The following is a 144,179-nucleotide window of genomic DNA, read 5'->3' on the forward strand; positions in this document are numbered from 1 at the left end:
AAGTTTAGAGCAAAATTTGAGACACAACTTTAGCTACACTGAAATTCTGAGCTTATTCCACTCTCTCAGTACTTACCATCACAAGAACTTCACATGAGAGCAGAGCCACTGTCTGTGACTGCAACAGCCACTAGAATCCCTATTTCCATCTATCTGTAGTTTATATATCTGACAACTAATACCATTTTAATTGTCCCTAAACCCAGAAACTGATGTTGCTCTGCTCATAATTACTATGTGTAGTGACACTATGCATTGCTCAAAGACACAACATCAAAATAAAAATTTTGATTTATAGCCACAGTTTATTTAAGCAGATTATAAAGGTGATGTACTCAGAAGGCAAAAATAGCAATGGCAGGAATAACATCAGAAATATACCAGGCACAAAAATTAACCTTTCAGGAGTTTTATGAATGTGTCAAGTCTTCAATATTCACTTATAAGCTCCTTGTAGAATAATTCTGGTGAATTCTAACTTCTTCCTGGAACTCATGCATTATTTCTCCATTTTTCCCAGATGCAAACACTGGTGAGATGACTAATGCAGCTTAGTCTTTAAAATGTAACATGAAAAATCACTGGTGCAACAGTGTAGTATCTCTTTCCCTCTCTGAGTTAATTCTCATTAGCTCCATCGCACACAGGGACAGCTTTTAGTGCAGCTGTTCCTGCCACAGCATATGTCTTATGATAGCTGTCTTCTGCTCCTGTCCTCAGCAGGCACATTTTATGCTTATCCTGTCATCTTTTTGAGGTAGCTCATAACATACTGAGAGGCGATAATCAGAGTTCAAATTCAAGTCAAACCAAGCTCTGAACTACCCAAAGTAGACAAACAATGAAATATGCCACCACTGTCATTCATTTTACCCTGTTCAAGTCTACTTGAACAGTCAGGGAGGGAAAGAGAAATATTGCTTGTCACTGCCTAGCCAGCATGTTCAGCATACACTCTGGAAACAGTGAGAGCATACTGGATAAATGGTTTCCATGCAATTTCTAATCCCAGAGCATACCCTCTGGGGTATCAGGCTACCCCAAAAAGCATGCTGTAGTCTGTGATTTTTGAGGCTCTAGCCATGGCTTGAGATCTGATTTACTTGGCTAGTCTTCTAATTATCTTTAAAGGGAATCCCAAGGAGGAGATGAGTCTTAATGGTGAAATGTAATGCACTTTGTTTCGAACATTGGTGTCACCTACTCCTTTTACTGACTAATTCAGTATTCCTGCATACGCAAGTTAGTGGATTAGTTCAAGGAAGTTTTTCCTAAGACTACATTTTTTCCCTGCAGAAACAGACAGGTCCAAACTTCAACCTTAAGCCCACAACCTGGACTGAAGAAAACCAAAATATCATTTTAGAATTATGCAGTAATTTGGGACAGACAGGATATCCACAGGCCATTAATCCAGTATCTACTCAAAGTAGGGTAAATACCTAAGTCAGATTCAGCTTTGAAAAACTGATTTGGTCAGGATTCTATCCATCTAATAGAAGGTCCAACCAAAAAAGCAGCAACTCCTCACTGAGAAAAGGTCCAACTGCCATCCCTCTGCTTCTGAAACCAGGAAGCAAAAAACTGACCTACGTAGAGGCATTTGCCTGTGCTTCTATACATGCCTAGGTTCTTCCACCAAAAGTACCAAAAGTACTTTGACAATGGAGCTTGATTGCTTCATACTGTTTAATTAAACAATGCAGATGGAGCACTCCAAACAATGAAAAATTGCTATTCTGCATACTCAAGTGAAAAGTACATTATAGTTTTTAATGGGCTTTACTAATGCATGTAGTAAATGTGCCTTTCCTGAGAACCATGCCACATCTTTTGAGTAAATATTAAAGACAGAAGGAAAAAGGAGATGAAGAGTCTTCTGGGATTGTGTGAACTATGCTTTTCTTAATAGCACATGTTGGTCAAGATATCAGATCCAGTGAAGGAAGTTTCAATAAGATTATTAAGTGGCTCTCTTGGTCTGAGTTAGAAGAGAACTAAATTAGTTCAGTGATTTTACTTTTTAGCTCAGTCTCTTCTAAGTAACTGCTCTCTCTGCAATTAACAGCATGTTTCCACAAACAAGGTCTGCTTCTAGCAGAGATAACACTCAATACTTCCTCAATATGTCTAGATAGTACCAAGGACTAGTATGTAGACCAAGGTCACTGCTAAATCTTGTGTTCTGTGGGGGGGGTGCAGAATGAAAGGCCGTATCTGCAAAGATTAGTGGATAGTTCAGGTGGCCCTAAACTGACCAACAAGATATTCCATTTCATGTACATCACATTCATTATAAAGAGAAAGACTTCCTGGATTCCTGTGACTCTAGACTAGGCATTTCCTAAGTCATTGCTTCACACACTTCTCTTTCATAATACTGAAAGCTACCTTTACAGCTGAGATATAGGTGGCGAGGTGTAACATTAATTCTATGAATTACTTCTTCTCATTCTATAATATCAAATGTGAATTTGTTTGATGAGAACAATAGCAAAAATCTGACCCAGCAGAAACTTGCCAGTGATCAGGGAAAATGCTGTTTTTAATGCAGGGGTCACCATAAAACCAGCAATAACTCTGTTTAATATAAGGATTCATGAATCAGAGAGATCATAGACCGAGTTGTTCACTGTTTCATATGCCATTTTTATCTCATTTTGCTCTGCATTAGATACCTTTATCCATTATTTTTAGTTCTTCTTGGCTGAGAAAACTGCTCATTCAAATTTCATATGCTTCCAAAGTCAAATATAGATATGAATTTCTTTGGATTGTAGACATATGTATGGTGCTAAAATTCTCAGTGATTCATGTTAGGGAAAGATCCTGTTCTCATTTCACACTTCTGACAATCTGGAACACCTCTTTCTACTTCAGTGAAGATACAATCATTCAATCATAGTAGAACACAGGTCCTTGACTTCATTGTGGCTTTGTGAACTGTTGAAGCTGTATTTTTCTTCACCCCAAAATTATGCATTCCATGAACAAAAACTTTGCAAACTAATCTACCAAAACAAAAGAACAAAGATTGGGATTATGTGGATGTATAAACCTCAGGGATCAGATTTTATGAAACATTTCAACTCCTAAATGTTCAGAACTGCCTTAGAAAGATAAGGCACCTTTGAAAATTCCAATAGCAATCTATTCACTTTTTGAGGCAACAATATAGCCTTTAAAAACTGTTCCCAAGTAAGTCAGGATGGTGGTCAATAAGCAACTGTGCAATAAAAAGCTACAAATAGCTATACATTCCCTTTATCAAAAGAAAAAAAAAAAAAAAAAAGTAATTCTGGCTTGAACACGCAGATAAATTTGGGTAATGCTGCATGTTTTACACATATATAGGAAATGCTTAGTTGTAAGTGTAATGTTTGAAGAAAATGCCTCATTTACTGATGCAAAAGCTGTTAAGGCTTCTACAAAGCAGAAAATGAATGAATACACTCAAAAATCTTGTTTTTACATCACATAGCATTGGTAACTGCTTATAGGCAGTTATACAGGTTTATACTTCTTCCCATGCCTGATACCAGTGTTGAGGAATTTGGTGAAAAAGATGTTGAAGATGTTTACTAAAAGTGTAGGCAAATGGTTTGTAATTTTGTTTGATGAATTCTGCTATCTGCAAATTTAACTGCCCAAAGCCTGTCATATAGAAATAAAAAAGCCCCAAACCTGTAAAATTTATATATAGTTTCAGTCCACAGTTTCCCAAGAAAATTGATTAAACTCAGCAGGAGAGAAAAAAAAAAGAAAAAAAAAGAAAAAAAAAAAAAGGAAAAAAAAGGAAAAAGAAAAAAGAAGACTGAATCTAGATCATAAATTCTTTATGAAGTACTTTTTGAGCCTTGCCTTACAAGAGTTCACAGTCTGAATCCACTTCCTGAACTCCTGCTTTAGTCTGTGCCAAGGTGGATTTATATCTCCAATGACAGTATTAGAAAAATCCATCATCCTGATTTATATTCTGTCTTCTGCCATCTTAATTGTGAATCTTAGGGGCACAATGTGGTGTCCTCAAGTACCTATAAAAAGCAAAAATGCACAAAGACAAGGGAATATAAAAGCTCCTCCTTGTACACTCAGCAGAATCGTAGCAAGCAAAGAATCTCCTTGGGCCTGTGCCATTATTCTGGCTTTATAGTTGACATCAAAATAGTACAGTAACTGGAGACCCATAAATATCAGAGATAATTATATTCCCTTTAGTTAATTCTAAAACTTCTGTGCATGAGACGACAGCTATAGTCAGACTTTTCAAATGTCAAAGTGGTGTTGGTAAATGAACACTTCCACACATGTGACTGCTATGAGAAGCTCCCAGGTCAGCCAGGGCTACCCTGTGGGTGGTCCCTGTCTCACCCTGTGCTAAGTAGTCCTGCTGATCACAGCTGGTGAAACTGCTCCTGTGGGGACAGTTTACTCCTCTCTCTTCTCTTTTCTGAGAAATGCCTGTTATTCTTTAGATTAATTTTAAACTTGAGTTTTCTGTATGTATAAACATCCATAACCTTAAGGTAAGTATTTTGGTCAATATGTTTTTTTTTTTTTAAATAAAATTCATGCATTATCAGCAGAGTTTTAAAATGTAGTAGAAATGAAAATTAATACATTTATGGTTCTTTATCCTTCAGGAATTACATCTGCACTGGTAATACTTCTATACACATGTTTTAAGCAGTACAATTCAGGGAACTGACAAGGCTTTGCATAACTCACTTGGCAAAAAAGCAACTTACCACAGGGTAAGAGTGTGAAATTACAGCAACATGGTAGCTGCCAGGTACATGTTCTTATCCCATAGAAAACACAAAGGAGCTTACTTCTTACCTGCCAGCTTGTCAAACAAGGCACTAGGGCACAACATGCAGTCTTCACTGGATGTAAAAAATCTTCCCAATAGAAGGCAGAGCAAATATCTTAGATGGGGAAAATACTTGTTCATTACAAGTAACTACAAAACTGCTGGATTTTAAGCACACTACAAAGAGGAAACTGAACCAGAACCTTTACTAACTCATAAACCCCATATTCAGTCCACACAATTTCTATCACATTTCTTACACACCATCAGTGACTTTGGCCCAGAAAGTCTCATTGAATGCACAGGAACTTAAGCAGGTAAATGCAAATGTGTTTACTCAGAAGTACAGAGGTGTAGCAAGAAAACGAGCTGAATACTGTACTCATAAAAAATCCATTTCTTCCCACAAGTAATATAACTCTTCCAGCTCCTCCAGTTGTAAATCATGTCAATTTACACTCCATTTCACTGACTTAGACTCTAGTAAGTGAGTGCAAGTAGGTCTTAAGGTGTCTAACTGAGCATAAAGGGCTCTAAATTGCACACTTTATACATCACATCTGAATTTAGCTTACAGATTTTAAACAAAGGCAGGGTAATAAATCGAGAGTTTGGAGGAGGGAGGACATTAAATATATGTCCATTTTGGTTTTGTAAGGTTATTACTGTATTTCATCAAAACTAATAAAAAGCTCCTGTCTTTTTACTTGAAACATTATTGAACTCAAGTTGAGATATGCACAAAATTCTTCAAGCAATTATTTCAACAGGTAAAAAAAAAAGCGAAAGAAAATCAGGGTTTGGGTTGCTCATCTGTTTTTTGTTTCTTTGTTTTGTTTTGTTTTGTGCTTTTCCTGTCTCAGTTTATGTCTGTTCCTGGGGAAAAAGAAAAAAATAGAAAAAAACAGTTTCAGAGAAATGTATGCTATTTTATGGTTGGGACTACATGCAGAAATCTCTGTTGTTAAACTGAATTCTGATTCGCTGTCAGTTTTACAATGGAATATACATTTAAGTAAATTGTTAATGGAGTTGGTGGCAAAGATACCAGGCTATGAATAGTATCTCAGAGCCAGTAAAACACTATTTAGAAACAGTGGAATCTACTTATTATCAGATGACTTACTTCTGAGGCCAATTATTTCTACAAACATTCAATTAAATGGTGATGTAAATTTGATAAGCCTACTCAGTAAAAATGAGGCCTGTTCTATACTTTGAAAAGTTGAATAACAGAACTGCCCCTCCATCATTCCAGATAAAATGAATTCATCTCTTGAAATTCTATTTATAGAAAATATGCAAATTCCTTGGTGCATCCTTCCTTGAATATTATCTCCATGACATTAAAACATACTGAGACCGTTTTCCAAAGCAGAATAAAAGAACATTGTGATTTACTTTGCCAATTAAAAAACAAATATTAAAAAATTCTGAGTTATATTTTTCCTAAGGAAGGTTTTCTGCGGATTTGTTTGTTTGGAGGTTTTTCTTTTTACTCTGAGCTTGGAGGAGAGCTTCTTTAAGGTATGTCATGGAGCTGGAAGGGAAATAGCATTTAAGCCGACAAACCAGTTATTATTAGTACTCTACCTCCACAGTTTTAAAAACAGACTGGTACTTATGAGAATGGGGAATTCATCCCTCCATGACTTCCTCTCTGATAACAAATTAATTAGATGCCAAGTACTAAATGCTGGATTCAAAGCATTCAAAGGGACACTTATGAAAACAAAAGAATTTGGCATCTGAATAGCCTGTGTTTGCTTCTGGAAATGTATTATTTATTTTAAGGTTCAAAATAATGACAATTTTAGAGCTCCTCTTTCCTCACAAAGATCTTTTATTTCAATTTTAATAGAATTCATTCTTAGAAATGATAATTATACACTAAGCACACCCTGCCAGTATCACACTGTACAGCTATGATAATCAAAAGACTTGCCTTTATGCATTTGCTGAACAGAGATTTTCCTGAAATCCCTTTGTTGCTAGCCTGCCCAATATTATGAACCACACAATCTTTTGGTCTTCATTCAGCCATTTTCAGAGAAATACTGATTTCTTTCTGGTGTTATTTTACAACCCATAAATTTCTTCTTAGTTCAAATCACTTCATCTGGTCAGAGTCAAAAATAGTTATGAGACTTTGTGGTAGTTTTAGGCGATGCCTTTAAAAAATTCACAGATCTTGAACAGAAAGTGGTAGAATGTAAATAAATCACTATTGGGTGTAAAAAGGAAAATAATGATAATTCTCAACAATCCCATTCTCACTTCCTTGGGCTGGGAGATACCAACTGGCTTCTGCTTGACCTTGGCTGCACTGCTTTGTTCTGACTGGTATTAACTTCTCCCTCCTTTCTCTTGTCCCTTTGTGGACAGGGGGTAAGGGAGAGGCAGCGGGGAAAGAAGCTATTGCAGCTCTCCTGGTCCTTGGCCAGGGGGGTTCTTGTGCTGTTTATTAATTGTAAATACCCGTAAATATTGTAAATACTGTATATTTTGTACATATTAATTGCATTTTGTTGGAGATTGTAGTTTTGCTTGTAAACAAGGCTTTCATTTGCTTCCAACTAAGCTGGTCTGGCAAATTTAATGATGGCAGGAGAGGGAATTTTCAACCCACCACAGACTCTGAGTCTCAGAATTGCAAAGACCCAATGAACTACTTGAATTCTTGAAAAACAAATGTTGCATACCTATTCATCCTGTTTAGCAACTCTAACAGTAACCTGAGGGAGGTGATGAAGTGCTCTTTTTTCAAGTTTGCAGGTGATACCAAGAAAGGGGGGAACAATTGATGGCTGATAGTTGATAGTGAAAGGAATGGGGCCAACAGGACCCTTATCAAATGTAGCAAAGACAAATAAAGTCCTGTACACAGAAAGAGCCTTTTGCAGTGTCACAGGCTGAGAATAAACCAGTTGTGGGCAGTTATGCTGAAAAGGTCCTGGGGGTCATAGTAAGCAGCAAGCTGACCATGAGCCAGTAGCACGAAACCATAATAGCAAGGGCAAACTGCATACTGAGCTGTAAGAACAGGAAAAGAGCACATGCAGAAAATCCAGAGAAGACACTAGACCCCTATAAGACTGCTTCGTCCAGTTTTGGCTCACTCAATACAGTAAAAACACTGATAAAGAAGATTTCTGAAGTCGGCACCAATATGGTTAGGGTCTGGATAGGTTAGATAATAATTGCTGAAAATTCCTGTCAAGCAGTGTGAGACTGCCAGCAAACACAGTCAAAAATCCTTAGTAGTAATTAAGCTATTTTCCCCTTAATATGATGAAAATATTGTTAGAATGCTTCGAGAAATAAATTTTATTCACCCAATATCCCAGAAAACTTTCTCCAGAACCACTGTGTTTAGACATACCTAATCAGGTATTGATATTCTTCTCTTTGCCCATATTATATATTTTAAGGGTCTTAAAAATTCTATTCACTCTTCACCTCCACGTCAAGCATACCTATGAAAAACAATCCTAAAACTCAATATTGCTACAAACCTCAAGAAATGTGCACAAACTTCCATTTGGTATACAATTAATCACTGGATCTGCTGAGATCACAGCAGTGACTTATTCATAATTCAATTTTTTGCCTATAAACACCAAAAATATAGGCATGTTGCACTCATCTGCATGTTTTTATGACATCTAAAAAGTAATAGAGTTGATATCAATGTAAACTCATTTCTGAGATGTGGAGGATGCAAATCATCTTCCATTAACTTTGTAAGAGGCATAACTGGAACTGAGAAGTAAATCACTAGGAACAACTTTAGGGAAAACCAGAATGGGAGGTTGAAGGAAATAGCGTAAGTTTGGCCATGCCTGAGAAAGTATAAAACATTTGTAACATCATTTGTAAGACTTTTCAGAGATTATGTTGCTTGTTGTGAAAATAACTACTGCTTTTAAGACAGAAACAAAACAGAGAAGAAAAGCAAGTAATCAGACTGATACAGTTTTTATGATTAGAAATTTCAGAACCTGCAACAAAACTTGGGGTTTTCTTGAAGTTTCAGCACAGCAAGGTATTTACTGCAAGCCATGATGATTTATGACTTTTGTGGGTCTTTTTGAAAGAGTCCATGAGGTTTTACCTTCAGCTAATCATTGTCTTTTGAGAAGACAGGAGAGGGGGATTTTCCATCCTGACAATACCGAGACTCTTTCCCCATTCAGCACTCAGTGATTCACCACAGAGCAATACATCCAGAATAGATGCTCTCTGATTCACACTGTTTCAAAAAGGGCATAGCTCTTTCACCGCTGTCCATCTGGATTTGGAATTGGTAAAAGGCTAATATATAATTCAACAATTTCCACTAACCCAAGCAGCAGACAGTGCTGTGGTGATGAGATCCCCTTGTAGATCACTAACAACAGGTGAGCAATGGAAAAGAGCCTCGTGTGGCATTCAGCTAAAGTAGGACACATGCCAGGAAGTGACCTTTCCTCTTAGCATTTCCAAAATCAGCTCCCAGATGTACTGGCTGTGCAGGGTGGGAAAGGGAGTGTTTCTAGTCTTTTATTAGAAAGCTACATATTTGCTTAATGTAAACACACTAGGATAATACAGAGAGTCAAATTGTATAATTGTTTAATTTGGCTTAAAGATTGGTCCAGTATAGACAGATCCCTAGCTGTATAAATATATTTATTTGTGTATACATGCATGTGAATACACATACACATGTACAGATGAAGATCCAAGAAAGAATTAAAGAAACTTCACAAAATACCTTGTTACAAAAGGTAATGAAGCAAACAACTTTGATTTGATTTGATGCTGAAGTGATTTTTTTCCTGTTGTTTCATGGTTTATCTGAACTTAAAAACAGCACACAAAAAACAAGAAACACACAAAACCCCCCAAAAAGGCAGACTCCTCATGAACAGTACACTGAATCTAAATGAATATGAAATAGCTTTCAGATATGCACGGTTACCAAACTTTCCTCCATCCCCACCTCACACTTAATTTTGTATCTTTAATTTTCCTTTCATCCCTGATCTCAAACTGCCACTGAAGTTTGCACAAATCATGTAAAATATTGATCCCTGCACCTTTTTCTTTAGAGAATTCATTTTATTAATAGCTTTCAAATCAAGTGTGGTGCCACCAGTCATCTTGCCAATCTTTCACCCAGTAGGGAGAAGCTGATGAGGAGAGAGCAGTCATAGATATGAAGAAAATACAATGTAAATGAATGAGGGTGCCTCATTTTAGAGAGTGCACATAATCTTCCTTCAATACATGACCAAAACATGGCCACTGCATTCCAAAAATGTAAAACAGGTCAAATATTTCCTCATTCAAGAATGTTTTGTGCTCTGATGGGTGACCAGAAGTCATTTATTAAGTTTCAGTCACACTGTAGACTTACTGTTAACAGAAGACAGAGAAGGATATGGTATATGTGGCCTAAACCACAGCTGGATACATTCCAGTTAAAAGTTCTCTCTTCCCCCAATTTGGTTCATGAAAAAGACACTTGGTGGCAACTCCACAGAGTAGGAGACCCTCTTCTTGATCAGGAATTGTTCCTGAATATAGTCAGATTCTGCCTCTGGCTTAACATATCTTTTAAGCTTACAGCTGTCTCAGGCTAGTTCCTCTCATAAACTTCCCTGTCAGTAGTGTGGCAGGAGTAGGAGAGTCAAAATGCACTGAATTTGAGCAGCTACTATTAGTTGAAGAGGCTGCAGCAATAACCAGTCAAAGAGATAGTAATAGGCTTGAACAGTTCTTGCTTTCACCTGCCATTACCAAGCAGAACTGAGAATGAAAATTGGGGTGGCCTCTGTGTTGTGCTGTGTTTAGATACAACAAAGCACTGGTAGTAACACAGAAGGGGATAAAAAAAATAAGGGAAGATATGGTTTAGGAAAAATAAAATAAATGTAAAAAGCAAGACTATGTCCTTTCTAGAAGATATGCATGTCTATGAAATGTGGCTACTTGGTCTTCCACTTCATGGTATCTTTGCCTGTTAGCAAGCAGGGACAAGATTCAAAGTTGCTGGCATTTGCTATCTGTCCTACAGGGGTGAAACTGACTGTATAAAATACAAGAGCAGAGATTAACTGGGACATTTTCTCTGATGCTTTTTGATTTTCTTTTGTAAGTTATAACAGCACAGTCACTCATGCTTATTGCATTGCACTTAGTGACTTAGGGCTTGAGATTCTGGGGTAAGATGAGAGGAAGTTCAGAAATGAAAACGTAGAGAAATCAAGGAGGGAAAAGGAGTACAAGAGAAAAGAAAGCATCATTACAAGAGTTATGTCCTTTGAAACAATAGACAAGTCAAAGTTAAGAACTGTTAACAAGAACTAGCTAATCCACAGTGTATGTCAGCACAGATGACTAAAATAACAACCTCAATTAGGTAAGTGACAGCAGTGGAGCAACCAATTTTTTTGGCAGAAAGGAGGTGAAAGCAAGCAAGGGTAATTAAATGACAGCAGAGTCAGATGAAAGGTTTGAATGTGCTATAGCATGTAGCAAGGCAAACTAAATGACGAAAGCAAGCAATATGTGAAATAGTTGGACCAAAGAAACCCAACCAACAAACCAAACACATAAAGATAAAAATAATATTAATAATATAAAATTATAATAATAATTTAAAAAAAAAAAATCAGAATTTGTGACAGAGCATCAGGGAAACAAAGAAGAGATCCTTCTGGCTGCTGCTGTTGAAAATGAATTTTTCACTGGCTCCCCAGGAAATGCCACAAACTCATTCTGTTCCCATTCTGTGACTAGGTGTTTCCAGTGGAAGTTCAGGTATTTCTTCAGAGACATGCTATGCTCTGTGCTGATGAAAATAGACTAGAATTCCTCAGTCTTTCAAGCATTAATAGTGCCAGGAATCTTGGACAAGTATCTATTTCTTGATTGTTTCCTGAGAGTGTGGTGGGTTGAAAATGGCAATACTGATAACATGTGATGCATTCTGCTGTTTTGAATGGAAAACAAGAAAATGGCAGCAGGAATGCATGGGTGGGTGATGCTGTAGTTGATAATGAACTGGTAATCAACAAAAGAATGGAAAAGAGGAAAAAAATACTTCATTACTTAAGAGAGTTAAGGAGCTGAATCCATTTTGCTTCTGAAGAGAAGGCTCATGTCATTTGATCATCATTTATAAGTAGCTACAGGAAGAAAATTATGTAGGGATCAATGGCTGATAATTTAAGACAGACAAACTCAAATATGTGATTAGTATTGAAGATAACCATCATGATGGATTATCAAGAGTTTGGTTATCTTTCTAAGATGCATGTTGTTTCTCAGTTAAAGCTTAATACAAACATTAAATTATGCATACAGTAGCAATGCTTCATAGACCTATTAGATGATTTCATTGCTACTTTAAAATATAACACCTGTTAAAGATCTTTTTGTTTAATTTCATGGTATAGAGCATGTAAAGGATATAAAGCACTCCTGGTAATTACAAAAAAAATTATAGAAATTAAATCAGTTCATGAAAAGTTAAGATTGATGAAGTATGCTTGACTTTTGTGATGGCTCCTGCTCTTTCTAATGCTATTTAACATTTTCCACACACTATCAGAAATGTGTTTTAGTGAAAATAAATAAATTAATAACAGAGCTATGAAAGCATAGTAAGCCTCAGCAGCTTTCTTGTGGCCTGTGACTAAACACTGTACCATGCTTTTTTCACCTGAACTCAAGTAAATAGTTCCTAAGCCCCTGAAACCAACCAGAATGATGTAACAATACCAGACACAGATCTGCCTGAATCTCTGTTAAGTGCAAAACCCAAATAAACTAACTCAGTTATATTTTCTTTTTAGATAAACCACCATAGTTTCATCAACTCCGTTAAAGTTATTCTAATGTGTATCAGTTAAGAATCTGACCCATAAAGTATGTATAATACTCCTACAGGAGCCTTCTGTCTGATAACCTTCACATAGTCATGAGAAGGATTTCCTTGTGAAGGAAATGAAGCTCATTTGTCCCATTTTACGGATAAGAAATACAGTATCTGTACAACCCATAATAAGTATTTTTAACATTTCTTTCTTTACAAGCAAGCCTCTGAGATAGGGGCTCTTCATCTAAGTTGAAAACCACCCGTTGTGACCCAGCTTTGCCAGATATTGCATGTCTTTTCTGATGGCATGCACTCCTTTAAAATAAGATATAAAGAATGATGAAGCAAGTACCTAGGTGGAAAAGGATCTCAAGCACAAACATAATCATTTACATAAAAATAAGAAAACCATGCCAATATTTTAATTAAATAAAAATGAAAATAAAACATGACGTATAATAAAACCAATAAAGAATGAAGAGCATCCTTGCCTCCTTCTAGCCACCAATATGGTCATTATCAGTTGACAATTTTATGTCAAAAAAGAAATTACTCACAACAAGGAATTTGGAGTGCTTTTAAGTTTTAGGCTATGCCAGGGACAGTGTCCAGAGCACAAAAAGGTAGACCAGAAAAAAAATTGTGTAGACAGCTGTGGGATATAACAGAACCTCAGTCCTGAGATTTATCCAGCCTTGCTTTGGCACATTGGTCGTGTAGATAAACATTAGTGTTAAAAATATAAACACTTGTTAAATATGGAAAAAAAAAGCTTTACCAATATTTCTGAGTTGAAATTGATAGAAAGTTACAAACACAGCTGGTAGTTAAAAAATACAAAGAAAAATATAGCAACCAATAATAGATGGTTGAGAAGGAGTAAATGAGAAAGAATGCAGGCAAGTGCAGAAATACCTGTGGACTGTTAACAAATGATCATAGATGTCAATGCAGAGGAATGAAATGTAATTTTGACTCTGATGAGCATTCATGGCATAAGACTACTCTTTGAGGATGAAAACAGATTTAAAATTTGGGACATGAGTAATTAATGACTGATAAGAAAAAAAAAAGAAGAAAGAGAAATCAATGCATTTAGTGAGTCTTAATAGTTCCATTGTGTATATCTGTGGATTAGCATGCACATGCTTCATAAAATATGAGCATTCAGAAAAATAGTGAGAAACAAAAGGAAGCTTCTTCACGTACAAAGTGTCTATCTGTACACTCAGATAGAAAAAGATCATCAGCTTCCCTGACTTCTGCTCCTTCATCCATAACTTTTAAAATCAAGATATCTAAGTTGAGCAATTGGCCAGGTGGTTTATGGATTTTTTGCACATTTCTCTAATGTGTCAAAAAATGGCATAGCTAGAAGTAGCAGGGTGTTGTCATAGCTATACCAATTCTTTGATTCATGGCACCAAAAGTTCTGCAGTCAGCATGATCTGACTTAACTGACTCAATAGTTTTCCTTGCAAAAGTAAGAGACATTTTTTGTCCATCTCTCAGAAGTACAGAACACAAGATCTGTAGTAATAATAATCAAATCCATAGCAAACAGTTGTATGCCTTCTCTTCTAATGCAACTACAGAAGAGACAGTCACAAAGGATCTACTCCCATATCTCCAAAGACAAATTTCCTAGTAGATGATAAATTTCTTAATATTATCCCCTGCCAACCTAGGATAAGCCTAAAGTTAATCAATTCTATGACAGCATACGGTAAGTCACAGCAGACCAGGCCCTGAGAATATGGGTAATGAAGTATGCACAGGTACTATGACATGCACCTTAGCTTAGATATCACATGCCACAAATGTGATTCATCATTTCTGATCACTTTAGAATATGGCAGGGGGGGTTGGGGAGATATAGCAGGAGAAAACAATTAACAGAAAAGCAAAACAGCAGAAAAAAGTACACACAGCCATAGCAGTAACAAGAAGTGAGATAAAACCAGAACTGCTAGCTCAAATCCTTTCTCAGTCACACAACTGAAAATCATGACATTGAAAACCTGCATTTCTAGTGGAAATCATTATGGCAATCTACAACATGTAATGGAAATCTAAACTAATATTGATTAAGAATTTATTTTTTCCAGCAATTATCTTATTTGCTTATTTCATATTAGTTGCTTGATAGATTTACTGGCACTTTAGCCTTTTCTCTTTTTTTTTTTTTTTTTTTTGGTTTGAGGATTTGCATTCTTGAAAGTTAAAGACCTTATTTTTATTTTTTGTTAATTAGACCTGTGATTATTGACTTATTTGCAGTGGGGGATCAAGCAAGGCTGGTTAAAGTTGTTACCTCCCCCAGCTATGCGTTCATTTCCTTCTTCATTTTCCTTCGACAAGATCTTTCTTTGACTGGCAACAACTCCTGAAAGTTATCAATTTGCAAGCTAGCATAAAAAAGGAAACTGAAAATTGACCCTGGTCAGGGCTAGCACAACTTTTGTTAATGTTATAGATTATCCAGTAATGTCATAGATTATCCTGGATGAATTGGTAAAATCATCTATTGTCTAAGAAAAGACCTGGAATATTTTTGTGGGCTAATGAAACAGCCCTTCAGAGACTTGTTATGTACATTTTTACCAAGTCAAGCATGCAGTTATTGGTGGTTAATATCTAAATGCCAAAGTCCTGGGTGTACCTACAGACCCTAACTGGGCCCATTCTCTCCTGAGAGCTCCTACACACTCTTTGCTCCAGAGGAGGGACTCCATGTCAGCTTATGACTGGCACCCAGATCTGGTCTGATTACTGATGGAGGTGTGCAGGAATCCAGTCCTGTCCACTCAATAGACCTTGGGCAGAAGTGACAGCCTTCTTTTCAGTCCTCTCTCCTGTGTGGTTCCTGATCATGACTTTCCACCTTGCTGTGTCTGGAACTGTTAACAGACCCAGCCTCCAGCACCCTATTTTATCCACCCTACCTTCCTGCTACAGGACTTGCTGAGGGCACTTCCTCTGCCTGGGGTCATCCTCAGCTTCCAGCTCATCCTCCTTTGTGATGCAGCCTTGCTTTTGCAGCTCACTGACAATCAGTCCAGCAATAAGCCAATAACTAAGAGAATGCCAAGACTGACCATAATAATGTTCAACAGTCAATGAGTCAGAGACCAGAGAAATCCAAGAACAATGACAACTGAAGCATATAATTAGACTATTTTGTTCAGCAGTGGTTGAAGTAAATTGTGTAGAGCAAATGCATGAAACAAACTCCAAAGATGTTTTTGTAGTGAGAACCCAGCTTGTCTCCAAGCTTGCAGAAATCTCTCTCTCTGCTGAACAAATACTGACAACCATGCATATGCTTCAGAAATAAAATGAATTAGTTAAATCCTGAAAACTCTCCTCTCCTTATCTCATTTTCTTTTAACTCACTGAAAGTCACCAATAAACTGTTACACTCAAGTTGCTTCAGTTTGTTCAGGGAGGATTTCACTGCCTTCCCTAGCCCTACCCAAAGAATAGCTTAACTTCTTAGCATGCTTTTTGCCTGAGGCAGAGAAAGGCAGATCATTTTAAGATGCAAGTAAAAAGTTCCATTTATCCTAGGGGAATATTCCTGACTCTTCTTCATAACTACTGCATCCAGGACATTGCATGTGTGGTGTGCTTAACTAGATAAGTCCATGGGTGATTTCAAGAGAAACTTTTCATAACCAGGTAAGCAGAATTAACTCAAAACTCATCATTAATTAAGGAAGGGTTTGATTTGGAAGAAGAAAACATTAATTACCTAGTTATGCAAGATGATAATAATAACAATAAACAAATCCAGAAAAAAGCTTCCAATGTGCTCTCACCTTTGCATACAGCTGTTCTGTTATACAAAATAGTCAGTAGTCTCTTAGGCTGAATAAATATAGTATATGTAAAGCCAATATAGGTCATTCTCTAGAGATTGTTCAAGGACTCAAGAATTGTGATGACTGCAAAACAGAAAACCAATAGGAGTGGAATTTCCTAACAATGGCACTTAGCTAAACTAGATCACCCTAAACTTGTAATCCTGGTGCAATTCCACAGCTGGGTTTTCTCACCAGAAGGTTCCTTCCGTATCCCATTGTAGAAACAAATGAATAATCTTTACCAGTTCCACTACAGTACAGAAATGAAATTAGGAAAAAAAGTCTACTGGTACTAATGACTAAATATCTGTCATAGCATCAATGTAGTAAGCAGGTTCATACCTTTGAACAGTGAATTTCAGCTTCCACACAGCTTACATTCTTTTTAAAAGCACATGCTTTCCATTTCTCTGCTAGCAGGCTATGGTTACCCAGATGAGTGCTGAACTTTTCACTATTTTAGTAGAACTCATCAGAGATCCTTTTTCCTTCTCTCACCATTTCCCTTAAAAGGTAATACCTTCCTGTTCAGAAAGAGATTATTGAAGTGGCATAAGCTCTCTTTTACTAGATCTCAGGAAAAAAGTTTAGATCTGAACAAAATCAAGCTGGTGTCCCATGTTTTAAAATTGACTAAGAGAAGTTGACTGCTCTGACAATGTCAACTTCCTATCCCACTCAGTCCACAAATCTGTGACGTGGGTGCATTGAATTGCTGAAGACCAAGACAAATGATTTCACAAGATATTTGCACTGCCTCAAAATCCTCCCAAAGACCTTAAAGCTTACTGCCAAATTACCAGGATTCAAAACAGATACTGTCTCCCTAGTTGTTCTGCCTGGGATATTTTGACTTTTTTGTTATTTGGTTGATTTGGTGTTTTGGTTTTTTTTAGGTGACCATTTCCTACCTATGGCAGCAGCATGCAGAGATTATTGCTCATATGAGTTTGGAGGTGTAATTACATAACCTCTAATTCTTGACCTTGATGGCCAGGGTAATGGCTTTATGCCTTCTTCTTCAGGTAACTGAAACCAATTTTCCTTTTCACCTAACCCATTTACAATAATATGCTCTTAATTAAATAAACAGGAAGGATTAGAAAAGACTTGACAAAATGGCATTACCTCTTTATCATAATCAAGGGATTAATCCAGAAAAAGCAAAAATCAATAAATTTCAATAGACATCTACATTCTCCTTTGTATCCTATTACACATAATTAGCTTATACTGGAATTGAAAGGGAATTAACCACAGTTGTAAGACAGAGCTCAAGGTTTTTCAAAACATCATAGAACAAATTTTGCCAATCTTGCATAAAGTGCTGCATGGAAATCAGGCAGCTTGTAAAGCTACAGGAGCCATGCTATGAGCTCTGGGGTTCACACTTTTTTCTTTTTTTTCTCTTTTGTTTTGTTTTGTTTTGCTTTGTTTTGTTTTAATTATCTCTTTAAATAATATTGAGACACTTTGACTGGGCCAATTGCTGTTATAAAATAATTTTATCCTGTCCAAACCCCAAATTCTAAAAATTGTCCATTCATATTTACTGAGCCAAAAGAAAACTGGTTCCTCTTAGACTGTTTAGAGGCACTTTTCCATAATTGTAACCATCTCCTTGAAATACAAGAAGTTACACAAACGGACCTGACAGAGACAAAAATGAAAGAATTATTTCAGCTTGTTGAACCTGTGGATAAAAAAGTACAAATCAATGAAGTTTTAATCAGTAAAAAATTAGAATGGGCAAGCTCTTGATGCCCTTTACAAAATAAGGCAGCTGGCCTTGTGATCGGAAAGTGATGCTACTATAGTAGATTCACAGTCTGTCTTCTACCTTTCTCCACTTAGAATACAAAAGCAATGGATGTATAACGGGCAACTTAATGAACAGGTGTGTGACTTTCACAAGATGATGTTTCAATTCTACAGCTAGAGGCATGTCCACTGTGTGGACATTTTTTTCAGAAATGTAAAGGTTCAGTGATAGAATCAGAGATGGGAAAAAATTGTTTGTTTAAAAAACAACTTACATGGGCCATTTGCATGCCACTCACAAGGTTTTATTTATGCCTTCCATTCCTACCATGATAAGTTGCAGGTTAATTTGAAATTAATTTTTTGTTTGTTTCATGTCAACCAGTTGTCTTTCTCATTATTCTATTTTTCCTTTAAATTTTGCATACAAAAAAACCCAAAGTGCTAATGCATAGCACCTTCATGAATGTCAGATTCTTATGCCCATTATGATTTAGCCATTTAAATCACCTAAACTTTATCAGATGCAATTAATCACTACCTGGACTAATCTGTATTTCTGCAACTGCTTTCAGCATGAAAATTAAGGTGAGCAATCAGCAATTATACACAGAATTTTGCCTTCCCTGTAGACTTTCTGCTTGAAATGAGATGGCATGATATGTAATGCAATTTCTCAAAGTTTACATTGGTCACAAAATGTGGTCAGAAAAATATGCTTTCCATTGTTTCACGTATAATAAAATGTTATAGTCCCATCTTCCTGTCTTACCTATTTATTATCTATTTCCAATGTGTCTATCTGGTGACATCTGGGCAGATCCCTTTATACTGAACAAAATTTGACATAAGCCCCTAAGGTGTTCAGAAGGGAAGGGTCAAAAAAAAAAAATCAAACCAAGCCTTTCATCAGATTTTGATCTGGTTTTATTGGGAATCAAACTGACAAAGAGACTACAACCAGAAAAGCATCCTCTTTAGTCTTAAAGAAAAGAAACAAGATCTGTAAGACACCTAAATCCCTGTGTCTCCTGGGCCAAAGACAACCTACAGAAGCAGTTTACCATGATAATGTCAAAAGCTAAATGTAAAAAACACTTGCAGTAAAGAAGGGAGAACCTCTACTAGATGAAGACTACAAAATGCAGCAATCCAAGGCGTCATACCTATTACAAGGTGATACCTAACAACATACACAATTAAAAAAGAATAGAAGGTAACACTGGTCTGATGGCAAAGGGAAAGGAAAGAAAGCTGATGAGAAGCACAACAAGGATGGTCAGATGGCACACCTAAGTTTTATTATCAAATTTATTTGGAAATAAAATCCAATCACTACCCTCCAAAATGGCAGACATTTACCGTAGGAGTCACATCACAAACTCTGTCAGGAGTCAGTGTGACATTTTCCTTTTAAGTTCACCACAGAAGTGAGAGCTTAGAGAAAATACAAGCTGGGCATGCATTTCCCGATCTAATGTGAAAGTCTCATTTGTTTAATTAAATTGGAGAGAAACACATACATATTTTCATTTGTCTAGAATTCAATACAAGATCTTAATAACTCATTGATCTGCTGTTCTAAAGGTCCCTCACCTTCTTCAAAACATTTGTTAAAGCAGCTGAACCCTGGATAGTGATTTTCCCAAATCTGATGGATTCACTTTGTGGTATTTTTCCTTCTGTCAGTTGCAAGAATTCAAGGCCTAAACCAAAATTTGTCATTATTGACAAAACCAGATTATTCAGCATGTTTTAGACCAGTCTCCCAGTTACAGAACTATTTCCAGCTTTTTTTCCCTCTCTTTCTTGCAAGTGGCAGAAATCATTCTAACAATACAGCTGGGAATAAAAAAAATATATAAAAATATATATATATATATAAAGACACTTTCATTTTTATAGTCTTTCCTAATGTTATCCCATTTCACATTCTCTTTAAAATAAGTGATGTTGTATTATGGATCAGTGGATCATCACTTCAGGCTAGCCATTTTGTATGATCACAGATAATTTAAAGAGAATGCATTTCTATACTCTCAGTTTACTGCCTTTCAACCATGCAAAACAGTTTGCTAATAAATAAATACATGCTTCACACATTTATAGTGTGGTGGAGAACTGTTTAAAGTGCAAGTTATCAGACTATAACCAAGATTAAAAGGAGGGGAGGGAGGCAGCAGTTTAAACAGGGTGCGCTGGAAGAAGAGCGGGTACGCGCCCCGGCTACTGTCAGCATCGCAGCGCTGTGCTCTGCTGCCACCTGGGCCGTGCCACGGGACGTGCAGGCGGCGCCGCGCCGCGGCCGCGGAGCTCCCGTAGCGCACCTGCAGCAGCTGCCTTCTGGCTGGGCAACATCAGCCGGGCAGGTCTTGCCACGCTCTCCACTTACGCCACTCACTGCTATAAATAGGACAAGGATGTATGCAATGGCTTAAAAGGTCTGGGGTTTTTCTTGAGAGAAGCTGGGGGATGTTCTTCAAAAGAGGTTTATTTATCTGCTGCGTTTAAATTAAAAACTTAGAAACGTGGGTGGGAGGAGAATGTTTGCTTGGTTGGGTGGGTTTTTTTCTACCCATTTGCTTAGTGTAGGATTCTTCTCCTTCCTTGTCCAGCCTTATCTTATTCATTTAATGACGAGAGCACTCAGTTACATGCCAACCTGCTTCTGTGTCCTTCCTATGCTGTGACCACTGGGGATCTGGAAGGAGATTGAGAAGGAGCTCCAGCCATTCTATATCCACATCCAGGCTCTCAGTGTCATTCAGCTGTAGTCAGAGGTATCTTCCCCTTCTTTTTCAGACGGGACAAGAGGCAGAGAAGAGTTTAGAGAAATACCGTAATTTAATGAAAATATATAGAAAGGAATATTAGAAAAGCAACGGAGTTTGCTAATTTCCTTGTTTCCCTCTCTACATCTTCATGTTACAGTGCTACAGCATTGTCTTGACATCAGGCTCCGGGCTGGTGGTACTGAATTTGGAAAGCACTTAATTTCATCTTTGAATTTCACATGCTTTTTCTCTCATTTTTTAAGGCTCTTTTCTGCTTCAGAGGAAATATGTTCTGACATGCTGGAGTTTGCTGGTGGTAAATATTTCCTTTCACTACAAAGTGCATGTGTGAAAAAGCCTTTCTTTTTCTTTTTCTTTTTTTTTTTTTTTTTTTCCCATGGAAATATGTTTCATTCTTGCTTGCTCCTTTTTCTGCTGTTATTAATAACCTGTAACTTAACTGAACCTGGAGGGCTGTGTGAAATAACACTTTTGGACCTGTGCTTTCAGCCACACCATACTGAATAAAGTGCAGAAGTTCTGTATATGCCTGTGTGAGAGGGATTCAAACAATGTATATGACAGTCTGCATACCAGACTCGGTGGCAAAGTAGGGATCACAGGTGACTCCTCAGGAGATGTGCATTCCCAAAAGGATTTTTCCAGCTCCTAACCACAGAGGAGGAGTATTCAGCTCTCCAACTGCTCCCCAAATCTGGCGGTTCTGATTTGTTTCCACTGAAAATAACCAAGAATAGAAAATGACACGTAATAAGAAGTCCCCAGCCATGTAACCGTGCACGCTGTGCTTCCTCTCAAGTAAGCAATTCCCCCATGGGCTGAGGTCTCGGTACTCGGGCAAAAGAAAGGGCTGCAAAGGGTTAAGCCGTTGACTTGCCTGCTAGGCAAAGTTTGAGGAAGAGTATGTCTGAGGCTGAGTACGATGCAGCCCCGCGTTTGAAATCTGTCACACTCACTTAGGAGCTCTGCATCGCTGGTTGTCACCGGTGAATAATGATCGCACAGTGATAAGATCGCTCCGCGGCGTTGCGCCGGAGCCGCCGAGGGAAAGAGAAGAAAGGAAATTACAAGGCGTTTAACTGCTTTAGCAGGGTGTTCTTCGGTGTCATCGGTGAGTGTCAGGGTCAAATGACTGGCTGGACAGCAGCTTGGAAAGACAATTTCCTTCCTCCTTTCCTTGAGAGAAACCCTGGGTGATGGTGACCATTGGCAGCTATGGGAAACACAGACATTGGTGGTCATCTTTAAAGTAATACCATGCCGGAGTCCAGCTCTTCTATCACTTTCTCTCCTTTCAACCTGCCGGACCCGGTGGGCTTTGGGTGACCTACCAAGAAGGATCCACCTCTGCAGCAGCAGGTAATGGTTAGTTAAGTCACTTTCTGGATTAAGACGATCTTGATTTGATCAAAGCCTGTCCTGAGTATCTTTCTCTGATTTGAAGTGTGGCGTGCTTGAGGGGCCCAGGGCAGAGAGGGGGAGGGGGGCACGTACAATTCCTCCTAAGCATCCTGAGCCTGGGGGGCAGCGTAGTAGCCTGCAGCCTTGCAGAATTTTTAAGCATTCCAAATTTCTTCCGTGATTGGTGGCACAGGGGGCAGAAACGCCTGTGATCAACAAAGGTCTGCTTTGCCTTATGTCGACAGGTTGCTAGTATTGGGGACATGAAGAAAAGAGATGGGTGGACAAAAGGTGACTTAGAAAGGGTTGGCTTTTGTCACGAGAAAATGCACTAGTTGTCTATCTACTTCAGGAAAGAGATATAAATGATGCTCAAATAACTGCTCTTAAAAGCATGCAGGCCCTGGGGGGGTGGGAATAAAACAAGCAAACATCACCACCACAAAACAAACAAAACCACACCAAAACCAAAACAGACACACACCCCAACAAACAAAAAAACAACCAAACAAAAACACAAAAAAGAGACAGGTCTTAAAAAGTCAAAACCCCAGAACAACCTTTGAAAGAAAGGTTATTCATTTGCCTTTGGACCCTACGGGGCTCCAGATACTTGCATCCCTCGAGACCAGCTGAAAGCTGCAGGCAGACTCGACTTCAGAGCAGCCCAGTCTCCGAACCGGGGATACAGGTTCTCCCTGTGGTCCGACCCATGCCAGACTCGCTCCTTTCCAGCCAACTAAACCCCGCGGAGGGTCTCGGGCTCCTTCCCCTTCACCCCGGGTCCTGGGGCCTAAAGCAGACCCTGGTCTCCGAGGTAGTAGCACCAGGACAGAAGCCGGGTCTCGTCCTCAACTCCTTTTCTCTCGCCAAGTCCCCTGAGAAACGCTAGTTCGACCTGCTCTCCCCTTTCCCTACCCTCCTCCCCTATCGTTACGCTCATCCGCGTAGACTAGGGCACAACCTCCGAGCGTGCAGGCAGCACGTCTCGGGGCTATCATACACGGGGGCTCTCCTAAGCCCCTTTGGAGGGCACGAGGTGGACAGCAGGATGGGTGCGGAGAAGCAGCAGCCGCGCCAAGCACGCTGCTGCTGGGCTAATACCGCACCCCCCGCCTCCTCTTGCGGCTCTGCGATGGGCTTCTCCGTATGGCTTATTAAGCCTTTGAAGTCGTGAATAATTTAGCGTCGTCGTTCCCCCCCCCCCCCCCCCAAGCGAAGGGCGAAGGAGGTGCGGAGACAATGGCGAGTGATTCAGCTTTTGAGGTACGGCTGAACAGAAAATGCAAGTAGTGAGCAGCCAAGGGTGAGGGGGAAGCAAACCCCGAGGCATTTCAGTTGCCTTTTCAGTTTCCTCGACACATGGCATTGATCAGCTCTCCTCTCTTCCATACCTCTGCAGCCCCTCTCTTAAAGTAACTCACAGCCAAAGCTGTATTGTGCATTTTCTTAATGGAGGAGTTTGAGGCAAATTGTCTTCGCAAGATCCACGTCCTACCTTGACGGCTGTATCCTATCGCTCAAGAGCTTTTCGTCATTAAATAGTCTTGTCTTTAAGTGGACTTGTCAGAACAAGGCAATAGTTTGCTAGGGAACTGGGCGGCGGGGGAAGGGTTACCCCGAAACAAGCACAGGCAGCCCAGGATGCACACACACATTTACACACACGAACACGCACTGAAAGTGCACAGGAGACATTGCGGGGGTGGGGAAGGAGGGGGGCGTTGTTAGACCTTCAGGGCAAAAGGCGGTTTCTCCAGTGGTTTTAAAGTCTTTCTGACTGATGATGGAAATCAGATGGAATACTAAAGGAGGTCCGTCTGTTCCCTGAGGGTTGGACTTTCTTTTATTCTATGTTATATTTATTTCGTACTGCTATTGCCTACCTAAAAGTTCGCAGAGAGGGAGGAGAGAAGGGTGTGGGGGAGGCGGGCTTGTCGATGGTTGCACATGAAATATCGCCATGTTGGTGGGAAGCACGACTGAAATTGCTAGAGAGGACATCTCCCTGTTAGGACCGGAGCTTGGGCAGAGCTCACTCTCCAGCTTCCCTTTCGATATACTCCAAACGTCTCTGGAGCAGCGGGGCTGAGTCAGCCCCACCAGTAAAGGCAGCGGCATCCTAACCTTCCTTCCCGCAAGCCCCGGCCCGGCAGGCTCCGCGGTGAGGAGGAGTGGGGTCCGGGGATTGAGTAGCCCAACACTCTCCCGGACAGCGCCGCCCGCTTGGTTCCGTTCCCAGAGAGTAGGGGGGGAGGGCAAGTCCAAAGGGACTGGGCTTGCTAAACTGCCGTCGGCAAGCAATGGGTTAAAAGCGGGCCGGGGGGCGGGGGGGCGGGGGGGGGAGGGGAAAAAAAAAGGGAAAAAAAAAAAAAATAGAAAACCTAGCCTGACTTTGCCTCTTGGAAAGCTTTAGGTTGCTGCCCTGCCTTCCAAGCATTCTTTAAACTAGAAATGTGGGAGGGACTCCAGGAGAGAGAGAGATGGCTATCAACTGAATTCATTACTGTAAACATCTCCCTGGGGTGTCAGGCAGGGAGGAAAAAAAGGCACGACTTACATTAGCAGGGAATAGTCAGATCTGAGGCATCATTACTGCTAAGATCAGCCTGCAGTCGCGGCTGAAGGCAGGCGCAGGACTTGGAGAGAGCTAGCCACACACACTCGCACATATACTCACATGTAACTGTCCGATGCCTTCTCCGACTTCCAAGGGTCCTGGGTTTCCTCCGTGCCTGCTCCTCATGTGATCCTTTCATAATTTCCAGAGGACAGAAAGAAAGAAAGAAATAAACCCCAAGACCAGGCGCACCCGCGGTCCCTTCTCTTTTTTTACCGGAGAAGGAGGAGCGGCGGGGGGAAGAGCGAGCGAATCGAGCAGAGAAAGTGCGTTGGGAATGCCAGAGCTGCGGGCTGCGCGCCGGAGAAGGAGGTGGCGGAGAAGGGGGGAGGACGATGCCGCTGCCTCGTAAGGGCGGAGGAAGGCGCGGGGGTCGCTCCGGAGCAGCGGCGGCCGGCGGGGAGTGGGCCCGCGGGGCCGGCCGGGAGCGGCGCTGGGCGGCAGCGCTGCGCGGCGCGGAGGGCGGAGGCCACACAGAGGAGCGGCGGCGGCGGCAGCGGAAAAGTTTTGGTGTGGGGGACCAGAGGCGCTGAGGGGGATTATGATCGGTGCCGGCGAGGGATTTCCAGACATTGCCAGGTACAGTTGGGATTTAATTTCTTTCTCTTTTCCTCGTAATTCTAGCTCCGGGCGATTTAAAGTAGAGGTACTCTTTGCTTTCTCCGAGAAGGCAAACTTGAGCCGGGATCAGGTTGTGTGCCAGAAATACCGCCTCTGCCTCATTAGAGACCCATATCAGAGAGTGTGCGGCCCCGGGCACACAAACGCACGGCTTTATGAATGGCCGGGGCAAGTATCAGGAGGTTCCCCAGGTTATTTTATGCCAGATTGTTGGTTAGGAGTAGGACCTGGGAGTCGCAGCTGCAGCGGGGTCCCATATCCTCGGTCGCATTTCAGTGCCGAGTGGGCGGGTGCCGAACCTGGCCCTCACCCTGTGGCCCCCCCACGGCGCCGAGCGGGGAAGGGAGAACCTAGAGCTACCCCTGCTGTGGGGCAACCGGCAGAGTTCCTGTCTTAGCACCACCGTTAGTATTATTTGAGACGTGGTTTTGAGAAATGGGACCTTTGAAGGTGAACCTTGCTTGGAAGCGACAGTCGGCTTAGCTCGACGCTGGCGAGGAGCTGCGCCTGGCACCAGGATCCATCAGCTCCAGATCGCATCAGCAGCCTTTGGAGTGGGGGCTGGTGGCGAGAGGGTGGGGGCGAGGTTAAGAGAACTAGACTGGGGAATACAAAGGAACCCCTCATAGACCTGATGAGTTAGACCGTGGTTTCTACGAGAATAGTAAAATACAAGGGGGTGTGTGGCAAAAATAAGAGATTGCAAAAATGAAGTCTAACAGCTGGAAAGACCTCTTCAGAGCATGAGATAAAAAGCCTTAAAAGATGAAGAAATCAGAAGCAAAGTGAGAGCGTAAGACTCTCCACCTTCTTTTAGGAGTGGGAATTGGTTAACAGGAGCTTTTAATTAATTTTAATGGAGGAAATATGTTTTAAGGCTCACAATAAGCTAATAAATCCAAAGCACAAATCCGTGTAAATTCCTGTACTGTTTGTGTGAGATACTGGCTAGATTTCTTCAGATGCTGCTTTTTGCAATACAGAGCTCAGTCAAGAGAGGTTCCTTACATGACGAGCAGGGAAAGACACTAAAGCAAGTCAGATCTTCCTCACACACAGAGATGTCTGTACGCGCACAGAAAAACAGGGTGTGTGTTAAAGAGAGATTTATTTACTGCATCTAACTCTACCGTGCTTGCAGGAATGAAAGCAGTTTAGAAGTTGAGATTGATCATTACTTGGGTTTAAAACACCCAGCAGATCAGACACAAGAAAATAAACCCAGCCAAACAACAAAACAAACCCCGAACCAAAACAACAAAACCCCACAAACTTCCATGGAGTTAATTCCTTGCTTCATTCATTGACATGGACTTTCTGCAAAACCACCTTTACATATTTGTAGTTTAAGAGGAAGTTCATAAATTGGTTTCAGATATATGCATTTTTGGAAGGAGAAAAATCCATGCTGGCAATTTTTCAAAAAACTTTAAAGGTACCTTACCTATACCTCTATCCACGTTTTGTTCCTTTCTTCCTTTAAAGAGTCAATGTACACAATGAGGCACAGTTTTTTCTTAATCAAAACCATACAACAGATATTATTTTAAAGTCATAATTTCTAAATGACAAAAGTGACATTAAAATGTTAGTGCTGATCTTTTTTCTTAAGGTTATGACAGTGGTGAGATTTCAAACATCACTTCTATTTGTTGGAAATTTTCTATTTAAATGGCTGTTCTCTATCCTGATACAGTAGTGAGGCAGTTCAAAGTAAGAGAGTACAGGCCTGGAGTACTACAGGTAAAGTATAAATGTGTCTGGAAAACTACCTGTGACTAGAACAGTCATCAGTGTTTTCCAAAGTCCAAGGCTATAGCAAGAAGTGGTTCTGGAATGCACTCTGTTCTTACAAGAGTCACTCCTCATACACACATACACCCTATATTTTGGATAATGTGATGTTATCTCTGTTTGGCTTTGAGAGTCTGGCTTTAATTTGAGCCACTGTTACAAGTCACATTTGTATCCTGGCCTGCTGGATAGTTTGATTTAGGATGTAGACATACCTCCTTTGCGCAACCCTACACCCTCCCAGTTGGAATCTGCATTACATAGGCTATGGTTTCCTTTGAGAATCAAGAATGTCCTTTCCTTTAACTTCTTAAAATAGCTATATCTAAATTGTAGAACGTTATTAGGGCTGAATTCCCTACCTTTCCTGTAGAAAAGACATAAAGACATAGTTTTGCTAAGTCAAGAAAACAAAAAAGACTTCAAACAAACATCACTGTCAGGCTTTTCCTGTACTGCACTTTCTATTTAAAGGACTAGAAAGAAGGCACAATTACGATAATATTGCTTCCAGGAAAGTGAGAGCTTTATTTCTTAATCATTTATGCTACCTCTTTAATCTCCAAATAAGTTCTCTTTTCACTACATTACTTGCATGCAACTTTCAGGCTTTTACCAGAGGGATTCAAATCCAGTCCATTAGTGACCTCTATCTGCAAGAAGCGTATAGTCAGTAGTGTTTTTCTCCCTTTTTCTTCACCACAGTAGATTGGATACATAGGCTACAAATTGTTTTGGTTTTTTATACCTGCAAATCACTTAGCTTGTCAGGTTATCAATGTCATATCTGTTACAGATAATGTGATTTTCCCCGTGTTTTTAAAAGTAGAAACCAAGAAAATTCATCTCCAGTTCCAAACACAAATCCAGACCTTGAAAAGAGCTCTAAAACTATTCCAGATATTCTAGCAATAATATGATGAACATTTGCAAAAATCGGAAAAATGTAAAAGTATCCTATGGTATTGAACATCAATAATACAGGAATTACATTTGTGTTTGTCTGATGGTTTAGTACTTGCTCTGAAGCAGACTAACTCAATGTGAAACTTTATTGCCCTTGAGTGCTTACATAATAACTGAAACTTGAGACAAACACTCAGACCAGATATACTTTAAGTAGACTTTATAGTAGCAGGGTGTTTAAAAAATGTACAAAAAATAAAAATCCAGCTGTGTCTATATTAGGAATACATGTCAGAGATCAAGGAAAAGGAGGTCTTTATAAACAGATGGTCTCTTTTAGGGGATTATTAAACCCAGCTTCCCAATACTAATTTGTCTCTTGTTTATATCCATCGCTATATTCCATGTTTTAGTTAGTGATTGTAAATGGCAGTTGAGGACTTGATCAGCAATATCTTTGGGTAGGTGAATACCATTGTTTGACATTTCCCAGATTGTAGCTGATTACCTCAGCACTTGGTAATATGATGTTTTAAGGTGTTTCCTTACCTCCCCCTTGGGCAGTCTTTTTAGGAGTCTTTCTGCCAATTCTTTTATTTATTTTCTCAAGAAACCAAAAGAGCTGGAACTTGCCCTGGAGGTATAAAAACTGTTTTTTCTTTTCTTTTGAAAAAAAAAAAAGTCTTTAATAATAAAAAAGAATAATGGCAAAGAAGGCTAGTTTAACATACACCAAAGATAGGAGTTCCTCTACAGCTATATGCAACCCACACCTTTCAAGTAATGGACATCTTTTAAAGAGAAACAGCCATCAAAAAATCATCATGAAGACATGCTTCTTGGCATGCATGTTTTACTCATTTATTTAAAGCAAGCCAAACCTTAAATCATAGGTAATACTCAGGGAAGAAACATTTAAAATAAAAATTATTTTCTGTTTTACAAATTATACTGCAGTCATATCAAACAGTATGTCCCAGGAATAGTGCAGTTTAATCTGATATTTTGAGCCAGTGCTGACAGGTGTTGGCATCTTCTTATACTTTCCTTTATTTTTAACTGATGGTTTACTGAGCTAACAGCTACCCCCTGGCCCTGTTGAATTCCTTCGTCTGACATCACCCTTTGAACTGAATCAAAATTAAATGCTGGCTACAACTTAAATCAAATCCATCAATTTAGCATTCCTGAAAACTTAATGATGCATAAAGAGTTGGGTAAAATGCCCCTTCTAAAAAGAAATTCTTGTTCTAACAGCTTTACCTCAAAAAATCTCCTGTATATTTTAATTCATGCTGTAACTTCTTTATTAATTTGTTGTGAAAGAAACCTTTTTGTAGTCTAGTTTAATGCAAGGATGTATTTATAAAAGCATACCACACAGAGAACTTTGGTCATGTAAAGGTACACTATCATTGAAACTGAACCTTCAGCCCTTTGAAACAAAACTCAGCAGGCTTTTGATGTACAGGATCAGATAATTGCTAGAATTGGTCCTGCAAAGTGACGATTATGATTTGGCCCCAGGTGAGACATAGCTTGCTTTCAGCAGGGCCTGGTCAGTATTTTGTAGGATCTGCACTTTGCAAAGCAGAATATTAAAGGTCACAGATAATATTCTGGCTTGGCCTTCAAGTCAACAGGCCACTTTCATAACACTTAATCACCAGCTACCTATTCACAAGGTAAAACATTGTCATTTTCTGCCACAGCTATGGATTAAAGGCTGCAGTAATGTTTTTTTTTTTTGAAGAAAAGAGTAATTTTGAAAGATAGTTTATACAATAATCTGTAGATGACTGTAATGGCCTACATCATGGTTTTACTGTCCCAGACAGGGACATATCTTGAGCCACAGAATACAGAAGAGGGCATTAGTTCTTTTTATCATCATTTATTTGTGAATATATGACAGTGAAATTTTTTAATGAAAGGGCTGAGGTCCTTTTCTTCAGTCTAAATTCTTTGTTGTGGCCAAGTTGTCAATTTCCTTAAAAATGCAAAATCATACCAACAACAAATTTGTTCCTTCCTGAAAACATGTAAGCCATGACTGGATTTATCCAAAGCTATTCCATAACCTTTATTCAGTCAAAATTGACATTGTTTAATGTCAGGGATCTTGAGGAGGGAGATTTTGGAATTCCATGTCACTGATTCATTAGCTGTCATGTACTTCTGTATCCAGCAAGGTCTGGGCAGGCTGATGCTAGACACTTCTAGTAAATATTGTAAATTATACGGAAGTACTACATGACCTATTAAGAGCAGGAAAGGTCAGAGCTCTGAATGAAAAGCCTCATCAGCACCTTCTGAGAGCTGAAATCAGTGCGTGCCAGTGTCACTCCCAGTTGCTGCTGGCAGATTTTTCATTCCTTTATCAAATCCATAAAGGAAAATTAAATGGAAGAGAAGAGCTCTCTTCATAAGTATATCCACATAGCAGACAAGTAGCTCATACCTCACTGAGCTGTTCCATAAAGTTAGCCAAGAAATATGTGAAAATGAGTTTCCATATGAGGAAAGGGGACAGTGCTTCTGCAGTGTATCTTAGCACTAGTGAGAGCCTTCAGTGATGCTCATACAGTCTTCAGTTGTCACACAGGCTGCAGAGGATCGAACCATGGTCAAACCAAAGATCATCAGCCATAAGGTTGTAGATTCATAGTTACAAATATTTCTTTCTCTTGAGATTTCCTGTGTTTTTGCTACAGAGAAAAATAAATGCAGTATTAGAACTGCTTTAAGATGAGCATGACATTCACAATGTCACTGGAAATTATCACAGCAACAGCAACAAAGTAGTATTTTATATCGACATCTTACAGAACAAGAGATAAATATACAGCTCTGAAGAAGAAATTAGGGTTTTCTTTTATCTATGTATACATATATATAATTTGGGTATGTGTTACATATATAGGGGACTGACTTTGTTTATAATCAGAGAGTTCTCTATCAGACCCTTCAAGACATACACAATTAATTTTCATTCAAAATTAATTTTGTGGGTGAACTGAAATCAAATTCAACAAGGAGAAAACTTGATATTTTTCCTCCAGTGAGTTGGAAGTTTCTGTATTAGGTAAAACACCCAAGGTACTCCCAAGTGGTATTGCTCCCAAGGTCAATGGAAAGAGTCTGCAGTAAACTTACTTTTGCTTATGAAATAGAACTTCACAGTTGAAAAACTGCTTTTTAAATTAATGTATTTGATTCCAGACTCAATCCTTTTCTCTTTCACTAGCAAGTTAATTTCACAGACACTCTTCTCATGATTAGAGATTACTCATGTGAGTAATAATTTGAATACCCCAAAGTGATGTCATTTAGCCATAATTGAAGATGATACAACCCCAACAGTGTGTCTTGGCTTATACTAATGTATATGTGTTTTCATCAGTAGTTTCTTCATGTGTCTGTGGGAAAACAAGCTGTGTAGGTACAAGCTGTTTAGATGACTGGAACTCTCTCTGTATTAGGATTGTTGAAGTGTATATGTAATAGACACAGCCTACATTAGGATGCTTCTCTAAAAACTATCCATAGACTGGGAATTGGGTGTGTATATTATTTAATGAATACACTTTTGGTAAGTGAGATGGTTTTAGTGAGCCTGTTGCACGCCTGAAACACTGAAACCATGTGAAGTGTTTCTAAATGAATATTTGTTAGCAGTACCTTATAATTTAATTTGTGATCTAGAAGGTTTTGCCTAGGTGGTGCTTCTTATGTCATTGAGAGATTTGCATCCAACTAAATGTACTCCATTTAGTAACCTTGTTTGCCTGGTTTCACAGGCCACCTCATTGACTGATCTAGGTTTAACCTTATTCTTATCTTTTAACCACTTAGCTTTGGAGTTAGTTGCAAATGCTCCTAGACTAAGCATTATTTCTTGAGCCATATCAGTTGAAAATTTGTTGCTTATTTCATAGTTTGTTATAATTATGTAAAAAGAAATAAAATCACTTTGATGCCTTAAATGACATGAACTGGAATGGGGTGGTTGGAATACTTCAATTTTATGTTAAAACTCTATGTGCATATTGTGTCATGTTATAATGACCCATTACTGTAAACCCCAAATTATTCACTGAAGAGAGAATCTGGAGGTAGTATAAGACATATAAAGGTTAACCTTTCTAATACACATCACATTTTCATTCTTGTTTTAAATACTTTCAAAGATTTCATCTGAAACATTTTATTCTTTGAACTACTATAAAAAACTAGTTTCCAACACAAAATAATTAAACAAGTAGAAAGTGTTACTATTCACATGATACATTTCTCCTTCTTTAAAACAAATTTACCAGTCTAACAACAAACTTCCTCTTACTGAAGACAAGTATACAGTTAGGGACTGCTAAAATTTAACAGAATATAAACACATACACACAGACACACAGAGTAAATCCCAGCTGTGTTGCTAAGTTCTGTGTATCAAATTGGTATATGCCCAACAGCGGTTTTTGAAATAGCTTGTTCTGGCCCTGTGCCATGCTGCTCAGTGAAGAGGTTCTTCTTGAAGAAGTTCAGTAGTAAATTGTAAAATGTGTTTTGCCAGTAGAAGGGTTTTTTCTTTTTATTTGAGAAATTATTTTCACTGAGTGACAAAATTGGTTTCAGAATCTTATTCTTCAGTAGTTGTGCAATAGAATAACAGTCTTAGAGAGAACATTGTCTGCATGCACACACATGCATGCAGGGACACATACACTGAGGAAAAATAAAATAAAAATCTGAGAGAAGTAAAATGGCAAAAGATCATTTAGCAAAATCTGTTTCCTTCTGGAGCTTAGTTAACATATTTTTCATTATTGCATAACTAGACAGTGGAGCATTCAGTGATACTGTAGCCCTTTGAAATGGAAATTATATATGAGATTTTCTAGTTTGATAGTTTTTTTATGTCCCCTCGTTCTTTCTCCTCACAATTAATAAAGAACTGTTCTCACAAGGAGTACTCTGTTTAATATAGTTTTTAAAAGAATAATGAAATCATATTTCTAAGTTTTGCATTGTTTGGTTTTTTGAGTGTTGGCTACAGGGTACTGAATCCCTCTCTTGATACTACTTTTTAGTAATGTATAATTCCAGTGAAATGCAGTGATTGAAAAACAGATAAAAGTTAAAAACAAAACCCAAACCCAACAACAACAAAAACCCAAACCCAACCCAAGCAACAAAACAAACAAACAAACTAACAAACCCCAAACAACAACAAAACCCCAGAAAAGCCAGCAAGTCCAACCAGAACAAACCCAAAAAGCAAACCCAAAGGACACTCAAACCCATAGCCCAGGAACTATGGAAATCTCATTGCTAGCAAGATGGTTGTTTTCTATCCCACCCTGGATAATGTTATCAGTATCAGTTTAATGTAATATTTACTGCCAAATACAGGTTTCAACTAGCTGGTCTATTGCCACAGAAGTCAAACACTACAATCCTCAGATCAGTACAGTAACTCTTTATAATTATAAAATCTGGAACAAATGAGATGTTAAACTTGCTGCCAGCAGCACTGGCAACAGAACTGTTGATTTGCTCTGATTCTTTTTCCTCCTAAAATTTCTTATCAGCTGTTCCATACATCCTACATGATGTGACTGTGGATTTGCAGATAGAGGGACAGAATGACTGAAAGCGGATGGATGGTATGAGTGTAAATAGGTCATAAGTTACCAACTGTAAGGCTTGAACCTGAGTACCAGGAGAGACGATTATACATTTTAGAATCCCTGTAAGGATAAGGAACTCTCTGGCTAGAAGGGTTTGGCTTTACTTCTTTGCCCTTCACTTGTCCAAAGTGGAAAGTGTGTAAATCAGTCTTTATGGGCAGAAACGACTCTGAAATTCATAACCACTCATCTCTGTGACATTGATGGAAACTCTGTTGGATAAAATGCATAGCTATTCTAATTATGAACCTCTGGTATTCAGAACTTCCCTTAGGCCATCAGTATCTCATACAATCATATTTTACAAGCTGCTGAATGATTGTCTTGTTATACATACGCTGACTGAGAGAAGGTATCCTACATTCTAGCCAACCAGCTGCAGAAAGATAATCCTCTTTAAGCACTAGAAGAATAAACCTTTCAATTTCAGACATCATCAGTATCAATACATGAGCTGTTTAGATCTTGTTAAGAAATATGTGATGATCTTGGGAAGAGGTCTTTAAGTATAGCCTTGTACATTGTTCTGTGTTGAATGATAACCATGTTTGACAGAAAGGTATTCTTTTTAACTCATTCAGTGCTATATTAAAACAGCATCTCCCCTATATTAGCACTCAAAGACTTGTGGCCTGCCTATGAAATTTACACTCTCTTCCACCATCTGGGGTACTTTTATTGACACATATTATCTCCTGTTTCTCTCAGTCTCTTTTTATATTGAAAAATACATACAGCAGCATAGGCTGAACGAGAATTTTTAGTTAGATCTTCAGCTAAGAAGAATCTCTCTTTCAAGCTGGAATTCATTCTGACTGTCAGGTGCATTAAGGATACAAAGTATTCTAAAGATACTATGAAAAATAAGTAGGGAAGATAAAAACCGGAAAGGGAAAGTGACTAGAAAATAACTGGGGGGAAACCAGGATGAAAGTGAGTAATCAAAATTATCCAGAGTGAATGAAGTGCAGAGATTCACTCAACTTTCTGTGCAACAGGAAATCAGAGTTTCCTAATGGTCACAGTTTTAATTACCTAAGCTATTAGTCATCTGCAGGGAAGACTGTGAACTTCTGTGAGAGGCAGAGGTAGGGCAATCCACAGTCTAGGGGGACCTATGGGGCAGAAGAAACTATTTATAGTGAGGTTCCCTCAGTTCTTTTTGTGGTGGGCGTAGCACATGGGAATAATCAGACAGAGTTAATGCTGTCTCTGAATGTGTTAGCTTTAAAACAAAACCCTTACAGGTATGGTGAGTCTGCTTTTGTGAGCTTTGGTGTATTCCTTTTTATTATTGCGACCTTAGAAACTGTGTGTGTTAGCCATTAAAAAAAAAAAAAGGATACAGAAGCAAGATGGGATGGACAAAGCAACTAGTGAGCAACCAGTCTCAGATTTTCTTCTCAGACATGCATGTATACATAGAAAGTCCACTTTATATAGACAAATCAAGAGTGGGCAATTAATAGTGTTTGTTATTGAAAATAAATTATATGGATCATGGCAGCTTTTATGTTGTTTAGCTTTATCTTGTCTTCAGACCTCTCACCTGAAAGCTTAGAGATCCTTTGTGTAAATAAATCCACATCTGAATTAGGGTATCAGTACTAGATTAGCAGTAAGGGCAAATGGCACTGAATTAATTCTTTGTTATTCTTTCATATAAGAAACACACTGAAGGAAAGGGTCATTGTGCACTACAATAGACAGAATTGTGATGTTGCTTCTGCGTCACCAGCATATTCAGGCTGTCCTGTTAATTAAATCACTGTCCTGTTAATTCTCAAAGTCTATGTTATGGTCTGGCCCTGCAGTATATTATTTTCCCTTGCAGCCACAGGCAAGGCAGAATTCAACACTGGAGTCTAAAAACAGTGAGGTGATAAGAAGTGGTGCACCCTGAGAAGTGAAGTGGTACCAGTTGCAGAAACTCCCTGCATGTTTGTACATATGGGAAAGTTGGCATTTCTCTTACCCTAGGCACACCAAATACCCCAATCAGCATCAGCACCAAGCTGGGCACTTAATATGTGGGGAGGAGATAATTTATGGGGAAGATTATACTAGAGATTTATGTCCTTGTTTTGTTTGAGAGGGTTTGCAATTTTTTAATGATTTCATCATTCTCCAAATGTGTTCTGGTAATAATAATTGCCATACTTTATGTCACATGTAGTTCTACTTCTTTGCTTACTTGCAATTTTGCAGAAAGCCTAGTAAAGAGTCTGACTAGAATTCAGTTACCACAGCTGTAAAAGAGAAGAAAAAACTTAGTGGAAAGAGTGGGCTGTTTGAGTTAACGTTAGCCCTTCATTCTTTCCGATCAAGCTTCTTGTGACTAATGAAAAACAATTTGGCTGGTCTCAGTCTGTCCCCTCATGGATTTTTTGCCCACATGGGACTAACTACCACATAGGTTAGCTCTGTGAATAGTTCTAGGACAGGTATGGCACTCAACTGCATTGCTAGAACTGCTTCAGGGAACTTGTGTGTGGTGCTTCACTCAGTGATACTTGTCTTGCCTTTCCATGAGCACTAAAATTCAGCCAAACATGTTTTGCAAGTAATTGTTTTTAGAGAGTTGGAGAAAACTCATATTTTATCAAATTTGCAAATCTTTTATTAGACATTTTGGAAAAAAAAACACATATACAAGTAAAAATTAAAATACTCTGAATTATTTCTTACTAGCCAACATTTAATTCCTGGGAACAGGAACAATGTTATGGCTTCTGACCCAGCTTTCCTAACAGTTTAAAACAAATAACAAGGTATAATATTTTTAAAGATAGAGAAGAAATAGAACAGCACAGTATTTCTCCCACTGAATTTTTTTTTTTCTGTTTCTGTTAGAAATCCAGACATAGTGATGTACATGAAATGAAGGGTGGACTCAGGTAAACCCACCACTATTAACAGAGCCTCATTTTTCCATTCCCTGTCAAAAGTGAAAAGATTTATTAGGTAAGAAGAATGAGCTACTCTTTCACCTCCACATTCTCTTCTTCCTCTGTTCTTACAAAGTAGAATTAAGCCCAAGTCATGCTGTAGAAGTCCTTGTAAAAAGCACATTAAGAGAAACAAACTGTGCTGTTTTTCCTGACATAAAAAGAGACAAGACAAACAAAGAATAGAAGGAAAAGTTAATAACAGCATTTGATCAAAGAAGTCCTGATACACAGGTTGATTCAGAAAGCTGCTTGATACTAGATATGTAGTGCTCATATAAATCAGGGCTGGGCAAGTTCACAGCAGCTGACTATCCACCGTATAGAACAGAAAACTGCTCTGTTGAGTTCCTTGTTAGAGTCATGACTGGAGGCCAGCCTTCCTTCTGTTGCTTTAAGGGGAAAGGATTGTAGTCTGGGAGCTGACACTGCTATTTGTGCCCTAGCTGACTCTGAATCAATGATTTAAGGAAATGCTTGGGCATACGATTGCCGAAGGTCAGGTTTAAAGCGCTGCTCTAGTTACTTGCTGCTCAATTTGGAGTACCAGATTCATATGTGGACATGGTTATGTAATTTATCGAGGCATCTATTTATACTTCAGTTATGTTTCTTATATCTGTCTCATAGCAATTGCTATGCCCCTTGTGACTGATGTATTTTCTATGACACTTTTCACACGTTCCACCCTTGCTATATTTGATGCAGCTTGATTTTTCACATGCATGTGACAATCGTGGGCATGCAGTATGGCTCTAAAAATTTTCCCAGACTAACTTTCATCTTCTGTTTCCATAGGACCACAGACACAGTGGTTTTATCAATACAACTCTGGGCTTTTAGTACTTGCATTAAGTTTCAAACTGAGCAGTCTTAGTGAATTAAATAAATCCCCTTGCTACAGGAACTATCTACTGTAGGAGTAGGGAGAATAATGACAGAAGTCCTCTATCAATTTGCCATTTTAAAAAATTTCAGTTAAGCCTATAGTTGTGCATATTTTGATGAACATATTGTTTAAGGAAGATAAGAGGAGGAGGAAAACAATGTTACTGGAGATAAACTAGTGCTGCTGTTTTGCAGGTGAATATTTATCTCCAGAATCTGCAGAGAGATGTTACACTGCTGTCTCCAATCAGATACAGGCAGCAAAGTCTGTGGAGTTTTGCTAGCTGGTAACTTGTGATATCTTTATATACATCATTTAACAGCCTTTTTCTTGTACAGTTTTTACTAGTACCCCAGAAGCAGTTGATGTCTAAAAATAAATGTATAAATTTTGTGAGTAATTGTTTCCTTTCTAAAAACTAGTGTAGTGTTTTGCAACTAGATATGAAACAATCTGAATAATAATGAGCCATATTCTGTTCTTTTTTATTTGGTCTCATATTTTACTCATCAGTGTAGTAGCCTAACACCGATCCAGTGGTTAGTACTCACAAATATTTATGAGTGCATGGATTGTAGTTACAACTCCACATATGAACAATCTAGATAAGCAATTAGCAGAATGACATAAATTCTGCTGCATATTCCATCTCCAAATAACAGTGTTGCAAAAATTACTTCCAATTAATTGTTCTTTTAGAAATGTAATAAAAATAATCTCTCTCTCACCTTTGCACGCTCTCTCCCTTTCTAGCTACTGTCTTAACCTCCAAAGCTTGAAACCCTAGATACATTAAAAACTAGATCTTGCCACCACAATTAAAGGGTTGTACTTTTATGGTCATATGATTCTATCTATTTTAACATCTCTTATCTGAAAGAGCTACTTTAGGAAGGAGTCTGCGGGTTCACTAATAGGCATAGGTACAAAGCTGTCATTTTAAACTGCGTGGAAATGAGATTAGAGCTGATCTGATGAGGAGCAAATCTCTTCTTTCACTCTAGTTCCTTTCTCCCAGGTAATTATAGAGGTTAAATTTACCAGCTTAGTGTATTGCTTGCTTTTCAAGCAACCTCTAGTATGAAAATTCTTCCTGTCATAAATAAGTACATGTGCTTTATAATTGCTGACAATCATAGGGATCCTTATTTCTTTCCTTTACATGTACTGTAATGCCAACAATAAAACTAAGTATCTCCATATCTCATATGACTGGTCTGAAACAGAGGAGAATCTTTCTAATAAATTTTCATTATTTAAATCTTCTCATGACACACCACTACCAGTAAGAGAAAATTAATTATAAAACCTGACTGGGTACACTTTCACCACAGACATTCTCCAGTATAAATCTAGGTTTAGTCTTCTGAAATCTGGAACTATTTTACATCTATATAACTGACAATGAAGAGATTTACTCGTTGTTTCAAACCTTCATCCACAGGGTAAAAGAAAAAAAAGATGAGCTTTCTTATATCAAACCATTTGCCAGTTTCACTGCAAAATATATTTAGGACTGTAAATAATCAAAAATGCAGTGAATGTTCAGGACTGCGTGAAATGTCAAGTAAAGAAGAGGGTGCTGATGGTTTATGAATCAATGCAAAGACACCAGTGCACTAACAAATTAAATGGGTAACTATAAAGAGCTGCCTATTTGTGCACACCACCCATACCCACAGGGAAATTTAAAAAGCAGATGCAAAACTCTACATCATTTTTTTTAGACCAGAAGCCAAAGTAGAAACTTTATAAAACTCATACCCATCCTTAGTATGTAGTCATTTTGCCACTTCAGTGTGTGGCACTCAGAAGAGTCACAGAAAAACCCCAAAAGTCCAGCAAAACAGTTATCTATTTCCAGACCACATGTTACCATAACCAGAAATTCCTAATAATGCTGCAGCTTCACAATAAATGATTTCTCCATATATAAACTGAGTTTGGAGTAAACAGGGGAAGAACATTGTAAGGCTATCCAGAAAGCACAGCAAAAATCTGACGAATACTGTAAAAAAATGACTATTACTGTTAAAACTCCTGTATATATCACCTTTTGCAGAGAGGTTTAGGCAGGCATGATTGATTTCTAAAGGTTTTGCTCTCCATTATAGCAATATAACTCAGGAGTATTTTCTCATGGGTATTTCAGCACATATAGAGTATTGATCCAGAGGAGAACTATCTCCACATTACTTGAATTTTACAATATCCAAGACTTTTTTTTTCTTGCCAAAGCTTGGAATGATGTAACTGTACTCATTTTGCAGTTACTCCATGCCAAAACAATAGTTTCTTTGATTTCTCCTCTGTCTTCCCCGCTCTCCCCACAAAGTGCCTAAAGTATTATGCCTGTGAGATGCAGGCCTCCATTTTATGTTGTATATGACACTGGCTCCATCTATTTCCATCTTTATAAAAAATAAATTTGGGAAGAGTCCCCTTTCCACAGCTGAGGCCAAGTTATTAAAAATCCTTTATACTTTCAATTCCAATAGAAATCAGTAGGTTTTGCACGGTATAACTATTTTTTTAGGGTCTCTCTATATATTTAAACACACAGAAATGGCTGTCAGCTATCTCCATTTGACGAATCAAGAAGCATCACCTAATATTGTTAGGTTTTTGTGTGACAAAGATTTAATTTCAATGTATACTATGACCTAAAACAGAAATTAGAGACCGTCTGAAATAAAAGCCCTTTCTGAAGATAAAATTTTCTCATGCTGGTGCTTTGGTTTAATTGTAGCAATATTACCTGCATAGTCCACAAAACAATAGCAATAAGTTATAAAAGTCATAAAAAACGGGTAGCAGGTTGGCTGGCATACAATGAGAATTAAAGTAAAGACCAATTTCCCTTGGCAAATGTTGATATGAATTATTAAACAAAACAGTGGCAAAATAGAGTCTGTCAAAAGCAGTTTGCTTCTAGAGATATGTGAGGGATTAAAATTTATTTCAAAGGAAAGCTTTTATGCATGTCTCCAACATCTTCATTTGTTTGAATTGCACAACTTACCTTGGTACTAAAACTTCCCAAACTAATTTCCCAAATGGAGGATGAGTTTTAGGAACCTTTTTTTTTTACCATACCTGAAATTTTCCTTCTTGAGTGTAATATTGTATTGTAATATTGTAGTGAGTGTGGTACCAGTGGACTGAAAGCATGTCATCCAGTTACTGATTTGATATTGAGCATATCTGACTCTCTAATTTGAACATGTAGGTCTGTTCCTCAGCTGGTTTGTAGTGACATAATTTTCTTGACTTTAACCATCTCATCATTAGATGGGTTATGTTAGTGTAGGATTTGAACCAAGCAATGAATGGTCAGCTGGATGTTCTGATCTCTAGACATGCTTTCCAGAGTGGCAAAAAATTAAAGGGCATGTCAGATATTAATGGTTATTTAAATTTAACATCAACTCATTGATTTTCTCCTTGATATTATGTGAACAATTTTAAAATACTTTTTTAAATTCTCAAAACAATTTTATTTCATGAAAGAGGGTATCTAAAGTGATGCAGAATTACTAATTTGGTGTTCTAAATGCTACTTTGATTTGCATAACCCCCCTGAAATTTAACACCAGCTCCTTGTTAGTTTTGATTGATTAATTTAGATATAGTCAATTTTTAGGTACTCACCTTGATAAATAGCATCAAAATATCTGAGAGTCTGTTTAACATAAGGGACTGAAGTTCTTGGGCTCAAAGATGTAAGTGAAATGTTGGCCTTCAACCAAATCAATAGAAATATTTTGCATTGATATCTGCACTGGTATCAAAGGAATGGGGTAAGTTCTTTTGACCACGTGTTCCCTATCCTTTATGCCTAGTTAGTCCTTCAGTCGAGCATTTCATTGAGTAGCTGCTAAAACCCTTTAAATGGTTAAGAGTTCTTTATTCTTTCTTTCTCATACAAAGGAGCATCCATTCAAGAGAAGGCTACATATAAGCACTTAACTTGTGATCAGATTGCTAGTTTTGACCTTAGTGTGAAGTTCTACAAGCCTCCCAGAAGGGATATATTCCTTTCCTTCCTGCTCAGACCACAAACATGAGTACTGAGAGAAGATGGACCCCAACACCAGACAAAAAAAATATTATACAGGAACCTGGAATCTAATCTAATACATGTAGGTACTGTGTATAATTTTGATGTGGTACTGCATGTTATTTTTCAGCAAACTCATATAAAAATAACTTCGAATTTAAACAAGTCTGCTGTAGAAATAGGCTTCAATGCTTGCATGTGTATTTTGCTATGTAGACCTGTAACCTTCAGGCTCAAATTCTTCACAGACATTAAAAAACTGCTTTTCTTAAAAGTGTTTGTCTCCAGATAATCAGATAAAAAACACTGAGGTATGCTAATTATTCTTTGAGAAACTGAAAATCATGATGCTTGTCTCACTGCTGGAATACCATGTTTACTCTTCTAGCATTTGTCTCAAGTAAGCAGAACATCAGGAAATCTCTCTAAAGGCAAAAATTATTACAATCTTGAAGAAATCATGGGAGCTACATTTCTAGGCACAAAAAAATACAGTTTTGACAGAGCACTGGTGTATTAGTGATGGGACTGGTACAGCTGGCATAAAGGAACTTTCTCATCACTTAACTCAGTTAACAAGTTGCGTCATTTCAAATAGCAGAATGGAATGATCAGTGTTGAATGTTGCCATAGGGTTCGTATCTTCTCCTTTGACAAAGAACTGACTGCTGCACTAACTACAACATCATTGACTTCATTAGGAGCTATAGGTGAGTAATTTAGAAGATAATCATAGAATCATTTTGATTGGAAAAGACATTTAAGGTCATTGAGTCCAACCATTATCTAACTCTGCCAAGTCTGGTGCTAAACTATGTCCCCTAGCACCACATGGTGATTCAATGACCTCCGTGGGGAGTCTATTCCAGTGTTTGATAACCCTTTTCATGAGCACATGGGATTAAAATAACAGCAACAGTCTATTGAATACCTGCAGAGTTTAGGCACCTATTCATAAGTTCTTGTATCCATAGGCCAAATTTACCAAACCATTACAAATGTCTTAAGTTTCCATTCACTTCAGAAAACCACTTGCACATGAGTACATATGCCGCATCAACAGTTAAAATCATGGACTCAGAAAGAAAATATAATAATTTATGTTATTGAACTGTGCATGCATCCTTTCTTTTTCTGGTCCTGTCTTGTGCCCATTGTGTACCTCCTCAAGCTCTTTCTCTTACTAAAGGACTTCAGGGCAACAAATAATTTTAAAATAAAGCTCATTGCAACAGAAGTCATGCCTTGCTATGTTGCACACAAGATAGGGAGTTATATTTTATACCTGGATACTTTAGGTGGCATTAATAACATCAATATTTATATTGCCATAAATTTAGCTTGAAGTAGAATGTTGTTTGTATAGTGTTATGTTTCCTGCAAGTATTCTTCTGTCACATTCATTCATTTGTGGATTTTTGAAGGTAAACATAGAGCAGAACAAATCCATGTGTATGGAGTTTCCAGTATTTTTAATATTATAGCCATAAAAGTAATGACCTTTACATAACCATCTGCAGCTTTAGGCAATGCCTTCAAACTCAGAGGTTTCTTGAGATTATTAATAGCAATAGCATTACCGCAGTAATGTGAGAACTGTAGCTGTCTAGATTGAATGTCACCAGTAAAACTGCACTGGAAAAAATGCCTATCTGTATTGGATAAAAAGATAAATGGAAAAAATTTCTTTCATTGCAAAGAATTCTTAAGCATTTTGAGCAAAATTGTGGAAAGTTAATAGAATCATTCAGGTTGGAAAAGACCCCTGGGTTCATCCAGTCCAACCACTGACCCTACTCTACAAAGTCCAGTACTAAACCATGCCTCCAAGCATCACATCTAAACGACCTTTAAACATATCCAGGGATGGTGGTTCAATTGCCTCCATGAGCAGCCTGTTCCAGTGTCTGACCATTCTTTCTATGAAAAAAAAGTTTCCTAATGTCCAGTCTAAACCTACTCTGTTGTAGTTTGAGGCCCATTCTCTCTTGTTCTATCACTAGTACCTGTGAGAAGAGACCAGTGCCAACCTCTCTAAAATGCCCTTTCAGGTAGTTGTAGGGAGTGTCGAGGTCTCTCCTTTGCCTCCCCTCCAAACTAAACAGCCACAGATCCTTCAGTTGCTCTTTGTAAGATTTATTCTCTAGGCCCTTCACCAACTTTGTTGCCCTCCTCTGCACTTGCTTCAGTACTTCACTTTCTCTCTTGTATTGAGGTGCCCAAACCTGGACACAATACTTGAGGTGTGGTGAGAATAGGGTTAACAATCACCTTCCTACTCTTGCTGGACACAGTATTTCTAGTACAAGCCAGGATGCCATTGGCTTTCTTGGCCACCTGAGCACACAGCTAATTCATTTCAGTTGCTTGTCAGAACCCTGCCCTGAGTTCTACTTTCTGCCAGCTTTCCAGCCACACTTCCCCAAGCCTGTAGTGTTGCATGGGGTTGTTGTAACCCAAGTGCAGGACCTGGCACTTGGCCTTGTTGAAGCTCATCCTGTTAATGTTGGCCCAATGATTCAATCTATACAAGTCTCTCTGTAGAGCCTCCCTACCCTTGTGCAGATCAATGTTTAACTTGATACCGTCTGCAAACTTAACCGCAAACTGCAACATCTTTGTTGGTAACATGGACAGTGGCATTGAGTGCACCCTCAGCAAGGTTGATGATGACACCAAGCTGTGTGGTGCAGCTGACACGCTAGAGGAAAGGGATGCCATCCAGAGGGACCTTGACAGGCTGGAGAGGTGGGCACAAGCCAACCTCATAAGGTTCAAGAAGACCAAATGCAAGGTCCTGCATCTGCGTCAGGGCAAGCATCAATATAGGCTGGGCAGCAACTGGCTTGATAGCAGCCCTGAAGTAAGGGACTTGGGGGTGCTGGTGGATGAGAAGCTCAGTGTGAACCACCAGTGTGCACTTGCAGCCCAGAAAGACAATCACATCCTGGGCTGCATCAAGAGAAGCATATCCAGCAGGTCAAGGGAGGTGATTCTCCCCCTCTGCTAAGCTCTGATGAGACCCCACCTGGAGTACTGTGTCCGGTTCTGGAGCCCCTATTACAAGAAAAATATGGACATGCTGGAACGTGTCCAGAGAAGGGCCACAAGGATCATCAGGGGGCTGGAGTACCTCTCTTATGAGAACAGACTGAAAGAATTGGGGCTACTTAGTCTGGAGAAAAGAAGGCTCTGAAGAGACCTTACTGTGGTCTTCCAGTATCTTAAGGGGGCCTACAAGAAAGCTGGGGAGGGACTTTTTAGGGTGTCATGTAAAGATAGGACTAGGGAGAATGGAACAAAAAATAGAAATGGGTAGATTCCAATTGGTTGTTAAGAAAAAGTTCTTCACCATGAAGGTGGTGAGACACTGGAACAGGTTGCCCAGGGAGGTAGTAGAAGCCCCATCCCTGGAGGTTTTTAAGGCCAGGCTCTGAGCAACCTGATCTAGTGTGAGGTGTCCCTGCCCATGGCAGAGGGTTTGAGGTCCCTTCCAACCCTAACAATTCTATGATTGTATGATGATACACTCTATGTCCTTATCAAAATCATCAATTAAGATGTTAAAAAGAGGTGGTCCCAAGACTGAGCCCTGAGGAACACCACTTGTGACTGGCCACCAGCTGGATTTAACTCCACTGATCACCACTCTACAATCAGAAAATTACTAGGATTATTGAGAAAGTGTTGAAGATGTATGAGCTAAACTTCTACTAATTTTTGTGTGTTGGTGTAAAAACACTAAAATTTGTTTGGTGCTTTCAAAGTTTTCTGATAAGCTTATCAAGTATAGCAATAATAAGAATGAATGAAAAACAATTGTTTTAAGCAAATATCTGAACAACTCTTTTACTATCAAATGAAAGAAGATGTAAATCTGCTGGACTATTCAAGTTTCTCCAGAGGAATCAAAAATAAAAGAGTTTTATTTCCTTTCACATTTTCCAAAGATTTAGGACAGAAAATGTTATCACTGATTATTAGTATGAGTCTCATACATACAAATAAAAGTTGTTAAAGGGTTTCTAGATCAAGTATACAAATATTGTACATTATCATCATATTCTTTGCTGCAAATAGCCTGCAACAAGATCTGTCTTGCTTCAAAAAACTTATTTATAGTTTACTGATTTATGTTGATATTATACTGTCATTTTCATTCCCCATAAAAAGTTAATGATATGCTGGAACTATTTAAAGGGATTGTGGTGTCAGTAAAATTTAAGTCATGCTACTTGCCTAAATTTACATTACTGAAATACTGCATGATGAACACTTTTGGGGAATCATATGAAATCAGGCACATAAATGGGCAAAAACTATCACCACGAAAATTGCCTTTATAAGTTTAGCACCAGAAAAGCCACATTGTGCAATTATGCTTTAGTGATTAGAAGGAGAAACATATTACAACAGAAGTGAAATCCCTGATTTACAGAAGATGTTGGGAAATTTGTGTTGGCCTCAAAAAGATGAGATTTCATTCCGGTGTCTTATTCCTTCACTCTGCTGCTGACTCACTGAGCTTACTAGGTCAAGTCATTTGACCTGTGGTCCTATCTGGCTAAAAATTCTGACCTGTCCCAGAAAGTGTATTCATCACTCTTTTGGTGAATCATCTTTTGTCTGCAGAACACCTAAAGATGATGCAATGAAAAATGATCTTTGTATGAAATGTCCCATAAAAATTGAGACACCTCTATTTCTTCAAAACTGAAGTCAATAGCAAAAGAGTGTTTTCTGTGTTTGATTTTTTTTCCTTTCCAAAGAAAACACATTGTCCACAAGAAATTTTATTAGTGTTATGAGGAGACATTACACAAAATTGAAAAATTTAGCTCAGAAGGGAGGTGTCCCAAAGGATTTGATATTATAATACAAAACCTATTAGGTAGATAAGGAGAAAAGTGTCCTTTTCATTATGTCAGATGAAGAGTCTGTATAAGTAATACTGTAAAAACAGACAAATATTTACTGAAGAGATTGTATTCTCTGTAGTTACGAGCTACCCTGCTGCACTCAGTGCCACTGAATATCCATAATGACAAAAAGTTATGATCAGGACAAATACCCTCTATTTATACGGAAAATGGGAAACTTCTAGTTACAAAAGAAAAATATTTTATGTGTATCAGGGTATGTGCTGTGTGACAAAATAGCTTGTTAAGCATTCAGGAGCTTAGAAACTTGTTTGTGAGTATGAGAACAATTAGAGTTTAGGATGTCTTTAGTGTTTTAGTCTTCAAGACTTTTTGACATGTCTAGTGATGACCACTGCTTTTGATTTGTCTGGCTTGCCCTTCTCCTTTCTGTGATGTATAGTGTATAATTTCCACATGAAACAATTATTATTTTTTTTTACTTAACATTGTTTAAAACCTTATACTATCTTTTTCTTCATATATTCTTATCACTAATCATCTCATTCTTCGTAATACCACATATCCTTTTCAGTGTCTTATTTACCAGGTTTAGTACTGTTTTCATCTAAGCCCCTAATTTACATTACTGTGCATATATTTCATGCATGCATATATATGCACCCCTATTTGAATAGTATCTATGCTGCATGTATTTCTTATTAGAATTTTCAACCTGTGTAGCATTTTCTTTCTCATTTAGTAAGATTATTCTGCAACAATGCTAATATTAGAATAACTTATTACCATAGCACTGCAGCAAAAAAAGGTAGACTGTAGTGATTTGATCTAGATGCACTTACAGAAAATATCTGATATGAAAGTTTTTCATCCAACAGAACTTGAAACAAACCCAAGAAGGTTAGCATTCAGACACCAAAGTTATGAGATCATAGTGTCTTTTACTGGGGGTGTGATGATGCATAGAAAGTGCTTTTTATTCGTAAAGCAACACGTAAGCAAATCAGACCTTCTTACCCTGCTTTGAGTGATGTATATTTCGTTATCCCTATTGTAGGGAAACAGATGAAGAGAGAAGTTTTTATAACTTTTTCCAGGTGAGTTATTCTCAGTTAGGATTTGTTACTGACTTTTCAGCAAAGCTGACACTAAAAACCGCAAAATCGGAAAGGCCAATAGACTCATGTGTTAAACACTGATATTCCTTCTTCTGAGAATGCAGCAAGAGTTAAGAGCATATACATTTCACCCTGGGAATATGGATGATTTGAAAGAGTAACTCCTGAAACATCCTCCATAATTGGGAAGCATGTACGAAGGAGAAGAAACAAGTGATCATCTTTGTAATCATGGCTAATGTTTCTTTGTCGTTGTCATAATCAAAATTAATAATAAGAATTGAAAACACATTTTAGAACAAATATTTAAGAACATAGTGATTTTTGTGAAAAAATTGCAATTTGCACTAGGCAGTGATAGAGGCAGACTAGCCTGATAAGTGTATTCAGCAAGATAACAGGTTTTCTAGAAGAAAATTGTACTTCATGTTTTCCAACTAAGACTTCAACAGAGTGTTTGATATGTGAAATTACTTAATCTAAGGAAGAGACTTAGAGACTTATGAGACTTAGAAAAAAATAGTTTTCAAAGTGTAAAACAACTAAAGGGAAGAGAGCTAAAAAAAGGAGTAATTTGAGAGATACCAGAATTCATCTAGCATTATCTTTGAAAGCTGACAATTCTTAGCATTTTCATTTAAGAATTTACTTTATTAGGGAAAAAATTGACCAATGGCACAAGTCTGAGATAAATTCTCATTGAAGTACTGCAATTGTATATTAGAAAAACCCTTTTGCAGTTCTAAGACACAGGAATAACAGATTTATGTCGAAATTCAGCATAACAAACAAAAAAGGTATCAATACATTTATACTGTTAATTAACAAAAAGTTTAGCTTGCAAGCTAGGAAAACAACAGATGGGTAGCGAAATTTGGACCAGAAAACACTTGTGTGACTTGGACATGACAGAGACAGAATGGAAAGAAATGAAAGGAAAAGAAAATGAGAAGAGGAAAATGTCTTACTATGTATGAATTATTTCCAGCAGATAATGAAAACTTGATGGTTAATAGTAGGAGTGGTTAAAACTATTTAGAACATTGTAGAGAGAATTTTTAAAAAGTGCTTGAACTGTAGCAGGTACACAGACCAGCTGCTTTGATAATTAGAGGAATGAAGAAGCTATTTTACATGATGGGACTGAAAGAGCTGGACTTATCCTGGCAAAATAATAGCTGAGAAAAAGTATGATTACTTTCTATAAATAAACATGGTGCAGGAGGAGGATGAGCTATTTTTGCTAAAGGACAAGGTTGCACAAGAACAAATTACTATAAACTAGCTATGAATGCATTTATTCTGCAAATTCATAAAAAGGGTTTTAAGATGGAGCTCAAATGAGATGAATGGGATTATATGACATGATTATTTATGATAGCAGGGAATTGAATTCACTGACCCAGGATGCCTCCTCTAGTTCTATAGCATGTGCTCATACAAATTGCAGTTCTGTGCTCACCTACTTCTGTTGCTATTTGCTTCCTTGCTGAGATCTTGTTCAACACTGTCTAAAGTCTTTTCAGTTTTCATTTCCAGTAGTGATGCAGTCACTGGGAGACATCTTAAAATTTGTTTCTTTACCTTTTCCCTTTGTTTCTCCCTTCTCTTTCTGTCTGGATAAGGGAAATAATTAAATACTTCTGCATTTTCCAGTAAATTTTCAAGTATTATTTCATGTATTTTTGGCAGAAAAGCAGATCAGGATGAGTGATGGCAACAAAGTATATGAAAAGTGTATGGGCCCAAATTATGCATGAGTAAATATGAACAACCAGTTTTACAGCTACTACAGCATTACATCAAATACGAGCAGTAATGTATACATGCATGTTATATTTTAATTTTGTTATAAAAGGTATTAACATTAGATAATTATTTTATTTTCACAGAGATGTATTTCTCTGTAGAGATTTCTTTGTGTAAGTTCCTCTGATTCCACAGAATTTTCTTGCTCTCTCAAGGCACTGAGCTGATTCTGTTAGAGACCTGATGCCTCAATTGCCACACTGGCTCAGGAGACATAATAGTCAGGTGATCAAGGTACCTTTGTTCATCTTGATGACTCGGATATCTTCCTCAGTGAAGAGGGTAGATAGAACTATCTTTTTAAGAAGAGGCATTGTTAATAATTTGGCCTTGAAGCACATGTGTGTAAGCTATCTACAACTATATATAACTGTCCATTGGGCCCTAAAGTATTAGCTTTGTAGTCCTTGGCCATGATGTTGCAAGAACTTGTTAGCCAAAAGAAAACCACGTGCAACTGGTCAAATGTCATATGTGAAAAAAATCTTTTTACTAGACAGAATGTTTCTCTTTTGTTTTCATTTGGTTTTGAAAAGGAGGTAGAGGAATCTTTGGAATACAGGTGAGTGATTTGGGAAACTGGTAGCAGAAAGGAAAGTGAATTGTGAGGGCTATTAGACAAAATGTTCAATCAGTTACAATGGTCAGAATTTAATTTCTGTCTTTTTTCTGCTGATCACGTGCTGGATCTGTCTATGGTGTTGTCAGGCATGCTAGAAAAATATCAAAGGAATATGAGAGCAGTAATGCAGAAACATTCAGACTTGTGTGTTGCATTGTGCCCTGTCAGCTATAGTGAATGTGGCCTGACACAGCAGGGTGTTTGTACCCGGATAGTCTCAAGGGTTTAAAATTCTTAAAAGGAAAGTTTCTCCTGAGCTAAGTTATTAAGAGTTTCATCTGAATAAGGAATGAAGGATGTGGCCCTCTAGAAACAATGGTGTCCCAAGAGATTCTTATGTCTTTGTCAATTTAAAATGATGGCAAGCAGTGGCAGAATATTTATTATGTAGTAGTAGCTATATTAATAGCCAGAACATAACAGCTGAGAAACATTCTTTTTCTATCTGGGCATGTCATTTTAGTACATTAGCAAAGGTTCAAGAGCAGAAGATGACAGGCTTTCATAGAGAATCATGCTGTTAAAATAACATTCTCTCCCGTGCCGTAGCTACTGGCACTGGAACCCACCATCCTGTCATAAATTGCTGACATAAGTGTAGTATAACATTAATACTATGTCTTTAACCCCTTGAATACCATTTCTCTGGCTAAGCCTGTATCAGATTTAGAGGGAAGGGGAAAAACTTCACAGGAAAATATAAACATATGCGTATATGCACTGTATTTCTTGCAGACAGATTTCAGAACATAGATTTCAGATTTTATTTAGAACTCTCACCATTTTTAAATATGATTACCTTAATTATGATAATTCTTCACTTTTCATTTGTAAAGGAAAGAAAAATTGTATCCTATATATTTAAAATGTCAGCCTTCAGAAATTTGTTATAGAGTTCATCTGTGTCAGTGTATTAATTTCAGTAATAGCACAGTTTAATGGAGATGAGGGAGAGGCACTCTTTAAACTGTTGCAGTAGTTTTTTCTTTTATTTTGGTGACTATTTATTTCCCCCTATATCAATCCTAAATCACAGTTCTTCTTTATTTAATTTTATGCAACTTTTGCATTATATCTGTAACTGTGAAATGGTCTATGTATTTTTCTTTTTTTTTTTAGCCATTTTACTCTTCTCATTATTGATTCATAAATACATGTAACTACAAATGCAGACTAAAAGCAAAGAAGAACAGTCTCTTACATGTTAAAACAATACTTTAATTCTTCCTCTTCGAGTCCTTTAGAAGCTGGGTTTGTTTTGTTTGTGGGGTTTGGTTTTGGGGTTTGTTTTTTGGGGTTTTTTTTTGGTTGGTTGGTTGATTAGTTTGGTTTGGTTTTAGAGCGTGTGGTAAATTAAATCATTCATTTCTCTCATCTTTGCCCTGCATGAGTACCCTGCTCTGCAGAACAACTCTTCCAGATCAAAAAAAAATATTTTCTCACATCATATACTGGAGATTCTCAGCCACAATGGGTCATCTTGCTTAAATTCATCTTCTTTTCTCTTTACAATAGCGATTTCATTTAAAATCTCTATGACTCTCAGCATGGAAATGATACATTCTGACATTTGTTTATCTATAGTTAAATTAAAAGGTGATAACATAATAAAAGTTTATTAGATTTTTTACTCTGGTCACCCAATTCACTGTCAGAAACTCTATTACATATAATTTGGCCCAAAACTGTCCTTGGCCTAATTCCATTAAATCTTGCTTTCTGTTTACATAAAATTCTACTTTCATGTAGGGGGTCTGATTCAGTATGGGATTTAACATACAAATTGTAGGATAAAAGAACAGAAGTTGTTGTAAGATGAAATAGCTTGCATTGCCAAGGCTGACATACTCAACCATGAATGTGTCATTTTCTTTCAGTGCACATACAGCGTGAAGAGAGAGCAAAACTGAAATAGTGAACTTTTAACTGCAAAATTGTATTTAATATACAGCCAGCTATAACAAGATCCCATCTGATTAAAAATATTATTTTAACTTAAGTTGCTTGGAACAACACAAAGTTGTTCTTTTTCTGTGTTTCCTTTGCTGAAAAAAAGGACAGATGAATTTATTTTCAATAAGCAAATTATTTACTAACAAAACACAATATATAGACTAGAAATACCACTTTGATTCATCCCCAGAAAGTAATACCATATCTTCCATTCTGCACCACCATGGAGGCATATACCACTATTTCTGGAGGTGATGATAGGCTACAGAGCATCCTAAGCTGCTTGGTTTTCTGTCACACCTTTTCACACACCAGCTCTATTTTTACCTTTTCAGGACCTTACTGGAATCCTACAACCCCATTTCTTTAGAAGCCACAACATTCTGCAGTGGCTTTTTTTGCTGTCCTCTATTGCAATTCCAGTTACTATTTGATTTCTGCTGGGTTTTTTTGTTTGGTTGGTTATTTTTTAATGTTTGTTAAGTGTTACTCACCATTTTTTTCAGTTCTTCCCCAATTCATAAAGGGTAGATATCTGCTGCAGTGCTTGGGTACTTAGCTGAAGGCTCCCATTAGTGTTAATGGAGATTGTACATAAATCTGTGTGCAGATTTCCCTTCAGTTCTTTTGGTGAAGGATGATATGTGTGATTAATTTTTCTTAGATACTTTATTAAGAAGGATAAGAATAGAGGCATTTAAATGGCTTCTTATTTTCATACAGACTATACTAAGATTCCCATGCATTGTTCTGTATTTACCCATCATGTAATTTTAGGGAGTAGAAAAGATGTATTTTCACCATTCTTGGTGATTAATTATTGTAGTGATGGTTTATCAGACTGAAAGTTTTGACCAAATACGTCACAAGCACTATGAAAGCATGAGGCATGTTTTTATCCTTCTTTCACATATACACATTGTCTCACTCTATCCCTCTGCTTAGCCCAGAGGGACCTTTCAGTGAATAAGTGAATATTTTCATCTCCATCCTTATTTTCTTTTTTGGCTTCGCAAGGAGACAGTTACTGCAAATAGGGGCTGTTACTTTTGCTGTGCACATTTTCACAGTGATAAGTGTGCTGGCTTCTGCATGTTTCATAGAGAACTGCCATCAACTGGCAATGACTCTTGAGTCTAGCTGAGACTGATTTGAAATTATAAGCTAAAGTTTGAGTGGTTTTCTACTCTATTTTCAAGTTTTTCAACAAAATAATTCCTTACATTAATCTAATACCATGTCTACAATCTTTTCATGACGGTATTTCTAGTTTAAACTTCTATAGGCTGAAACTGGGAGCAGGCCATGCAGAAACTCTTACAGATCTGTCTGACTGATGTAGAATCTAGGGCTAATTACATTTGACTCCTACAGCTTTGGGGCAAATCTGTGCTGTCCTAGTACTAAATCCTGGTTATGTTATCCTTTAAAAGAAGAATCTCTGAAAATTAGAAGTACATAGAATTTTATAATTTGGAGATGTTTTCTCCTTTAATAGTAAAGATAAATAGAACTCTTGAGATTTTCCAAGGCATCTCACTTCAGCCATAATAAAATACTTTATTTTTCAGACTTACTAGTTAGTTAAAGCTAACTTGTCTGTCATTGGTAACTGCAAAGCATGGGCTTGGCTATGTGAACATGGCTATGACATCCCATTGTCAGAATGCATGCCTGGAAGGAAGACTGAATCAACACCTACGTACATCAAAGTCCACCTTTTCTCCATTCGTGGCTCTAGAAAGCCTGGGTAGGCAGTGGGAACCTGGCCAAGAGGAGAAGCAGTAGGTGATTTTCTGTTCCCTGCTCCAAAAAAAATAAAAATAAAATTGAGACTGGTTGGAATCAATGCTCAGTCTTGTGGCCCCTGATCAGCAGTAGGAATATGCTGTCTTGTATGAACAATGATAATATCACTGATGTCCGAATATTTTTAAAATGAAATTTTAATTAAAAGTTGAATCCTAGCAATCCAGGCATTGATTCAGGATTTTCTACCAGAAAATATGCACTGATGAAAAATAAATATAAGTTTAGTACTAAGCATTTACAATCCTAATAGAAATCAAGCTATCTGTGATTACTCAGAATTTCCAAAGTGCAGTTTTTCAGTTTTCTGCTTCAGCTAGTTTATCTATAGTATTTATCTCTTCTACAGAAATTTTTTGTGACTTGTTCATATTTATGGCATGCTTTTGAATACAAAAAGGCATGTAAATCAAATGTCACTGTGATGAATGCACTGCAAACAATGCTTAGTCTGAAAAACTTCCTGATCTCCCTCATGGCTTAATTGCCATACCTCTAAAATTCATTAGTTTTTGACAGTCTTTCCTGAGGTTGCTTTGTTGGTGTTTGTTTGGGGTTTTTTTGTTTTGTTTTTTTGTTTTTTTTTTAATAGCCTCTAAATGGTTAATGGTAAGAATAGCAACCGGCATTTAGAAAACACTCAGATCTTAACATTTTTATGATTGAAAATGGAGTACTTAATTAAAATAGTCAAACACTTGATTTTGGATCATGCTTCTAATATTAACTGCCTCACATTTTTTGTTAAATAGAATTAGAGCTAAATTTTTTTTGACTCAGTTCTTATAGTGGGAGCTAATTGCAAATATTATATTTAGGTTGTCTAGCAGTTCCTTTAACAAGGTTTTATGTGAGCTCTATTTTCAGAAACTTTAATAGCTGTCTTACCTACAACAGGCATTTGATGCTAGACAAGAGATAGCCCCATAGCTTTGTTCCAAACAATTTAATTTCTGATTTGCTCATAATGCATAGTGTTAAACATTTTCATTTTAGTTCTCTTGCTTGCAAGTCTATAATCAGTATTCTCAAAGTACAGACTGAACTTTTTCCAATCTGTCAAAAGCTGCTGACAGTGTTCTGAGGACATCCTTTATTTTGACAGTGACCAAAATAGTTGGGGTGGGGATGAAGGCAGAGACTTCACATGTATATATTCTTTCCTCTCCATTAGTCCAAGAGGAGGCAAGTATGCTGAAGACCCCATCACCAAGACTGGGACATACTTGAGCCCTTCCCATAAATCCCCATCATCTGTTGCATGGCCTTGTTCTACTCTGCTGAAGACAGTGATACGTACAGCTCTAACAACAGAACAGCTGAAGTCTCAGTCACCAGGAGGTGAGAGTAAATCTCACTCAGCAAGACACATGGGCTAGGAAGATGTCAGTAGTGCATCATCCCTCCTAAGGGACTCATGACCCAGAGCCCCAGTACTCTCAGCACTATTCCCAATACCTGTTCTTATGGGGAACATAAAAAGTGTAAATGTGGGGAAAAAGAAAGCTCTCTCTGCGTTGTCTGTGGAGAAGGTTTTCACGGTCACAAAGATTAATTTCTAGACAGCTAGGTAGTATTTCTTGAGCAGTTCTTAATACTCAAAACAATAAATACTTGAAAAATTTTGGATACATATATTGTTTGCCCTAGAGAGGAATGTTCAGAATTTGTCTTGCAGTACAGCTTTGCTCTGGCAGAACAAAGTAGAAGAATAAGTAGTATAGCTTTATCCCCAGCTGAATTCCATCACTAGCCTGGCCACAAAAAATCGGTTACTTAGTGGGTCAAATGGGCCAGAGCCAACCCTTTACCAGAGGCAACCACTTGGCATCTGCTTGCAATTGCTCTCAGATGGCAAATGGCTGTGCAGAGGCTGCTACCAGCCAGAGGGGTTTAAAGCAATCTGAAGTGCCTCTAACTTTTACAAGTACCAGAGCTACCTTAAAGCAGCAGAGCAGGCATTATCATAAAGGAGAGATCGTCAGAGCATAGATCATCTGAGAACCTGGGATTTGCAAACCCCTTGTGGCAGCACTGCATATCTGGTACGTTCAGAAGGGATGTGAGAAGAATACTGATTCTGCACCAGTATCCTTAGTAATGTTAGAAAAATATTGGAGGGAGCCTTGCAATCATTCACATAATTTGCTTTGTCTACGATCATATGTTACAGGGCAGAAAATATGTTTAAAAGCCTAGTTTCAGATTAAAAGTCAAAACAATCCTAGCAGTAGCAATAACATACAATTCACAAGTAAGAGCAACCTCTTACTTGTGAATTTATTGAAGGAAACTCCTCATGTGAATGTAGAAAGTGGAATACTACTTGCACTAGGTAGGACAACAAATAACTGTCTCTTTCCAAAAACATTTGGCAGTGAGAAAAGACTTTTAAACCCAAACCTGCCAACCAATTTAACTGAAAGCATGTGTCTTTCAGTTATATCAGATGTGCTGCTGCTAGGAACAGAGGAAAATAGTGCCAGGGAAAACAAGTATTGTCCAACAGGCAAGAGAGGAAAATGGCCCCGACCGTGAATTATTCATCAAAGCAGGGCAAGAGATATTTTCCATAGGAGACCATCAAAGCCCTGAAAGAAATACAAAAGAATCAAGAAATTTATTTAATCTATTTGAACCCCTGGAATTAGTAACATATTAGGTAAATCAGGATTCTTATCACAAATTTATGTTTTTTATATCTAGAATTTGTTTATTGTGGTTTGCAGTCTTTTCCCCATAAATCATCACTTACCAGTGTTTAATAGAAACTTTAATAATTTCTTTATTCATCTTACTATAAACAAATTACACAGTTATGTAGTGTCTAGTTCCTGGGTATCCAGTATTCTTTCTTTGGTACTTGGCATCATAAACCTAGACATTTAATTAAAAAGAAACATTTCAAACAAGTGTTTTATTAATGGTAGGTCAAGAGATTCTTTGCATATTTGGTTCTCAGTAGAGGGATGTCTGATGGATATTGTTACAGTTACAGCTGAAATTAAACTAGACTGAACTTAATGAACTGGCCTAGCTGCCTGTTTGAGGTCTTATAGGTATTCTAATGTCAGATTTTTTCTTAATTATCCATTTGTTTTTCTATTGGACCAAGGCTTGATTGCTTAACGTTTCTACTGTACTCGAGAGATGAAAAGTCATTTAACAGAAAAGTATATTTACTGTAAGTATTAAACATTGTTATTATCTCTGGTGGGCAGAACCTTGACATCCTTAATTTTTTTTATTTAGCACAGAAGACCTTTTGCAAGAAAAGTTGATTTATTTTCTATGTTCTTTTCATTAATGTTCTTTTGGAAAAAAATCATAGATTCATAGAATGGTTAGGGTTGGAAGGAACCTTAAAGATCATCTAGTTCCAACCCCCCTGGCATTGGCAGGGACACCTTTCATTAAACCAGGTCGCTAAAGGCCTCATCCAACCTAGCCTTGAATACCTTCAGGAAGTGGGGGGCACCCATGACCTATTTCACTGTCTCACCACCCTACTGTAAAGATTTTCTTCCTAAGAGTTAGTCTAAATCTGTCATCCGCAAGCTTCCCATCTTATCACTACTGGAAGACTGCTATAAGGTCTCCCCAGCCCTTCCTTTCTCCAGGCTGAACAGCCCTGACTCTCACAGCCTGTCCCTGTGGGGAAGGTGCTCCAGCCCTCTCACCATCTTCTGTATCCCTCCTCTGAATCTGCTCTCGCAATTTTATGTCCGTCTTACACTGGGGACACCAGACTAAAGGAAACAAAAAGTTCAGTTCACAAATCTAAGAGAAACTTGGTTGGGGCTACTGAAAACTCAATTATTTTGTTATTTAAGAGGGAAAGGAAAAAAAGATACACCTTAGAAATTACAATTGAACAATTAAGAATCAAAAAAGTAATCATTTTCTAACCAAATATAGTCCTTTCAGAAGTCTAGATATGTAATTTATGTATGTCAAGAGAGGGGAAGAGTATCAGTCAGAAGTCAGTCTACCCTTGCTGAAGTCCACAGAAACCTCCTGGAGTAGATTGTGCCTCATCCTAGGAAGTGGGGAGGATAAGAGAGAAAGAATGTAGAACAAACACCCAGAAGAGAGAAGGAAATGGTGGAAATACAGATGTGTATTTGTGTGAACTTAGTTTGTTTTTACAGAACAGAGAAAAGAATATTCAGTTTTTCCTCAGCATTGTACCAGTACCAGTATCTTCATTGAGACTAGGGTGTGGGGGGAGAAGAAAAAGCACTTTAGCGAATTTAACTGATAGCAAGTAAAATTGCATTGATTTTCTAGAAGGATATGAGGATAAAAGTGAAAAAGAATGCCTGGAATAAATTAGAGTTTTGGCTGACAATCATTAGCAAAGCTACTGTGACACGCAGTGATGTTTTTATCTTCACTTTAAACTAAATCAAACCACGGCTGTTAGATTTTACACAGTACATGATGGTGCATTGCAGTGCCAGATGAAATTTTGGGGAAAATTTTCATTTTGTCAAGTGAATTAGACACTTAAATACTCTAAAACTGATGAAGCCCATTATCTTGTTTGTTACTCAAGTCTTTTAAAAAATCCCTTGATGCATCAATAATTGCATGTCCGAATCAACTGACTTTATGTAAAACAAAGTTTCAGATACTTTCTTCAAAATGCTGGTCTCAAGCCTTTTACACTTAATGTCATTCAGAACAGTCCCAACAAACTTGGATAAAATTCTTTTTGTTTGCCATTTTTAAAATGTACTGAGAGTATTCTTTTGCCATTTTATGTCCTTGTCATTCCACAAAGTGCTAACTGGGTTTTTTCTAGTAAGATGCCGTTTTTAGTGATACAACTATCGCATAAGCTGCAGAGCTCTGAATCTTGAATGATAAAGTGGGATGGAGAAATCAAAGTGATGTGACCGGCATTCTGTGCAGTTAAGAGAATATAGTCCTGTAAGCGGTGATGTTTGGCTCAGCCCTCCAGGCTTATTGACTTCTGTAACTGTCTATTCATGTGCATAAAAACTCTTTAAAGATCACACTCAAGGTTAAATCATGGGAACTTGAAAATGGAAAACTTAAAAAAATAACTCATAAAATAAAACAAAGGGACAGCTGAAACTAATAGGAAATTTTCCATTGACTTCAAAGACAGTAGAATAGAATCAGAGCCAGGAAATACATAAGAAAGTAATCCATGACTATGATTTTGTACTGGTTTCTCAAAATTGTACTTCTATTGTAGCCCACCTTCTTTTGCCAGTTTTAATAGCTTCTGTTTAAATAAAGCACATAGTCTTTCAGGCTAGTGCAAATAAACCTATCAATCTAGCACTCAAAACTATAAAATAAATATGAGAAGTAAAGTATTATGGAGCTTGAATGCTTAAAAATAAGCAATAAAATAGCAGTCACTCACAGTAATGTCTGTTTTATAGTCTACTAACAGTGCCAGTATTAATTTTGTTGAGAAAGCATATAGGTGTTATTCTAACATTAGCATGCAATGTTGGAATGAAGGTCAAAATAATGGGGTTTTCTCTGTTTGTTTTTTAAGAGAGAAAAGAACATTACCATTCTTAAATTTCATTACTAAATTGTAGCATCGGTTTTAAAAAATTAAACATTTTTCTACAAATATATGTTTAGGACCATACATGGAAAAAAACTTTTGTATGGTGCTAAGAATGATACAGCTCTTTATCACGCACTTCTCAAAATGTCCATGTAATCTCTTAGTCAGACTTCAGTTTGAAATGTTCAAATATTGCAGAGTGTGCTCTCTGCCAGACAGGCACAATAAAATGGCTTCTTCATCAGTGAAGAGTTTGACCCTAGAAGCAGAAATTCCTGAAAACGGGAGAGATGCATTTCAATTCCCTTTTTCTTGGTGTTTGAGCAACTTGTGTGAAGGCTCTGAAAAGTGGATTGTAAGCTATTGTGTTGAGTGTGTTATTTATCTTTCTATGAACATTTCTAATAGCAAAATAATCATACGAATTAGGAGCATTGAACATGAAACCAGAAACTCTTCATATGACTGATGTCACCAACTGCAAATAATAAGGACACTTTCAATAATAACCCATCTCATTGCTGTAATTTGCAGAATACTTCATTGTGTAGTTCCAAATGATTAACATACTTTATAAAATCGTAATATTTGAGTCAGAATAAGAGTTGATATTTTCAGTTATCTATTGCAAATTGTTTTGTCTCAGTTTAAAGACTGATATGGCTCGTTAAATCCTACGTCAATAGAAGTTCAAGAAGTGGCGAAAGACACAAAGATTATTTAATTCTGGCATAAAGTTGTTCACATGATATTGTTGGACCAAGAGATTGAAGTATGTGGAATATCATGGAATTACAAACGTGAGGTATATTTTTTGCTCATGAAATAAAATAACTATCATGACTTCCACCATATCTTGTTCAGGCTATATTAAAACCTGAATGCTATGAAATCTCAGGAATGTAATTCAGCTGGGTCTCCACATTCCAGGTTTATATTTGATTTCTACTATGTATAGTTGACACAGTATGTACAACTATTCTTTTCAGCTTTGGCTCCTTATTGCCATTCAGAAACCACAAAGACAAATTCTTTGCAATTCCAAAAAGGCAGATTTGCAACTTTTCAGTATTTCAAAGGACTTTTGTCACACATTGTCAGAGAGAACAAGGTAGAACCAGAATAGTCACTGTAATAGTTGGTGCTTAAAACAAGGATGGATTTGAATAGTTGCTCTGTCATTCAGCAGCATGTGTTTGTGCTGTTCTGTCACACAGCACAATAGTTTCCAAGCTGTCTTAACCACAGCATCAGGGGAAGCTGTGTACTTGTTTCCTTGTAAATCATACTGTCCATTTACATGCTTTCAATAAACAAAAGAATTTCTGCAAGTGCTTTCATTAAATTGAATTCCCCACTGTGACACCAGTCTTTTTCCTTATACTTGCATTGAATGAGTGTCTGTGGTTGGTAGTAAAGGCTGAAGGGGAAAAAAACCAAACCAAAATAACAAAGCTGGAACAGTTAAGCCTCAGGCCATTAAGGGCCACATCTTCAAAGCTGGATGTTTAAGCGGAGAGAACATGTGGTTTCATTGATTGAATGCAGACGAGGAGATAGGAGCTTGTAACTTAATTTTACTTCTCATCTCACTTTGCAACCCTTAAGCAACTTTTTTCTTTAACTCTGGCAAAGATCTAGCATTGCATTTTTTATCATTGCAACACCGATCCCAAAGACCAAGTGCAATGTGAGACATGCTTTGAGTTGTCCTTATTCTGGATTGCTTCAAGGGTTCAAGAGTGCCTCCTGAAGAGAGCTCAGAGGAACCTCCCAGTGTAGTATGCTTATGCTTATAGTCCTCAGCCTTACTCCCTTATATCTCATATATTGGGTCATATCCTGGATTTCTTGAGAAAGTCGGAGCTGATTTTGATATTGGCTGTGTCAGAGCAGTTTCTTCTGAGGAGGCTAAAGGTGTAATTCTAGTTCCTATATTCTACCATAACATTGCATGCAGTCCATGCACAGAGCCATTATGCCTGAATTTCTCCATCTAAACCAAAAAATAAAAATGCTTTATGAATTCCAGGAGGAGGGTAATAATGCTTGTCATGCCATGATTTTGGAAGGGATCATTAGCTATCCCTTGGAATGAAAGCAGCTGAAGCACAAGGCTTTATCTCCCAGGAGAAAATGGGAAGGGCACCAAAAGGAGGCAAGAGGAATAAACCACATGCCAGCTCCCAGTTAACATATTACTTTTCATTGACATGGCTGTTTGTGATAGCAGAGGTCCAGACTTCATGAGGCAGGAGGTCAATCCCAGGCCCAAGTTCCCATATCATACAGACAACCCAGGGAATTAGCCAGTCTCCTGCTGGCAGCCATCTGGTCAGAAATACAGTCAGTATTGCCCTTCCAGGGCAGAGCTCTCAAACCCTAAACTGACACATGTAAATGAGCACTGGGGGGAATATAATTAACTGTAACTTGTATTAACAAAAAATACCTTCATAAAGCCAGTGCCCACACATATGAGGCCTGGCCTTTAGTCTCGTTATTTTGAGGATAGCAATCCAAAACCTGAGAAGCTATTTTTTAAAGTATCAGAAAAGGAGAATTTCCTTTATTTCTGCCATGACTCTGGCTCAGTGAAGCCTGTGGGACTGCTACAAATAATTTCTTTTCCTTTTGAACACAATCCAGCAGAGGACAGTTTATCTCATTTTCATCACTCTGGTAGTAAGATATCTGGGACATCCTGCCCATACAGCTTGATGGAGGCCACCACAGCATTTCTTAGAAATATTAATTACTTCAGTGTTTCGGCAGTTAATACTATTTGGAGCTTGTCTGAATGCAGGGGTATTCTACTGTTTTCTGCATTAGGTGGATGATTTTATTTTCAATCCTGTCTTCATCTGCTGTAAGGCAATTTTCATCCAGAGTTTTTCAGAGAAGAAACAGTATCTACAAAAAAAAGCCTGGGGACTAAATTTTGTTTCTATCAGTGAAGTGATGGTACCCTCTCCAAGCACCTCTTCTAGAGGTATGCTTGACTGCTCCCGGGTCAGTACTTAATCAAAGGTTTGGTTCTGGAGTCAGGAAGGAGAAATACAACTATCATACATGCAACTGCCTCATCTTCACACCATTTCAGACTACTTCTCCTGAGGAATAGCTGTAAGTTGCCACCTGATTTTTCACCAGTCACCACCCATTCTAATGACTGATGGCTGGACACTACTGACTTTGTCTGGATTAGAAAGGATGATCAGAAGGTGAATTATGATGTGTACAATGACAAGCATGACTGTGCCCAACAGATTACAGTACACAATTATCCATTAGCAGTAAAGCCATGTTGGAAATTTTATGGCCTTGGTAATGCTGTAAGATCATGTTCACAGTGTTCTGAAGTAGCTGATGCGAAAGGTGAGGATCCTCTCAGAAACTGCAAAGACAGCAAAGAAAAGAAATTATCATTTTTTATAGTAAGTTTATAACTGTAATTTTTAGAGAAGGAGAAAATAAACAACCTTGATTGCTCTTATTAAGCATTTACTGACTTTATGGACCATAGCTGTGAAGAGGCCATCTTGGGAATTTGTTTTCCACACTCAAAACAGCAGAAAAATAGTGATTCCTTTAAAAATTGTGACTGTTGCTACTTAGATTAACAATACCAGTGAGGAATGGAAGCTTGTGGAGTGTTCATCCACCAAAAGTGGAGTGGAATTAATCAGGATGGATGCTGAGGTATTGCTGATGATGATGGGATGAAATTGAGTGCATGATCAGGAGCAAAAGTGTGTGTGGATACTCTCTGCTTTGTTTCTTTTTTATCACTATATTTATTCTATATTTTATTTTTAGTTGTGATAAGTATGAAATTTACATTATGTTGTAGGTAAGACTTAATAGAAGATCTAAGTAAACTTTTGGAGGGGGGATGAGAGTTAATGCTTGCAATATTTGCAGTCAATGTGTATACAGATTTATTTTATTTTATTTTTATTTTGAATACAAGATGCTTTTCTGCTTCACTGGAACAGAGGAAGGCAATATTCCCCAAGAAGCTGAAAAGCCTTGAAGATAATTGCTGCAAGGATGGGTTAGTTTAAGCCTATGTTTGGATAGAGCATGTGGCAATGTCTCAGGATGTATGGTATTAGGAAATACCATTCCTTTTGATTGAAATAGAAAGGAAAGGATTTCTAAAATAATACTGTACTATAAACAAACTCCACTGCTGCAGGCTGAGCTCATTCTAGATGTTAGAAGTCAGTAAGTCTGTTATACTCTGGAATAACTGTTTCATTTTTTGTTCTTTATTATTTCACACCACTTTTTGGATTAAGGTCAGCTATCTAGTGTAATGGGTCAGAGATGTCTAGCTAGATCTGGAGTGAAATGCCTGATAAATTCCTGCCAAGTCAAATTGCGGTGGGGTATGTGTGAAGGCTCAGGTAACTTCCTCACTTCATATTTATTCTAATAATTGACATCACTTCTGTCTTCTAGGCTATATGCCCTGAATAGCATATGCAGTAGCCCAAAGACAGAGGTGGAGTAAAGAGGGCTTTGCACAATAAGAAAATGTCCTTTGTGTAATCAAAGCAACATCTGCAGCTACTCAAATTCTCAGAATCCTTTTCCCAGGCTGCTTATGAATGGCTGCTGCCATTCGTCTATTCATAAAGCAGAAGATTTTTTTCCTCATCTACTCTATAGGTATCCTTCCACATCTGCATATATGTATCCAATATGAAATAAAACGGGAAAGTGCAAGCCTATACCTGCTGTTATTTGTGTATGCAATAGGAATATTTCCCTGGCCATCAAAGCTGATATACTTCTTATTTCCCTCATTTTGTATCCCCCTATACAAAAGGACTGTGTAGATGTAAGAACAGACAAGCAAAGGTAACATTTCTGAAAATACCATGGATTGAATGTAAAGTGGACACTGGCTTCAGTGTTAACATAGTGGATTACAACACATATATGCCTTACTAGAAAAAGTGTATAAGTAAAGAACCTGTGGCTCTAGTATCTATAATGGTGGTGTAGACATAGGTTAAGATCCAAGATGTCCCATGCTTACAAAAATACTTACATTAGGGACCTACCTCAGTTTTCAGTCCAAGCAAAAAAAACATCAGCAAACCTCCAAATCCCAGAGCAGATATTCATGAAGTCCATTTAAAGTACCCAGAGGTCTAAACAAAAAGAATAAAAGAGGGTCTTCTTATTTGATTAATGCAGTGACCTGAATAGATAGAGTGCTCTGCAAAGAGAAGAAAACAATAATTGCATTTTTTACCAGGCATATTTTGCTGCTTCAAACTCTATCTCACTTTTTAAAAAAAATTTATTTCTCCCTCTGGCCTTCTCTCCTGTTTTATTGTTCACTGCCTCTCAGCCTTCCTGAACTCATTTGAGATGTCTGGGATTGTACAAGCGCAAAATGCTTGTAAGAATAATGTTTTGATTCCTTGCAATAATGACTGTGCTCAAAAGGATACATGTTGATAAGGAGTTCATTGCCTGAAATACTTTGCCACGTGGTATTTGCTTTGAGGCCGAAGGCCAACTCAAGGCTTTTGCACCTTTTAGAACCCACTTAAAAAGTATTAGAAGAGTTTAAGTGCTTTGTGAGTCTTGTTGGCTGTTTGCACAGGGCTAGCGATCACCCACTGTGAAGAACTAATACTAGAGGACTGTTTTTCACTTTGCTGCTGGTAGGTGTCATTCATGCGCCTGCTGGCAATTTTGATCTGACTGATGCAACCACGCACAGACCTCAAAGGCATAGAGAAGTGAGAAAAAGAAAGCTGAGCTGCTTTCTGTGCTCTTCTGTCTTTGTCAGGATTCACTCAACATGAAGCCTTTGAACTTCCTAAGTGAAACAAGCTTAGAAGAACTCTTAAATAAAAAGGGTTTATAGCATTTATTGAGAAAATATAAGGACAGAAACTTTAGGAAAGAATATCAAAGGTTTATTCTGCTATGAGCTTCTTCATAAACACGTGTATGTCAGGCTCTTTCCTGTCACTCTGTGCACTGTGGAGAAAATTAGACGTTGCCATTACTGTGTCCTCTTTCCTCTGTTCATGGACAGAAGACTTGTGATGTTATATTGCATGTGAAACTGTTCACATACAATATTCTGTCCTGCAGCCATCAACATGGTGCAGAATTTTGGCTGGAGCAGCACATTTCCAGCTTCTGGAAATACGATGTCCATTTGGCTCTGCTTTGTCTTTATGCACCCTCTGTGTTGGCAGCATCTCTGGTCCTTCAAGGAAAGAGTACAGCAGGAGGAAGACTGAGAAGTGACTTTAATCATAGCTGCAGATGTAAACATCATTTTTTCTTCTGTTCTGTCTTTTCTTCCCCAGGGAACTGAGCTGCTGCCAGAAATTAAAGGCAGCTAGTAAGTAGTTCCCTGCTTGATGTAAACTGCTACAGCCAGTGTTTAAACATGTAATCTGTTCTCCTTCATCTTTCAAGAGCAGTGCTCTTGCTGGCTGACACTGCCTTTATTTATTACTTTGTGATCCTTTAAGACCTCTCATGATCCTCTTGTGGTTTTAATTCATGGCTGAGAATAATTAGGTTAGAAATGTCTATTTACTGTTTCTGGCATGTTCTTATTTCTACCTGTACCTGAAAATGAAGCTGCTCTGTGTTAAGTTCTGTGCAGTCCCATGCACAGTCTCATTCTCAAAGAACTTTGAAGTTAAATGGGGAATCTGACTTGACTGCTGGGAAAAGGTAGTATTGTACCCTTTCACCAAAGTAGAACCAAACTGGAGCAAAGTGTCAAACGAATTCTTTAATCCCACCACCTGTCATATTTTCCTCAATCCTTTTATTCCTCAGATGCATACATTCTTAGGATATGTGTTTGGCCATCAATACTGAAAAGAGACAAGAGCCACTTGAATTATAGTTACAGCACCTGGGAAGATACCGAACAAAGGAACAAGTCATGAGTACCCAGATAATTTGCTCCAGAATCCCCCCTGTGGGAAACTGCAGATTGCAGCACCTTTATTCCCAGTTTAAATCACTGTATTGGAAATTCTCAGATTTGTGCTTAAATCGTTTAACTGTCTTCAGTTAATATGTTGCCCACAACCGAGAAACAGAACCTGTAAATATACTTTGTAAATAAGTTATGGTGGTGTCTGAAGATACCACTGCCCAAAATATTAAATATAAAATATATAAATGCATATTTTATTACCATGCAGGATGTTTTTGTAGTGCTATAAAATAGTTACTACTATGTCTTTAGGTTTTTGTAATACTGAAAAATTAAGTTTCTTATTTTGATTGTATGTGGGAGCACGAAGTGTTTCCTATTTGAATTGCTCTACTGTCATTTCTGGAGTAGTGAGAACACTGTGTTTTCTCCACCTGTGCATACAGAAAAGTGTAATTAGATCACTGGGAATGATAACAAATCCAGATCCCCAGACACTTGTCAGGCACTACTGATGCTGAGATATTGTGCAGTTGATAAATAATTCAGCTATTATGTTGCATAGGGATTCAGAGGATTAGTTGGACACTCTTCATCCATCATCATAATCTTTCCCCTTTTGTCTTAACTGGCCATCTGATGACAATGATTTAAAAATTTTTTTCGATAGCCTTCTATTTGCCTGTTACAGGGGTTATGTCATAAAAGCAAGATTTGTTCTCTAGCTGGGGAACGTCTTCTGTTCAGTGGCCTCGTAAGTGACTACACTACATATGACAAGTTCTCTGAAGCAGTTGAGGTGCAAACAACTTTATTAATCTTTCTTGATAGCTCCTTAGCAGTGTTTATGGAGTAGCTCTTATTACTGTGAGGGAGCAGCATGCTAAGTAATACTAAAAGAGGAAGAAAGGTTTTCCATCTGTCTGCGCTGGAAAGATGAACACATGGTGACACTTACAGCAAAATTTTTATCAAGGTGCCTAAGGTGTTGAGGGGCAGCTAGGGATATATTTTCTTCCTGGTCCATATGCTACAAATAAGGAAGATAAGAGCATGTCAGTCCATACTCATTTGCCTAAGACTCTAGATGAATGAAGCTCCACAAAGTAATGTGACGCCATACAGAATCACAGCAATGATGTCGCCCCATGAAACACATTTAAAATGTGTCAAGATGTTGTCTCCATAGAAGCAATGTTTAGTCACTTAGGTCACTAAAAACAGCTTTTTCAAATTATCCACAGACATTTTGCCAGGCTGCCCACGTATCTCTAGATAAAAGCAAACTGTTTGCTTCACAGTGTAGAATAATTTATAGGTAGGGACCAATTTGCTTGCAAAGAAACAGCAGGTTGCCTTCATTTTTTCTTACTATAAAATGCATTATGCTAAACACAGTACAGAACATTTGTGTTCCAAAGGCAAAATTATTTTAATTTAGTTTAGTAGTATTATTAGTTTTTCTCAAACAGACATGTTCAGCTTTTGTCACAGTAAGCTGCAAGTCCTCTGCAAAGGGGTCAAGAAGGAAACAAAACAAAATAGAGTATCTTTCTTTTTCTTTTATCATGTTAAGTGCAGCTGTCCAGAGGCACAGAATTTGGCAATGACTCATTATTTCAAAATGTGGAATGTAAACACTATTTTATGAAGGCTCGTGAAATGAAATTGTGTCAAAACTTACCATTTGGGTTAAAAAGGTCAATTTTTTACTCTGTCTCTATAGCTTTTTTTTCCTCTCTGCCTCTGGTCATAAATGATCAGAAATCATTTGACCTCCGGCACATTTCCTATTGAAAACATAATCAAAACCAACCAATCTCCATGAAAGGTTTTGACTGCAGTGAAATCACATATTTTGATGAAAATATATTTTGTTGAAATTGTAGATAGCTCCTCTTTTAATCTACCGTTTCCAACACTCTCAATCCAGCTTTACACCATCACATACTACACTGCTGAGTTTTTTGAGTCCTGGATGAGATCCATCAAAACTAATGCAACAAAGAAATCAGATCAGTTGTTTGAGGATGAAAGACTTGGTAATTAGTTCCATACAAAACAGATCGTCATCTTTTGAGCAGTGTAGCATCAGACTGGTGAAAAATTAGACTAGGCTTGGGGCAAGGTTAATAAAGACACCAATAGCCCTTTGCTGGTTGGTGCAATACTCCATTTAATATAAGTCCTGGAGGTGATCATCTGTTCCTTCTTGACCACTAGAATGAAAATATCATGATGGTCACCATCAGGAGTAAAGTTTCAACAATTAGCAGTTTTATAATGAAATCGGCAATATTTCCTTATAAACAGATGCTTGAGCTATCGATGACTTGGGGCTGCCTTGAAGTCCTACATAACTCAGAAACTCATGTAAGTTAAAAAGCTGGAGTTCTGTACATTTCTTTCTTCCTTGTGTTCTGTGTGGAAGTCCTACCTGTTTGTGCACAAGTAATTAAAGATTTTGCTTTTTAATTTGCCATGTGTGTCCTCATTCCTATTTACACTGACAGCTGCAATTACCTTGAAATAGTTTTCAGTGAGCCCTACTTTACAATTAAAGACTCCACAGGTAGGAATTGTTAGTGGTAGTTTTCCACTTCTAGAACTTTCCTTCTGATTTCTTCCTGAAGATAAAATGGTCAGTAGCGGAGGTCTATTCAAGATCAGTCTGTATAGACAGACATTCAAATGGAACTGGGTGGTATGACAAACCAAAAGACAATTTGGATAGGTAGCACAACAATGTTAACTAATTCAGCCTGCAGTAGAATATGTGCCATTTCTTTGACATTTTCCACTGGATGTTCTGTAGTGTTTCATTTCTTGTTTTGCTTAATAAAAATAGTCATATTCCTTAACATACATTGTCTATGGTAAAAATTATATTGACCTATAGAGGATCTGTGTGCACTCATGGAGTTGCTTTTTTGTGTGGAAACATAGATGTTCTTGAACTCAAGAATACATTAGTTATCACAGGTGATATATTCACAAAGAATAGAATAGAATAGAATAGAATAGAATAGAATAGAATAGAATAGAATAGAATAGAATAGAATAGAATAGAATAGAATAGAATAGACCAGGTTGGAAAATACTTTTGAAGTTATGCAACGTCAAGTCTTGAGAATAACTTCCTCTTGTCATTAAAAAAAATGCTGAAATCAACATAAGCTTGAAGATATGTTAGTCTGTATTCTGCACATCTGAACTTTGGCACTTTAGTGTCCACTTACAGACAAGTCTGAGAAGGATGTGTGGCAAAGCACGCTTCCCAGCAGGATGCATGGAGCCTCATGACTCCTGAGGCATTAATGCCATTGTTCTTGTGACTATGTCAGCCCTGATTCATGAACTACCTTGGTCACTCTAGTGATTATGTCTTGTAGTTTGCTCTCCCTTTTGACCTGTCACTATTCCTACTAAGCTGTAAAATGAGGGAGAAAAAAATGTTGTATTTGAGCTGTATCCTTCACAAACGTCTCTGTTTTTTTTCCATTGCTAGTTCTCTTTTCCACTCTCCCTCTTGCATGCCTCCTTCATACCTATACAATAAGTGCACTCTGTAGTAACCCATAAGTTAAAAACAGTCTTGAACGATAAACCACATACAATTCAAATTGTGAATTATCAGGATATAGAAATATTAATTTTCTCAAAGTGCTGTACTACTCAGAGTTTGTCAGATGTGTAACAGAGACACTGTCAAACAAACCAGCCATCACTGGCAATCCCAGAATTCTATGAGGAAGGTGACGTGTGTGCATGTGTGTGTGTGCACACCAAGTGGTAAGAAAACTACTCACAGATTTATTCATGTATTTGTTTATTCAAGGGAGAGAAAGTTTCCTGCTCTCTTACCTCTCCCTCCTGGTGCACAGGAACTGGAATCTGTCATATTCCTGTTGATTGACAGGAACCCATAGACAACCCAAATTTCCGAAGACAATGCTTTTGTTGATTACATCATTCCTTTTATAAAGGGATTTCCTGAAACCTGCATCCTTCTGGGAAGTGTGTCTGCTTAATAATTTGAAAGAAAGTAGCTGGAAAGAGATAAAAGGCTTGTAGGAGCAGAGGTTAGAGACAACAATGGAGATGATGGCAAATGATGTCTTTACACCCATTGCTGCAAGATGCACAACTCAGTAAACTGTCTCCTGCCTCCACCAAGGCAGATCCAAATCCATTTCACTTGCCTCCACCAGGCTGCCTGATCTAAGCTTTTGAGAATAAGTGTAAATGGAGAGACAAAACCAGAAATGTCCTGATCAGAGCAGAAAAGATGAGTGAAGAGCTCATTTGTGTACATGTGCTGAATCATTTTGCTAACAGTAGTGCAAAGACAATAATGTCTTTCTCTACTAAAATCTGTCCATACAGACTTCATACTGTCTGTAACAGTGTACAGAGACACTTTAATGTTTCCTTCCAGCACTAGCTACTGATCTTTATCCTGACATTAGTATTCCTTTCAGAAGAGGACATCAAGGATGGTCTCTTCTGAAACTTTTCACCTCTTTTTCTTCCTCCTTACTTCTTCTTACATAAAAATGCATGCTCATAACTATAAAGCAGCCAGAGCAGCAGGCACACAAAGGGGTATTTTAGTTGCTTGGTCATTTTCTCTGCACCTTTGATGCAGAGATTATAGCCTCAGATTTTGAACACAAAGTTCAAACCCAAATAACTCATAAAGAAAAATACTCTTCATCTGAGGCTTCTAATCAGCTAAAAAAAAAAGAGCAGAGTATCCACTAATGTGGATGTACATGTGAACAATACTTATGAGGAGGAAACAAATGGGATTTGTAATGTACTATTCCATAACTATTCTTTGTTATCAGGTGATAGAAATACATGGGCATTTTTTGTTAAGCACTAGGAGCACTGTACTAGGCTTCAGAGGAGTGGAGTTGGATTTGTTTTTTTGCTTCTCATTCAATTCCAGACATAACAACTTTATACTTACTGTATATTATAATTATGAAGGGGAAGTTTATGACTGCAATAAAGCCAAGAAAATTTATACTAAATATTTTTGTGTTAAATTAGAGTCACTGGCTGGTAGTAGGGAAAACAGTAGATATGAGCATTTGACTTTGGTTTTATGTGCCTTTCAGTTTATGTTGGATTGCACTTAGGTTCCAATGAATGAACTGCTTGGAAAAGTGGTGCTGAGTTGTTAGAAATTCAGAGAAAAACATAATAAATTCCAAGGACACACTATTTGTTGTTTTCAGGATTCCTTGAAGGAAAAAAAGATAGACAAATGTCATTAGTTTCCCCTAAAAAAAAATAGTACCCTTAATATAAAACATCAGAAGACTAATGAAAACGGACAATGGGCTTCAGGAGCTCAACAAAACTCCTGTTCCTGTAACATCAGGCTGTAAGTGTTCATATGCAGGCTGTGTTCCATATGTTATCTTGGCCCTTTATTCTCTGTTACCTCCCTTGAACATAAATAGGTTCTCAGGCAGCCACAGGGACCTTGTCTGTTATGCATGGGACTGCATGTTTGGAAGAAAGCAGAATGAAAAGTGGGGAGGATGGCTCTGAGGGCAGCTTTGGAGCCTCTATAGACACCATAGACACCACCACTGAGGAAATATTGGTCAGTGAGGCAGGAAGGAGTTCCATAAACAGGCTGCTAGTGGTTTGTTGTTGTTTTTTTTTTTGGTTGGTTTGCTTGTTTGTTCTGTTCTTGGTGAGGGTTGTTTTTTGGATTTTTGTTTGGATTGGTTTGTTCTGTTTTCCTGTCGTTTTGTTTTGTTGTTTTTTCTTTCTTTCCTAGATACCACAAAATTGAGTAGCATTTTCAGTAATATATTAGTTATTTAAACATGTTTGCTTATGAAATTAAATTATTTCATAGCTATACACAGTAGGGTAATTAAAGCTTAAATTTGTGTTGGTAATTCTGACCAGTGAAGGGGAGACTAATGACACCCTCACCTTTCCAACTTGCAACCTGATGTTTCAGCCTTTGAAAAAAAATAAGCAAAATATCTTAAAGAACTGTTCAGTTCCAGTGTTGAACAAAAGCAAATTTGAATTTTTTATCCAGTGCACAAAGACAGAATTGTTCTTCTCCAGATAGTGGTAGTCATGACAAAAGGTAATTTAAATAAAGCAGGTTTTTAAAAGACAGTGAGCTAAAAATGTTAATCACAAACTCCTCTTAGGATATGAAAGGAAACATTAATGTCAGCAACTCAGGCCACCAAGCCAGATTTTCAGACATGGCTACCTAAAACGTGTGCATATGTTCTCATCTCTTCCAATGTTCTTTTCTCAACTTTATTATAACATTCCTTAAATCCTAATGGGATTTAAGATCCTGGCTGCAGCAAGACAGGAAATGTCCTAGACACTGGGAAGATGTGGCTTGTGCTCCTAAGGGGGATATAGTGAGAAATATAGAAATGAAGTGTACATGGTAAAGAAATAGAAACAAAAATGACCAAGGTGATGATGGGTAGAGGTGTTACTATTGAGGTATTTGCTTATTGTTGCAAATGATCAGTTCATTCACAGAGAGGCTCAGTTAAGTTCATGTAAGAGTATTGAAAACACAGAGTTTGCTTTAGGTGGCCAGCCTGGCAGGGATGCAGAGAAAGTTCAATTACTCTACCTGCCTTCAGTTTTGGCAGTTGCTAAAGAACAAACTGTTTCAGCTTTTCCAGCCTTCTGGAATTTGTAGAGAATGTTTTTCTTTAACAAAGTTACATTTTTTTTTTTTTTTTAAATTGAGTAAATTGTTCACCTCTTAATTTTTTTTAATGTCATTGGGGTAGAGCTTTCTAACACAGGGGCAAAACTCACTTTTGAATAGAACAGAATTAACCAGATTGGAAGACACCTTTGATATCATCGAGTCCAGAGTGAATTGTGTTAGTGTCTCTGAGATTTGCTAAAAAATCCTGTAACTATGACCACTACTATGAGTTTTTATTAAACAGTTCTACAAGACTAATGAGGTAAAGCTTTTCCCTAAATATTTATCTAAACAGATTCAGTTGTATCCTTGCGTCCTCATTCCTTCTGTCACACCGCAATAAATCCTAAAGTCATAGATATCTAGATCTGTCCTTGTGCTCTTGCTTATTACAATCAACAGTAGCTACCAATACATGGCTTTTGTACTGACTTTTATAGTATTGGTTTATTAAGGATTGATAGCTGGAGATTAGGATAATGGCATTAATAAAAGGACTCTCTTTCTCACCATTGTAAGGAATGAATACAGTCGAAAAGTTTTAACAGATTTTTAAGGGCAAATTCATGTGACAGTAAAAAGGTGCCAGCTTCCAAAGGGGCTGATATGCTTAAGTGGCTGTCCAGTTGAAGCTCTCTTACTTATAATGAGAAGTGCTCTGTGTTTGACCCAATTTGCTAGAATAATTATTGAAATCTTTTATTCAGTGCCACATTTACCTAGGAGAGAGCTGCTCTGAGCAGAGTCCTAGAAAAAGGTGAATGCATAAATTAGTTTTAATATGACATTCCCTCCTAGGAAATTCCCAGGAGCTGCAGTTGCCTGTGGCTGCAAGTCCTCAGCTGGGCTTTCTATCATACCTGGGAGTCTGTAGTGGTTTGAGCCTTAACTGAGAGTTAAAAAGCTCAAATGGGGAAAAGGCTGAGAATCTCTTCCCCACTTCCCCCCCACCTCCTCCCTCCAAACAGGGAGAGGAGGGAAAAAAGGTAAGGAGCAAATCCACTAATCAACAATCTGGAGTCAGCTTGGAAGTAGAGAGGCAAATAATTTTTTTTTTTCCTTCAAATATATATATATATAGCAATAACAGGGAATAAGGTTCACAAGGGCAAGGAACAAGAATGGATGGGAGGGGAATAGAAAAAAAAAAAAAAATAATACAAAACCAGTCTGTCTCTGAAGAGGCGCAGAGGCAGCAGGGAGAAGGATCAGGTCCAGCCACGTGGTTGAGGATCAGGAGAGCAGCTGCAGTAGCTCTCATCCAGCAGAGGCAGGAGCCAAAAAGGAGCTCCAACAGCTATGAGGTCCTGCTTTTTATACGCTTGCTGGGCAAGGAGGGGGGAGTGGAACAGACTCAGCTTTCCCAGGGGGGAGACGCCCTTCAGGGAGTGTAAAGTACCCGCAAGCCCTCCACCCTGCTTTCTTCTTTTGTTTTCAGAAAAAGGTGTTAACCCACCACAATCCACCCCTCTGTTCCACTTCCTCTCTCCTGCCACAGCCCCTTCATGTGATTTTGACACATGGTATTTGAATCCTTGGTGCAAGTCTCTTGCTATCCCGGCTTGCTCTCTCCCAGGGCAGTCTCTCTCTCTGCTGATGGTCACTGTAGGTGGTGCTTGAACTGGGCAGGCATGTGGAGAAGAATCAGGAATCAGTCTGTCTTTGAAAGGGAAAGGAAAAGGTCAGGAACAGTCTGTTGCTGTATGGACATAGGGAACAGTCCGTTGCTGTAGGGACATCAGGAACGGGTACAGGTGAGATGATGCTCTTTGGGTTGGTGTGCAGTGGGTATGTTGGGTCCTGGATGCTGGGCTGGTGTTAAACTAGGATGGAGAAACTTAGAACAACTTATAACTATTCACATAATTACATTGATGAGGGTTGCCTCCTCTGAGTTCATCCTCTCTCAGCCAGAGTCACGTTCTGCTGTGGGATACACTGAATGTCCCCAGTTTCTAACATAACCCAGTACGTGTGACCAGGACCCTCAGCCGAGACCACCCCTCGGGTTGGTTTGCCCCCACCAGCAGCAGGAAAAACCCACACTGACTTCCCCAGCAGGTTCTTCTCAGCAATCGCAGGAACTCCATCTCCATCCACTGTTTGCAGCAGGTCGGACTGGGCAGGACCAGCTCGGTTCACAGATCCTCTGCTGTTCACTAACCAAGTGGCTTGAGCTAGGTGCTTTTCCCAGTTCCTGAAGGTTCCACCCCCCATGGCTTTTAGGGTGGTCTTTAGCAAGCCATTGTAGCGCTCGACCTTCCCTGCAGCTGGTGCATGGTATGGGATGTGGTAAATCCACTCAATCCCATGTTCCTTTGCCCAGTCCCTTATGAGATGGTTCCTGAAGTGGGTTCCATTGTCTGATTCAATCCTCCCGGGGGTGCCGTGTCTCCACAGGATATGTCTCTCTAGGCCCAGGATGGTGTTGCGAGCAGTGGCATGAGGAACTGGATAGGTCTCCAGCCACCCTGTACTTGCCTCCACCATGGTCAGTACGTACTGCTTGCCACTGTGAGACCGAGGAAGGGTGATGTAGTCGATCTGCCAGGCCTCTCCATATTTATATTTCGACCATCTCCCCCCATACCACAGAGGCTTCATGCGCTTGGCCTGCTTGATGGCAGCACAGATGTCACACTCATGGATGACCTGTGAGATGGCCTCCATAGAGATGTCCACAGCTCTGTCCCGAGCCCACCGGTATGTGGCATCTCTCCCTTGGTGGCCAGAAGTGTCATGGGCCCAGCGAGCTAAGAACAGCTCACCCTTGTGTTCCCAGTCCAAGTCTATTTGGGAGATCTTAGCAGCCAGGTCTGCTTGGTGGTTGTGCTTGTGCTCCTCTGTGGCTCTGCTCTTGGGGATGTGTGCATCGATGTGCCGTACTTTGGTTGGCAGCCTGTCCAGGCGGGTGGCGATGTCTTGCCACAGGTCAGCGGCCCAAACAGGCTTCCCTTTTCTCTGCCACCCGTTCCTCCTCCATTCCTTCAGCCACCCCCACAAGGCGTTGGCTACCATCCAGGAGTCAGTGTAGAGGTACAGCACTGGCCAGTTCTCTCGTTCCGCTATATCCAGGGCCAGCTGGACAGCTTTTACCTCTGCGTACTGACTGGATTCACCTTCTCCATCCCTTGCTTCTGCCACTTGCCTTGTTGGGCTCCAGACAGCTGCCTTCCATCTCCGCTTGCTTCCTACAAGCCGGCAGGACCCATCTGTAAATAAAGCATAGCCCTTCTCATTGTCAGGGAGATCGTTATATGGGGGAGCTTCCTCAGCACGGGTCACTGTCTGCTCTGCTGGCATTCCAAAGTCAGCACCCTCTGGCCAGTTGGTGATCACTTCCACTATGCCAGGGTGTTCGAAGTTCCCCATCCGAGCTCGCTGAGTTATCAGGGCCATCCACTTACTCCAGGTAGCATCTGTGGCATGATGTGGGGTTGAGCCTCTCCCTTTGAACATCCAGGTCAGGACTGGAAGTCTTGGAGCTAGAAATAGAGGTGACTCAGTCCCAATTACCTCAGAGGCAGCCCTGACGCCCTCATAGGCAGCTAGGATTTCCTTCTCTGTCGCGGTGTAGTTGGCCTCAGAGCCTTTGTACCCCTTACTCCAGAAACCTAGGGGCCTGCCCCTGGTTTCACCAGGAGCCTTCTGCCACAAGCTCCATGTAGGACCATTCTCACCAGCCGCAGTGTACAGCACATTCTTGATCTCTGGCCCAGTTCGAACAGGTCCCAGAGCCATAGCATGGACCACCTCTCGTTTGATCTGGTCAAACGCCACCTGCTGCTCAGGTCCCCACACAAAATCATTTTTCTTCCTTGTTACATGGAAGAGAGGCTTCACAATTTGACTGTACCCGGGAATGTGCATTTTCCAGAAGCCCACAAGCCCCAAAAACGACTGTGTCTCTTTCTTGTTCGTGGGCTGCACCATAGTGGCTACCCTGTTCACCACCTCCTGAGGGATGTGGCGACGGCCATCCTGCCATTGAACACCCAGGAACTGGATCTCCCTGGCAGGCCCTTTCACCTTGCTTCTCTTGATGGCAAAGCCAGCCCCCAGCAGGATGTCAATTATCCTCTTACCCTTCTGGTAAACTTCCTCTGCTGTCTCACCCCATACAATGATGTCATCAATGAACTGCAGATGCTCAGGAGCTCCACCTTTCTCCAAGGCAGTCTGGATCACCTCATGGCAGATGGTTGAGCTATGGACCCAGCCCTGAGGTAACCGATTCCATTGATACTGTACTCCCCTCCAGGTGAAAGCAAACTGTGGCCGGCATTCTTCTGCAATGGGAATGGAGAAAAAGGCATTAGCAATGTCAATTGTGGCATACCACTTGGCCGCCTTCGATTCCAGCTCGTACTGGAGCTCCAGCATGTCCGGCACGGCAGCGCTGATCGGAGGAGTCACTTCATTCAGGCCACGGTAGTCCACAGTCAGTCTCCATTCCCCATTTGCCTTCCGCACTGGCCATATCGGGCTGTTGAAGGGGGAGTGAGCCTTGCTGATCACGCTCTGGCTCTCCAGTCGTCGAATCAGTTGGTGTATGGGGTGCAGAGAGTCTCTGTTGGTCCTGTATTGCCTGCGATGTACTATGCGAGAGGCAATAGGTAACTTCAAATCCTGCACCTTATGGCTGCCCACTACGGAGGGGTCATCTGAAAGCTCGGGCATGGTGGACAGCTGTTCTTTGCCTGCAGTCTCCACAGCTGCCACCCCAAACGCCCACTTGTGCCCCCTAGGGTCCTTGAAGCATCCCTCCCGCAGAAAGTCAATGCCAAGAATGCAAGGTGCATCTGGACCAGTCACTATGTCGTGCTTTCCCCATTCATTCCCGGTCAGGCTTATCTCAGCTTGCAGTACAGTCAAGTCTTGTGAGCCTCCTGTGACTCCTTGAATGCTTATGGACTCAGCTCCTTTGTACCTCGATGGTATCAGGGTGCATTGGGCCCCTGTGTCCACCAGAGCTCGGTACTTCAGGGCTTCTGAAGTGCCAGGCCATTTCACGTACACATCCCAGTATACTCTGTTATCCCTGGCCTCCACCTGGCTGGAGGTAGGGCACCTCTAATGCTGGCGGCAATGTCCACACTTGTCACATGGTCCTGTGTTACTAGGGGAAGGGTCTCTTGAGCGAGAGGGACCACTCCAGGAAACTGGGGCAGCTCTTCTCCTAGATGAGTTATCCCCGTGGTGCCCACCTTGCAGTTCCCGCACCCTGTTCCAGAGGGCAGAGGTGGGTTGGCCATGCCAGGTGTCCATGTCCTCTCCATGGTCACAGAGGAACCTCCACAGAGACCCCCTTGACATTCCCCGATTGGCTTGGGGTGATCTCCTAGGGGAAGGTCGCCTGTTCCTGATTGCTGAAACCTGGACCCATTCTGAAGGAGAAGGGGAAAAGGAGGCATCGCTCCCCTTTTTCAGTTCAGACATGGAGGTCTTGATCTCTTTGACAATGTCTTTAGCCATAGTTTCTATGGCTGAGATCAGGGGTTTCTGATTTACGCTGTCCTCATATTCCCTTAAATCATTGGCAAACTCACAGACTGTTTTAGGACTTCCATCCTGTCCAGTCAAGAGTATCCCTCCTAATGTGTGAGCATATTTCTGAGGAGCACCCTGGGTGAGTTTCTTTACGAAGGGCCGTCTCATGGGCACCTCATCTGGGTCCGAAGGGAGCTGGCCATCCCCATAAATTATTTCCATCACGGCCATCTGCCTCAGATACCGAATGCCCTGTTCCATAGTTGTCCATCTAACTGGGGCCCAGGGCAGGTCATCTCTTGAGCGGTACCGGCTCTTGATGGCATTCAGAATCCGGGCCCAGAGAGTGTGTATTCCATCAAGTTTGGCTAACTCCTTGTCCAGACCTGCATCACGAGTCAGGGAGCCTAAAAGCTTTGCCTCCCTCTTATCCAGGTCCACTGTGTCCACCCCCTCGTCCCAGCATCTCAGGGCCCAGCTTAGTATTGGCTCACCCTCTTTCCTGGCGTAGTCCAGACGAGTTTGCCTTAGTTCCTTTCTGGGCAGCGATGTAACAGTTATTTCCTGGTCTGAATCATCTTCATCCACCGCTGGGTTCTGTGAGCTGCTGGGGCCTGCTGAGGTTCCTTCCTCACCATCCGTGCTTGGCGATGATTTTTGATTTCTTTTCCTGCGTGTGGTGACCGGTGCTAGAGAGACTGCATTGGCAGGAGCATCAGGGGTCAATTGTGGGACTGCTGGTGGTGGGGCAAACCCTTGTGCCTGGGGCGCAGGCTGAGAGCTGGCACAGTCATTACAACCCGACCCCTCCCTCTTTGTGTCTACAGAGTGCTTACAATGCCCACAGCAGACACGCCCCCAGTCATTAAAGAGCACAAAGGAGTGTGTTATCACCCTCCAAACAGCTCTTAATGGGTTAGCTAGTCCTCCACCCAACACGGTCCCAGCAAATGCCACTATAAGGATTACATTTAGGCATATGGAGCATATTGCGACATAGAGCAATTTTCCATCACAGGAACTTTTATCTACACCATTGGTTTCATAACTTGCTTCAGGAAAGTTTCCTATGTTAGAAAAGTTACCACCGACAGTGAAATTCAATGAATTCAGGAGATACATGCCTAACTTAATTGGTAAAGCTTTTATGTACTTGATCAGCATCTCTATCATTAACCACACCACGTGGTAAGTTATTAATTTGTAGATGTGAGTCCAAAAGATCCAGCCAAAAGCCCATGAAAAGGCTTGGACCATCAGGTTCTTTAAAATTGCCATTTCTACTTCAAGCTCCTTTTTCAGAAAAAAAGTATTGCTTTCCCAATACAAGATCAATTTCCAAGCCCCACGTTGGAGGCGCCAAAAATTGTAGTGGTTTGAGCCTTAACTGAGAGTTAAAAAGCTCAAATGGGGAAAAGGCTGAGAATCTCTTCCCCACTTCCCCCCCACCTCCTCCCTCCAAACAGGGAGAGGAGGGAAAAAAGGTAAGGAGCAAATCCACTAATCAACAATCTGGAGTCAGCTTGGAAGTAGAGAGGCAAATAATTTTTTTTTTTCCTTCAAATATATATATATATAGCAATAACAGGGAATAAGGTTCACAAGGGCAAGGAACAAGAATGGATGGGAGGGGAATAGAAAAAAAAAAAAAAATAATACAAAACCAGTCTGTCTCTGAAGAGGCGCAGAGGCAGCAGGGAGAAGGATCAGGTCCAGCCACGTGGTTGAGGATCAGGAGAGCAGCTGCAGTAGCTCTCATCCAGCAGAGGCAGGAGCCAAAAAGGAGCTCCAACAGCTATGAGGTCCTGCTTTTTATACGCTTGCTGGGCAAGGAGGGGGGAGTGGAACAGACTCAGCTTTCCCAGGGGGGAGACGCCCTTCAGGGAGTGTAAAGTACCCGCAAGCCCTCCACCCTGCTTTCTTCTTTTGTTTTCAGAAAAAGGTGTTAACCCACCACAGAGTCAAATAAAACTTAATCAATAATTGAACTTACAATTGAAAGAGAACTCAGTGCAGGGTATTGGCCCTGCTACTCTCCTCTCTGATGAAGTAAAGGGAGAGAGAAATCCACTATTACTATTCCATGTGGTCCCAAGCATCTCAGAAGAGGTTCTGCATGTCCTTTCTTATTTTAAAAAGACAGTGTCTTGATGGATCAGGGCAGTATCATCTAGATGGGAGCCAGGCCATATTAAAGACAGATAAACTGCCGTATTTCGGCTCATGTTAGAACGTAATCATGTTAGGGTTTCTCTACAATATCACGTCATCTTACATAATTGAAAAGAAACCACTCCTGACTGAATTATGCCTGTGAGAGAGAAAACCTTGAATAGCGGGGTAGCCATCTTACTGTTACACAATATAGCTGGTATTACAATATATATACATTTGTCACTTGAATCCATAATGCTAAGAAACAGGACTTTTCAGGATCTCTTTTTTTTCCCAACTGTTCTAGCCTTGAGCTTGATACCTGATCCTGCTCCATATAAATATGATGATCTACAAGTGCAAGGCTGTAGAGTTTGACTCCTAAAGAAACTTTCTACACTCAGTCCGTGGGGTTCGCAAAGGCAGCATGTGGGGCATATAATAAACTGCACAGCTGTAGTAAAACAATATGTATTCCTGAATTACACTTCTTAGTAAATTATCTGTTTGGTGCTTAAACTGCTTAAATAAGGGAATAAAATTTTTTAAACATGATTTCTCTGCACTGAAATTCTGTTTTCCTGAAATCCCAGCCATGAGTTTCGATCTGAGTAAACAAAATCTGGGAAAATACTGTGCTTCTGTAACTGTAGTTCAAGGCCCTGACATCTATGTGTTTGGTACCTTTCAAGGTTTATATGCTTCATTAGGTTCAAGTATGCAAAATACGCCTTTTTTTTTTTTTTCCAGCTATTGTAAACAACATATAACAAGACAAGATAATATCATACGATGCAGTATCTTTAATTGAATGCTTTAAAGACATTCTTTTTTTTTATAGATCTGAATATTAAATAGTAGCTGGTAAAATGAAAGTTAAAAATACACTTAAAAGCTGAAAATACACATTAAAAAACTAATTTGTGCTAAAGCTAGCGCATTTGTTTATGTGGCCATTCATAGACAACTGTTGCAGAATTAAGAGAAGAGAATAGGGGAGATCTTACAATAGGGGAGTCTACAACTACCTGAAGGGAGGTTATAGCCAGGTGGGGGTTGGTCTCTTCTCCCAGGCAGCCACCAACAGAACACGAGGACACAGACTCAAGCTGCGCCAGAGGAGGTTTGGGCTGAATGTTAGGAAGAAATTCTTCATAGAGAGAGTGCTTGGTCACTGGAATGGGCTGCCCAGTGAGTGGTGGAATCACTGTCGCTGGAGGTGTTTAAAAAGAGAATGATGAGGCACTTAGTGCCATAGTTTAGTTGATTAGATGGTATTGGGTGATAGGTTGGATTTGATGATCTCAAAGGTCTTTTCCAACCTGGTTAATTCTATACTCTGTATTCTGTGTCTAACTTTTATGGTCTTGAAGAAACTGCTCTGAGCTGATACCCTAAAACAACGGCTTAGCAGATGTGAGCTAGTTTCATTTAGTGGCAGGCTAGTTCTGAAGTTGACAGCACAGTTCACCTAAGAAACTATATCAAGGTAATAGTTCTAACAAATATGTACCTTACAGCAGGATATCTTATATTTGTGAATTACTGTACTTTTTTAAAAAGACCTTCTTCATAAGTACCTATAATCTGGCTATGTGCATTAAGTTGGAGAATATATATAATGGCATTACAAAACTAGAAGCAGAACATTCCAGAGTCTAGTAGGAAATGAAAAAAAGTGCACAGAGTGTGATTAAATAATATGGCCCAGAGTCTACTCAGTCAAGCATCAGTGGATAACATTCATTTTAGTCAGTAGTTCTGCAAAAGAAAATAATACCTGAGCAAAAATTTCCAGTTAAATGGTTTATTTTTAGGTTTATAAAATGTTTTAGGTTTAGGATTAGAAACAAAGAGTGGTCAAAGACTGGAGGTACAATAAGCAAATGCAAGTGATAGATCTAGCCTTCACCAAAGTCACTGAAAGTTCTTCAATCATTTCAATGACTTCATCAAATCTATTTCAAGGGTATTTAGCAGTACTATTAAGGTAATGTTTAATATTAATGCCTTTTTTTTTCTGAAAGTGTCAAAAAGTACAGCCTTAGAATAGTCTTCCAATGGGCTTCATCTTCCCTATTAAACATTTCATGCTATTCAGCTTTTTCGTTTCTCTTGCCTCTTACAGGAAGGCCGGATCTGACAGATAGATGATATGAGGACTTCGTGGACATCTGAAAGCTGAGTGTAACACCAACAGACTTCAGGGAAAGGAAATATTATCCCTCCAAGCAACTCATACAGACGACTTTCAGTAGCTTTAAATTAACCTGTTGCTTACCTGCAAAGACACAGCTATTATTTTGTTCAGCACACATGGAGGAAGGCAACAAACTTTGCAACCCTGGCTAATAAGACTGTGTCTTTCTTTTCAAAAGTAGGAGGTAGGCCAATTATAAGCGGATTATTTCATACTTACTCTCCAGGACTTCAACTCTGGCCTGAACACTGGGCATAAATAGAAGGCAGTTTTAATGACCTGAGATTTTGCTACCTGTGCTTTATTATTGTTATCAGTTCTTTAACACTTTGGTACTTTATTTCTTTAAATTAGAAATGGGTTCATGGACTAGAACGTGTCCCACAGATTGGACTGTTCTCATGAAATCATGGCTTATCTTTTCCCTGGGGCTTTACATGCAGGTCTGCAAAACTTTGGCCTGCCCAAAAGTGTGCCGCTGTGATCGAAACTTTGTCTATTGTAATGAGCGAAGTTTGACCTCAGTGCCTCTTGGGATACCAGAGGGTGTAACTGTCCTCTACCTCCACAATAACCAAATTAATAATGCTGGATTTCCTGCAGAGTTGCACAATGTTCAGTCTGTGCACACAGTCTACCTGTATGGCAACCAATTAGATGAATTCCCCATGAACCTGCCCAAGAATGTCAGGGTTCTCCACCTGCAGGAAAACAACATTCAGACCATTTCTCGGGCAGCCCTTGCTCAGCTTTTGAAGCTGGAAGAGCTGCACCTGGATGACAACTCCATCTCCACTGTTGGTGTTGAGGATGGAGCATTCCGGGAAGCCATCAGCCTCAAGCTTCTGTTCTTGTCCAAGAATCATTTAAGCAGTGTCCCAGTAGGCCTTCCAGTGGACTTACAAGAACTCCGAGTAGATGAAAACAGAATTGCTGTCATTTCAGACCTGGCCTTCCAGAATCTTACAAGTCTGGAGCGTCTGATTGTGGATGGCAATCTCCTTACAAATAAAGGCATAGCTGAAGGCACCTTCAGCCACCTCTCCAAGCTCAAGGAATTCTCAATAGTGCGGAATTCACTGACCTACCCTCCTCCTGATCTTCCAGGTACACATCTGCTAAGGCTCTACTTGCAGGACAACCAGATAACTCATATACCACTTACAACCTTTTCTAACCTCCACAAACTGGAACGCCTCGATATTTCCAACAACCAGCTTCGGATGTTGGTAAAGGGAGTATTTGATAATCTTCACAACCTGAGGCAACTCACTGTAAGGAATAATCCCTGGTTGTGTGACTGCAGTATTAAGTGGGTCACTGAATGGCTCAAATTTATTCCTTCTTCCATCAACGTACGGGGTTTTATGTGCCAGGGACCGGAGCAGGTCCGAGGTATGGCAGTCAGGGAGCTCAATATGAATATGTTGTCATGCCCCACCACTACCCCTGGTCTGCCACTTATCGTCACCCCAGTCCCAGCTACAACCATGCCAACTACATTAGTTCCCACCTCATCAGTTTCTCCACCAAGTAGCAAATACCATCCTCTCATTCCTACCTTAGCCACACTCCCCACTGTTCCTGACAGGGAAGACAGAGAAAGGGTGACACCTCCAATATCTGATCGGATCCAACTCTCCATCCATTTTGTGAATGACACTTGCATCCAAGTTAATTGGATGTCTCTTTTTACCGTGATGGCATATAAACTCACATGGGTTAAGATGGGCCATAGCCTGGTAGGAGGAATTGTTCAGGAACAAATAGTTAGCGGAGATAAGCAACACTTAAGCTTGGTAAATCTGGAGCCCAGATCCACCTACCGGATTTGCTTAATTCCACTGGATACTTACAACAATTACCGAACTGCAGAAGACACTGTCTGTTCGGAAGCCACAACCAAGGCTTCGTTTTTGAGCAATGGCAGCAACATCCCCTCCAGCCATGAGCAGACAACTTCTCAGAACCTGGGCTCCCCATTTCTGCTGGCAGGGTTGATTGGGGGTGCAGTGATTTTTGTCCTTGTGGTCCTGCTCAGCATTTTTTGCTGGCACATGCACAAAAAAGGGCGTTACACCTCCCAGAAGTGGAAATATAACCGGGGCCGTCGGAAAGATGACTACTGCGAGGCAGGGACCAAGAAGGACAACTCCATCCTGGAGATGACGGAAACCAGCTTCCAGATTGTCTCCTTAAATAATGATCAGCTCCTTAAAGGAGATTTCAGACTGCAGCCCATTTATACCCCAAATGGGGGCATTAACTACACAGACTGCCACATCCCCAACAACATGCGATACTGCAACAGCAATGTCTCAGACCTGGAGCACTGTCATACGTGATAGTGTGGGCAGATGGGGGTGTCTAGGACAAAGAAAAAGAACTCTCAGAAAAGATAACCCCTGAAAAACAATGAAAAGAAATTACATTTGATAAATGTTACACAGATGCATTTATGCATTTGAATACTCTGTAATTTATACGGTGTACTATATAATGGGATTTAAAAAAAGTGCTATCTTTTCTATTTCAAGTTAATTGCAAATGGTTTTGTAACTCTTTGCTTTTTAAAATCTTTAAAAAATATTGCTAAGTACTGTACAGGGTTGTACAATAAGAACCCAATGTCATGGCAAAGGAAAGAATGACTCATTCTTCAAACATTAACCACTTTGCTGTCGAAGCTGTCTGAGGGATGTTAAGTTTCTCAGTGTCCTGCAGTACAGGAAAATAAGTGCATATTAAAACAGGGTCACTAGGAATGGACAAAAGTGATTCATCTAAAATGGGTATGTCCCTTCTGACTTAAACACGGCAGTTGCTGTTGTGCTTCAAACAACTGGAAACGCTTCCCTTCCCCTTTGTCACTTCTGCATTTCCTACCTCCAACTGAAAGCTAGAGTTCTGAGTGCTACCAAAAGGCTGCTTTCTTCTTTAATTAGTTTCCTGTCAATATATGTGGAATAGGAAAGGTAGACAGAGCTCAGTGTCAAACTTAAAGTGACCTTGATTCCTATTTTCAAAAGCTACTCTGAAAATGTCCCCTAACACTATATACTTTTATGACAGAAACTGTTCCTGTTTTTCATTATGATTAAGAAGCTTTAGGCATTCTTTGACCCATTTCACTGGGAGATGAAGGTTATCACTATGTAACAGATAGCTGTCATTAAGTTGCACCTCCCTTTAATGGAGCAGCATTTGTTGACACAGCGTGTTCAGGTAAAGCTTGAATGAGGGGAATTCTGAGTGCTCCCAGCTCTGTAGTATCCATGTAGAATTTGGAATATAAAAGTGTCAGTTGCTGAAAATACGATGCAAAGTATGATGCAAATGAAAGGGTTACTATTGACTTTCATAGTTCAAGACCTGTTTAATCTAGGGTTCTGAGTTATGTTCTGTATGGAGAAGCAGGGGGGAAAAAAGACAGACAAACAGAAAAAACAAATACAATTTTTCAAAAAGTTATTTATTATTGGAAAGGCCTTAAGTTCTATTAGGAGCTGAAATATATTCATCAGAGGAAATCATGTATAAATCCTGGTTATGTTTTGATAGTATACACCATAGTACAGTGTTCAGAGATGGGTGTAAACTAAGTATCCAATTAATTGAGAAATTTTGGGAGTACAAGTCCGCACTGTTCCTCTGATACCCTTTGTCTTGAGCTTTTGAAAGTTTTCCACAATGATCTGTGCTTTATAAGCAGTAGGTGGGGTTAGAATTTGCTTTTTTATTCTCTCAAATTCTTTAACTGGAATACCTTTTGATTCCTTGAGCTTTACATGCATTACGTGAATCATCATGCTTCTATTATGACCATGATGATGCTTTCAAAATTATATAATATTCCAGCCAGCCCATTGACTCTGTGACTGCCAAGAACTCTGGATTTTCTGTCAGCTCAGTGGTGCAATCTAAATCTTTCTTTCTTTAAGTTTGTTTGGTTTTTAATGCAACTCAGTTTCTCCTGAGCTTGGGGAAAAGCACAAGTTCATGATAAAGAGTTAAAAAAAATTAAAAGGGTTGGAGGGAGACAAAATTTTTCTGAGGGAGTAGGAATCCAAAAAGAAAGCCTTTTTCAGTGACCAACTAGGGACAAGAAGTTATTGTTGGAAGTAGATTGGAAGCAAAGGCTGAAACACTTTCACTGTGGAATGCTTAGACTTTATGTTGGGAGAGAGGGTTTTAATCCTTTCCTTTGCCCATTTCACTCAACCCATTCTTGAAATACAGCAGTCTATGAGTGTGCAGTTTCTGACATTCAAATCACATAACACTCATTTTCTGCTATGGCGAAATGAATCCAGTTATGATTGTTGGCAAAGTACAATCATCGTATAAGGAACCACATCCTTCTTCCAACACCTTTTATAATCACATTTTGAAATTCCATTCTATGTTCTGTATATTTGCTATTTTCTCTGGCTATAATAGGTATTTTAATCAGCCTGTGTGGCTACTGTAATGGTAAAGTCACTGAAATTTTGCTGAATAAAGTTCTGCCATATGATTTCAAATGGTGTAATTCTAGGTAGAAACGTCTATGCAAAGTGGGGGGGTGTGTGTTTGGTTTTTTGGTTTTGTTTCTGTGATCTATTTACTAAAGATTATGATTGGAAGGTTGATACTTTTGTTTTCTTCATGTAATGTTTTAGATGTCAAAGTCCACAAGACAAGCAGCAGCTAGTAGTGCTTCTGCATGCTTCCATTGCATGCTGGAGTTTGAAATTAAGTTGAGTCAGAGATTCTCATTGGCTGTGGATATAGTATTTGATTTTGCTGAGATAACGAGTTGTAAGTTCATTTCAAAAGGCATCCTTTGAAAGTATGTTCTTACTACAATTTCATACTTCAGTGTCTGATACTGGAGGAATCTTTATCCTCCTTGATGAACATCATCTGTTCTATGCCTCAGGATACCATAGTTTATTGATGAGCTAGGCACCTTATTTATAGCAAATTACTTATTCAGGAAGTTTGTACTACAGGTGAATGATCCACAAGCCCAAAAGGATGACAACAAATGTGGTTACTGTCCTAATAGGGTGAAACCAGAAGGCATTCTTAAACTCTTGTTTTTGATCTCAGGTGATAAAACATAGATATACATATATATGTGTGTATATGTACACATATACATATACATACATACACACACACACATATATATGCACACACATATACGTATGTATATGTATGTACTGTTACTCACATAGATCAAAAATCAAAATGATATTTCAAATAGCATAGTTTATGCTTCCTAAAGGCTATAGAGCAGAAGTCCCAAATGTGTGCATAGGCAAGTCATCCAAAATGTTCTCTTCCAGGTCCTGTTTTGAAAAGGTTCATTAGAATGAGTGGTTTACAGAGAAAATCTCACCCATCTTACATTTTGTACTTCTAATAACTGACAAAAATGTACAGAAAAAATAGGTGAATGGAATAAAATAAAAGTTTAAGTGAAATTATGTTGAAGCAGTATCACAGCACTGCTATGCCCAGTGACTGGGCTCTTTTTGAAGACATATTTATTTCTAAACATGTCCTCATTTCCACAGAGGAAATGTGTCACTATAATGTGTTCTTTGCATGTAGCTTGCTGGCAGAAACAAAACACCTGATCAGTGCATGGATTTTGTATTTACAGGTTCTTATTGGAGACACTGTTATTGAATTCCTTCATAAGGATATTGAGAGATTGAGTTACATTGGACTAAAAAGATATTAGCAGTTCTCCCTGTAAGCCCGTAAAGGACTACCCTGAATGTCATGTAAACCAGAAAAACGAAGTAACATATGCTATTTGCTACTAGAGTAGTTCAACTCAGTTTTTCCCTCACTTTCTCATGAGAGTAAATTTCTCCTGAGCAACATGTAAATTTTAATTTTGCAAGCAACAGAACTTTATGAATATTGTATTGTTCTCGTGGTTTTAAGGCACTTTATTAATGGCATTGAAGTAAAAGTTCAGTCTCAGCTTTTGACAGTGAAGTGGTTAATTCCCATTAAATTCTCTATTTATAGTACTTCTACACCTTAAATTTAACATGGAGATATTAAAGGTTTTTTCTTTAGACCATGAGAATAATGGTTTTGCTTATGACATATTTCCAGCTTAGTGGAAAAACAAAACAGAAATGAGTGTCAAACCCAAAGTTTAACCCCAAGTTACTGGCTCTAAGCCTCATCAAATTCTTCCTCATGCTCTCTTCTAAACACAGAGATAATCCTAGGAAGCTGATGATCACTCCTTCCCCGAGCTCTGCTGAACCTCTGTTCAGATGATACTACGGGCAGTATTGAAGCATTTGGCATTAAACTTTTTTTTTGCAGCAGAGAATGTCTTGCTTTTTAAAGGACTCTGGCTAGTAGTCCATTTGGAAAAGTAGTGTAAAAGAACTTTTGCAGGCTTTTATTATACTGGGGCTCTGTGGAAATGTGCCTCACAGAGAGCTGAGTTCTGATCTCTCTAACAGATAAACTACTAAACAAATTGTTAATCATCCCTTGGTCCCAAATATCTGAAGGTGATCTTTCATAAAGTTGATTTTAACTGAGACATGCACACTTGATTCTGTTCTGTTTGGTATACTTTCTATCTTTAACATGGAAAAAGTTTGAAGTCTGCATCATCTGTTTTCTGCAATCTGCCATGTTGCACGCATTGTTAACTTCAAAACCTCACTATACACTATATATTATCTTCTTGACATATTCAGTAAAGAGTTATTCAAAAAATGCAACAATCCTGCTGTATTTATATGAGTAAGTTAATTAAAATAAGGATGTGAATATCTGAAAGGGAAAACAGAAAAACAAAAGATCAATCTTTTGTATTTTCATTTCTGGATACATTTTCATATGTTCTACTGTATGTCCACCCTCTCTCTCTTCACATTCTGAAAGACAAATATTTTTGTCTTCTATCTCTGAAAGAGTTAAACAAATGTTACTTCAATGTCTCAGATTTAATCTTATCTTTAAGATTATCTCATTCTGATATGCATATAGGAAAGCAGTGTAACCAAGAACAGGTTGTATTTCAGTGTTTGCAGTTTGTAAGTACACTCAAGCAGCTACAATCTATAAAAAAATACATATATATATGTGGAAGCTGTGACCCCATTATATTCATAGTCATTTGAGAAATGCATTTGAAATTAATCACTGACAATCCTAAAACTGCCTTTTAATTATTATTATCTATTTAATCTTTTACCTTGAAACAAAGTGTGTTTTTATTTCCAATTCTCCATTTTAAATTGTTCTTGAATTTTCAGAGTGCACAACATTCAATCATAGGCCTTAATAAAATTTTGTATATCTTATACCTAGCATATATTGTAATATATACAGTACATAAAAAGAGATGCTTCAGCTACTTAGAAATTAAAATTACCCCTCTTCTATTTTCATATATAAGAACTATGTTTTGGCTTTGCCAGAACCTGAAATATTGAATGTCACAAGCTGTGCCACTTCCACGCTTAGAAATGTAATATTGCTGAGTGTCACAGTTCCTCTATAATTTATCTTACTATGTCTTAACCCCGAATATCAAGTAAAACTATCAAGAGCTACTGTGCAATATATCCACATCTAGTTCCCTCCCTTTGTATCCTTCCCTGAACTTGATATTTTTTCTAAGCCAGATTAGACCCTGGTAATTAAACCATCTTGCCTGACCACACTTGCAATCATTTATGTGTTTCTGGGAAAAGTAATGGAATAGTTTTCAGTTGATGGTTTTGTTTTCTCAACAAACAAACAAACAATTTGACAAACACTGACTATTTAATCAGATAATTTTTAGTAACCAAAAATTACTTCTCTTAGTAGAGATCAATCTTTATATTTACTTTCTGTAGTTCTAAGATCAGTTACCTGGAGATGTTCGCATATATGTGCATATGTGTATAAATTCCAGGGTTGTGTATAGAGGGTTTAACCACACAGAAACTCCCGAAGCAAGCACATGAAAGAGTGTTTTTCATTGTTGTTCAGTCTATATTTTTCCAGTCATTCCCTTTCAAAAGAGTTCTGAGTTAAAATGCCACATGGAGAAACTATATTCCATTGTTAATGTATGAAACAAAAGCTTTAATTTTACTTCAAGTGCCAGTAGTCAGTGAAGGCTCAAACTAAAAATCACTAAAATACTTTTATTACACAAATAGAGATTTGGTGATATTTCTTACAATTCTTTGCATATCTAAAATGAATCAGTACAGTCTTCTGGTGAAATCCTGACCTCTGTTTTCACTATAAATCTGAATATTTATAGGAATGATATGTATGTTGGAAGGATTATTAAAAACATTCATCATGACACGTGTATAATGGCACACTCTGTATCCCCAAGTAAAACACATAAACTGAGTAAGGCAGTAGGCCTAGGCCTATGTTTCTCTTTCGAAAAGCTAGGTAAGCAATGAAACACTTGACAGAAAAGGAGGGGAGGAAAGAAACACCTACTAAGCAACACTGTCTGAAGTAAAGCCATGCAAGATGTGGACATTTAAAGCCACAAACAGACTGCTGAGCATAGCAAAAACATTTCTTTTTTAACAAATAAACATTCACATTATCTGCTTACCACTCCATATCATGGTTGACATATGTGATAGTACAACTGCATGCATTTATATTAAGAGCTTATAATACAATAACGCTTTGTTGGGTCATCTTATAGAGAGAAAGAATCTTGACACTGGGTCTGTTATTTGTCTTCCTCTGCATAGAAAGCTTTCATGTACAGAGGAAGGAACAAAGGAGCAATGAAAGTCATGCTGATTGCATTATCCTGTTTTTCTAAGTGTAGAATGCCTTGAAGAATGGAGAGAGTATATAAACTATTATGGAAAATCCCACTTGAATGCACACATGTGTTTGCAACTTTAACATGCTCTATGGAAAAGTGAGAGGTTTCCCTGATGTCTGATAGTTGAGAGTGCTAAGATGAATATGAACATTCTTTAAAAGTGCAATTGCCAAAAGGTTCCATTAAAATAGTGTATTTTTTGAGTGAAAGCAGTATTTCTGCTCCTATAGACTTTGAGCTGATGACCACATATATAAATAAAATTCTTTATAATGAGGATTGGAACAACGTGTCTACAAATGGAATGCTGTTGTTTTCACATTTTGAAACTGCCTATATATGATGAAGAAAAGGCAGATTTTATTCAGTCGAGATGAAATATGCTAATAGATACTCCTCTTTAAAGACATGTTATGAATGTGAAGAAGGACACATACATACCCTTTATACATATATATCTGTGACATAAGTTTCCTTTGCAATTTTCACTCTTCAAATGAAATCCGCTTCTAAAGCATGTGGTGAAATGAGTAATTACAGAAAGTGTTCAGTAGTTTCTCAAAGCTTTAGCTGAGAAGAAGGAAGGAAGGAAGGAAGGAAGGAAGGAAGGAAGGAAGGAAGGAAGGAAGGAAGGAAGGAAGGAAGGAAGGAAGGAAGGAAGGGAGGGAGGGAGGGAGGGAGGGAGGGAGGGAAGGAAGGGAAGGAAGGAAGGAAGGAAAGGAAGGAAGGAAGGGAGGGAGGGAAAGAGGGAAAGAAAGAAAAAACCCTGTTGAACTAGAAAGCTCTGTATTTCTACTTAGATAAGTCCTTACTGAAACACACTCATTTGATAGTCAAAGTTTGTTTTGACTTGAAAGTCAAATGATTTAAATGACAGTGACAGAGAAAGGGCTATTGCAAATTGTTGTGGTTAATCTATTGGGTTTGGTTTGGTTTGGTTTGGTTTTTCCCTGATTAAAGAGACTAGCATCAGGTTGATGATATTTTCAGATCTAATTGTTCACGATGTTCAATTTGTAAGTCTGTTCATGCACTGATTTACTTTATCATACATGAAGGATTTGAGGGTTAGGCTATTTGATGTGTGATACTTGCCTTCATAACAAATTCATTGTTAACTACACTTCTATACATTTCCTCTTTGTTTTTGTGTTTCCTTTTTACAATTTCACATTATGAACAAGTGGAAAATTAAATAAATTAAAAGTAGATCAAATTTAATTTATTTTCTGCTACAATTACAACAATGGTAAGACAGTCTTCTTAGCAGAAGAAAAAACAATTAAGAATACTGAGTTAGGAAAGAAATTATCTTAGAGAATTTGCTATAAACTTTAATTCATTGTTTTTCAACTTTTACTTACAGTATCCATGCTAGGAAGTTGAGCTGGGGAGACCGAATATACTCAGGTTTATAGTTATGGGAAGTTCAGTTTTATAGAGTTTACAGATTATTATTAGCAGCTGCAGAAAGAGAAGGGGACAAATGCTTCTTACTGCTTGCTCAGGTATATCAGATTCCCTTCTGTAATGATCAAGGAGGAAGACAATACAGATATCTCACTCAAAACCGAAAGTATCTAGAACAGAGGGAAAGTAGCTGGAGTCATGGCATTTCTGTTTGCTGACTACAGAAGCTGAAGGGTGCAGAGCTGGGTCATTTTAGGATGATGACCTTGCTAATGTACCTTTTCTGAGCTGCATCCTCTTAGAGGTCTGCCTATAAAAGTGAGGAAGCATCTGAGATTCATTTTGTTTTGCAGGCCTTTAATTACCATTTCCTGTAATTTCCAGGTTCATCACTATGAGTTCCAGGTGCATCACTGTGTTAAAGGAGGAGTGCATAACAAGGCAAATTTGGAAGATCATGTTTTTGATGACTCATATTTTATCAGTGCAATATTAATGAGCTGCTTGCAGGTGAAATTCCAAAATACAGCAGATGTGATCATTGTGTTAGTGGTCAGACTGGATACTCCTACTTTATCTTACTTGTGTATTTCTTTTCTTCGTTATTCCTTGCCCAATTAATTGTTAAACTAAGTAGCTACTTATTATTTGTCACAAGGAAAACGTTTCTACAAAACCATTATACTTGCAAACTGTGATGAAGATTGCCATAACATCAATTCACTTTATAACCAGACTATGGAAAATCCAGAGGCACCAACCTCACAACTTCTTTTGCATTTGCGTCAGTTTTTCTATGCCACATCAACCTTCTGTAGTGTGATTGGCTTAGAGTACAGATTGTTGGTTCCTTCCTCACATAATGATGTCACTTAAAAGTCTTTACACGTAAGATGAAAACAAGAAAAACAAAGTTATTTTCTGATTGCCTGCATTTTTGAGTTACCATAGTAGCACCTGTCTACTGCACTGTTTCTCACCATTTTTACACATGCATAAGACATATACATACAAACATACACACAAACACACTATCCTTACACATTTTATATATGTATATAAAGAGAGATACTCAAACATACACATAAACATATATATAGACATACACTATATATGTATGTATAAATCTGGATTTGTCTGGACTGAGTACCATACTTTTCTTTTGCTCTGATTTGTGCATCATTTCCGTTCCACTGAAGCTTGTGAAAGATAGAAATGATGTAGAATAGCATGACTTATTTTTTAAAGAACTCTATTGTCATTACTGGTGAGAACATCTTTTCAATAATGTATGTTCTTTGGAAGCCTATACACTAAAACTTGAATAATATAGAGATTAACTATGCACCTGCTGAAAGACACTTTCCAATGCACAAAGTGCACCTGAGGAGTCAATGTATAGCAGGACTGTTCTGTGTGGTTGTGAATAAACTGTAAACAGAGGAGAATGTGTGAAAACACAGTAAGTAACTAAACCCAATATGAATAAGGAGGGAAAGAATCAAATCTTTGTACATCATTAACATTACAGTTGATTTTTTTTTTCATTTTAAAGATTTTCTACTTGTAGCTAACATGCAAGGAAATTTGTATGCATCATGTCTTCTCCGCCACACCAACTGCTGCAGGAGCATCTTTTCCTTTGTTCCCTGCCATTCCACTTGCCTCTGGCTGCTGACTTGAAATATGAAAAGCTTAGACTTGGCTTCTGTTGCTGATATGTGGTTTAGGTATTCTGACTTCATATTTAAAAGACATAGATAATCATACATAAAATTAAAGGACCAAGAGAAGGAACTGCAAGACTCTTGACCATAGATGTGTTCCTGGACATGTGGTAGCCTGCAAGCCAAGTCCTCAACACTGCATATATGGTTTCAATGACCTCTACTGTCCCTTTCTGGTGTAAAAAGATTATTTGCTTTCGGATCTATAAACCTATCCATGCCTTCCTCCGGTTGTAAATAGTAATAGTATTATTTCTCCCAAAGTGAGTAAGAAAGGAATAGAAACATTTCTCAATCTGTTTATCAAGAAAAGGGCAAGTCATCTCTAGAATGATGTAAGAACAGGCTCTCACTGAGTATATGCTCTTTCCTTGTGCTAACCAGGCTTTATGCCTTGTAGTACCTTCAGTACCTCCTATTACCTCCAGCTACTCTGCTGTGAAATGTGCCAACTCTGTAGTTCTAAATTGTTCTCCATGCTTGTGATGCAGTTGTGGTGCAGTTTTGAAGATTCAGTACCTCTCTTTTACTGTAATTTTTAGTTTTTAGTTTACATAATCTGTTTTTTGGTAGGACTCCTGCCTTACTCATTGCTGAGGATGGAAGCAAAACAGGGCAGGGTTTTTCATGAACCTAATGCTGGCCTCTTCTAAATACATTCCTTTGCAATTTAAAGCTTACTCTATTATGAGTTGCCAGGGTTTGCTTTTAAACTATAATATTATGCATATATTGCTGAATATCATATTCAGAAATACAAAGGCATAAAGAGTGCATATTGTACTAGAATCTTTCAGTAAACTATTATTTTACAGCTGGAGATCATCTCTGTTAGAAAATTAAATAGTGCAGGTAATGAAGTTCCTTTGGGCTTCTGAAGTTTCTGTAACAGACTATGCTGAACTTCAAAGTTAATGAATTATATGGGGCAGGGATGGAGGAAAAAAAAAAAAAGAGGACTTAAAGATAGATATTGTAGCATTATAAAATGTATTTGAATAAATACAAATCAAAACATAAAAAGTCTGTTCAGACCTGGCTTATATATATATAATTGTCGTAAATATAAAGATACAAAAGTTTATCTGAACAAAGTTCTCTATTTGTGGGATTTAATTAGAGTTACTGCTTATTTTAAGTGCCTGAATTAATAGTATCACTGATACTTTTTTTTACCTAGGTTGAGAAAAAATACCTGTTACATACATTTGCTAAATTCTTTTCTTCTTTTATTTATTTATTTTTACATTTGGATGCAACCATTCCCCCCCCCCCCCACACACACACTTTTTTTCCCAGCGATACCAATGTCTGGTAAGCTGCAATGAATTAAAAAAATGCATGCTTGTCAGTTGAAGAAAACAAAAGAAAACAAAGCTTCACAGCAAACATTCCTTTACCTTGTTATAGAATATAAATTGTTTAGAGATAAATTTCTGCAAGCCCCAATAATCCAGCAAACAGAGTTTGATCAGGAGACAAGATTTATGTGTGTTTCAAAAGCTGATCTTAATTTGAAATTGTAGAAAAATGCACTGTCAGATGAATGCCTTCTCTCCATTGATTCTGAAAGTTGACATGTACTCATTTGGATTTAGCTTTTGACAGATGATGAAGAATGGAAGTGAAATAACCATAGCAAATAGAAAAGTTACGAATAAAACAGTAACAAGATTACTCTGTTGAGCACGGAGTACTATATGCCTGAAATGACATGAATTTCCTTATGTTAGAATGTACTTCTAGCTGTGAAATACAGCCATATTTCTAATGAATATTACAGCCTTCAAAATTCTATTCATAGGATATTTCTCACAATCATTTAAAAATTGTTTTCCAGAACCATCCATTTCATAAAGTTCTATTAGCCATGCTAAATACCAGTCCTCTGCTGCATTAACTGCTTCTAGCCCTGACAGGTCTTTCATAATGGTCTCTTGGATTTCCTCACAGTTTTTTTTCCTTTGTTTTTTTCCTGCTTCACTACCCTGGCTATAGTTAGGCATGTTGAGTGTACGCCATATTTTAGCATGTGCAAGTTTTTCTAAGACCAGCCAGGCAAGAAGCAAAATAGGACAAATCCTTTCAGACCTCTGATGGTGAATGAAGAGCAGTTTGCCAGACAGCTCCACATACACAGCTAACACAAAGCCCTCAGCAGGTGTTATGAAGTGGAAGGACTTCAATAACGTTATGGAATATCCCTGTCAGTCACCTCTTCTCTGTGTCAGACTACCCGCCACATGTATCTCCAACATTCAATCTAATGCACATATATCATCAGCAAGCGGATCCTTGCTGAATTACCTGTAGTGTGTAGGCTGAGGGAGCTGGGATTGTTTAGCCTGGAGAAGAGGAGGCTCAGGGGTGACCTCATTGCCCTCTACAACTACCTGAATTGTGGTTATAGCCAGGTGGGGGTTGGTCTCTTCTCCCAGGCAACCAGCACCAGAACAAGGGGACACAGTCTCAGGCTGCACCAGGGGCAGTTTAGGCTCGAGGTGAGGAGAAAGTTCTTCACCGAGAGAGTCATTAGTCATTGGAATGGGCTGCCTGGAGAGGTGGTGGAGTCACCATCCCTCAAGGTGTTCAAGAGGAGGTTGGACATGGCACTTGGTGACATGATCTAGTCATGGGGTCTGTGGTTACAGGTTGGACTCAATGATTGTTGAGGTCTCTTCCAACCTTGGCAATACTGTGATACGAGTCCTTTGGGCAACATGAGTGGTATAGAGGGAACTTAAGCCTGGTTTGTGAGTTTAGCACACTCCAGTTTCTATTCACTAACCACACACAATACATTTCTGAAAAGCTGTTAGGACGATAAATTAAGCTGACAAAAGCCAAAAATTTTAGAACTTTTGGGGAATTCACAGCTAACATTAAAAGCTCCAGGTTTGCATGTTATAGAATAATGTACATTCATCTTTTTAATTGTAGATCTACACTGTTTATGAGTATTTGAACGTGCCTCTTTGTTTAGAATAATTTTCGTTGGAGTTGATCCTTGATGTCGTCAACTGTGAACTGAACACCACCATGGCCATTAAACCATGTCCCAAGTGCCATGTCAAAGATACTAGTAAAACATGGATTTCATGGAAGTTTAAAATGGCTGGAATGGTCTCTGGATGTCACTACAGACTTCTTCACAGGTAATTGTTCTAACAGCTTTGAGGAGTTCTGGACTGAATCTTGAATCCTTAAGAATATATTTAGACAAATAATGCTAAATCACTGTCAGATTATAATATCTGTAGAAGCTTAGGTCAGTTATGGCTTCTTATGTAGATTTATAAATAAATGTCTAATATTCAGTGTCATCTAATGCATAGAAAATGGAAATTCTGAGATCAAAATGCTAACGATCCAGAATTTGAATGCCTGCTGATTTTTGCTTATAATGGGACAAATTATAAATCCTTTACTGACCTACTTCAGATAAGCACTGTGTAAAAGCTAGGCAATTTTTTATTATCTGTGACCTCTACTGAAAACAGTAGATTAACCTACAGGCATCTTAGTAGGAGAGCATACTATACTTCAGCATCCTAACAAGGAGTTTTCTTTAATATATGGACATCACAAGATATTCAATACAGATATACAAACAACTATGGAATTATATCATGATATCCACACTTCTCTTAAAAACCTTAGCAGTTGAAAAGGAAGCAATGGTTATAGGCAAAGCTGGAGGTTCATTATTAGTATAATCAAAGACTTAACACTGTAATTAGAGACTTAGCCACCATCTAAATGTAACAGGGAAAAAAAAAAAAAAAAAAAAAAAGGATAAAAAAATAAGGAACTTAAAGAATAGGATAACACCGTACCAAAAAAAGCTGTCCAAACCAGAGCCAGAAAACCTCCCTTAGCATTGTAGCACGTTTCCTAGCTGCTAACCCTTTGTCTGGTATTGTGCTTGCCATACCATTCTCCCTGGGGATCCTTCCATCTGTTATGGTAAATCATTAACATCTCAGCTCCTTCAATAGAAAGACTATGATGTTGACTGTGTTGGTTTCTTCTTCACTTTAGGATCGGCTGGGGTGATCTTTATTTGTTAGCTAATGGTCTTTTACATGTTGCTTTTTCTTCACTGGTCTGGAAGTCCACATTAGATCCAAATTTACTGCATATGGTGCACTTGTGATACCCCTCAAACCAATTTTGTCCGGTGTGGTGGGTTGAAATTACACACACACACACAGGTAATTTGGAGCATCACCCCCAAAATGAAATTGCTAGACGAGCTCAGTTTGGAATGGAAGCAAATGAATCTATATTTAAAGCAAACTTCAATCTAGAAATATGAAATGCAATGAATATGTACAAAATATACAGTATATGCACTATATATATATTTTTTTAATTTTATTTTTTTTACAACTTACAAACAACACAGAAACTCCTCAGATCCCCCTGGATGGATCCAGGGGACCCATTCACCTCTTCCCCCATTCCCTTCCTCCTTCCCGTTACACCGTAATCAAAACAGCAAAGCTGTGGAAGAGAGAGAGAGAGAAAAAAGTTGCAAGAAGCAGCAGCAGAAGAAGGAAAGAGAGCAAGAATTGCGTATACCTCTGCTCTATATTCCCATTAACAATCCAGTGAATTATGCAGACTTAGTAATTGTTATCCTTTTACATCCAATGGTAATTTATTTTCAGTCTTTGCAGTCAGGGACTAGGCTAAAGTTTCCACTTCAAATTTAACATCCAAGTCTGTATTTCTTTGACTAACCACAGGTGAGTTGTTCATAGTCATGGGCTTTCCAGTGCAGCCTGTAACCCATCTCTTATGCCTGCATTTCTCTGTACTGTGTCTCTTGTCTGAGAGCCTCCACCAACATACTAGAGTACATTTTCTTTGTTACATTAGAGTCACATTCTACACAGAACAACTTACTACAACTACATATATAATACCAGAAGAAGATGTATTAAACCCCATTGGTCATCTGGTTATGAGAGAAAAATAACTGTTACAGCTAAACCAGGTCAAAGCAAAGTTCCAGGCAGACTGGGACCACATCAGACAAAGTATGTTTGAAAAGTTGTGGTTCTGAGGCCTCATACTCAGTACAAATATATTGTATTATTGACCTACACAGTAGGATAGATAGCACATATGTTAAAAGTGTTGTCTAACCTAATTTAGAGACTAGTATCTGGAGTTTTGTAGGACAGAATCTATTTAAGAGTAAAGAGCATTCTCTTAAATGTAGGAGTAACTATAAACTGGACTAAAACAGGGGTTAAAAGAAGTGGGTTTTAATTTTTCTGCTTGTAGATCTCTACAATTTAAGGTTAATGATGTAGTCTAAATAAAACCTTCTGGAAGAGAATGTACTGTGGAAACCTGTGCCAAAGTAGGCAATAGTTTCTGCAGTGATTCAGCAACCTTAACTTAGATGGGGAAAATCTGTTCCTGAGAAATCTTTATAAGCTGTCAATTCCAGTTTAGAAGACACTATCCTTCTCAGTATAATGATCAGGTTCTCTAATAAGATTGCATTTCTTTTAAGACTTTCCTAAGGTCTTATTCTCATGCTCTGGCTCTTTGTCTTCCCACCCGAATGGATTCTGAGTCTTTACATTTACCAACAGCTAAAGTAATTGATTACTTAGGGTTCGTATTGAGATAGTGACCTGAAAACAAAAAATGTAGTGAATCATTGCTTATTCTTAAGAGGTTAGATATTCCAAATCACTCAATACTTCTCTGAGAAGTATGCTTTTCTGTGGTTGCATTCTATATGCCAATTCTTCACTCATATAAATGCACAGCGATCTGAAATCCAGCTGAAAGTCAAATGCAATTCTAAACATATTAAAGGAAGTTATATCATATTTAAATGAGATGCTTTAGTAAATTTCTGTTGTATAGGGCACCTTCCATATTTTTGTTACTTAAATACACCTAGTAGGTTTACTAGAATGACACAAGCAATCTTTCCCTTATCTCTTTCTTGTTTAGTGGACATTTAATTATATCTTGTCCCTCTTATAGAGGCAAGTGTGCCTCTTTGATGTATTTGTAAATGTATAGTGGGATAATAGGCCTTGTTTTAATCTAATTAAAGGTTGTCAGGTGGTTAAAAGCAACTAATCTTTACAAGGAAATATTTCCTTTCTTAAAGGAGGAGAACCTGTTGTCTCAAAAGAAAGCATTTTCTATATTATTATTACATTATTGCTACTTATTTACAGACTTTCTGCTGTTGAATAAAACATCACTGAATAGACAGTGCTGAAATGAACAAGCCTTCAGAGGATCTATTTTCTGTTGAATTTTCAAACAGCTAACATATCTGAAGGTATATTTGTACTTCAGCTCTAAAATTCTGTCTGTTGAATATTTTTTTCTTTCAAAAAGTTAAAGGGAAAAAAAAAAGCCAATATAATGTGATAGAAAAGCCTACCAGTGTTGCTTTCCTTCCTCAAATGATCAAATAAAACAACTCAAAGTTGTTTTCAAAACACGCTTTTAATATAGCAAAAGCAATCTCCTGAGTATGTTGGTTTCCCTCTGATCATTGCTCATCTGGATGTCCTCCATCAGCCTTTACTTTGTTATTCTTGAATGTGACTTGTTTTTCCAGCCCAGATATGATACAAAAATAGGATTTTTATAAGCTGGGAGAATTCTGGTTTTAACTAGTGAAAGAGTCACACCTCTGCTCTTCCCATCTATCCAGATACGATTTTCCACACCATTAGATAATATTATCAGTTTTTCTGAGAAGTATTTTTCACAGTTTATTTCCTAAAGCTTTTCATAGTCTTCAGCTATGCTACTGCACAGTATACCAAAGAAAAACTCTTAGGTTTTCCTGAGAACATGAATTTACAGACTCTTTGCAATCTATCCAGTCAGAAATTTTCAGACATTTCAGCTCATCTATCTGTCTCTCAGAAGTGTTATTTTCTTTCTTGCTCTTAACAAGCTACAAAGTAAACAAAACAAAACAAAAAAAAAGACACAACATAAACCAACTACACAAATAACAACAACAAAAAACCCCACCAAAACAACCAAGACAGATGTGATTGACAATCTGACAAGGAGGAAAAGCATGCAGGCTGTATGTTTCACAAATAAAGCAATAAAAAAATTGGTGATGTGATGCCACAAGAAAAACATTTAAGAAATTACACTAGACCAGCGGAATAGGGAACAAGAGCATATTGCTATGATAAAAGGGTAACAAAATCAAACACATTTCAGAGTTGTGTTGTAGAAAAAATCAGGGTGGTTACATAAGCTTCAGCTAGGGATGAAATCCTGCAATTATAAAGTCAGAATAAAAGGAGGAAATGGTATCAGAGGGTGTAATTCTCTCAGTGCATCAACTTGTTCTCGTGTTCAAACACTTAAGACATAGTATTTATGAAAGCCTTTTGCATTTAAAATGGTGTCTTTGCAAAGAAACATTATAGCCCATGCTTTGGCATAAGTTAAGCAAAATAGATATGCTCAAAACAGTAAGATATAAAAGTAGGTTTTAATTAACTCGTGCTTTAAGGTACCTTTCAACAGAAGGCTTGATTGGAGGCTTTGCTGGAGGCCTCTTAATTTTGTTATATTGTGTCATACTGCATTAAATATAAGGCCATTTTCCCTGCTTCAAAATATGTTTGCATGTCTTATTATCTTTTTAATTTTTTAAAAACTTCAAACTAATAACAGCACAAGACCATTTTCAAGATGTGCACCTTTAAATGAGTAGCAAGTCCTTATGAGTAGCAGGTCCTTATCTCACTCAAGGACCTTTCCACTCAAGTATAACTTCCTGCTCTTCTGCTGATTTTTCCAAGTGTATTGTTGTAGTAACACTCCTTCTTCATTATGTATCCCAGGACTATAAACACTTCTGTGTATTCTGTCATCCCCCCCCCTGTTTTCTCAATAGACACATTACGTCTTGCTTGCCTTCATTCAAAAGTAACCATTTGTTTCTCTGTGTGCAGTTACAGCTCTATGATCATTCTCTTGGATAAAGCCAGCCTTAATCAGGGAAAGGATTTTTCTTCTGAAAATTCCCTGTTCTATCATCTTTTAAACAGCAGCAGAAATGTATTGGTTGAGCCTTATTGGTTTTCGTGTACTTCTTCAGTAAAGTGAGTCTGTCTCCTTGTTATTACTTTCAAAACAGTTCTTCTTGCTTGTTTAATAGACTGAAATTCAAGTGGCTGGGCAATAGGAACACAACTACCTTGGCTACAGCACTGAAGAATTCCTTTGAGATCTTCAGGCTTCAGTTGTCAGGCTTACTACCGTACCACAGAGTTACTACTGAAAAATATTTCTTTCTCTCTTAATCTCATGATATATCTCTTGTTCAGGCATATTAGATGGAAGAATAGAAATGTTTACTTTTAAAATTTCTTGCATAAATATTTAGGAAAATTGTGAACGTGTAAGAATCCAATTTTAAGGATCACCGAATCTGCTGATTTTAAATAGCTTTATTGGTCACAATCTGAATTATGGTAAAGTGTCAATAAAAACTATTTAAATATACAGGAACGTTACAGATGCTTATAAAGGACTGGAAACAAAAGGACACCACTTGTTGTGTTTATTGCCAGTATTCAGATGGGCTATCTGTCATTCAAGATAGGTCTCCATTTTACTGCATTGCTACTTTCTGAGGGCTTCCTCCTGGACAATCGGATATTCTCTGTAAGCCACACTGTGCTTGTTTGCATTCATTTTGTTAACATAAATCTTTCCTTAGGAAGTGTTCAACTCTGTAATTCCTTGCAATCCTCCAGAGCTTTTTCCTCAAGTAATTTTCTCTTCACAAACCTTGTTCATCTGTAACGATCTATAAATAGTTTTTACATCCTTCTATTAAATTATGGGTCAGGGGTTTATTTTTAATTATTTGGAAATGCAAAGTCACCTGTTCTAGAATTGCAGTTAACATCCTTGGACTAAGAGCGCTCTCTTCCCCATTTGATTACTAAATGTGTGCATTCCAATGTAAAATGTCTTCACATACAAAACCTGAAATTTGATACCAACCTGCAAACTGAAAAAAACATATTTAATTGAAGGCTACAGGTGGAAAAAATGCCTACCATTAATTTCCAACTCTTAAATGAGAAGAAGTATGACATTAACCAGAACTTTGGAATGATAATGGCCTGGGATAAATGTTGCCCAGCCTAGCCTTTGAAGAATAAAATACTGTAGCAATTCCTAACAAGCTATGGATCAGTGCTTTCCTATGATGAAATAAACATTTTGTAGGAATGATTATAATTAAAGTAATAATTGAACTACTGTACAATTATTGAGATTAGGTTCTTAGATTAAAATTCTTGAAACAGAATGTGGAACATGTGGATATAATTATTGACTAATAGAAAATTGATTTGGGAAAGGTTTTCTAAGCCCTGTAATCCTTTGCACTCCTCCACTTCATGACATTCCTGATAGATGTCCATTCGCCTCTTTCTACTTAGTGATAAATGCTACATCCAGGGAACAGCATCTGGAGTTTAGTTATAGCTTCACAATACCTTCTCTCTGCTTTTCCAGACGTTTAAATCCATTTATTAAAGATTCTACTGGCTCTGGACATAGAAAATGAAATAACTTTTATCACTTACTTCTGCATGGCCTTTGTGATTTTAAGTAATGCCAGTTTTTCTAACCTCTGCCATTTCTTTCTTGACTAAACAAGGTTGAATCTTTCAGTCATTTCTTGTCATTCATGCTTCAAAGATCTTTTCTTTCTCTCCTTTTCCTTCCTAAAGAATCCATCCAAACAATTTGGTTGGTGGTTTTTTTTTTTTTCTTTTTGTTTTGCCACATACATCACAACAAAATCACATCTAATATTAAGATGCTACAAGTGCTAAAGGAAATCAGAATTATATCACTCTTACAGCTGTTGCTCCAGTTTGGCATTTTGTTTTTCACAACACAGCACGACGTTTTTGATTCCTTTTCAGCTTATGATAACATCCTCTCCTTATGCTTTATGCACATGTTAAGCAGCCCTTAAAAGATCTCTGACAGCTCTGTGAGACCTAAAATTTCATTTTCAGATGTTATACTGACCTTCTCATGTATAATGCATTCACTATTAGTTATTTTATTTTCATGCTTTGTCTTCCAGCATGGAAGTCAGATGTGTTGGCCCTTTGCTGTGTCAGTACCTAACAATACCTTTTAAAACTACTTGTATTCATTTCTGTGAAGCAATTTTCAAAATTATTAGACTTCTTACTACATTTCAGAAATTTCATTTCTGAGCCCCTGTAGAACACACAAGTTAATATTACCCAAATAGGTTATTTATTAATATTAAATTTATCTTTTAATTCTAAAACTCCAATTTAATGCTCAGTTCAAGAAAGTTCTAAATTTTGTATGAAGTTTCTGAGCTCACATGTCCTGAGCCTTCTTATCTTTATGTCATAAATTTGAATAAGAAAATGATATGTCATTGCATGCATGAAAATTCCCATTCTGCCACTTCATAATGTTTTGTTCCCTGTGAGTTGGTAACTATGAGTGTGGAGCCAGTTTTGAATTTCCTGTACAGAGACAGATGCAAAATTTCCCTACTTTGTTAATGAAAATGCCATGTGAGACAATAGCTCCACAGAAACCACACTGCACAACTTCTGCTGCTTCCTCATCTATATTGACTGCTACAATATCATAGACAGAAATTAGATTGTCTTGTTACTGTTTCTGTTTGATGGTCAAAGTTGGCCAATATTCATCATCATGTTTTCCCCGAGTGTTTACAAATCTGATTTGTTTGATACACTACTCAATGTAATTGAAATTAAACTGATTGCTCTGCTGTCCTCAAATTATCCTTTTCCACTTTGTAGTTTGAAGATATGTGAAATTGAATCAGTTTTATAAGAAGTACAATTGCTGCAGTATACATCTAACGAGGAATTGTCTGGGTTGTTTTGTGTTTTTTTTATCATTTCACAGATACTTGAGTGCCATGACATTTTAAATGATTTAAAGTACCCCAGACTTTAGTTTTAAGTCTCATTTGAACATTGAGTACTCAACTAGAACATGGCTTCTTAACATCCATGGGAAGTTGAAGGTCATAGAATCAGATAGTATTGCCAACTACACATGTAGCAAAGCCTCATTGCCCTCTTCTGTGAGCTACCTGTAGGAAATGTATATTGCAGTGGCAACATTGTGACAACAGGGACCAGATGAGATGTGGGCACCCTGTGTGCCTTCAGCTGTTTCTTTTTAAGACTTCTAGTGAGTTAATGGAAAATGGCTTCTTCATAATGTTTATTAACAATGGAGATGTGAGATGGTACCCTCTTGTGCAGTCACTGCTTTCTGGAAGTAGGATTTCTGAAAATTTACAAGATTCTGAGTAAATATTTTTCATTCAGAACCCAAAACTGAATGTAAATTTCTTATAGTTACCTGGCAACTAATAATAGAAGGGCAAAATGTGCCTTAGGCAAAATGCCAAAACAGAACCTCTCTATATAACAGGTAAGACTCTCTGATTTTTCACAGGCCTGGTAGCCAAGGTTGTTATTTGATCTTTACTGATCTGAAGGGGTAAAAAAAAAAATATTATAGTTTTAGGAATCTATTGTCTTATTTTTGGCAAGAAACATAAATCACAGTTTGCATTCAGGCTTCAGTTTCTGGAGAAGCTCCAAATGGGAAGTGTGAAAGCAGGTGGTTGTCTCATTTTGCAGTGAAGAAAGGGGAAGATAATGTAAGTTTTATTTGTCTGGCAAATTCTGACACTGTAAAAAGTTGAGATTAAATACTCATCACTTAGCAAACAACAAGAATTTCACACAAATAAATTTTGTATTAAGTGCTAATGAACATCAATGAAACTAGGATTTCATAAAGAAAGCAAAAAAATATTTATTTTTATTGGATCTGCTTTTCTCTATTGTATGAATTTATTCTGTCCATTTCAAAGGCACGGATATTTTAATCAGAATAATCTTGAAAATAGTTTAAGCTTACTCATTGTCTTTTAGTCTGAGGTAGGATACAGGTGAATCTATCACCTGTTACTACACTCATTTTTAATTTCCATTAGAGATATAATATCAGATGACCTTATGGACCATGACTACAGCATTGAAAAGAGTAGTGGTTGTCATGGATGCTGTAGCATGTAAGAGTTTCTGCTGAGTTTTTGCTGGTTGTTAGGACTAAAACTTAAATCTGACACAGAATTGAATTAAATTGGAAATACTGATCCATAGGCCAAAGTTCTTTGATACAGTTCTGTGCCTGGGGAGGTGGTGGAGTCACCATCATTGGAGGTGTTCAGGAGGAGACTTGATGGGGTGCTTGGTGCCATGGGTTAGTTGTTTAGGTGGGTTGGATTGGTTGATGGGTTGGACACGATGGTCTTGAAGGTCTCTTCCAACCTGGTTTATTCTATGTAATTCTATGTAATATTAGGGAAGGGCTAATTCTCTTTTTAGAATTACATTCATCTCCCAAAAGACTGTGTGTTCTTAGAAAACCACAGTGCTCAGAGTCCTTCCTGAGAGAGATTCGTGGTTCTCCCAGGGCTAGAAACATCTTGGAGAAGGTTTTGGAATCATAGTTTGGATGTTGGCAAGACTCACAGCCATTGGGCAAGCAGTAGACCCATTAAGTTATTTTGTAGCTTTTTTTTTTTAAACTATGGTAATTTAACTTTATTCATTTTAAAAAATATCATTAAAAGAAAACAAAACAAAACCCAAAAAATCACAGAATCACTGAATCACCAAGGTTGGAAGAGACCTCAAAGATCATCAAGTCCAACCTGTCACCACAGACCTCATGAATAAACCCTGGCACCAAGTGCCACGTCCAATCCCCTCTTGAACACCTCCAGGGATGGTGACTCCACACCTCCATGGGCAGCACATTCCAATGCCTAACAACTCTCTCAGTGAAGAACTTTCTCCTCACCTCGAGTCTAAACCTCCCCTGGCACAGCTTGAGACTGTGTCCTCTTGTTCTGGTGCTGGTTGCCTGGGAGAAGAGACCAATCCCCTTCTGGCTACAATCACCTTTCAGGTAGTTGTAGGCAGCAATAAGGTCTCCCCTGAGCCTCCTCTTCTCCAGGCTAAACAATGCCAGCTCACTCAGCCTCTCCTCATAGGGCTTGTGCTTGAGGCCTCTCACCAGCCTTGTTGCCCTTCTCTGGACACGTTTAAGAGTCTCAATGTCCTTCTTAAACTGAGGGGCCCAGAACTGGACACAGTACTCAAGGAGTGGCCTAACCAACAACAAAACTAACAACCCAGCATGATCCAAAATGCATACTTACTGCTTATGTAACAGCAAAAAAAATATTCCTACTCTAGATAAGTGATTAAATTGTAGAAACTCCTTTTAAACTTGTCATTAATTTTAAAATTGTCGTTAATAACTCACTTCCATTAAACTAAAGTTCTGCAGTGTACCATTAACACAATAACTAGCTAGAGCTGTGCTAGTGTTCTCTCTCTTAAAATTATACTGGGGAACAGTTTAACAGATGTCTGGATTATACTTTGTTAATAACCAGGGGACTGCACAATTCGAAAGAGATGTCTTTAAAATTCATTTTTCAATTAAACTCTAAACAAACAGAACCCAGGCCTTAGGCAAATCCCAGAAATAAAAAAGGAAATAAATTGGATATAAGGGCCCATATGCTGTGTACAAATCAGGTCTATTATCTTTGTTTACCTTATGGCAAAGATATAATTTATAAACCATCTTTATTGCTGAGCAGTGATAAAACCTGTATCTTCACAGCATGTTATAGCTTATCTCCCACAAACATGATGAATCAGCTCTTTCTTTAGGAAAAAAACAAACCAGAGAAAATAAAAGAACCCTAGGTATATATGCTTACTGTGTTTATTTAATTGCAACATAGCGCAAACATAACTAGCAAGAAATATCAGGTTATTCCCAGACAAAATATATCCCACCCACTCAGCCTGAGTAATGCCAGCTCAGCAGTAGCTATCTCTTCCCAGATACTGGAATATTATTAAATTAAAAGGCCAAAAGGGTCAAATCTAACATCCCTTGAGGTTGAAAAATGTCCAGGCTGTCTCAATGGCTAGTGGTTTGAAATATATTTTGATGATTAGGATGAATGTTGGGTTGTTTTTTCATAGTTTCATAGTTCATTCAGGGTTGGAAGGGACCACAAGGATCATCTAGTTCCAACCCCCCTGCCATGGGCAGGGACACCCCACACTAGATCAGCCTGGCCAGAGCCTCATCCAGCCTGCTCTTAAACACTCCCAGGGACGGGGCCTCGACCACCTCCCTGGACAACCCATTCCAGGGTTTCACCACTCTCATGGTGAAGAACCTCCTCCTCACATCCAGCCTGAATCTCCCCACCTCCAGCTTCATTCCATTCCCCCTAGTCCTATCACTACCTGAGATCCTGGGAAGTCCTTCCCCAGCCTTCCTGTAGGCCCCCTTCAGATACTGGAAGGCCACAATTAGGTCACCTCGGAGCCTTCTCATCTGCAGACTGAACAGCCCCAACTCCTTCAGTCTGTCCTCATAGGAGAGGTGCTCCAGCCCTCTGATCATCCTTGTGGCCCTTCTCTGGACACGTTCCAGCACCTCCACATCCCTCTTGTAATAGGGGCTCCAGAACTGGACACAGTACTCCAGGTGGGGTCTCACCAGGGCTGAGTAGAGGGGGAGGATCACCTCCCTCGACCTGCTAGCCATTTCTTTGGTTGCTTTAGTATAACTTTTCTGTAATTGCAAAAGACTTTCTACTTTCAGGTACACTGCTGCATACAGGAAATTTCCTGTGCTCATGCATATGGGAAAACTAAATTCATCTAAGTTTTTTTGATGGCATTTTAAAGTGATCCTTGTCTCACTTTCATCATCATTATTTAAAATCAATAGAGGTTGATGATACAGTAATACACATTAAGGGATTAATTTTTTCGATTTTTCATTAACAGATGCAGACCTTGTGTTTAAAAAAAACAACAACATAAAAAGTGAAAGGGTAAAAAAAATGCTTGATTATCATCCTGTTACTCTTTCGTATTTCCTGTGTTGATTTATCTGAGTGACTCAAGTCCTAGTATATTTTAGTATAAAATCTAGGATCTGTGTATAATACAATGTATTCATGTAATAATGTTTAGTGATCTGGATACTTTGTCTACAAAAGAGGGACAAAACAGTGACTTGCAGTGAAAAAGACCTACAAAGCTAAATCTATTCACATCTAAATTATAACATAAATTATTTTGGGACAAGCAATGAAGGATACACCTTCATTACATCATTTGTCTGTGTATACCTTCCACCATCTGCTGCTCACAGCATAACAGAATACTAACCCTGTAAAAGAAACTGTTCTGATTGGGATTAATGCATCTTTTTCACTAGGAGTTTTGGAAAAAATCCCAGTTTGATCTAAGCACACCAACATGCTGGAAAGCTAGCAGTAATGTTTACCAAGTATACCTAACAGTCAGCAAACACAGCAGTGATGGACAGTATCTGGTTTATTTGCTTTCCTGCAATATGTTACTCAGTTCCATTAAGAAATGTGACAGAAAACAAGGAAGATCACCTGTTTGACTTCTTTTTGATGCCAAATTCTGTGTTCCTTTTGGAGATGAGGGTGAGCTTATGCCTTCACCTGAGGAAGTGAGTGATGCTACAGTGTGAGATACCAGCAGGAATGGAGAAAAACGGCAAGCTGGGAACATCCAGCAGGAGCAGACAGGAGGAGACTCCTGTGAGTGGTCAAAGAAACACAGAGCTAGGGTTGTGTGGAGCATGTTACAGTCAGAGAAAGAAAGGATGAAAACCCCACGTTGCAAAAAATATTTGTGTGTGTATAGCTTTGAAATCTAATAGGTCTCTACTGTCCATTATGATATGCTCTTCACATTCTTAGGGGAAAAAAAAAGGCAGTGAGATTAAAAGAAGCAAATGCTATAAACAGAAAAAAAAATCATTTAATATTAAAAATTAGAGGGTTTATTGTTTTGTTTTGTTTTTCCAATGATAGTGACTGAACAGTAGAACAGGTTGCTCAAAGAGGCCATGATTTCTCCGTGCTTTAAGATATTCAAAGTCCATCTGGACACAGATGTGAGCTACCTGCCCTAGGTGGCAGTGCTTTGAGCAGGGGGTTGGATTAGGCCAACCTCAACCATTCTTCTGTTATTCTGTCATGGGAGACATTGTTTGGGCAGAAGAGAAAGTTGTTATGTTTATTTCAATTTCTGCCCCCCCACCCCCCAGTGTTAATCTAAGCAAAAACATCTGCATATATCTGTCTCTAACCCCTGGCTGACTTCTTCCACAACAGAAATCCAGCAGTAGCTAAGATCCATATGCTGCTGCATCAGTATATCTAGGTGACTTCCTATCGTAGGTTAAAATTTCCCCCCCAACATTAACTTTGCTCTATTTCTGCTCAAAATCTGTAACTAACTTTTAAAGGCATAGCCTAAAACTACCACACTTCCACAAAGTGAAAGCACGGGGACACAAGTTAGCAAAAGCCACTAGAGTTCACACAGATTATTTAAAAGTTCATGAACAAAGTAATTTATACTGCAGTTGGGAGTCTTTTCCTTGGAGACCTGATCCTCTTGTTTGGCAGTCCAAAGTCACCTCCCTTCCTGATACAAGCCTACAGTCAGGTATGTTTAGGTTGTTTCCTCCCTGAGCCTGATTTTCAGCTCTGGTTTAGTTATGTGGAGATGGTATCACTTTAAGAAGAAGACTCTGCTGTGATCATAGGCCATGAAAAAGTCCAATGTTAGTAAAAAATATAATCTACTTCTGGCTCAGAAGTGTTTTTCTTACACTGCAAATATGGACTCATTGAGTGAGCAAGATGGGAGAGTTAGTGAGCAGCAGTAACAACAGTATTCATCTTTCCTAAACCAATTCAGCACTAGGCTTTACAATTTCCAAGATCCATTTCACTGGGTTTTATAACAAGAATGGAGATGAAAGAGAAACAAGAATATGTAATGATGAGACTGCCACACCCAAAGCTTTATCATTGCTTTCACTCTATTCTAATATCCAGTCTCCTGCTTAAAATTTGCAGTGTTTTTAATCACTGTTTTCCCTTCTTTACATGTTTTTTGTTGTTTGTCACGTGTACATGCAGACAGATAAATAAGGTTTCAAATGCAAATACTCTTAGATTTATGTTGCTTTTCTGTTTATTATTGTCTCCCTTCCTCTCTATCTCTGTTTACCTATTTTGCCTGCAATGGCTACATACTGGTTTTCATTTAGTTCAGTATATCAAACTACTTCCTTCAAACAAGGCAAAGGAATGTATGTGAAAGAAAGCAGGGTTCTACAGGCTTGTCAAGAGCTGCAGTGTTCAATTCCTGCATTCAGAGTAAAAAAATACCTAAAAATTCTGTTGGGAAACAACTGAACAAACAAACAGAATTATTTTTATCATCTTCTTTATTTTAGCTGGAGTTATCATTTGTCAAGAGCATTCCTGATACTTAGTTCTCCAGAAATTGATTCAAAGTGCTTTTGATTCCTATTTCTTCCTAAGCACTTTTCATCAAGTTACATCAGCTAGCTCTATGTTTGGATGCTAAATATGGGTATTTCCCAACCTATGTTCAGTTGTGACAATGACTCGGTGTTATGGTGCTGATGATGAGAATCAGATAGCTACTGGTGAATGAGATATGGCTTTACTGTTGTATGAATATAACTTTTTGGAATATTCCAAGTTATACATTAGGACAAGTCAATTTAATTGTTCTGTTTTCAAAGAATGGGGAGAAAGCACCCACCAAAACTAAAGAAACTGGTTAATGTAGTAACCTAAGTCACATTTATGATCTGAATCAAGCCTGGAACCTGAGCTCCAGGCTGTCCTTAACCAAGGCATAAGCTCTCAATACCATGCCCCTTAAATTACTCCCTTTCTAGCTTCTCAGTTTAAGCTTCTCTGTATTAGATTTTGTAGAGCCACAAAATAGCTTGGATATAAAAACATCTGTGTCATATCCTTTAATATATTTTGTGCTCACCAGTGACCACAGCAAAATATTTCCTTTGCTGAAGCCTCCAGTAAGAAACCTAATGATCCATTAAAACATCTCTGCTTTAATGCATGCTTTGTCTTGCTCCACAGAAATTCCCTGAGAAGGGAGGAAGAAGCACAGGATTTAGTTTTATGCAGCAAGGAACAATGGGACATGGATTAATTTCCTTTTCTCCTATAACAATAATATTTTGGAAATCATAATGACAAGGAATTTGTAGTGAAAATCTGAAAAATGAGCTGATTGCATATGGCAGTTTACCAGATGGTTTTTAGTTAAATAGTTAATTAAGGAAAAAGGAGCTATAAGAGTTATGAGTTGCAGATTTGTAGTTTCCTTCATAACCAAAATAAACAGTCAATGAGAATATATAGCTGAATGAAACTTCTTCTTAAATATAAATCACTTAATACATGAGTTCACTTGGTACGTCAGACCCAGTTGCCTGTACTTTACAGAATGTCCTTTGTGTGCAGATGCAAGTTAAGTAATTCCTGTTCCCTTTCTTTCTTTTTCTTTCTCTCTTTTTTTCCTCTGCCTACTATTTTCCCTCCCATTTTTAACTTCCTTTAATACTTTCCTTCTTTTTTCTTTCCTTCCTTCTTAGAATCAGAATGGTTTGGGTTGGAAGGGACCTTAAAGATCACCTAGCTCCAAAACCCCTGCCATGGGCAGGGACACCTTCCACTAGACCAGGCTGCTGTCTGACCTAGCCTTGAGCACTTTCAGAGAGGGAGAGTCCACAACTTCCCTGGGCAGCCAGTGTCTCACCACCCTCACTGTGAATAATTTCTTCTCAATATCTGGTTTAAATCTACCAACTTCTGCCTTAAAGCCATTCTCCCTTGTCCTATCACCGCAAGCCCTTGCAAAAAATTCTTCCCCAGCTTTCTTTTAGGCCCCTTTCATGTCCTGGAAGGCCAATATAAGGTATTCCTGGAGCCTTCTCCTCTCAGTGATGAATAGTCCCAATTCTCCAGCCTGGCCCCATAAGGCAGGTGCTCCAGTCCTCTGATCATTGCAGTCCTCCTCTGAGCCCACTCCAACAGTTCTTGTGCTAGGGGACTCTAGAACTGGTTGCAGTACTCCAGGCAGGTCTCACCAGTGCAGAGTAGAGGGGGAGAATCACCTCACTTGTCCTGCTGGTCACACTTCTTTTGATGTACTTCAGGACACAGTTGGCCTTCTGGGCTGCAAGGGCACATTGATGACTCATGTTGAGTGTTTCATCAACCCTCAAGTCCTTCTCCTCAAGACTGCTGTTGAGCCATTCTTTGCCCAGCCTATATTTGTTCTTGGGATTATTCCTACCCAGGTGCAGGACCTTGATCTTGGTCTTATTGAACTTCAGGAAGCTGGCATGGGTCTACCTCTCAAGACTGTCCAAGTCTCTCTGGATGGCATCCCTTCCCTCCAGTGTGTCAACCTCAAACTTGTTGAGGGTGAGGTAAATTCCATTGTCCATATTGCAACTCTCAACATTCCCTTCTGTCTCCCCGGCTTTTATCTCTATCTCATCTTCTGCAAAACCTCCTTTTGTGTCCAACATAGAAATTATATTCTGTGTCATTTTGCAGGAGGAGGGAAAAAAAAAAAAAAAAAGGAAAAAAGTAGTTTAAAAGTCAGGAAATAATTTTGGAAACTTAAACTACTGAGAGTAATTATTTTGCTAATCTGTTGTAGCTTGTTAAAGACTGCTTTACTATGTTACCAGGAAAGCTCAGTTTTATGCAGGCACATGAGTTTTAGTAAAAGGAGGCTGGGGGAAGTGACCCTGCTGGTTTGTAATATCAGACAGCATTGTGTGAAGCAGGCTAAATGTCAGAGTGAATAAGGGATGAATTCTATTTGTGTGAGGGATGGCTGCAAATGATCTCATTAATCTTTCATTTTATGGACACTGGTTTCAAAGGCAGACAAAAGTGACTCAGAATGTACAAATGTCATAAAGGCTAGTCTGTGGCCACTCAGGGTACAAGCAAGCATGATACAGAGTTTGCTTAAATGTCACATTGAGTGGTTATCCCTGGCTCTAAAGAGCTTTGCAAGCATACTGGAGCCTGGAAATAAGGTTCACATAAGTACAAAGCATGATTCTCACTTTTAAGATCATAGGAGAATTACTGTTAGGATGTTCCATAAGGTTATATTGCTAGGTTTCCTACATTACAGCAGAATGTGCACAGATGCATTGCCACCTGAGTCACTCTGCAGCCAGCAGTCCAGGAACAGCATGAGGTGGACCTTAACACATTAGTGGCAGCATTCTGTTACTGTTGTTCAATTATTTCAGTATATTGCATGCAGAAGAACTCCGTGAATTGTCATGTATGCTACTGCTCTTGTGGTGCTAATGATGGTTTTAATTTTACTATTATTTAGACCCTTTACTTTGTTAAACCTGAAAATAAGCTTGTTCTTAAACCTGTTAGCTTCCTTTCTACCCTCTCCATCATTTCCCACCATTAAGGAGTTACTGGTTGAAGGCAGCTCTGCTTTGCTGCAGATGAACGTTCACTTCACTGAAAGCCTGATTGTTATGAAAAACAGTGAAAGTTTCACAAAGGATCTCATGTCCAGTAAACAGCTCTCTCACATAAGAAACCACTTTAAAGGGTCCTCAAGATTTTGAGTAGAATTTTAGGTGACCTTTAACTACACAACATATCTGCAAAACAGTACATCTCTTGGTTCTTGAGAGTAGGACTTAAATTGCATCACTACATACACAGATCATGGTGGATGATGTAAATCCACTGGGAGTTCAGAACTGAAGGGAAAAGAAAAAGACAAAAAAAATTAGCTGTGGATGAAACAGAGACTTTAGGGGGACAATGTTTTTGTCACAGCACATCAGGGCAGAGTGCTGTCTGGTTCTGGACACCCTGGAAAGCCCCTCTGAGTGCTTGTCATGACACAGTCATTCTGTCCATATGTCCAGAAAGAAAAATAAATTTGTATGTTCTGCTAGAAATCAGACAGAAATATCTGATTTTTCCTGAAAACAGACCCACAGAACATTCTAGGAACTTTTAAAGCCCTTTTAAATGTCTGTAGAGCCATTTGTAGTTCATATTTTAGTAATTGGTTAGGTATCACATTGACCATGTCCCTTCACTTCTATTCAGTATCACCACATTCCACGTAATTTTAAGGACCTGCATAATTCCTACAGCATGATAAGAGATTGGAGATAAGCAATGGAGATTGGTGTAAGCCAACACAATAGCTCTTCAGAGCCATCTTGTCATGCCTTATTTACAGTGGGGTTTGAGAGACCAGACTGCACTCTTCTCTAAAATAAAATTTTGTTCAGTTGTATGACAGGTAGGTAGTACTTTATTATAAGCCAAGGGAGACTGTGAGCTTTAATCATAATTTGCCTAATATTCAGAAAGTATCTGCTTAAAGGAAGTGTGTAAAGTGACACTTACTGCTGTTGTGAGTTGTATCTCCCTGCTGAAGCATAAACCAAATCCTGCTAAGATAAAATCTTGCACACAGTGAAGCAAGGACGGCTCTCTTTGAATCATTGCTTGCTTTGTGATTTACTCAAGCAAAAAATACATGCAGCATAGCAGTGGATACCATTCTGTGTCCAGCATTTTTTGTTTCAAAATATTTTAAATTATTTTATGAAAAATTCATCAAATTCTATTACCTTGGGTGGAACCAAATGTCCTAAGCTGCTAAGGCTTTGTATATGGTAAGGAAATTTTCATCCAGAAAACTTGGTCAGAGTGAATGTTCTTGTTTAAATCCTTTCTGTTATTTTTTTTTTTATCACAACAGAGATGGGCAATTTTATGAGAAAACATGGCTGAAAATGTGATAAAACCAGGATCATCAACTTGGTTTGTCTCTCTGAAGTGCATCAAACAGTAGCAATTTGTAAAGTATATTTAAGTTACAGAATTCATTAGGAAAGACAGAGCTTTTCTTAACTGTATTACAAACCTTTTAAACATACATAAAGGGTGCACTCCTGTCCTCTGTGTACATCCATTGGCTTGAATTCCCTTGCATATGTATGATATTGGGGATATTATCTGTATCTTTTTCATCTGGTTGGCTGCTGGTGGAAAAATGATGTATGAGTAAACAAACAGGGCTCAGCTTCTTACCCATATTCATACAGAAATCAATCCCATCCCTCCTTTCCCAAAGAACCATATGTTCCATTATTTATAAATTTAATCGAATAGCCATACTTCTTATACAACTAAAAAAGTGGAAATATTATTAGCCCTTAAAGTCACTCCAACCCTTAGGGATCATTAGATAATATATCTTTCTTTTTTTTTCTTCTTTTGTTTTTCCTTCTTCTTTCTCCTAAAGACATAGAATTGTAATGTAGTATATAACATCAATCAGAATTAGTCTTTTGCTCTCGCTCCAGAGTAGTTTATTCACAGGGGTGCCACAGAAGGTCCATTAATGCCAGCTGTTTTTGCAGTGCAAAGCTTTTTGCACTGGGAAGAAGGTTGTTGGCATCTGCTTCTTTGTCATCAGTCACGGTATTTGGGTGTTTTCAAGACATGGATGCTTTATAGGCTGAATGCCTGTGCACTTTTTTTCAGGTAGCAACAGATACAGACTTCTATAAACATACATAGGATTGTGTCCAGTGCTTGTTCAGTGCTTTATGATTTTCAGACACTGACCACTGTTTTCCTATGAAGCTATAAAGTGAAAATGAGGAAAGAATTTACATATAATCAAACAATGTATGGAAACTATCTCTCCTTCCCTTATCTTTCTGCTTCATGCACACAGACACATATACAGTCTTCTTTTGGGTTGTATCCACTGAATTATATAATATATGCCATAAGCTCCAAAAGCTTTTATTTTTTTTGTTGTTTTTAAATGCCTGTCTTTCACTGTAGTAAAAACCATTAACAAAATGAGTTAAGAACTTTGTAGATATTTGTAAACAAATTCTACATGGCAATAATAACGGCTTACTTAGCACAATACTCTGTCAAAATTATGTCAGTGTGCTTTCTATGTTTTAAAGAGATGTATCTTACTGCAAAAGATGCTTTTTTGCACTGTCACTGAATTTTATAGCCAAGAAGACAGCCTGCAGAGAAGCTTGTGTGCCCTGTTAACCCCTTTTAACTCTATGCAATTACTCTTCATATCCATTACACTTTTGATGAAGAACAAGCATTAGCAGTCACACCAAGAGCCAGTGCAAAATTAAAGCATGAGCAGCAGTGGTGCGACAGCTGCCAGGATATAAGAAAATAGTAAGAATAAGATATTGAGTCATCATATCATTCAGCAAAGAATTTTTACAGAATGAAATAAATTATGCATAATTGGGCTGGTTGTTTGGGCAAGTGAGGAGGGGATAGAGGGAAACTGAGTTTCAACAGGCAGCTCAGTTGCAAGCTAGATTGATTGCTGTTGTAAATTCTTTTATTTTAAATGTGGTTGCTTTCTTATATTCGTGAACAACTAGGTAAGTCATTCATTGTCCCTATCAGAATCCAGAACAGAAAATTTCCCTAGAACATGGGTTCTTGGTCACTTTCTCTGCATTATGAGTTGAGCTGCTGAGAATACAGTATATTAGACAAGCATCTTACCAAATCTATGCTTTGTTTATGCTTTCCAGCACAGTTCCTAGTTTCTGAATCTAACCAAAATCCATTGTCTATGCAAAAGCAAGATGAATTTACTAAATATCTCATGTAACACAATCTTAGAAATATGTTGCTTACTTTGAAACTGAAGTGCAGCAAAATAATAGCAGTAAAGCAGAAGTTTAACTGTTGTTTGCTGATTTCCACCATATGAAAAAAAAAAGAAGATATGTGATCTGAGAATGGAAGTCAAAAAGCTTTCTCTCTGGATTATCCAGACTGGCAGTTTGAAGGCCTTGAACTAAAATTGTGGGTGCTGCACACATGCATATTAAAGAAGACAGAGATTGTGGCCAACTGACTTACAGGAACCAAAGCCACTGAAATTGTATTGCTCCACAGAAGTACCAGACCAATTTTGTCTTTCTGTGAAATCTGCTCACTTAACCAAATTTCATGATCATTAGACCTGACATAAAGGTAAACTGCAGTAGTATATGCTTAGAAGAATGGCAGGGGACATTTTTCCTGCAAGTCCTCATGAGATATTGTAGCAAAATGAGAAAAAACATCTTAGAGACAAACAAACAAAAACCCCACCTCAAACAACCAGCTAACGAGAAGCCCTAGCATAGCAGCCTGTAAATAATACTACAAAGCAGAAAGCATTCAGCCATTTTACAACAAATAAAATGAGCAAGTAAACAGTATAGCTCCACTTGAATGCAGAAAATTGGTACCAGCTAAGCAGAATTATGCATAAGATAAAATTTAAAAGAATTTATTTGCATACCATGTTTGGGCTATCAGAAAAAGAACTGGTAGGTATATGGAAACTGCAGCGTTACAACTGAGTGAACATTCCACAGTATTCTTGATAAAACACATCTTCTGCTCAGCTAGAGAAATATCATAGAGCCAGAAAAGCATTAAGAAAGCCATTCATGGAAGCGCAATATGAACCTGGAAAATAAAAGGCGTACTTAAATTATCTCATATAAATCTACAGAAAATAACAGCAACAGAGAAAAAAATTAAAGAAATGGAAGCTTGGAGGCAAAGCTCATAAAAATAAAAAATATAAGGTTTTAGTTTTTAGAAAGGAAGAATAGGTGACTTACTGGTTTGTTCAAACCCAGTTTCTCTTGACTTTGGAAGGCAGATTGCAAATCACCAAGTGAGAAATGTTTACACTCGAAAATAAAAATTGAATTTCTCAATGAGGGTGAATGTAGAGAATCAGCAGAAGTTTAATCAGAAATAGCTTATTTCACACATTATTGAAGATGGAAAATGCTGAAGTTGAAGTAAAGGTTACACTTCTAGATTTCATGTATTAAGTTTTTAATGTAGATTCAGAGCTTGACATTAATTATATTATATTTGCAATTATTGTAGGATGGGCACACCCTCTGTGTGTGAACTTTCGTGTTTGAGAGCAGTGTATGTCTGAAATTTGTTGTTCACAAAAGCTAGTTGGTTCATTTTATCTCAAATACCCTGCTCTACTGTGATTAATCAAACAAAATAAACAGTTAAAATGAGATTTTTTTACCAAGAAAAAGGAAACCAAAACAGCACAGATAACTAGCAGAAAATAAATTATTGTCAATTATAATATTGCTTTAAAAAAAATTATTTGCTATGCTTATTTTTGTTGTTTTGGTTTGGTTTTTTGAATGTGCTGATGGTGCTGTCATTCAGGTAAAATAAATTTCATGCCACAGTATAAAAATAAGTAAATTGGATAAAGGCTTACAAGCCAATACATATAAGTAACCAATTAGTATAGAACCAGAATAAAATTTTAAAACCTCCATATGCATTGTCAAGTTTTACTTGATCATCTCTTTCATAACTATGTCTTAATTACATTGTATGAGCCTCAGGGATCAAGTTAATTTTTTAATAATGTTATAGTACCTGGCCCACATACTAAATAGACCTTTAGCACAGTACTGTAATAAGGGTATTAGCAAGCAACATTAGTATTAACTATCATAATAAATGGAAACTTTCCTCCAAATATATTTTTGACCTGCACAACACTGAAGGAAATTAGGATCAATTTGGAATGAATGACACAGGAATTTGGACGTTTTTTTGACTCTCAGTAAAATACACTCTCACTGAAATAAATCTACATCTGCAGGCAGGAGTCTGTGTTGCTTAGAATTTACCAGGGTGTAACCATAGCTTAACAACACTCCCCTGTTTTTTAGACATCCTGTCTGTTTGAATGCTGTCGTTTGACCAAAAAGGTTATTCTGACATATCAGTATCATTGGAGCATTTTCAGCTCTCAACTAACTTGTTATTCAGGGAATTTGTGATTCACAGCACAAAGTTACCTTGACAGCTGCAGGAGTGAGACTTACCCAAGTATAAGAGAGATCACAGTAAAATGAAGAGCCTCTCTCTCTTGGACAACAAGTAGGTTGTGCAGAGTAAATGCAAATCATCTGACAGCTTCATCATCTTGCAACTGCCCCACAAACTACAGGGAAGACATGTGCTACGTGTTACAGTTTTGCCTTCTCTGCAGCTGTGGTTCCATTTCTTTACATGATTTGTACTTTGGCACTAGAAAAAGATTATAATAAATGAAGTGCTGCTTTCACAGTTTCAGACACCGTGATCTTTCTTTCTTTCTTCCTTTCTTTCTTTTTCTTCTTTATTTTTTATTTTTTCAAAAACTTGTTTGGCAAAGGTGGCTTTAATTTGATTTTCACAAGTGCAAAAACCTGTCCCCTTAGAAGTTGGTCAAACTATTAATTTTATAGCAAGGACAACACAGTACAGTAAAAAAGCTTTCCACAAAGCCAAAAAGCTTAACCTAATTAAATGGCTGTTTTGACAGGTGGTTTAAAGTGGAATGAAAACTATTGAGAATGACTCTACAGTCATAAATGATGAGTGTCTGTGTGCTTATGTGTGCAGGTGAAAATGTGACTGTGCAGGGGGTGACAATAGATCTGTGTCCATCAAGTCTGGTGGTGGTTTTTTTTATATTTGTTGTTTTGTTCATTTTTTTTCAAAAGCTGAGGCTGTTTAAGACTTACAGATTTATTTCATTATGTTCATTATTATATAATTATGTTAGATATATTGACTCAGGTGAATGGCTACACCTGGACTATAGTTAATGTGATGTCATTTATCAAAGAAATGAGATGTGCATTTTACAAGAGGAAACAAGCCTTGCAGGAAATATGTAAACATTATCATAAAGGATCTGATTTCGGGTTCTGCTCAATATCACAAAATGTTCTTTGCCGCAGTAAAATGCTGTGTTTGTAGTAGGAGGTAATGAACACTGAGGTCTTCAAATGCTGAAAGATCTTCTTTCAGCAGTTTTGTACTGTGAGCCACATGTTGATACTGCACATAGGAGTTTCCTGTCCTCCACCTCCCCTCTATATGAATTCCCAGGACTTCTGCAACTGATACCTCTGTAGCAACCCTGGCTTGCAGAGAGACAGCCAGCTGTAGCTGCTAAAACAGTAAGGGACTTGCTGTAGTAGTGTCTCTCCATATATTTCTGTTTAGTTTTAATAAGATCCTTATTATTTTATCTTAAGTAGTAGAGCTTTGTGTTCTCAAGTGTTTTGATACTGTTGTCCTCCAAGGCAAGGAAGAAATTTTGCTCTACTGTTAACAAATGTATACTTTCAAGGAATATTAACTATTGCCATAAAGTGATAAAAATTCTGTTTTAGTATTAGAACAAATGTATTGTAAACAAGGTAATCTGCCAGAACTGTGGAATGATTTTGGCTGAATTTGGAGAACTACAATCACAGATATGGCTTGTGAACGTTTAGCTGACATCTGAGACCCATTCACTCATGTGAAACAACTGTATCACATGTTACATGTCTTGTAATGTATTGTGGGTTTGAATCCAGTTGGTGATTACAATGGAATAAAGGTCAAGCAAACTAAAGAAATATTTAGAGGTCAAGTAGAATGAAGAAATATTTTGTACAAATGATCAAAAGGAGACAGATAAAAAAGATGCATATAAAGCAAAGCCTAGTAAAATCTCATATGATAGCGGAAGAGGGTTTTAGATATTTCTGATTTTCATATACACATAAAGCTACCTTTTTTTTTTATATATATATAACTTTGTATGAATATTTTTCTCTTGGTTTAACTATTAATCATTTTCTTCCAGCTCACACTGTCATTTGGCTTTCCTCCAAGATATTTAAGCAAATTTTTTTTTCTCTGTGAATCTGTGCCTGTGAAGATAAAAATCATCTGTATTAAGAGGAAAAGTTTCCACATTATTTTCATGATAAAAAGTGGCAGTTATTTTTCACTCGGTGCTGTGAGATATCTAATAAGAGGCCAGAAGAAAATTCATGTGGGATTATAAGATTAAGAGTCTTTTTTACTACATTCTTGAATGGACAAATAGATGAACACAAGTTACCAACAGTTTAAAAAGCACATGTATTCACTTTCATTATACCTGTGTCCAGGAAACTATGTTGTCTATTTCAATGGCTGGGAGAAAACTTGCTTTTTTGGTCCAAAATTGGCTGATGTTCATAGGCATCTAGTTGTCCCAAAAGAGTCCTTGCCAGAACAGACAGTCTGTTAGGTATGTAGCACATCCACAGGGTTTTAGAACTAATGAGCGATCAGGGTAAAGCAAATGTTATAACAGGAAGAGTGGATAAAAAAGGAGAGAGGGCAAAGTCAGGATTTTGAGCTCTTTCCAACAGAGTTACAAATGAAAGTTACCAACAGGACCCACTACTTTACTGCCAATGCTTAGCTGACAAAGTAATCCCAAAGTATGAGCATGATGCCAAGGAGCATTGAAGATTCGCCATTGCTGTACCTATCAAACAGGGAAATTTCAGGACAGAACGGACTTCCTACTGCAGTTGGAAAGAAATTAATGGAATGTTGGCATAAAAGTAATGAAAAAAAATAAATTTTAAAATGGTCCAAAACCAGGGCCAGAACTGCAGGTAAGAGATCTAGAGAAAGGACTCTCAGGGAGACAATACAAATCCTTGAACATGGGACATCTGCAACTTACCCAGGAACTGGATTGTAATCAAACAGAAATGTTATGACTTGTTCAGAATTAACTCTAAAGGCCAGAGGTACTACAGTTCAAAAGCAATTTAATGGATGTCTTCCTTTGAAATCGTTTCAAGCATACTTTATCAGAGCAAACCTAAGAGTCCTTCAAAATTTGCCTCCAAAACACATTTTCTTCAAGAGAAATGAACATCCATCCTACACATGATACCTAACATGACTCATTCTGTGATTCATTTTTCATTGTGAAACAGCTATAACTGCTGTACAGTTGAGATTGGTCACAGGTTTGGTATTCTGCCAGCTGTCTTTTGGTTGATCCTTTCTACAACCTGCTCCAAAACTAATCTTTCTGATATTTAACATGCTCCATCACAGTTTGTCAGAATACTAAAAGAAAAGGCAAGCAAGGCATTTTTGATTGTTTGCATTTAATAAAATGCACCCATCTTTTATTATATTTAAGTCATAATAATCCTAACTTTTCTTACCTAGTCTAACTCCAAAAAAATATTTTGCTTTTAAACTCTATATTTCAGTGTTGCCATTGATTAATACCTTTGGACTTGATAGTGTAAGACTTAAAAGATACAAAGACATGCTTTTTTGTTTATACAGTGCAATTGCTGAAAGAAAGCAAAACAAACCAAACCAATCAAATGACCACACAAACAAATAAAAAAAATACAACCAGCAACCATCACCAGTGTAGTGAGCCTGATTTTCATTTACATAGTTCTGGCAGCGTAAAAAAATGTTCCACTGGGCATAAATTTTATTTAAATACACTTTAGGGTTCCTTTCTGCTGCCATGATGTGTAAAGGAGTCTTTGTGTAAATAAGAATCAGGGCCAAACTATTTCAGGATTATGGTTTTTTGGAATTCTTTGCTATACCTAAAGTCATATTTTGACTTCTGGGACTACTCACAAATTACTCTGAATCAACAATACATGAAATCAACCATTTACACCCACCAGCTTATTTCCATTACAGAGTAAAAGAAACAGAGAAAGATTGGATGAGCAGACCTGAAATTTTCAAACAGTAAGAAATAGAGGAGACTGATTTTAACAAAGATTCTGATTGCAAATAATTAGCAATTCTGAGTCTCTTCCAAATAAATGTATACTAATGATGTTCCTGCCATTTCCCATACTATTACTGTATTAATGTCTTCTAGTGGCACATTCATAATAACCCTGGAAAAATGGATTAGTTTGGTGAAACACTGAAGAATACCTGGCAATCAACTAAAATGACTAAAATTTATGAAGTAACTTTTCTCTTTCACATTATAATTGGAGTCATGAAGTAGCCACATTAAGGTCTGAAGATCTTTCCTCTTTCACAAGGGATGAGGAATCTGCTATATCTTTCAGATAAAAGGCATTATTCTTATATTTTAGTATAATTGATTTTAACAACAGTTTAAAGTATCACTAATTATTTTCTCTATGGTCTTTAATAATCAACGTGTTGATTTTTATCAATGCTGACCTTTGAAGCCTGCAATTAATTGCATTTTTATAAAGTGCTTTTTCCCCAGGCATGTCTCAGTAATAAAATGAGTGAGCATATTTCCCACACAACAGCAACAGTAAACTAGGCAGTCAGAAATTTAATATCACAATTGTTAAATGAATCATATTTGAAAGGCTGATATAAGAAGGTATTGACTCTCTGGAAGGAATAATTTTGGCAGAAATTTGGAATAATTACGATTAAAAAGAAATGTGCTCTTATACTAAAAAATAAGAAAGAGGAAAGAGAAGGAAAAAAGGTAACTCACAATAATACCTGGCAGAGTGAAGGTCTTAATATATTAAAGGGCTTGTTAGTAACTTAGTACATGAGAGTGTAATAGTGAAACTGGGATATTTGATCTCTAAAAAACACACTTTTGAATCATGACCATGAGTTTCAGTGTGAGGAGTGGCAACAGTAGATACAAGAGGGTAATTCAGGTGGTCTCTCTGAATTGAAACATATTATCTCATTGGGGTTCCACATATTTGTGTTCCTATAACAGACAACCTGAAACTACTCAATCAAGCATCCAAGTGTTAAGTGTATGCAGCATGACCCCAAATGCTGGATGACAGACCTTGTCTTCTCTGGTAGGGCAGGGGGAGAGACATCTATCATCAAGTCAGAGTGAGACCTGTTCTTCACATTCACCCTTTCACAGAATCATAGAACATTAGAGGTTGGAAGGGACCTTCAGAAATCATCCAGTCCAACTCCCCTGCCAAAGCAGGACCACCTAGGGTAGTCCACACAGCAATGCATCCTGGCAGGTTTTGAATGTCTTCAGAGAAGGAGACTCCACAACCACTCTGGGCAGTCTGTTCCAGGGCTCTGTCACCCTCACTATAATGAAGTTTCTCCTCATGCTGAGGTGAAACCTTCTACGTTCAAGTTTGTATCTGTTCGTCCTTGTCTTATTACTGTGCTCCACCAAAAAAGAGCTTGGTCCCCTTCACTTGATACCCAACCCTCTCAGTCTTCTCAAGACTAAATATCCCCAGGTCTCTCAGTCCCTCTGCATAGGGGAGATGCTCAAGTGTCCTAATAATCCTCATGGCTCTCCATTGGACTCCCTCCAGCAGATCTCTGTCTCTCTTGAGCTGGAGAGCCCAAAATTTGACACAGTATTCCAGATGTAGTCTCACTAGAGCAGAGTAGAAGGGGAGAAGAACCTCCCTAGACCTGCTGGACACACTTTTCTTGATGCACCCCAGGATACCACTGGTCCTCTTGGTCACAAGGGCACATTGCTGTCCCATGGAGAACTTCTTGTCCACCAGGACTCCAAGGTCTTTCTCCATGGAGCTGCTCTCCGGTAGGGCTGCCCCTAACCTGTACTGGTGCCTGTTGTTATACCTCCCCAGACAGAGGACCCTGTTCTTGTCCTCATTGAATTTCATGAGGTTTGCTTTCACCCTCACAGAAAGTACAAAGTGGGGAAAGCCTGAGGTAGCCAATAAAAATTCATAGACCTTTAGCTCTAGGGTTAGAGCTTGGGTTCAGAATCATTGGAAGCCTAGAGCTCCATCTGGACCAGAGCTGGAAAGTGAATACCAAAGGAATGGGTTGGCTGCAAAGTAAAATGTCCTTTGGAAGCCCCTTTCATGCTCCACACTCCAGTTACAGCTTTTGGATTTCTGTCTCTCAAGCCAAGCCCTAATTCTAAATCTAAATGAAGACTGAGCCAACATTATCCCAGACAAAAAAGTTATGGTTGAATTAGCAGGAAAGATCTGAGACCCATAGATATAAGAAGACTGAGTTTGGCAAAGCAAAGTGAGGGCTTCTATGGGAACTGTCCCTAAACCAGTCTTTGCAGCAGGAGCTACAGTCTGTTTTTCCTGTGCCAGAACCTCTGCCTGGAGCCTCAAATCTATATTTTCCTGTTATAAAGTATTTCAATGGTTAGGCTTCTCTATTATCCATTGCAGAAAAAGCTTGATGCATGTGTTGAAAGAATATAAACTGCCTGCCAACTGTGTAGCTTTTTAGTAGGCCTTATAAATTTAGGCTTAGCAACATTCTCACAGGGCTTATGAACTGATGCTAGCATATGCCAGTTGGCTTACTGCTCATGGAGTTGACCTGTGAGTATTTATCCTTTTCTATCTGCCTTCCACGTTGCCTCATAAAGTTGAGGTCAGCTCCAACATTTCATAAAAATATGAATAACAATCTTATTTTATTGCACAATTAAAGCAAAGTAGCTTTTGTAAAGGAGTATTTTACCTCGGGCAGGTCTGCTGTAATGGAAGTAGATGTCATCCTGATTGATGGTATTGAGGAACCTGATGGACATGAAGAATGAAATGGAAGACTGTAAAAGGATGAAGATGTAGAGAACACAGAAATTTGCAGAATACCCTTCAGACAATTGTAAAACATTGAAGCGCACTTTTGTACCATCCAGGGCAATATAATTACTGATATCAAACAAATTTATTTGTGGTGGGTAAAACCTTTTACTACACTGAGATCACTCATGGAGGTTACCAGCTTCTTGACTTAAAATTGTATGTCTGTTTTTGCAGCTCCTACAGTTTTGTGCCTCCTAAGGTTGAAGAAAATACCCATACACTTTACCCTAATGGGTCAGTCTTAAACTTTGGCCACGTGCTCATTTGTACATGTTAAGACAGTATAAACATCAGATACAAATACAAAGAAGATAATTTTGTAAAATTCAGATGCAAAACTCAGTATGTCATCTCATACTTAGTCTCTCCTGTCTGGTAGCACAAACTTATCTGTTCTAATACATTTTCTATATACTTTATACAAGTAGATGTACAAAAAATAAAAAAAGGTATATGAGCTAAAGAGGCACAGGGCTTCACCATGGTTAACCACATACTTTTTTTCTGACATCCTATGTCTGTGAAGTATTCTTGTGCAGCACAGTAGAAGAGATTTCAAGGTAGAATGGAGCTTCTATTTTTTAAAGATTAGTTTTTTTCTCCTAATAGCACATATTGAAGAATCAGTGAACATGTTATTAATATGAATGAATTTTTGATTCTTCAGGTCTCCTTTTGGTAGGTAACTGTACTCATTTGACAATGAACAGGCACATACAATATTTGCAGAATGCATGAAGTTACAGGTAGTATAAATGTATCAGTAGGATGGCCAAGCTTGACATTCAGAAACAATAACTAAAATTAATTATTGCACTTTTAAAATAAGCATAGTTTCATGTGGGGTTTTTTGTTTGATTTCTTTTTTCTGTTGGTTTGGTTTGGTTTAGTTTGGTTTTGTAATTACTTAGTCTATATCTAAACTCTAACCTGCTCTATGTTACTTTTCCAGGCAAGAGGTTGAGTCATCACATTTTTGTTATTGTTTGTACTGTATGAACAGGCCTGGATGATATTTTTGGTTCCATTCCAAGCACAAAAATTCCCTCCTTCCAGTCCCCCATATTTTTATTTCTTATTCTCAAACTTTATGAATAGACAAATAACTGATCTCTGCCTGTTGATATCTCTCTCGGAATCATCCAGAATTGTTAATTATGAGTTTCCACATTATTTTCAGAGGCAAGATACCAAAGATAGTCAAATGTTAAAGGCTTCTTTAAGTGAATATCTGTATGGTACTTGTAGTACGCTGAAGTGTGCTGAGTGCTGGGTTACACTGGCCAATCCAATGACCTGCATATATTTGGTTTTATGTGACTTTTTTTTTAACATGTGAGTTGAATATAGAAGATTTCTATTAGTTTTGGGTTTTTTTCTCTGTTAGGCATTGTTGAATGACGAAATAATTTCTGTCATCCAGAGTAAGAAATGACCAAGTTGCCCATTCATGTTGCAGAGACAGATCCTTTGACAGTTTCAGGAATATGCATAATATGTGTAAGGTCCCTGACTACAGTTCTTCGTAAAGTCTCATTTCTGAACAGACAGTGTAGTCAATGGTATGGATCTGTACTTGGTTCTGCTCAGTCTTAACACATCTGAAAAATGCACAACTGATGCTTGACAAAATGCTGTCAGTGAAGAAACCATTCATTTCAAACTGAAGCATGCAATGTCTAAAAATTTAGTCAAAAGTGGAATTCAGTGACAGACCTGGGAGCAAAATCCAGTGCCCTTGATGTAAGCTTTTTGCTCCAAATGTAGAAAACATTTCTGCAAGAATTTATATCCAATCCACTCTGTATTGGCATTGAAGGAATTGATGACAAAAATATTTTCACACAAAATAGGCCAGAATGTGACTCTACATCTATTTCAGATGACTAAATTTTGTCATATTTGTCCAGCAGAGGACCTAGAAACTATGAAGTCTCCCAGTGTTATATGTGAAGTGATAAAAGAAAGGATACAATTAACTTGTCAGAAATCAGAGAAACCCAAGGTTATTTCCCTTCGCTGATACAGAGCAAAAGGAAGAGAAAATTCTCTTTCAATCTCTTTAGCTCTTAAGTAAATACTCCATTCCGAGTAGCAAATTATATCCATTTTGAATTGAAAACGTAACCACTAGAGGGTATCTCTGTTCAAAGTCACTGCACAGATTTTCCAGTTCTTTGAGCAAGGCTAAATGATACAGACAAATCTTGCATTCAAACACGCTAGATTAGAGTAAGAAGGAAAACCATGAAGTTTTGTTGCCTCAGCTGGCTGTCCTCTGCATATGTTCTTCTGCAGAATCATGACTGTCAAGCCCAAATGGAATTGTCCCTGTTAGAAGTAAAATAAATTATTTTACTACAAAAATGCATTACAATGCATTGATATGTATTGATCTTGTCTGCTGCATTATTTAACATCACACCAAAGGAGTGATACAATTTACTGCATTTCTAAGTTAACTCTTTATATATCCCTAGCTATAACCAGCCAAGGCATATTACTATTTCCTTGAGGTTTAAGCCTCTTAAATCATAACCAACAATGCATACTTTGGAAATTCATTTGTATTTAGAAAGCTATACAGCATCCTAGATTTTCTTACCCAAAGTACCCAAGTGAATGATGTGGCTTTCTTAATTTTCTCACTGTCTTTAGCTTCCCAGTTCAAATAACACAAAATCTGTTTGTAGAAGAGCAAACTAGATGCAGTATATAATATGAGTATAGAGCAAGAAAACCAAAGAAGGATTCTTGGATGAGCACATTGTACAATGGAAACATGAAATCACCTGAACATGATAAATACTGTGCCACAACATTATACATCATGCTAGGATAACTATTTTATAATTCTGAAGGTGAAAAGACTTTGAATGAAGCAGGTGAACCATGCTAAATTGCACTGAAGTTCTCCCTCAGCTATAGTGACTTGTAAAGTCAGTCCTAGACAAACACAGTTCTGAAAAATCTGGATCTGTAGCACAAGTTTCTTCCCAGCATGTTCCATAGCACAATTATGACTCTGTGTTCCAGAGATTTGTCAGAACACAAATCCCAAATTCTTTCTCTGTGGGACCACTGAGCATTTTGATGTCAGCTTGAGGAAACTGACTGACATTCTATTAGTGGCGACAACTATTTAGTGGCGTTTGAGTCACAGAGTTGCTGTGCTTTGTTTCACTGTAACATCATAGCAAATTCACCGAAGCTGAACTATCTATACGCAAGCTATTTCACTGACCAAACTTGACCAGGGTTGTTTAGATCTTTGTAACACAAAATCCCTTTACTATGGCTTAAGGAACAGCCGGTGGAATGATATTTTGACAGATCAATTCAATGCCACTGAAATTTAACAGCAAAGTGCTTTATTTTTTTTAAGCACAAAGGCAACTGCCCCAGCTTCCTAAATTATAATTATCCATAATTTTTTTTTATTTTTTTTTTTAAGAAACATTGTGCAAATAATCATATGAATCAAATTAAATATGCCAGGATCTGGATCCAGTCTTATCAAATTCCTTTATTTGATATAAAATAATGTCATTAGGAGCAGGTGCATCCTGAGATGGATTTTGTCTCTGTCAGCTCTCAATGCTTCCTTTTGGGTGACTGGTATAAATACTAATTTAGGACATGCTGAGCATTAAGGAAAGGATATTTAGAAAACTGTAGTAGCCACTGCCATTAGGTGGAGTAAAGTTATAAAGGACTTACATCCAACTGGATAGAACACATCATAACCAAAAGTAGAAAGTATGCAAAAGTTAAGAAGAAAGGCTGTTTCTTCTTAAGTTTGAAGACAGTTTTATTTAGTACACTAATTTCATGTTTGAAAAAAACACATGGTTTGAGACTACTTTGTGGTGTTGCACATACACATCAAGTAAAAACTTATGAGACAGATGAGTTCTAGGTTATAGGGATAGAATCTAATGCTTGCAATGCTGTGTAGGGGCTGAAAAAGACAGGAAAAGCTAAGATTATTTACAGGAAAACAGTATGTTGTAGCATTTCCAAAAATAATAACTGAAGTCTACTTATAAACTATCTCACCTGTAAAAGTACTTAGGGCTCTAAATAGCAGTCATAATGCCATTCCTTACTGAAAAAGCCATGAAGCCCTGACGTACACCTCCATCTCTTTGATGAAACCAGAGTTAGACCATTATCGTAGCAGAAAGAATACAGTTTTAAAACAGTAAACAATGAGGGCCATGACCTAGGCAGATAAGAGAAATAAATACAAACTATCAGAAAATGCATGGAATATTACTTTAGATGCAATTAGCCTTATTAAGAATTTAATGGATAATATAATAATTTGGCATAGCTTCTTGTTTCTGACTTCTTCATAACTGGCTTCTAGAAGCAAAAACCAAGGCCTAATAATCAGTGACATGCAGATGACAGACAATTAGGTCATTGATTCAGTGAAGCTCACCTGTAATCCCTCACTTCTAATGTAGCCTACTTGCACTGCTTGCTTAGTGTTTCATGGCTCTTTATTGTCTTTTTCAAAACAGTTTCTGAGGTCTTTGGTGCATTGTTTATCTCCCCTTCTGTATTATTTTTTCATCCTTACTAGGATTTTCTCAGCAATGGTTTTAAATTGGAGAAGAGTAGATTTAGACTGGCTATTAGGAACAATTTTTTTACCATGAGGGTGGTGGAACAATGGAACAGGTTGCCCAGGGAGGCAGTTGAGGCCTCATACTTGGAAACATTCAAGATCAGGCTTGACAGGACTCTGGGCAACCTGATCTAGTGGAGGATGTCCCTGATCGCTGCAGGGGGCTTGGAATAGGTGAACTTTGGAGGTCCCTTCCAACTCAAACCATTCTATGACTGTATGATTGTATGATTCTATAATTAAGGGTTTATTTTTTTACAAAAGGACATTAAGTACTTTGGTTACACCCAAGAGCATAAGAAAGGAGAGGAAGATGAAATTGAAGTGAAGGAAAATTTGGTCTGACAATCAGGATACAACTTCTATAACTGAAATTTATATCTGCATAAAAATTTCCCAAGGGACCTTATATAAATGGATAAAACTCATTTGAGTTATTTGCGGCTGAATGAAGCCAGATCACCTAATAGCTATTCACTTCAAATTTATTTGATTTTATGAAGTTGTATTACATTGCTGTTCGAAATTAGTATATCAATAGCATTTTTATTCAACACCTTTTTTCTCAAAATGCCTACCAAACTGATAAACAGGAACTACCTCATCTATAAATTTAGTCTCTGCAGACCAAAATTATATCCAAACAAATAAGGATTACTCTATACATTCTTTAGGGTCAGGATACTAGTATATGTGCCATATCAGATTAATACAATGGAATAATCTTCTTCTACTTTGATTTCTGTTGTACTTTCATTCTTTTTATTAAATTTCTCCTTGTTTGCTTTCTAACTTTCCAATCAGCAAAAAGTTTCAGAAGACATAGTTGATACTTTCTGTCTAATATTTGTTACACTGTAGTTAATCAGATTCATATTCCCATTAAAACTGTATAATTAGATCCTGTCTAATTCTATCTGCAGTTTTCTGTTTAAATTTCACTCTGTTTTTGTTCAAACTCAATTAGTTTATTGACATTCTCTGACACTGTCATATTTCCTCCACGAGGGGCATTGAATGGATTATTATTTATGATAGTAATTTTCTCTGCCCAGGATGTGATTGTTTTTTTTTTGACCCATATTCCACAGACATAATCCAGCAGTACAAAAGTTTGTCCTCTTGATAATTCATCTCTGCCTCTCATTTGATAATTTATTATCACATCATGTTAATTAACTTGATATATTGTAAGTTGATTAGACAGGCACCTTGGACAGAACGTGCAATACATTTTTACATCAGCTCTGCTGTCATGAAGGCAGAGGACATCATTTGCATCACTTCCTTTCCTTCCTGAAAAGTACCCTAATTCTTTCGGTGACTTCCCTGTCACGTCACATCATATTCAAGCTATATCTTTCTGATTTTTTCTCTGTTAGAACTCAGAATGCACTTCAGGATAATGACTGATAAAATCTCAGGGACTGTATCTGCTTTCCTGTCCATGCCATGTAATTAACACATTTTGAACAATAATATGGTAGAGAGTATTATTATTATTAAGGCTGGCCTGCCATCTATGCCAATAAGCATCTTTTAGACACTTACTGACTGCAGGCAATGCAGCTGAAAATATGCAGATCTACACAGCCCCTTCTGTAATGCTTGATTATTTCTCTTGCAGCTCCCTTATAATTATTGCTTTGAATGTTTTTTTGCAGTTGCAGTTTTGTCAGGGAGGGGTTGTAAGCACATCTCTCTGTCACAGACAATCATTGTATAATTCAGTGATATTTACTCCTAGGGGATTTTAAAGCAAGTTAAAACCAGAAATATTTTATTAAAAATCTATTTTTTTCAAGTAGAAAGGAAATTTATTAAAAAGCATCTTGGCTATTTGAAAGGGTTTAATTATCTATTTGGCTGCTGTTTCAATTAAACTGCTATCAAGCATCAGGCAAATAGATTGGATGCAGCAAACGTTTTGCAACCTCATGTACTCATACACTTTATAACGGAAAGCTAAGATAAACCTGGAGTATTTGAATATTCATTAGCATGTTATGTTTCTTTATTCTCAGATATATAAATATTCCTTATGAGTGAGAATTACAAATATAAAAAGCACTGTACGTCATCTTCCTTTGTAGAAGCTATTGAATGATTTAATATTGATTTCAGGGCAATTGGAGACATACACTATGTGGTTTTGAAAAACACATCTTATATGTGATTCTTTTTCTCTACTTTTGAGTAACTGTTGTTTTGGGTTTTTTTAATGGAACACTGTTTCAACGAGAATTATTAATATATATTTACACATGCTCAAATTACCTCCTCTGATATTAGGTGCAGATTTTAGCCATCCTACTGCAATCCACTGTCTGGTAGTTCTTATTACTGACCACAAGCAGGGCAGCTCTCATTTAGAAGCAATACAGTTATATTCATCTGGCATTACACTAATGACAACTTGTGCAAATTAGTTTTCACACCTGTTTGATACCACTACCTTTGATCATGTGTGGTCATTAATTTCAGGTGTACACAAACTCAAAATTATAAATTCGCCTAAATCAAATCCATATATGCAAAGATTCCTAATTTTGGAAATATTCAGAACTGGGAATTAGAAGTTTGTTAAGTATCCTTCCTTTTAGAAGAAACTGAGACAGACCAAAAATCTAGACTCAAAAGTTTATTACTGATTTGAACTTAGTAAGTGAAACCCATGTTTAGAACAATCTCAGTTTCTAGTACATATTAGTAGAGGAACAAGTAGAGCAAAGTGTCCAAAAATCACGTTTTAAATAGATGATAAACAAAATGTTAAAAAACCACATAAAAGTTCCTCTGTTCTAATAATGAGACAGGAGAGTGCTGTCTCCATATAGCAATTATTATCATTATAATGCTGAAGGAGCTGAAGATTTTCTCCTCTGATTTTTTTTTTATAATTCTTGCCACACATTTAATACTTGATACCGAAACATTAGCATAATTAGTCTGAATAACACAATTCATTTACACATGGCCTGGAGGTTTACAAGTGGCTGGGGAAGTCTAATGGGTAACACATCACACAGCTTGTTGGAAGTCCATAAAGCAGTGAAAAGATGAACACCTCACAGGGAACAATTCCACCCAGCTTTTTGTTCAAATGCAGCCACATCATGGAGTAGCTAAAACAAGTTTCATTGTCAGAATAGTGCAAAGGGATACAGAAATTAAAGAAATGCAATGAGAGTATTCTTGGAGTATATTTTTCACCGTGACAACAATGTAGGATCAGGAAAAAGTTAAATTTATTGCTGGAAATATAAATCCTTAAACTCCACTGGCAGTAACAGTGAATGAAGAAGGAACCACAGGTTTTTTTCAACTCCTTCTACAGAGTATCAAAAGTGACATCATGTATGAGGGAGGACAGGTAGCTGGAAGAATACCAGAGAGTCTTGATGTGGAAGAGTCAGGGAAGCTAAATCCCTTCCTGTGCTGCTCTGCTGAACATGTGGAGCCCACATTTTTACAAAATGTTCTGTACTGCAAATTCCTGCAAGTCAATCTTGGCAGACAGGAGATACGGAATAGAAAATAACCATATGACAACAGAAAAGATAAACTTTCTTTTCTTTAACACTTTAAGGGAAAATTTAAGGAAAGAACATTAGTGGATTCTTCAGAAGGGTTCATAGATATTTCTTCTTTTCTTATGAAAGTTCTTTGTGTTTCCCTCTGCATTTCAAATAAGGTAATGTCTCATATAGCTTCCTATTCTCTACATTAGAATGCCAGTAAAAAAACATATTACTCTTTATTCATTAATTCTGTGATTTCTTTCCTTCTTCCTGAAATGGAAATAAGTAAATAAAATTTCTTCCTGTATACATTTGTTTGCCAAGAACATTATTCAAAATTCTTTGCTTGATAAAATCATAAAGCTCCATTCCAGTGCTCGAGATTAGATGTAATGTAGTAATAATACTCTATTTTATCTTCAGCATCATGGAAATATTAGAATGAAAGAATTCTATGATGTCGGATATACTGTTCTTTTTATCTGAGGTAAAATAAATTATTTCTGCATTATTTTGGGCCACATTTTATTTTAGAGATCAGAGTATCAAGAATAGTCAGTCCTCCATTAGTCCAGCACTATGGTGAGACTGAAAAGTCTGCCTTTCTTTATACGTTGCATAAAACTTTCTGCCTGGAAATCATGTTAATATTTTTGTCCTTCATGTGATAGACATGAAGAAAAACAGTAGTATTTTTTGTATAATAATATGCTGGATTCAAGCATTGTCATACCTCAATATAAGCATTTCCTTGTGAACTAAGCAAAAACACATCTGTCAACATTTATATTTTTTTTTCATAAGAGATTATATTTTCTAAATTCTTAAATTGCTTAAAAAAGAAATATCTGTAGTTTTGCTTCAGATGAAAAGCTCAGTGCTGGAAATAATATCATAACTGAGGCCTCACTTCGCCTAAGCAGAGAAAGCAAATTATACATGGTAGGCCACTAACTTACTACATATTCACTCCTCTATTACAAAATAATGTTTGTGGTTTATTTATTTAATTTTACCAAAGTGCTGTTTCATTGACACATTTGTCTCAAGCTTCCTTTTTTTTTTTTTGCTAATGCATAATTCCCCTTTAGTGTATTCCATTCTTCAGGGGTTTTACTTGTTTGTTTTGTTTGGTTGGGTTTTTTGTTTTGTTTTGTTTTGTTTTGTTTTTATACAGGTGTATGACTCTTTCTTCCTCAGTTTAGACCCTTTGTAGTCATCTCCACTGAATTGACTTTTCTGTGCTTTTGACTTGTTCAATCTATGAATCTTGCAGTGCAAATTTTAGTTGCAATTTTCTCTACTAATAAAGACATGGAATAACATTAGAGTCAGGAAAGGCCTCTATGGAATTCATTTATGACAGTAACTTTTTTTTTTTTTTGGCTCCCATAAGACTTCAAGAATAACTCTTAATTGTAAACATTGCTTAATGTATCTAACTTGTTCATGCTTTATTTACTCAACTAATTTCCTACTGTGTGTTGTATTACTATCACGTTGGTGACAGCTTGTGTCAAGCATCCGATCACAACGATTTTTATTAGGAGTAAAACAGACCGTCAAAGAACCTCTAAATACTGTACTTTTAACCTGTTTCAGTTTTTTTCCCTAACATTGCCCTTTTTGTGTTCTTAATTGCAAGTTGTGCTCTTAACTTTTGTAATACTGCTATACACGATTTTGCATTTACTCAAGGATTTATTTCCTGGTTTCTATTTTTCATGTTGTGTTTTCCTTTATTTAGTTCATCTTCCTGTCTTTAAGGATTCTCTGATGTGTCATATTTATCTATGTTTATTGTTATCTTAATTTTGTTGTACAACAACTAAAATAAGATGGAAATAAAAAGTAATTTTGAAATGAAAAGTGGAGCAATCTTATTTTGAGAGTAATTCAGATATCAGCATTTCCATTGTTATTTTATGTTTTGGTGTATTTTTATCTTTTAAGCTAATTTTGGTGACACAAAAGTTAATAGCAGTTTCATTTTGGTCACAACAATGTGTTGCAAAAGGAAAAGACTTCATAGGGTGTGGTCAAATCTTCAGCTCTTCAGGAAAAGTGTACAGTTTTAGCACAGCGTTAGCATAGCTTTCCACTTCTTGTGTGTCCTCTTTTGCTTTTCAACACCAGCTGCTTCTGCACCTTATTTAACTATAACTTAATAAATCCTTTACACCAAATTTATAGCAATATTTAATAGCATTAGAAGCACTAAAAAGTAGATACCACTTGAATGAAAAACAACGGCATGTATTTGTTATTGTTCATGCACTATAAAGATCCATTAAAAATATATATGCACTGTAAAGATCCATTTAAAAATAAGATTATGTATTTGACCTGCTAGTACACAGAAGGATCTTGCTGAGAGCTTGTGGCCTGTAGCCCTGTTTCCTAGTATCTTGACTTGAGCTGGGTATTGAAAATGTAGCATACAAAATTATCTGAAAGTTATCTACCTGTTATGAGAATTTAAATAATTAATTTTGTCAAATTGTCTGTAGAGCTTCTCATACACTAGGACTAGAAATCTAAATCATTTATTTATTTAAATTCTTAATGACTTTAAAAAGTTTCACATTTGTGAGAGCCTGGAGGTTTTCTTAAACAATTCATAGATAAAACTTTCTGAACAACCAATTATGATTTTTTGTATTTTATATAGGGAAAAGTAATTAGTATCCAGAAATGATATCTGCATTTTAAATCTTACCAGTTAGAGTCTAGGACCTCCAAATCATGCTTCCTCAACATCCCTTACAGTCACTGTTGTGGTGGTCATGTCAGCAGATAATATATCCTTGGGTGGCTCCTGGTCAGTAAAGTTCTCCAAAGCTGATCTTAAAGGTGTAACTACCCATGCTGTTCAGCTCCAGAAGAGTGAGAGGAGTAAATATTAATGTAAATTAATCTAGTTTGAAACAGTCTATTGATGATAAAGTTCAAGATGAAAATATTATCCCTTTTAATAGAGTTCACATATTCAGCAGGGCAGATTTGCAACACGGCCAGAGTCTGCAACTACCGATTTTGTGGTGGTTGTGGGTTTTGTTGGTTTTTTTGGGGTTTTTTTTGGGTGGTTTGGTGTTTTTGTTTTGTGTTTGGTTGGTTGGCTGGTTGGCTGGTTGGTTTTGTGTGTGTGTGGGGGGTTGATTGTTTGAATTTTTTTGGGGCGGGGGGAGGGTGGTGTTTTGGGAGTTGAACACAGAATTGCATTTGCGCACCTATGTCACGGCATGCATGAGCATCTATTCAGCTGTCACCAAGCTCATCTGTATGGACATGTAGCTACTTTGAGAAAATGAGCATGCAGAAGGAAGTCTTAAGGTATTTATATAAGGTAATGGTCATAAAAGTTGCAAAGTCTCTGGTTTAATAGTACTGTGATAATTGTAGCCTGTTCTCCTTCCCTTGTATCATCCACTTCTGAAGCTTCCATTACGCACATGAAATCCAAGGGCATTCCAAAGTTCCAGCCTTCTTTTTTTCAGCACCCTCCACTGTTAAAAAAAGCATCACAGCTGTCATTGGTTCAGAGAATCAAGAATTGTTATAAATATTGAGGGTTTTTTACCATATTGCAAAGTAAGTGGAAACTGAGAGTAAATTATTTGAGTTCATTTATTCATTACATTTAGTTCACATAGGTGGTAACCTCACACACGTTATAGTTAGGCTTATACATTTCTTCCATTAATAATTTTTACAGGCAGTGGTGAACAGCAGGAACATTACTGGGCTTATACTGAATGCAAGGAAGTTTATAAAATTCTGGGTTTTTTTCAACCTCATATCCTAATCCTCTGTCAAAACCTTTTTGTTTTTTTCCAGTTTAAATGTTTCTGTTTGCTGATACACATTTTTTTTTTTTTTTTTTTTTTTGGGAGGCCTGAGCTTGTAATATTCTTGCCACCATTGTGCTTGCCTTAATAACACATTATTTTTTTGCATTTTCACACTTCTTTTCACTGTGAATTGCTTTTCCATGAAAAGTCAAGAAAGCTCAGTGCTGGAAGAGACCAACTGGAGTAAAACTGTCTGCATCACTAGCATTTTTAATCTTGTTAAAAATTATGCAAGCAAAAACTCTTCTTGCTCTTTTCCTGTTTTGATTTTCTCTTTGGCAAAAAGTATTATGATGTATCCTAAGCTCCTTTAAAGCAACACAAAAGTAATAATAAAATCCTCATTTCTTATGTCTCTACTTCTCTGAAACCAATAGAAACTATTAGTTTCCACTCAAACAGATGAAGTGAAACATTCTTTCAACCTGGTGTCAGTCCACACATACTAGTACAATTTCATACAAACCTCAGTCCAAAAGAGCTTATTTCCACGATCTGATCTGTGCAAGTATTCTGCCAGGAAAATTCATCACTACCAAGCTGAGAGCTGTGCCAAATGTATAGAACCACACATTATACCACACTGCATATTTAAAGTGATCCTTGGAAAGAAAAAAGAAAAAGAAAAAGAAAAAAGAACAAAGACACAAACCCCTTGCTAATTCTGTATACTGACTACCACAGACAATTTCCTTTTAAGATTCATAGGTGGTTTTAATTTTGATGTTGGTTTAAAATAGGGATAGAAAGAAGTTTGAAAATACTGTTTCACATCTTAATTAAACACATGATTCTGGTAATGGGTTTCAAGTTGACTATGCCAGCTTGTGCATTATCTATAATCTAACATTCCTTGTTATTAGGTACATGTGAGTTTCAGTTCCTGTGTAACAAACTTAGTAGGTACAAGACTTGAATTCTGGAAAAGGCAGATGAAACAATCCATCATTGAGTCTTTTAATTACTTATCAATTTTTTAATAGTGAGGTTGATTTTTTAGTTTTATTAAACCCTTAACTAATATTTTCAAACTCAGATTCCTTTTTGTTTGGGATCTTCAGTGTTCACTTACATGTGTTAGAAAGATACTTTAAAATGTTGCCACTAAGTATAAAAATGCAACTTACTCATAGCCATAATTACTCCATGGACTAAGTCTTTGGGCAGGAAGAGTACCCAGGAGCCAGAACATGTTCGATAACACGCATTGGAGTTTTACTTTTCCTCATCCATTGTACTAATTGAGATTGTGGATTATCGAATCATAGAATCATTTATGATCATTGAGTCTAACCATTATCTAGCTCTACCAAGTCTGGTACTCACTCATAACCCTTAGCACCACAGCTATGTATTTTTTAAATACTTCCAGGGATGGGGATTCAACCATCTCCCTGGGAAGCCTATTCTCATGTTTGCTAATCAATTCAGTGAAGGCATTTCTTCCAATATCCAATCAAACTCTTCTCTGGTGCAACAAGAAGCTATTTCCTCTCACTCTATCATTTTTTTCCTTTCAGGTAGTTGTATAAAGCAACAAGGTTTCCCCTCAGCCTCCTTTTCTCCAGACTAAACAGTTTGATTTTCCTCAGGTGCTCAAGACTCTTCAGCTTCATTGACATTCTCTGGACTTGCTCCAGCACCTCAATGTCTTCCATGTAATAAGGGCCCCAAACCTGAATATAGTACTTACAGTGTGGCCTCACCATTGCTGCGTACAGGGGAACAATCACTCCCCCAATCCTGCTCATCACACTGATACAGACAAGAATGTTGCTGACCTTCTTGGCCTCCTGGGTACACTGCTGGCTCATATTCAGCCAGATATTGATCAACACCCCCAGGTCATTCTCTATTGGGCAGCTTTCTAGCCTTTCTTCCTCAGCCCTGTAGCACTGCATGGGATTGTTGTGACCAAAGTGCAGGATCCAGCACATGGATTGCTGACCCTCATTCAACTGGCCTGGCCCCATGAATCCATCCCATCCAGGTCTTTCTATAGAGGCTACCCTCAAGCAGATGTACACTCCCACCCACTGTCATATGCAAACTCACTGAGGGTGCACTCAGTCTTTTTGTCCAGACTGTTGCCAAAGACCTTAAACAGGTCTGGCCACAATGCTGAGCCCTGGAGACTACTAGTGACCCTCTGTCAACTGGATTTAACTCCATTCACCACCACTCTTTGGGCCCAGCCACCCAGTTGGTTCTTTTACACATCCAAGCATCTACCCATCCAAGCCACGAGCTCCCAGTTTCCCAAGGAAGATGCTGTGGGAGGCAGTGTCTAAGTCTTGACTAAAGTTGAGATAAACAACATCCACAGCCTTTCCTTCATCCACTAAGCAGGTCATCTTGTTGTAGAAGGAGTTCAAACTTGTCAGGCAGGATAAATCCTGTCAGTATTATCTTCCTGCATGATCATTATTCTTTATAATCTTGTCACCTTTAAACAAATTATGTTTTCATAGTTCATTTTTCAATTTTTTTTTTTTTTTTTCCTCCAGCAGGTGATATAATTCTACCTACTGGTTCCTTTATTTTTATTTTTATGTTTTCTTGATTACTAATCCCTGGAATTTCAAGAGAAAGAAAAAAAAAAGGTAGTAATTATTTCTGAATTCCTCTAATAAACAGTAATGAATCATGTACTTCACCTAACTGCATCTTTTCTGGGACTGTAAGTGAACAGATTTTTTTCCTTTACCCATCTCCTAATCTTATGATATGGGTAAAGCTTTTAAAAAAATATTATTCATTTTCCACCAGAGACAAATAAATGGAATGAGGAAGTGTCGTTCCAAATAAAGTGTCAGCCTGAAGTAAGCCAGAGAATGAGATGAATATCAAAGACAAAATTTCATGAGCTCTTTTTGTAATTTCCTGGTTCAAAAGATAAAGAAATTTTGTGAGATAATTTATTTTCACACAGGTTCACCACTCCACATACTGGGCACTCTCCTAAAGTAGCTGAAATTTCAGACAGTTCTAATCTTGAATCCTTTCTGTTGCAAAATAAATGGAAAAAAACCAATACTACAGCTTTGAAGTTATGTTACAACCCAATGATTCCTTACAAAACTCTCTAGAATTCTAAAAGGTTGTTTGTTTTGTTTTTTTTTTGTGGGTCTGAAGATTTGCTTTTTAAAGAAACCCTCAACAAAATACCTTATACACAGAATGTATCATGCTGAAGGGACACTTAAAGGTCATTTTGAACATACCCCATGCAGTGAGGAAGGACATCTATAACTAGATCAGGTTGCTCAGAGCCCCATCATTTATCTGTATACCACTGAAAGTACTTCAAATTCAGATTTTCTAGAAAACAAAACAACTACCAACCTCTCTCCCTTCACCCCTAGCCATGTAATTGATGCTATATTTTTTGAAAATATTAAAGCAAGTATTTCTTGTGAGATTCACAGGGACAAAAATGAGTTTGTCCTTTGCTTTTAATTTGGTCTAATGAAATGTATTACCTCTTTCCTGAAAATCTTTTCTCCTTAAAAATCAATGGGACAATAAATATTGTATTTTCCCTTTTATTTAATATGACTCAAATTTCCAAGGACTAAATAATAACGTTGCTCTTATTTTTATAATACTTTAGAAAGCTACACAAAGAAAATTACTCTCAGCTCTCTACATTCAGGAGAGCTTCTGGCTGAAATTAAACAGCATGATGGATATTGAAGGCATCCTAATACCAAGGGAGACCCAAAACAATGGGGGGAGAGTACAAAGTTCTTAAACTAACTCTGAGCTATCCAAACAGCCATGCAGTGTGACCCACTGTGTGCCAAATACACATAGCAGCATGTGCAGCTTATCTCCACTGTGTGCAGAGCAATCTGTGAGCCAACTGGTTGATGTAGTGTAAGATGGAAGAGGACCCTGGGGAGAGGTGCAGTATCAAAATTACAGTTAAACAGCAATGATTTTTTTGCTGCTGACTGCATTCCTTCCGTCTGTTGTTGTTTCTGGCTTTTAATTTTAAATATAGTTGCATTAACTTCTGATGAGATAATAGTTGGTCCGTCTCCAGATAGTTATTTTAGGATGCTGTCTTCTGTTTTTTGAATAGTTACCTATTAAATTTATTTATTTATTTATTTAAACAGGGGAATGGGAAGGATAGCAGATTATTAACTTGGTAACAAGTATTTCAGCCTGGGCTCTGCTTTTTTGTTTTTATTTGTATAATTACTGAAGGAAACAAGGATTTCAATTACACAGAGCTTGTTATGCAGAATTAAAGCACCACTTGGTGTGGACTATTTATCTTATTAAGATTGTGGTTGTGA

General features: G+C 37.9%; 1 protein-coding gene across 2 annotated transcripts; it reads left to right on the forward strand.

The window, feature by feature from the left end:
* Positions 1-22,044: 22,044 nt before the first annotated feature.
* Positions 22,045-90,972, forward strand: FLRT2 (fibronectin leucine rich transmembrane protein 2). 2 transcript variants are annotated; one of them, XM_068148719.1, is made up of 3 exons: positions 22,045-22,461; positions 25,272-25,702; positions 83,210-90,972. In XM_068148719.1, exon 3 carries the CDS (start codon positions 83,638-83,640, stop codon positions 85,624-85,626), a length of 1,989 nt encoding a protein of 662 aa, XP_068004820.1. In that variant the 5' UTR covers positions 22,045-22,461; positions 25,272-25,702; positions 83,210-83,637; the 3' UTR covers positions 85,627-90,972. The 2 variants fall into 2 exon arrangements, with proteins under 2 accessions (XP_068004820.1, XP_068004821.1); XM_068148720.1 differs by lacking the exon at positions 25,272-25,702.
* Positions 90,973-144,179: the final 53,207 nt, after the last annotated feature.

This window comes from Melanerpes formicivorus, unplaced genomic scaffold, assembly GCF_026170545.1.
Source record: "Melanerpes formicivorus ecotype bairdi unplaced genomic scaffold, bMelFor1.0.p_v2 SCAF_17, whole genome shotgun sequence".
Lineage (NCBI taxonomy): Eukaryota > Metazoa > Chordata > Aves > Piciformes > Picidae > Melanerpes > Melanerpes formicivorus.

Coding starts and splice junctions, on each gene's coding strand:
- FLRT2 (XM_068148719.1), top strand. CDS start 83,638: ATGGGTTCATGGACTAGAACGTGTCCCACAGATTGGACTGTTCTCATG.